The sequence below is a fragment of the Artemia sp. Qi Xiang Cuo genome, chromosome 6 (genome assembly GCF_049724085.1).
Source record: "Artemia sp. Qi Xiang Cuo chromosome 6, ASM4972408v1, whole genome shotgun sequence".
In the NCBI taxonomy this organism is placed as follows: Eukaryota; Metazoa; Arthropoda; class Branchiopoda; order Anostraca; family Artemiidae; genus Artemia; species Artemia sp. Qi Xiang Cuo.
In genome coordinates, this window is record NC_142799.1 from 77815234 (window position 1) to 77959412 (window position 144179).

Sequence of the window (144179 nt, forward strand, 5' to 3'; positions counted from 1 at the left end):
GGTCGATGTAATCCACATTATCCCTTATATGCGCTTAGAAATGAATGAAGTGAAGAGGGAAAGACAAACTCCTCTCTGTGTATGAAGGTTCACCACTTTCCAGCTAAAATGCAGGACTGTTTTCTTCCTGAAATATAGATTAAGCCATGATTTCCAATAACTCTATAAATATACTTCTAATGTCATATTTGTTAGTGGCAGAAACAAATATATCCTTATTTTCTGAGTCTCGTAGCTTTTAATGGGTAGGATTAAACTTAATGAAACGTATTTCAAAACAAAAAGTCCAATAAAAAAAGGCCAATAACAGGAAAAAGTAAAATTTTTTTGATTCCTTAAACTACATCTCCTTTGAATAAATGTGTCCTTATTTTCTATATGGCAAACCTTACCGTTTATTGCAAGTTTTATAGGGAGTCTAAATTTAAAAAAAGCTTTTTTCAACTGATAGTCAGGAGCAATATTAAAATCTAAAACAAACAGAAATCATTCCGTATATGAATGGGACCTATCCTTACTGAACCCATCGCATTTTAATTTTCAGGAATATGAACATCACAGTTTAAAAAAATCTGATTATATTAATAACATTGATTTTTTTAAAATAAAGTTGGGTATGATCCAAGCCCTAATTGGGTACATTTTTGCATATTTTTAATAAAGCTGGTTTTTAATTTTCATAAACTATATATACATATATATATATATATATATATATATATATATATATATATATATATATATATATATATATATATATATATATATATATATATATATATATATATATATATATATATATATATATATATATATATATATATATATATATATATATATATATATATATATATATATATATATATATATATATATATATATATATATATATATATATATATATATATTATATTAAGAAAATCCGATGTTTTTAAACTTTGATGTTCATATTTCTGAAAATAAAAATCCAGCTTTATTAAAAAAAAAAAAAAAAACCCAACTTAGATTCGTTCAACTTCACTAAAGTAATCCTCATATTTTATTTTTAAGTTTCAGGGGGCACAATCCCTTTTTGACGATTCTGAAACTAAAACCTAACTTTATTAAAAAAAAAATATGCAAGAATGTACCCAATTAGGGCTTGGACCAAACCCAACTTTATTAAAAAAAATGTTCTTAATAAAATCAGATGTTGTTAAACTGTGATGTTCATATTCCTGAAAATTAAAGTTCAGCTTTATTAAAAAAATATACAAAAATGTACCCAATGAGGGCTTAGATCAAACCCAACTTAATTAAAAAAAAAAAAATGTTGTTAATAAAATCAGATGTTTTTAAACTATGGTTTTGTGTGAACCTATAGCTTTTAATAATGTTTGATCTTCTTTCAGGATAAACCTTTCAAATTTGCTATCAAATATACCCCTCAGGCTTGGAACAACCCATTTTGTCGTAAATGTCGGTCTACAGTGTTCGAATTCTTGAGCAAGCACATCCGCGAACGTATCCCGTCTTAAGTGTGGAAGATGCAAAACCCCTATCATAGTTGACATGAGCAATGAACCCTTGCAATAAGAGCTGTTCTTGAAAATAAAACAAAATGATTTTAGTGTCCTATGAGTAAAGTGCTTAAAAAATGTATGCGAATTTGTTTATTAATAAAAAAAAATGTATACAACAACAATGTCTTTTTATTCTTCACTTTAGATTTCTTCTTCTTCGATGTATGCACAGTTTCAACTAGCTAAGGCTAAGTTTGTTAAAGATGGGGTATTTTCTTAATAAAACACAAATTAAGAAAATATACTAAATGTTCCTTTATTACCTAAGTAACACGACAAAAAATGAAGAATTTATGCACAGTTTCAACTAGCTAAGGCTAAGTTTGTTAAAGATGGGTCATTTTCTTAAGAAAACACACAAAAGTTAGAAAAAATGCTAAATGTTCCTTTATTAGCTGTGCCATACAACTAAAATTAAAGAATTTATGCACAGTTTTAACTAGCTAAGGCTAAAATTGTTAAAAATGGGTTTGTGATGTTCGTATTCCTGAAAATTAAAATTCGTCTTTATTATAAAAATATGCAAAAATGTACCCAATGAGGGCTTGGATCAAACCTAACTTTATTTAAAAAAAAAAATCAATGTTATTAATATAATCAGATGTTTTTAAAGATGTGATGTTCATATTCCTGAAAATTAAAATGCTGGGGTTCAGGAAGGGGTAAGTCCTATTTATATACGGAATAATTTCTGTTTGTTTTAGGTTTTAATGTTGCTCCTGACTGTCAGTTGAAAAAAGCTTTTTTAAATTTAGACTCAATATAAAATTTCCAATAAACGGTAAGGTTTGCCACATAGAAAATAAGGATACATTTATTCAAAGGAGATGTAGTTTATGAAAATTAAAAACCAGCTTTATTAAAAATATGCAAAAATGTACCCAATTAGGGCTAGGATCATACCCAACTTTATTTGAAAAAAAATCAATGTTATTAATATAGTCAGATTTTTTTAAACTGTGATTTTCATATTCCTGAAAATTAAAATGCGATGAGCTCAGTAAGGATAGGTCCCATTCATATACGGAATAATTTCTGTTTGTTTTAGATTTTAATATTGCTCCTGACTCTCAGTTGAAAAAAGCTTTTTTAAATTTAGACTCCCTAGAAAACTTGCAATAAACAGTAAGGTTTGCCATATAGAAAATAAGGACACATTTATTCAAAGGAGATGTATTTTAAGGAATCAAAAATTTTTTAACTTTTTCCTGCTATTGGCCTTTTTTATTGGACTTTTTGTTTTGAAATACGTTTCATTAAGTTTAATCTTACCCATTAAAAGCTACGAGACTCAGAAAATAAGGATATATTTGTTTCTGCCACTAACAAATATGACATTAGAAGTATATTTATCGAGTTATTGGAAATCATGGTTTAATCTATATTTCAGGAAGAAAACAGTCCAGCATTTGGGTTGGAAAGTGGTGAACCTTCATATACATAGAGGAGTTTGTCTTTCCCTCTTCATTTCATTCATTTCTATGAGAACATAAGGGATAATATTGATCATGTATATAGTGTGTGTACGAATGAAGAACTTTTAAAGGAGACAGTGAAATATAATAGTGATAATGGCATGAATCATTATGAAAAAATAGTGAAAAAAAACGTTGTTAATATTCTTGTATTTTGAAAATAAGAAATGCGTTGAAATAATTTTTGAAAATTTTAAAGAAAACATTAATAGAGAGTTAATAGGCAAAGTTATTATCAGAAGGCTCCTGCAAAACAGTCGTAAAGTAATGTTGGGAGTGAAAAAAAATAAGTACTTTAACATGTAAAACAGGTTTATGACAAATATTACTAATAAAACCAGACATACACCTCCGAAAGGTTAAGAAACCTAACTAAGAAAATGTTATTAATAAAATCAGATGTATTTTAAACTTGGATGTTAATATTTCTGAAAACTAATTAGAAAAAGTTTCTGTCATAAGCGGCGTTACTTGTAGCAAAAATAAATATAGTAAAATACAAAGTGTTGGCCAGATAATAATAATTATAATAATAATTTATTATTAATAAATAAAAATAATAATTTAATAAAAATAATAATAATTTATTTATCACCCACTATAAAAAAGAAGCAGAGTACATCAAGAACAAAAAAAAACAAAAAAAAACAAAAAAAACAAAAAAAACAAACTAAAATTATGGCGCACAGTAAGACCTGCAGATTCCGACAGATTTCCCGTAAGCACAGTCACTTTTTCCCGTAAATCAGGGAGACCGAATCGCGATATTAGATGCCAGTTCCGGAACCACGAAGGGAGGCACAAAAGGTACCGAGAAAATTTAAAATAATAAGTCCGGATAGAATTCAGATCTTTAGGCTTCAGAATTGGAAGAAAACCAGATAAAAAAAGAATAGAATGATCACAAAATGAAGAATATAATTTCCCAAGCGCTTTTCTATTGTACCTCCTTCTATTTGCAACAATTTTTGAATATCCTATCTGATTTTTTTTTTTTGAATTAGAAACTTTAAGAGCCCAAAGTGTTTTGAGATTATTAGTAATGTGAAGACCAAGCCACCGAAAAGAAGATACACAGGGAATAGAGAAAAAACCACAGTTAAGAGGGAGACTCTTATCAACGTTCAACATAAGCCCAATCCGTCTGAACTGGTCTGAGATCCAGCTGACAGAATGTGAGAGCCCAGCCCTAGAACGACTGACAAGGAGAACATCGTCCGCATAAGCAAGATACGAGACATCGATTCTATCAGAAATGAAAATCGAAGGCAAAGATGAAAGGATCGGAGCAATAAATAACTTAAAAATTGTTGGAGAAAGCACACCACCTTGACGGACCCCACGCCGAAGAAACACCTTTGAATCAGAAACTACTCCATTACATTTTACCCGAATAAAAGAGTTAGAATATCAGTACCGTAACAAAACAACAATAGAAAGGTTAACATTGTTGGAAAAAAGGGAATAGAGTGCATGTGAGAGGACTATACTATTGAAAGCTTTCAAAAGATCAAGAGCACAGATATGAAGGGGAGATTTATCATTAACAGATTGCAACAGGAGGGAAGCTAGAACAGGATGGGTGTGCTGACATCCCAGCCTTTTTTGAAAGCCAAATTTGTTTTCACCAAAATTAACATTTTTTGAAATGAAAGGGAGAAGAACATATTCAAAAATTTTACTAAGAGTGGACGAAACAGTAATTGGTCGATAAGAACTACACTCTGACGAAGTTTTTCCATGTTTCAAAACCAAGGTGACTGTGGCACAGAGAAAACTGTCGGGAACCATAGAAGTAGATAAACACATCTGAAACAGTAGCTGAAGATGATCTACCAAAATTGGGCAAACTACTTTTAGATGATAAGAAGAAATTCCGTCTTGATCAACAGAACTAGATTGCAAGTTCTTAATAGCTTGACCAATATCAACAGTAGAAACTGGTACTACATTACTCTGAGAAATATAATTAGGCAAACACGACTCAAGAAGGTTACTAAAAAGCTTGTCGACTTCCCGGTTCACCTTGCCGAAAATATCATTATAATATGACACCAAAGTAGGAACCGCTATAGGACATTCAGAAAAATCACTACTAAGCTTAACCGAATTCATAACATGAGACCACTCCTTTCTCGACACAGGAAAATCAAAACCAGATACCCCAGACTGCCGTAAACGTTTTTTATAAGCATGCTTGGTACTTTGCTTCAGATCAAAGACAACTCCTCGATTTGGCCGACTGCAAGACACCCATATTCGTAGCCAAAACTTAGCCTTATTGTTTACAACTTTTAATTCTGGGTTCTAAACCCATTCTGGTTTTCTAGTTTAAACTTTAATCTTTTCTAGAGGAACAGCAGTTGCCTCTGCTTATTTTAAGCACCAAATTATTTTATCATAATATTCATTTAGAGACTGCCTATCATTTGAGAAACGGTCAGTAACTTGAAGCAAATGGTAAGGAACTTTTATAGAACCCAGTAACGCGGACAACGTAGTAATATAAAGGGCAAAATTAGCTCTACTCCAGTTATTCCTTTAAAACCACTTAGAACTTTGTGTAAATGGTCTAGTAGAACGGGAAGCGACTACTGAAGCAGAGAACGAAATCGGGAGGTGGTCAATATCGCGATAGTCTTCATGAACAAGAACAGTCGATACATTAATATTTGGCGAGGAAACTACATGGTCAATATTTGACAAACTTCCAGATTGGTGAATATATGAATAATCAACACTTTTCTCGACAATTTTATAAGCAGAAAAAGCATCAAGGACTATGTCGGATCGAACTAACTGACTTCTAATATCTGTGTTGAAGTCACCAACCACTATGAAATCATAACCAGTCGATACAACAGACGCAAGAATAGCCTTAAGATTTGCCGGGGCTTTCATATACGCGTTTAAAGCGGAAATAGTTTTTTTGTTACACCAGAGATACACATTTATCATAACAGTACTACCAAGCCAAACTTCAAGGATAAGTTAGTCGCTTTGAAGACCCGCTGGAGAGAGTAAACTCAGGTTATTCTTAAGAATGCACGTGAGGCCTCAAGAAAGTCTATCAAAAGCGACCTCAGCATTAGTTGTGGAAACGGAATGATTACGACTTCTTTTTAACACGTTAATACTGGTAGTCACTCAATTCATCAATCATATGCTCCTTTAAACGAGTACCATTTATATTAAGCGAAACAATCGAAACAGGCACAATCATTTCTTCTTGGCAATGATATCTCTCAGTACTTTGCACCTAAGACTAAAGGAGGCATGATTTTCACCACAATTGGCACATCTTGCATTAAGCTGGAAGGGAGAATTCTTGGTGGAAATATGAGGGCCCGCACAGCGTGCACACTTCACAACCTAACTTGCTCAATCGGCTACTTTATGGTGTGGTGAACGGCATTTTAGACAGCACCAAGGGGCCGACAGATATTCTTTCTCAGATAAATATTCATACCCAAGTTTACCCTTTTGCATAGCCTTGGCTTTTGACATGGAGTCACAAAACTCAAGCTTAACCGTGCCAGTGTCACCGAGCCGCATAACTTCCACCACACCTTGATATCCTTGAAAGAATGAGAGTTCTAAGTCCTTCGATATTCCGAAAAACCGCTTAGTGATCACCTTGGATGGAGATTCTGCTAAAATCACTGAAAAGGAGTCTTTGAATTCTTCAGCAGCAGATTTTTTAACATTGATTAGCCATTTGTCATCTCGCAAACTCAGCTTGGTAACTGCATCATGACAGCTCACTTTATCGAGCACTTCTTTGCGTTTTATCGGGTCATTTAGTGTTTGCGGCACTTAGAGACAACAACAGTGGTGTGAGAGTCAGTTGACGGCGTCGCACGGGCAGGCAGTGGTGGAAAGTGATTATCATACTAATCGAACTTACTTGAAACAGTCTTTAGGAAGTGTTCCATTCTATTCAATTTCACGTTCAAACTCGAATAAACCAAAGCAGGGATGACAGGTACATCATTTGGAGAACGAATTACAAACATCGGCAGGTCTATGTCTTCATTGTCACATTTCTCAAATATACTTAACATATCCTTCACATGGCTTTCCAAAGCCTTCGGCCCCTGTCTTCTCGGAAACTCAGTCCCAGGTAAAGCCACATCATAGAGGAGTTTTTTTTTTTAGCTTCGATTATACTCGGTAAGTCCAGAAAAAACTCCTTTCCAAATTTCAGTATTTCGTTTTCATTCACTCCATTATCACGGTTAAATTGCAAAAAAATTTAAAACTATCTTAAATAAAATCTTAAATATTACTTACACTTTTGTGTAAATGAAAAAGTTTCTGTTACAAGCGGTGTTACTTATAGCAAAAATACATATAGTAAGTTATTAAACCTATTTACGGAATACTAACATTACACTTTTAGCCATATTAAGTTCTAACTTTTTCCTGTCCAAATAATTCCCTAAAACGCCAAGTAATTTCTACAGGATCCACTGTGTAATGGCAACCATGCACTCATACATATAAAATTCCCGCGTTTAATACATTTGGAACATATATATTCTTCGAGTTATCCATGTGCACGCAAGAAGCTCATGTCAAATTCCCCAATGTTGAAATTCTCAGAAGTCTGCTCTGATGTCACCTTGTTATCCCAGTATTCCAACCGGTGATTGAGCAAGAAAGAGGCTCGTGATCTTGTACGTACACAGATTGTAGGCCCCTGATTGGCTGTCATCTTGTTCGTCCATTGTTTGGCTGTCATTCTGATGATAGAAGAGCTTAAGTAAAGATCTTATCCTTGTATGGTATACCAGACAAATATATTAAAGTAATTAGTGCTATGTACGAGAATAACGCTGCTGTGGTTAAGGTAGGAAATGAGGTTAGCAGCTGATTTTGTGTTAAATCAGGAATTAAACAGGGCTGTGTTCTATTCCCCTTTATCTGGATTTTTTTGGATGGACTTTGTTTTAAGGAGCACAGGAAAGGCGATGGGAGACCACGGCATTAAATGGGGAGGAAAAAGTCTCCTGGACTTGGATTATGCTGATGATTTAAGCATCCTAGATGAAAGTGTGAGCAAAATGAATGAAGTTTTAGAGGTTGTGCGAGTTCAGGGTGCTAGAATTGGTTTGAAAATTAATGTTAGGAAGACTAAGTCACTAAGGCTAGGAATAAGTGAAGATGAAAAGGTGACGTTGGGTAATTGAAAGATTGATCACATGAGCAGCTTCACTTACCTTGGTAGTATTATTAGTAAAGATGGTGGGAGTAGTGAAGATGTTAAAAATAGAATAGCCAAGGCTCAGAGTTTTTTTTACAGTTAAAAAAAAGTCTGGAAGAATAGGAAGATAAGTCTGCAAACCAAGATTACAATATTAGAAGCTACAGTGATGACAGTGGTCAAATATGGCTCTAAAGCATGGACGCTCCGAAAAGCGGATGAAGATTTGCTAGATGTTTTCCAGAGAAATTGCTTAAGGATTGTTCGGGGTACACGGCTGACTGATCTTATTTCAAACAATAGGCTATACGAAAAATGTGGTTCAATACCGCTCTCTAGGGCTATAATGGAAGAAAGGTTGAGGCGGCTAGGGCACGTTGTGCGGATGAAGGATGACAGATTGCCGAAGATTGTTCTTTTCGGCCAACCATCTAGGGTTAAACGGAAAGCAGTTCATCCCCGTTTGAGGTGGGAGGACGTCATAAACAAAGATTTAAAGGAAATGGGAACTTCGTGGGCGGGTGTAAAAAGGGAGGCTTTGAATAGATTGGGGTGGAGGAGGAGCGTGCGTAGCTGTGTTGCGTGCGTAGCTGTGTTGGCCTCAGGTGGCTTGGTGCTGCGGTGAGTTGTTAGTAGTAGTAGTAGTAGTAGTTAGTAGGTCAATGATCTTGTCAAGCTCGGATTCACTGAACATGTTGTGCCACTCCTGTTAGTACGTCAATGTCCCATATATGGACTTCCTTCAGGAGTAATACCTCTCCTTCTACTAATATGCGAGCCTCAGCGTCAGTTGCCCGTCTCAAAGACAAAGGTCCTAATTGTAAATTCTCTCAGGGGACTAGCTATCATGAAAGCTGTCGAGAATTTGTGGTTTGACAGTGGAATTTGACTAGAAAGACAGCGAAATCTAATTTCCTTTTTGTTGGGGAGTTATTCAATCAAAGCGGATGGAACTACATGGAACTTCCAAAGCGGCCAAATTATTCAAACTAGAATTCCTTGATTTTTAGCGTTTTCCGAGTAGCTATGCTAGAACATTCTTAGGGACTGCCCTTTCCTGACCTTTAAAAACAAAATTCTGCTGCATTTAATCAAATAAAAAAAAAAAAATACTCTTTCTGGTGATGACAGTTTCATTAAACTGAATTCTTTATTTCCGGCACAAAACATATGCATTTAAATGTTTGTTTAAGATTTTTGGGTAGGTATGTGTCGCCTTTTAGTTTTCTATCATTTATTCGAATCTCTTATCCAAGCTTTACAAGTCATAGCAAGACCAATCAATCAATTCTAAATAGTTTGGCCACAGAAATTATAAAAAGTTTATAATGGACGAGATAGTTCGATTTTATAAGGTACCTTAACAACAGTGGTGGATCCAGAGGGGGGAGGCGAGGAAGGCGCGCGCCCCCTAGCGTAATCTAAAGTAGTGTAATTTACTTAATTAACTGAAGTTTACGTTAATTAAACTTACTCATGACGGAAGTTTATCGGATCGACCTATTTTGCGCCCCCCCCCCCCCTAATTTTTTTTTTCGGATCAACCTATTTTGAGCCCCCCCCCCCTAAAAAAATGCTGGATCTGCCCCTGCTTAACAATATATAAGGCATGGCATTAACAATCTATTGATTCCCAGAGACAACTCAACCCATGGGCGTCCATAAGCTGAATTCCATGGGGGGGGGGCAAACCTCATCTAATTGGCACTTTTAATGCTATACAATAGAAATCTCAGAACAAAAATATAAAATAAGGCAGCATTATTCAGCCAAGGGGGCGGGCGCCCCCCCCTTATGGGTGCCTATGACTCAACCTCATAGGAGAGCTTCACCTTCTTAAGTTAATTGTTGTAGACGACACAAACTATAAAAGTTTGTAATGGGCGAGAAAATCCTCACCCATTATCCAAAAAATCCTAGATCCGCCCCTGCTTAACATTAACAATCTATTGATTCCCAGAGACAACTCATTGAACTCAGCCCTCAAAGGAGAGCTTCACCTTCTTAACTTAATTGTTTCTGTATGTTTTTAGATTACCTTCGCAGTTACGCCTAACGGTCGTAGCTGATATTTTCAAACTCCGGAAATAATTGCCAAAAGTCATTTTATACTTGCCAAAAATAATTGCCGAATTCATACTTCGATTCTTTGATGTACGTTGTCTGGAAATAATCTCAAAAGAGGAAAAAAAAATTCAACGTACGATCTTTAGGCGTGACCGTTACGTTATTTTGTACTGATTTTTTTTGCCCATGTTTTTTTTTCAATTTGGAATGCGCTACCACAAAAAAATGCGTGTGAAGCTCTTTTTCATAAAAAAAAATGATTTCCAATTTTTGTTAATTTTTTAAGATGCATCTTAAAAATTGAGTCAATGAAGTTAAAAATGGAGTCAATGGAGTTAAAAATGGAGTCAGTGGAGCTAAAAATGGAGTCAATCAGACTTCATTTTCACTGTCCTTGGTGCTTCACGGATTTCTTTATCTAAATTGCTTTATCTAGCGCCAGTGTTAAATATCCTCAGCGGTAGAAATTTTGAAGCAAGTGCGAAGAATAAGTGATGTTTAGGAAGTAAGCTGCGTTCGTCTTCCCGTCAGGTTAACCCTTTGCTCATCGTCAATCATGGTCACTCTAGAGACGCCATTACTATAAATTTAAGATCCGATAACGCCTTTTTCTGTGAGTTAATACAAGACCACACGCACTTATTATTGACAATTTAGGATAGTTTCGTCTTTTCTTGAATGGGTGAATCATATACACTATAGCAACAAAATTGAGTTTCCGCCCCCAACGAATTCTTTTCTTCGTAAATAGCTATTGCTAACAGTTATTTTAATGGTTAATGTCGATCTTGGATGATTAGTAAACATGCAATATTTAATTTATTAACAAATTATGTAGGTTTTGAAAGAATATTGTGATGAAGCACAATTAGATTTGGTCTATTATTCTTGTGCATATTAAAATAAAATATGTCTCCCACATGTTACCAGGATTTTTTTTTGCGATTTCAAAAAACGGTTCTTGAATAAATTTCGAGAAAAGTTGATAAATAATGTATGAAATAAACCCATAAATTTTTTTTTAAGCATGACAATTTGATTCAGTATTTTTGTCGCTGCCCAGGGAATTTTTCACATGAGCCCAAAAAATGTTGACGAAAAATATTATGGTAAGTAGAATTCCCCTTTGAATGAGTAGGGTAGCTAGACTAATAATTTGCTGAAGTTTTAACTCATTGAGGGTTGGGGGCAAACAAATCATATATTTTCTCGTCTTTCTCGAAGAAGAAGACTAAGACATCCGCCTACACATAAAGTATACGAAAATACCTAATTTTTAACATATTTCCAACAAATCACCCGTTGGGTTTTCATAGGGACCTTAGCATTCGGTAATATTCATCCAGATTTTGTTCTGCTTATGAAACAGCACGAAAGAAATGAAGAAACCTCTATATCCACGCTTCCCAACATGTTGCACATGCCCCATCGGTGGGGTATGTGCCCAACTGGGGGGGGGGGGGAATGGCCATATTTTGGGAGGTCATGGGTAGGCCGTGCAGCCTTCAGCTGACTATACTTAAGAGCTTTAATTTTGAAAAAAAAAACTTGTTCGTGTGAGTGACATCAAATTCAAACGTATTTAAAGAGCCGAAAAAATGCATCATAGCATTACAATGACGTTATGCATTGTATAAAAAGCGTTGCATTCAGACAATATTTTTCATTAGTATAGATGCTGAGACAAAGACCCTTAAAACGATACCAAGTTGGTGGCCTTTTAGTGGCGCCAATTCACAAAAATATAGGGGGAGAGGAGGGGGGAGCAAGAATTTTTTTTACATTTTTGAATACGAACAACAGAACAAGATTGAGCAAACATACTTAAAATAGGGGGTAGCGGTGACTTCGCTGTTTGAATAAAGGTTCGACTAATCTATCCAATTCCAGTTTCTCCTCTTCTTCAACGGCGATGACCATGAGATTACTGAGTCTTTCATTAACCATTGTCAATAGCAGATAAATGTTTCATACGCCCTAATACTGAGAAGAATCGTTCATTACTGGCAGTGGTCATAGGTAAAGTAGTATCTAGTTTCATCAGTTTTATCACTGCCGAATAGCCAATTGGGAGGTCGGATTGAATTTCGATAGCTCGGAGTAGATCCGTTTTTAAAGGGTCACATTTTCATAGCCTACAACTTTGCAATAGGGCTATAGGGCATTATAGGGCTTAGTCATTAAAATCAAGAATCACTGGATAAAGACACATTGCCCTTTCAACTTTCAAAAATTCGAGAAAATTATACCTTGAAGGGTAGAAAGCAGATAAAGCGTCGGGCAGAGCCATATTTTTGTGAAACGTCGGCCCATCTAACTCGTGAAGTGGTCTATAACCTCGAAGTACTGAAATATATCAAAGTCTGATTGAACTGGATGACTGATGTTGCGTTTACCAGTTGTTGAATTTGAAAGAGTCCTTGAGACGAGGAGAAATGGCCTGGCTTCTCTTTTTCCGACCACTGGTTTTGGATTTTGGAGGCTTTGATTCCTGGATATCGTGTAAAGCCAAGAATTTGGCTATTTTTTTTACTGAATTCTTTTATTCCTTATCAAATCTCAGCTTCTGGAGTGTCTCGTATGTACCAGAAATCAGTGTAAGTGCCTTATAAAAAAGCCAACTTTCTGTTTGAAGTTGCTTTGACAAAAAATTTATAATGACTAAAAGTTTGTCCATTATATGCAAAGTTGAGACAGTTGAATTTTTCCAGTAGTCTTTTTCCTTCACAAGCTGCCTCGCCGTCAGAGCTATCAGATACTGTAGATAATACAGCAACGCTACAATTAAATCTGGCCTTCATCTTGGAAATCCAGCGGCATGCGCAAAGCCAGCGAGTCTTGATGGTCCTCTCCAGCTCCAAGATTTTTTGCCCGCTAATACACTGGGATTCCACAAATAGTTCATACCAAGTGTTGCTGCATGATATAAATACGTAAAGTCTTTGCACTACAGAGAAAAAATTTCTAAAACTCGCTGATGTTTTTCAGACAATCAGTCAAACCAAGTGTAATCTGGGGGCGTTTCAGTGTCAAAAACTGCATGAGGCACCCTCTTCCTAAGCTGCGCTTTAACTCTCGTCAGGTTTCTCACTCATAACGAATACGCCGTCGTAACATTGGGGAGTACACAACATCAAATCTCCAAAAAACTTTTCTATAGTTTCACAAATTACGGGGGATAAGCTTTGGTGTATAATATTTGCATGTGATAGCAGCCGATTAGTCGCTCCACTGCTTTTTCATTTGATATATCCCTGAGCATTATTACTACTCAGTCTACTGTCCCTGAGTAGACTACTTTTCTATTTGATGTGTACCTGAGTGGGATCGCTAACTGTTCTTTTCTAGAAAGATCTTTCAAACAAGAATAGCGTAGTAATTAGCTGATTTTACTTCTGAAATAAAGTCTTGCCGCCAGGTATTCCTATCAGTGTAAATGCGTCGTTTTAGTGCTGATCAATGCAGTAGTGACCATATCGGTGCTGTAACTTGGCCTTCAACTTTTCATCGCCTTTAGATAATTCCTCCGTCAGTTCAACGAAATTACCCCAGTTTTCGGATGTTCCTGATTCATTTCGGATGACCCCTCAAAGGAAGAACCAGGTGGCCAAGCAAGCAAATACCGCGGAAAATGTACTTCATATGGTCTCTATTTTCTTGAACCTCTTGAGATCTGGACCGACTTAGGCCATTCGCTACACATCTCGAAACTCAATACTAATTATCTTAAATTCCGCCCATGCTGACACGCAATTCCTATGTCTTTTACCACCACCATGTTGAATAGACCTGAACTGTCTTTCAACTTAAAAAAACCTGTTTTGATTAAAGCCCTTTTTCCAGCAGTTTCTCCAGCCCTTAGAGCTTCACTAGATAAATGACAGCAAGAAAAACAAAACACAGAATCCAGGTTTTATGAGTATTTAATCCATTCGTAAGTCCCTCCCATTCCTGCCGTTAGAAGTGGAAGCCGGATATATCTCAAGAATAGAGTGAGCTGATTGTTCGGGACGCTTCTTACAGATACCTGAGAGAGATTCTCGACTGCTACTGGAACCTGCAACAGGTTCGGGGATGCAGACCAGTCTTTCCTTTCGACCTGGGTCATTTATTGTTCCGCTTGTTTCTGAAAGATTGTCACAGGTAGGGGAAACCATATCCAATAACTTGACACTTTGAGCACTGATATTGTTGTAATTTTCTTCCAGATTTTCCCCGCAAAAAAGTTCAAAGTTTTCTGTCGCTTTTTACTCGTTGTTTGATTACGGATTCGCAACAACAAAAACGATAAGCTGACGCCTAGTGTTTGACTGAACCTTAATCAGAGATCATGACAGCGTATAAGACAGCAGAGAGTAATCATTTTACACACTTCAAGACAAGGTTGTCTACTATCCGTATATTTAGGTGCATTCGGTATATTCGGTAAATATCGGTATATTTTCCAGGACGAGGAAAGAAGTAACATTTACAAAACAAACTCATTGACAAGTAACTGTAAAAAGTAACAGCAAGAAAGGTAACAATGATATTTAGTGGCTTTGATAAAACAAATGCACTGAGTTGAATAATACAAGTGCCGGTTAGTCAGTCTGGCTAGTTCAATATAGCATATAGCTATCAAACCGTTCGTGGTAACGAACTGTAAGTAAGGAGCGACCCGGCTCAATGGTAACCGAAACTTTAAAACGCGGAATTTTGATACCAATAGATACATCAAAAGAATCTGATTTTAATGCTGATTTCAAATATATAAGTTTCATCAAGTTTAGTCCTACCCATCAATAGTTACGCGCCTGAGAAAATTTGCCTTATTTTTGAAAAAAGGGGGAAACACCACCTAAAAGTTATAGAACCTTAATGAAAATCACGTATCAGAGAACCCTACTGTAAAGGTTTGAAGCTCCTATCTGCAAAAATGTGGATGACAGAAGAAAGATCACGGATGCGTGTTTATTTGTTTCTTTTTGTTTCTTTTTTTCCCAGGGATGATCGTATCGACCCAGTGGTCCTAGAATATCGTGGGAGGGCTCATCCGAACGGAAATTAGAAGTTCTAGTGTCCTTTTTAAGTGACCAAAAAAAATGGAGGGCAACTAGGCCCCTTCCCGCACACATTTTTTTCGCAGGGGTTATGTGGGAGGATCTTTCCATGGAGGAAGTTTTCATGGGGGAAGAAACATTGCTATGAAGGGGGCACCGGATTTCCCAGAATTATTTAAAAAACGATCAGAAATTAAATAAAAAAAAATTTCAATTGAAAGTAAGGAGCAATATCAAAACTTAAAACGAAGAGAAATTATTACGTTAATGATTGGGTTCGCTCCCTAGTCAATACCTCGCTCTTTAAGCCAAAGATTTTAATTTAGTACTTTCATAAGAGCTATTTATTCTAATTAACGGCCTTTGTGATTAAGAGGTCATTTTTAAAGAATTGGAACAAAATTTGAAATTTAGCGTAAAAAGCGAGGTATTTACTAGGGGGTAAACCCCCTAATGTACCTATTTAAAAATATATGAATTTAGAAGTTCGTTACGTGTGTTAATTCGTAAGTTACGTATATTTATTACTAATAAAAACGTTCGTAAATAAAATTAAACAACTTTCGAGAAAGCCATTTAACCAAATAAAAGTAAAATTAATACGAAAATTGTGTTTTAATTATTGATCTCCGGTGAGCTAAAATCAAAACCTGCATTAATTCAAAACGTTCAAAAATTAAATAAAAAAAAGTTTTTTAACAGAAAGTAAGGAGCGACATTTAAACTTAAAACGAACAGAAATTATTCCGTATATGAAAGGGGCTGTCCCCTCCTCAATCCTCGCTCTTTGCGCTAAAGTTTTTATTGTTTTAAAAAAAATAGAGCTGTGAGAAAGAGTCAAACTTTAGCGTAAAGAGCGAGGCGTTGAGAAGGGACAGCCCCTTTCATATACGGAATAATTTCTGTTCGTTTTAAGTTTTAATGTCGCTCCTTACTTTCTGTTAAAAAAATTTGTTTTTTTTATTTAATTAAATAGAAGTAACAAGGTCTTTTCCCAAATCTAGAAAAATCCCCCCCCTCTCCCTAAGTGCCACCACTTTGGCCTTTTAAGCTTCCTTCAAGTGAATAAATGTAAAATTTTTAATAACAAAGTTTTAAAATTACGAGGGGGGGGGGGGGATAAGGATTTTAGGAATGGGTAAGTGGGGCATTGCCCAAAATTGGTTGGGAACCCCTTCTCTGTATGTTTATGCCACAGATTTATCCAAGGCTTTGGTTTGGTCTCTAACTCGTTAATAACTTAATACCTTCTGAGGGACGAGCAACTTTGTACCTCCTGAATGGCGAGTCAAGTACATTCAGGTTCGGCTCTGTGTGGTATTGGGTTCAAAAACTTTTATTTATGAGCGAGACAAAAATCTTTAGAATAATCACAATTCGATTGTCCTGGAGTTTAACGACTTTGACATCACATACGTAATATTCTGCGTTAAATGGCCAAGTTACGTTATGTTTAACCTTCACACTTAAACAAATCCTTTCGCAATAGGCTTACGTAAAAAAACATACAACCATCACAATCCAAAATCATCACAACCCTCGTAAGCGAACGAAAAAAAAATATATATTATTATATATTATAATATATAGTTATTATATATTATAGGGTTGTGATTGAGCGTGAAAAGCCGCATATTTGCTGCAAGTGTACTAATATGTTTTTAAAATTTGTCACAGAAATTTGTTACAAACACATGTATTTGGGGTTGTATCAAAAATGTGAAATAGAGATGGGGCGTGAAAGGCCCCATATATACCGCAAGTGTACTAATATGTTCTTAAAATTTGTTACAGATTGGGATTGTAAAAAAATTGGGATTAGCAATTGGATCTCAGTTATGATGCAAGGTTTTCAAAATACTATTCGTTTCTGAAACGAATCTATCATTTGGTCAAATTCATTCTTACTTAAATTACTAAGGTTCTCAGGATATTTAGCAGATTTCTTTTTTTCCAAAAAGCAAATTTCGGAAATAGCTAAAAGAAATAGCTTTCTTTTTTTCCTAATATCCTCTTTTCTCAGTAACTCATGATATGGATCTTCTCAAATTATATTTGCCATATCCTAAATAAACAACTAGTGCATTTTTTAAATGCAATTGTTTGTTAGTGGAAGTGGCATATAAATAAAATTTTTTGTTTAGGAGAGTAAGAAAGTTAGTGCCACTGAGAGGAGAAAAGGCGCACTTAAAATATATTACTTTTCGTACACCTTTTTTAGCATACCCACTAAGAGAATAAAAGGTGTATTAAAGATAATAAATAAGAATAAACAGCTGGCCGTACTTGGAATTTGTGGTGTGGTTTGTCGACCCCTCAAGAGTTGTTTGTGGGTATCCTCAGGGGTTTGGAGATTGCAATATCCGAATTAATTCCAGCTTAATCATAACTGCTAACAAAAATTTAAACAAAAAATCTTGCAGACTCTTTGAGCTTGGCCCAAGGGCGTACCCAGGATTTTTTTCGGAGGGGGTTTCACTGAAAGATTTTTTTCGGGGGGGGGGGGGGGTATTACACAAAAAACCTCAAAAAGCGCATACAAAATTTGTTTACATCCATTTTTTTACGTTTTTACGAATAAAAAAAAATTTCGGGAGGGGTTGAAACCCCCCTAGAAAGGGAGCTTTAACAGGAAACATTAATCTTAAATATTGAAGCACTTGCAATAAAAATTTGAGCTTAAAGATAAGGAATGGACTTTGATGGATTAAGAGCCTCCCTCTTATTTGGGAAAATTGCACTTATTAAAAAAAAATATAGACTAAAACAAAGAACTTTGTCTTTTTAATTCACTAAAATGCCTCGATCGGGCCTTCTGCGCTTGCAAGTACAACACAACCTCACTTTCTTCGACTTTTTGTGGGCCTTCCTCTATCAACATCTCATTTTGGGTCTTATTACAATGGGGCCTTGCAAAAATAACACGACCTCACCTTCTTTGGTCTTCATTTCCCTGTCAAGTTATTCCCACCTTTTTTTCGAATTTTCTATTGCTTTTTTGGGCCTTTCTCTATCAGCACCTTATTTTGGTCAGAATTACAATATAATTTTGTTTTGGTCAGATTATATATAGAGATATATCTATTGCAAAATTGTATAGGTATAACTTTTTTTGAACATAATTTATTTTGATCTAGCGCCGTGAGAAAAAAAGGCTGTCCATGTTAAACCAACATGTGATATTCTAAAAATCACGATGATCGACCCTTTTTTATTTCTAAGGCTAATTAAATATGCACAAAAAGAAATCAATCAGTAAAAAAAAAAAAAAAAAAAAAGAAAAAAAAAAAAAAAAAAAAAAAAAAAAACGAGTTTATTCTAAAACAATCCAATCCACTCATAACTTCCTAAGTTAGTTCTGTTTTTGTAGATGTCGTACTTTTGTAGATGGCATTCTGTGTTTGCATATAAGAAAACACCAAATAATTTTAGACTTCTTATCAACCCGTTGATTATTGCATTAAAAACTACCAACGAATCTTCTTTTGAGTTTCTCTGCTGTTTCGTTTATGGACTTGGCCAATTTGGTCTCTGAAACGTCTAATCAAAATAAAAATGCTATTGCATAGTAAATTGGAATTATAATAAATTTATTCAGTGATAAAAAGGATACAAACTCAACCAAAATAAAATATATAATGATAAATATCTGTGTATATATACGCATTCGTTATTACCACAACCAAAAGAAATGGACACAATTAAAGGAATTAAAACATAAGACCTAAGTCTTATTTAATAGAGATTGAACAGAACCAGAAAGAAAAAAAAGCCACAAACTACAAAATATAGAACTCATAGAAATTGCTGCATGGGAATTAATGAAAATTGAATCTCAAAGCAAAATAAAATGATCATAGAAGTCCCATTAAACCTGTTTTGTAGCGGAAGAGCTCAAAACAAAGATAAAAAGCGCCGTAAGAAGAGTTGTCAAAAGGAAAAATAGAAGATAGAAATACTCTATGCAAAAAAGGAAAAGAAACAAAGAGAAGGAGTAGAATAATAAGACAATATATATTCTTAATTACCGCAACTGTTAGATATAAAATAAAGTGAAATGAAATGAACGATAATAACTAAGTCGTAATAAATAGAGGAAGAAAAGAACAAAAAAGAGAAAAATAACAAACAACAAAAAAAAATACATGGAACTCATAGAACTTGTTGCATAAGGATTAATGGAAATTGAATCTCAAAGCCAATTAAAATGATCTCAAAGGTCCCATTAAACTTGTTATTCACCGAAAGAGTTCAAAACAAAGATAAAAAAAAGCAACGGAAAGAGAGTTGAAAAAAAGAAAAAGAGAAATGTTCCCTGCAACAGAAAGGGAATAAAAGAAAAGCAAAGAAAGAAAACAGAAGAAAAATAAGATAATTAATATTCGCAATTACCGCTAAGAATAAACCGTTAAAAATAAAAAAATTAATAAAGAAAAATAGGAAAAGATTACTACTATTACTACTAATAAGTCACTGCAGCACCAAAATGATGGAGGTGCTGCACAGCTGCACCACAGCTGCTTGTGCTCCTCATAGTAAAACAGTTAGAAAATATTATATTTTAGCGGATGAAATGAAAACATCGGAGAAACGTGTCAAATGCTTTTGATATTTTTTTCTATAAACTCAAATTTATGTGTCGGCTCAAAGTATTAAATCAATTTAAAATGTCCGGTACTTTTACAATTAAACTACTTCTTAAATTTTTATTTTTACATAACAGTCATTATGATGAACCTAGAAAAAAAAAATCACAAACATGGTGAAATAAAGAATAAAATAATAATAAAATACAAAAAAAACAAGAATGAAATTTGTCTGACACGATGACGTAAAAGCTTGGAATAAAAAAGGGATGGAAGAGTACACTGCAAAACGAAAATAAAATCAGAACAAAAGAACAGAAAAACTTGGAATACACGAACATTAAGTCAAAAACAAACGAAAAAAGATATTTCCGAACACACACACAAAAAAAAAAAAAAAAAAAAAAAAAAAAAAAAAAAATCGTAATTAAACAATGGCTATTTCTGCGAGAAAATAAAATAAAACGAATCTATTAAAACAAGTTAAACTTGAACTGATGTAAATAAGAAAAAGTATAATCTAGATGAGTTGAAAAAATAATTTTATAAGCTGAAACTATAATACTTCAAATATATCCATAATAGACCGTAGTAAAAACCAAATTTTAAAGAAAAGAAAATATTACAATGGAACTAGACCGTAGTAAAAACCAAATTTTAAAGAAAAGAAAATATTACAATGGAACTATCCTAAGATTAACTCTAACAACTGAATAAGTCTTACATACGAGTCTCTAAAACTGAATAAGTATCTCAAAAACCTAAGGTATCTCTAGAACTGAATAAGTCTTAAATATGAATAAAAATCAAAACAAGTGGATACATTTTTCACAATGAAAACAAAATGTATCTCTAAATTACATTGGCAAATTAGAAAAAGAAGAATACAATAAATTTGAGATTAGTCCCTAAAAAGGATCTCATAGGGACAGATTAATTGTTACATATCTAGGGACTGATTAATTAATTGTATTAAATAATTGAATTAATTGTTATATTTTATTTGTTATCTATTTTAAGCTATTTTGTTTTAATAATTTTCTCTCTCTACAATAAAAAAAATTTAGAAAACATTAAAAGCAAAAAGGAAAACAATAGAAAACACCAGAAAAAAAATATTAGGAAGCATAAACAGAAAAACTATAAACAATTTAAATAGTTAAAAATAAAATATGTGGATTAAAACATGCTTCCGAAATCAAGACCTAAATAAGGAATAAATTCTTAAAATAAAAGGATACAGAGGTATAACAATTTCGGGATCGCAATTTTAGAAGGAGGGGGGGGGGGTACTTTTAGGCAACCACTGTTAATTGTTTCAAGAGGACGGTCCTATAGACCAATGTCAGACCCCTCCCCTTTCTGTCTGCAGGTATAATAAAAAATACTAAACAATATATGTAATTAAAATGTTTTAAGACAGGTGGCACCACTGCTCTGGAGGAGTAGATATATTTGCCCTTTAGTACGGAAATGGCAGATTTGTGCGTGCTTGATACGTGAATCCAGCACCAGTAAACACATTTAAGTTCAATGCAGTGTGGCAGCCTGTTGAAGATGGGAGTCTGTGCGTTTCTTGGCAAACTAATAACTGTGCAAATTAGGTGAAAAATTGGAATAAAACATTTGTATGACGTTTGGTTTTAAAACTGGAAAATCTTCTTAGGATACTTCCTAACCCTTAAAACAACTTTTGGGAACAAAAGTCACACCCGGTCAAACATTTTTACAATTATCTAGTTTAACAGCTTCAAAGATGGCAACGAGTCAGTGACAAATGACCCCCTATCGGCCGACCTTCCACATCAAAACTAATACAAACAATGTGAAAGATCAAGACTTAGGGCACTGAAACTGTATACTTAGAGTTAGGGAGATAGCTGAAGACAAGATAGATGGAGATATCTCCATTTAGAGAGATAGACTAATGTTGTAAACATGTTTAGGTTATGCTAAATTGCTGTCACACGAGCAGAGATAAGACAGAGACCAGACGTGTCCCGAGAACAGTTCAATCGATCCAAAATGGACCTAGAACTCTTGGATTGGGGGATAGCAGGCGGTATCATACTGCAGATTAGGGAGCAAACTAAATTAGAGCAAAGAATGCAGATTAGAAAAAAAAATAAACCACCGAGTAATAGCAATTTCAGAAGAGATGAGAAAGAAGTAAAAATACTTTACAATATATTTGATGTCAATTGTCGTCAATGACGTCAATTAATCTATTGCTTCTGAAAATGGTCCCTTTTTATTGCTTTAATTTATTCTTAAGAAGGTCTTTTTGAGATTATGGCAGTAATATTAGACAAGAAAATAAAAGACGTTCTTTTACCCCTCAAGCGTAATGGGGTAATGCGCGTAAATTGCGAAAATGCTGCAAATTCGTATAAATAACAACCAACGAAGACGCAACATAAATATAATTATTTAAGTCGATCTGTCAGCAAAGTTTCAAATAATTTCAACACTTGAATGATTTTCAAGAAAAGGTCTTTTCAGTAAAAGGCAGTGACGTTAGAAATCGAAAAAATATAAAAATGCAACGAAATTTGGTTGTATCTTTATGGAATTTTTGTTTAGATGAAAAACTGTCTTTTATGGTTCCCCATTAAATTTCAATTAAAAGTCAAAATATTAATTATAATAATTAGGCGTATTAGGAAGTTATAAGTTAGGTATATTAATAAGCCATTCATTGATGCAAGTCTCTTTTCGCTCTGCGCTTATCTCACTGATTCTAATCTCTGTGTTAAAAAATATTTTCTAATTTTAATTTCCCCAAAAGTGAAAAAAAGGCGAAAAAAAATTTATCACAAAAATATACGATAAATATTTCTTACTCACTAAAGTTGCCACAATTTAATTGCCACAATATTTCACAATCTTATTTCATTTCCAAAAACTTTAGAATGTTAAACTATTAAAAACTTTCTGTACTTCATTCAATTTCAGCACCAATTATTATCATTCAGAAAAATCAAAAACCTTCATTATTTTTACTCATCTTCAGACATCATGCAAGCTGATACTAAGAACCAGTCCATCCAAGATTTTACTCAAGTATCATATTATTCATAATTCAGTAGTTTAACAAACATTCAGAACTAAAAAATAATTTCAGATTCAATATGTCAGATGGCAGTTAAAACGATTTCAACCAAAGTTTTGCTGATTTATTCGATGCTTAAACCTCAATAGGCAGAATATAAGAACTAAAATTATTTAGAAGGTTCAGAAAATATAAAAAATTTGTAAAAGGTTTTAAGGGTATTAGGTAAACACACCAAAGTCAAAGTTCAAAAAAGAAGAGCAGTCCGTGGTAAAAACTAGTATATAGTCGATAAAACGTGATAAAAACATACTGTAAAAAAAAGGAAAAAAATCCGGGCTACAAGATAAACTCACTAAGAACCGTAAAACCAAAGTTAAAAGAGCAGTCGCTGCTAATATAATACTGCATGTAGTAGATTAAGGCGAAAGATCTGCAGGCTGCAGTGCTAGATATTCAGCAACAAATACTTGAAAGACTCGACCTAAAGATTGAACAGTTTCCCAGTGTATAGCGCTCCCATCATCAGCGTTAGTATGCCACACTGATGGAAATGGTGAAGGAATCACATGAAGAATCCGGACTCCTGAAAGAAACCAAAAATTAATTAAAAAAAAAAAAAACATTTCTTATTAATCTCAACAATTCAGAATATCAGAGGGAGGAGGGTCGAAGATAGGAAGTACTGGAAAAGAAAAACAGAAAAAAGGAAAGAGACAGCAGAAATGAATGAAGAAGCATGGAGATCGAAAGGAAATATGTAATAGTTCGTAAAAGAAAATTATGAAAGACAACTAAGAAAGCAAAAGCTTTGCCCCATAAGACCGCAAGAGGGAGCAGGTAGTGGAAAGGAAAGACTGTAAAGAGGAAAGAAAAAAAGAAAGAGGGAAGAGAAAAAATTGGAAGTGGGAGCAGTATGAGCAAAGGAAATATTTAATTATCCACAAAACAAAATACAAAGACACGTAAAATGATTGAATAAGGATTCGCAAAAATAAAAAAAAATCCTTTGACTAACTTCAACAATTCTTAATATAACACGGAGCAGGAAAGACAACGGGAAGGAAAGAAAGGAGAATAGTAGAAAGGAAAGAGTAATAATTCATAAAAGTAAATTATTTAAGAAAAATACGAGAACAGCAATATCTCCTCACAAGACCACAAGAGGGGTCAGGGCAATTGAACAGAAAGAGGGAGCAGATTCAGGAAAGGAAAGACACGACTATTCACAAAACAAAATACAAGAACTCTTAAAATGAAAAGGAAAACACTTCAAAACACAAGAGAAAATAAGAAACAGGAAAAAAGACTAGAAAAGGAAGCAGAGTAGTGGAAAGGAAAGACGTAATAATTCACCAAAAAAAATTAAAGTAAGAAAACTATTAAAAGAGCAGTGCTGCCTCATAAGACCACAAGAGGGACAGGTGTAATTGAGTAGAAAGATTGTAAAGAGGATAAAAGAAAGAGGAAAGAGGAAGAACTGACACAGGGAGAAGGGCCAAGAAAGGAAAGCCATGATTATTCACAAAACAAAATACAAGGACTCGTGAAATGATCAAAAAAGGATTCGTAAGAATTTAAGAAATAACTCTTTGACTACAAATGGTGTGCACTAGCTTTAGCGACTCTAAAAACTGTATAAGAAGGATGATAGTGAAAAAAAAAAACACTGAGGAAAAGGAAGAAGGGACCAAGCAGGGTAGTGGAAAAGAAAGACCTAATACTTTACAAAAGAAAACACAAGGGCTCGTAGAATCATCGCTTAAGGAATAATTAAAAAGAATTTGAAAGCAATGTACACTGATTTCAAAGACATGCTTCAGTAAAAAAAAAGGTAGAAAAGAAAATTCTAAAACACTAACAAAAGCGAGTATAAAAATTATCTCAAGTTAGTACAAAACAAAACGTGAGAGACTCATAAAAAAAAAATCTCACAAAAAACTTAAAATAATATCAGAAATAGAATCCAGAAAGTTCTACGACTCATGGATTGATTACTACTACTACTACTAACAACTCACCGCTGCACCAAGCCGCCTGAGGCCAACACAGCTACGCACGATCCTCCTCCACCCCAATCTATTCAAAGCCTCCCTTTTTACACCCGCCCACGAAGTTCCAATTTCCTTTAAATCTTTCTTTATGACGTCCTCCCACCCCAGACGGGGACGACCTGCTTTCCGTTCAGCCCTAGATGGTAGGCCGAAAAGAACAATCTTCGGCAATCTGTCATCCTTCATCCACACAACGTGCCATAACCACCTCAACCTTTCTTTCATTATAGCCCTAGAGAGCGGTATTTAACCACACCTTTCGTACAGCCTATTGTTTGAAATACGGTCAGTCAGCCGGGTACCCAGAACAATCCTTCTGCAATTTCTCTGGAAAACATCTAGCAAATCTTCATCCGCTTTTCGGAGCGTCCATGCTTTACCCGTGCCCCAGCCATTTAAACATTTGCCTCTCAATTACTTGGACTATCTTTCTTGGCTTTTCTCTGTCTACAATTACCCAGCCCAGTCTTGATGCAACCTATTGCCCAAAACACTTGATAAATTCAATTCAAAATCACTGTAGCTTCTAATATTCTAATCTTGGTTAGCAGACTTATCTTCCTATTCTTCCAGACTTTTTTTAACTGTGAAAAAACACCCTGAGCCTTGGCTATTCTATTTTTAACATCTTCACTGCTCCCACCATCTTTACTAATAATACTACCAAGGTAAGGTAAGCTGCCCAACTGATCAATCTTATCATTACCCAACGTCACCTTTTCATCTTCACTTATTCCTAGCCTTAGTGACTTAATCTTCCTAACATTAATTTTCAAATCAATTCTAGCACCCTGAAGTCTCAAAACCTCTAAAACTTCATTCATTTTGCTCACGGTTTCATCTAGGATGCTTAAATCATCAGCATAATCCAAGTCCAGGAGACTTTTTCCTCCCCATTTGATTCCATGGTCTCCCATTGCCTTTCCTGTGCTCCTTAAAACAAAGTCCATCAAAATAATCCATATAAAGGGGGAGAGAACACAACCCTGCTTAACTCCTGATTTAATACAGAACCAGCTGCTAACCTCATTTCCTACCTTAACCGTTGCAGTGTTATTCTCGTACATAGCACTAATCACTTTAATGTATTTTTCTGGTATCCCATACAACGATTAAACCTTTCCTAAAGCTCCTTTATCAACAGAATCGAACGCTTGCTCATAATCTATAAAACTGAGGACCAAAGGTGTTTGAAAACTCAGGCACTTCTCAATTATTAGCCTAAGAGTGAAAATTTGGTCGACACATCCTCTCCCTTTTCTAAATCTGCACTTCTCTTCTCTTAAAACCTTAAACATCTCTACGGCATCTCTCAGTCTAAAAATTATCCTATTACTAAGTAATTTACTACCTACAGAGACCAGACTAATGCCTCGATAATTACCACACTGCCTTTTATCACCTTTCTTATAAACTGGCTTAATTAAGGTTTTCCTAAAATCGTTAGGTACTTCCCCTTTTTCAAAAATCATATTCATAATGTTCAATAACTTATTTCTAACCTCAGCGCCACCATATTTACGAAACTCACTTACCACCTAATGAGCATCTGGAGATTTATTATTCTTTAACCCTTTTAATACTTCTTCTAATTACTCCCGACAAAACAAATTTTCCTTCAAATCCAAAGGATCACAAACTTTTTGATTTTCCTCTTCATTTTTTTCTGCACCTCTGTCACGGTTAAGCAAGTTCTCAAAATTTTCGGCCCATCTCTCTTTAGTTTTTTCCTCATCGCTAGTTGCGAACCCATTCCTATCTTTAACTGGGACAAGTCTGGATTGACTGCTCCCTCTCAGTTTTTTAACGTTCCAGTACAATATTTTACTTTTATGCCGTCTAGCTGTATCTTCCAGATCCTCGGAAAATTTATCCATGGCCTCCACTTCACACCTCCTTACTTCATATTTTAATGCTTTCTCCACTCTCTTTACATTTCTTTTGTTTTCATATGATCTATCACTCAGATAATTCTTGTACAAGTCCTTTCTCCTTTCTATTAAACATAAAGCTTTTTTACTAATATTCTTAGCTGCAGTTCTAGATTCCTTCCCTAAAACACCTTCAGCAACTTCACAAATTATTTTTTTTAAATTATTCCAACCCTCTTCCACATTATCAAATTTTAAACTCTCAAGCTTAGTATTCAACTGTTCCTGGAAAGTTTCTCTCAAATTCTCATCCTGGAGTCTAACAACATCATAGCTTCCTGGGAGGTAGTTACCCTTCCGATATTTCAGATTTAAATTAACTCTTGACACTACTAGATGGTGACCTTTACTTTTAACAACAATAACAGGACTCCTATATACCCTAGTATCATGTATTGATCCTGCCAGTCTTTGGTTTTCTGTAACATAACCAATAAGGTTTACTGTCTTATCATCACGTGAATACCATGCTAACTTATGAGCTATTTTATGACCCAAAAATGCACTGGTTATAAACAGAGTTTTATACCTACAACATTTTAGCAGTTTGAAGCCATTGCTGTTTTCTTTTCCAAAACAAAGTTTACCAAAACTAGGATACCATTTTTCCCTATTTCTAACAAACTGGGCATTAAAATCTCCCAGCAATAAAGTCATATTTCTACCTAGGACCTTGTCTATTTGCTCCTGTAACTGTATATACAATTCATCCGAGTCCCTAGTATCTCTGTCTGTTGGTTCTACAGGGGCGTATACTACTATAACTGAAACCCTGAACTTTCTAGTCATAAAATGAGCAATTAGTATTCTATTATTAATACCTTCCCAGCCAAAACAAGACTTAGCAGCTTCCTTATTCATCAGGAACCCTACTTCCTGTCTATGTGCCCCATCCTTCCTGCCTGAGTAAACAAATTCTCTATCACCTAATGTCATGCTTCCTACCCCTGGGATATGAGTTTCTGAAAGTCCTAATAAATCCAGTTCTAACCGTCTTAATTCGTCAGTAAAAATGTCGATATGATAGTCATTTTTTAACGTCGTAACATTCCAAGTTCCAATTTTCATGTTCTTTAAATCATTGAAATTATTTTGGCCTCAGGGAAAGCCAATGATCCCGGATACCACTGCAGGACGGGGATCACATAACTTTTTAAGTCTACACCGAAGTGCTTAAGCCGGCTTAGAACCGGATAGCAAGAAGTCCCTGGGACCTCCATGAATGGAGGCTTTGTGCAGTCATGAGCCCATCTTGGTCACAACATGGTTTTCAGCTCTTGGCGATGCTGTTCTATCAAGAAGAGTCGAAATCATGCAGAGACTTTCTAAAGCCTATTACCTCCTATTCATTATGTATTCATGCCTACAAATATTATGCTACTACGGGGAGGCAAACCCATAATAGATAAATTATTTAGGTAGAGGGTTTTCACCCCAAATACACCCGTCAAAACATACTAAGCCCAGAAGAATTGTCCATTAGTCAGAAGCCCGTGTGAATGCTGTATCATTTACTTGGTTATATTTTCCTCGAGGAGCGCCACTCATCAAGTGGGAACAGAGTTCACCACAAGGTCCCCAGTCTTGCAGGTACACCGAAAAGGTCGAGGCAGCCCTTTGCAGAGGCCGTTGTCAATAGATCTGGATCGTACACCCTGCCACAATTGTCCTCCTATACAGGATCCTCCCACGATGGTGTTATGCATCACTATGCAATTTAACCCATTACTGGGAGAAGATATACCATTCAAGGGACTTGTGGACAAACCATTGGGTCCTTTTGAGCGTACATTTGAGGGACCTTCTTCCTCCTCGACCTGTATTTATGACCCCGGGCGAGGGTGTCCCAGATTCTTATTCAATAAATAGGATAAGAAAGAGAAGAAATTATATAACAAAAAGATAAGAAGCATAATAAGATAATATAAAAATAAGAAGAAAGAGAAGAACAAGAGAAGAAATAACAAACTAAAAACTAAAATGAAGGACACGTAGAAATGATTGCACAAGAAATAATGGAAAATGAATTCCAAAGTAAAATAAAGTGATCTCATGGACCCCGTAAGGATCACATTAAATGTGCTATGCAGCAGAATGATAACTCCATGACTATCCCAAAAACCGTCGCCATTACTTTTCCAACCGAAAAAACAGATTTGTTTTTTTTTGGAGCCAGTTCCCAATTTGCAGTCCACTGTTTTGAATGTATTTTTGTTTCAGGCGTATAATGGTGTATCAAAAATACATCTAATGTTACAAAGTTTAATGACAGCTTGATACTCTGTTTTTTCCATTTTCACACAAAGACTCACATTGACTCACTCAAACGACTGTCAAATAAAAACTGAGCGTCCAAAATGGCTGAAAAATTGAAACATTGACAACTACATTCCCTGACTTTTAAATCACGCTACCGCCAGCCCCCCCCATTAAACAAAAAAAAAATATAAAGAAATGATAAAAAAAATGAAGACTGTAAAGTTAGATTTTACATGAAAACTATTAGTCTATCATTATGTCTGTCATCTAACTTGTCATTACTGCTATTATAAGAGATAAACCTGAAGCGGCATCAAAAGTGATAAAATTAAGGAGAAAAACTGCATAATTTAAATGACTAAAATAAAAAACTAGCTGCAAATATATTAATATATTTCAATTAATATTTATATTTAAATAAGCTATAATTCACAAAGCTATGGATTACAACTCCTAAAAACTTCTTAGAAAAAAGGCAATTTCCTTCCAATATCTATCTAATAACGAAAAGCAACAGTGAATTTTTACCAGTGCAAATATAGGGAAAATTAAATAATTAATTAAAGAAAAACACCATTTTTGTCAAACGACAGTGAAACTTAAAAAATTGAAATTATTCTATATATGAGGGGAGTTGCTAAAATATAATTAGTTAATTTTTAATTTAATTCCAAAATAACCTATGGGCCCAATCTAGCACGCATGCATAATTTTTTTTGTGTGGGGGAGCCCCATCATATAAAAACAAATGTTATTTCAGAATTTGAGACAGCTGCATTACTGCTTTATACGATACATGTTAAACAAGAATAGACAGAATGTAATTATATACAGATGGGGTTATTATTTTCGGAAAGAGCATTGAATGAAGAATCTAAAGGTATATTTCTATTTTTCATATATGATTTCTATCCTACAGCTAAGTTTCACCAAAAAGAAACATACCTTGAATATATTGAGAATCAGTATCAGTTATAGTAGTATATGCCCCTGTAGAACCGACTGACGGAAATACTTGTGACTCAGATGAAATATGGTAGAAATATGGTGTTTTTATAAGGAGATTTTAACGCCCAGTTCAGTAGAAATAGGGATAGATGGTTTACTAGCCTAGTTAAATTTGGTGTATGAAAAGAAAACAGCAATGTCTACAGACTGTTGCAATTTTGTAGGTATAACAATGTAGTTGTAACCAATACAGTGTTTGGTCACAAAATGGCACAAAAGTTACCATGGTATTCACGTGATGGTAAGACAAACCTTATTGATTAAGTTACTGTAAACCGAGACTGGCAGGATCAATACAAGATACTAGGGTATATAGGAGGGCTGTTATTGATGTTAAAAGTAAAGATCACCATCTGGTAGTGTACAGGGTTAATTTAAAGCTGAAATTTCGGAAGGGTAACTATCTCCCGGAAAGTGATAATGTTCATAGACTCCAGGATGAGAATTTGAGAGAAACATTCCAGACACAGTTGAATACTAAACTAGAGAGTTTAAAATTTGACAATGTAGAAGACGGATGGAATAATTTTAGGGAAAAAATTTGTGAAGTTGCTGATGGTGTCTTAGGGAAGAAAGTTAGGACCGTAGCTAGGAATATCGGTGAAGATTTTTTATCTTTAATTGAGAGAACGGGCTTGTACAAGAATTATCTGAGAGACAGATCATATAAAAACAAAAGGAAGGTAAAGAAAGTGGAGAAAGAATTAAAATATGAACTAAGGAGGTGTGAAGTGGAGGCCACGGATCTGGAAGATGCAGCTAGACGGCATAATAGTGAAAGACTGTACTGGCATGTTAATAAATTGAGAGGGAGTAGTCAATTTGGAATTAGATAGGAACGGGAATCCCAGTTAAAGATAGGAACGGGGCCACAATTTGAAAATGTGCTAAACCGAGATAGAATTGCAGGAAAAGATGTAGAGGAAATTGAAAAAGTTTATGATACCTTGGATGTGAAGGAAGATTTGTTTTGTGAGGAAGAATTAGCGACGGTACTAAAAGGATTAAAAGATAATAAGGCTCCAGGTGCTGATACTGTGGTAAATGAGTTTGTTAAATATGGTGGTTCTGAGGTCAGAAATAAGTTAGTGAAGATTATGAATATGATTTTTGAAAAGGGGGAAGTAATTTTATGGAAACCTTAATTGAACCACTGTATAAGAAAGGTGACAAGAGTGAGTGTGGTAATTATCGAGGCATTACTCTGGTCTCTGTAGATAGCAAATTACTTAGTAATATGAAATTTTTTAGACTGAGAGATACTGTAGACAAATTTTTAAGAGAAGAACAGTGCGGTTTTAGAAAAGGTAGAGGATGTCGACCGAATTTTCACTCTTTGGTTTAATAATTGAAAAGTGCCTGAGTTATCAAACACCTTTGGTCCTCAGTTTTACAGATTACGAGCAAGTGTATTAGTGCTATGTACGAGAACAATACTGCTGCGGTTAGGGTAGGAAATGAGGTTAGCAGCTGGTTTCGTACTAAATCAGGAGTCACGCAGAGTTGTGTTCTATCCCCCTTCATATAGATAATTTTGATGGATTTTGTCTTAAGAAGCATAGGAAAGACAATGGGAGACTACGGAATCAAATGGGGAGGAAAAAGTCTCCTGGACTTAGATTATGGTGATGATTTGAGAATCGTAGATGAAAGTGTGAGCAAAATAAATGAGGTTTTAGAGGTTTTGCGAGTTCAGGGTGCTGAATAGATTTGAAAATAAATGTTAAGAAGAATAAGTCACTAAGGCTCGGAATAAGTGAAGAAGAATAGGTGACGCTGTGTAGCGAAAAGATTGATCAGGTGGACGGCTTCGCTTACCTTGGTAGTATTATTAGTAAAGATTAAGGGAGCAGTGTAGATGTTAAAAGTATAATAGCCAAGGCTCAGGGTGTTTTTTCGCAGTTAAAAAAAGTTTGGAAAAATAGGAAGATGAGACTGCAAACCAAGAATAGAATATTGGAAGCTGCAGTGATGACAGTGGTCAAATATGGCTCTCAAGCATGGGCGCTCCGAAAAGCAGATGAAGATTTGCTAGATGTTTTCCAGAGAAATTACTTACTTGTACTTGTAGCAGGACTCGAGCATCGCCACTTGCCCTGGCGTCCAGTAGCTTCGTCATTGTAGTAAGCCAAGAGTCTCGGTCGTTTGCGAGTGGTTCAATCAATTCGAGCCAGAACTTTTCCCATCTTTGTCCATACTTCTTGAAGCCACCGATTGGGTTTAGGTTAGCCTTGATACAGGCAAGCCAAGTTCTTTTGTCCCGCATGTCGCTTTTACCATCCCGAAAGAGGTGTACATCTGAGGGCTTTATTGACAAAGGTGTGGTGTGGGCAGCGAAGTGTATGACCGAACCTTCGGAGTCTTCTTTGCTTAATTATAGTGACCAAATCACAACGCTGATGGCAGATTTTTCGGAGTTCGTCACTGCTGACACGATCACGGAGTTTAATGCCAATGATTCTCCTTAGATATGAAAGGTCAAATAAGTTGAGGGCTTGAATGCCGGATAATATCCATAGCCAATGTCTACAGCCGTATAGTAAGACAGACCAAACAAGGGCCTAGTAAATCCTTGTTCTTGTCTTCAGACGAACATTTTTCTGGTTCAATAGAGAGTGATTTAGATGGGTGAAGACTCCAGTTGCTAAAGCAATTCTCGACTGTATTTCTGATGTGCGTCCTCCTGTTGGGTGTCTACCAGAGAGCCTAGGTACTTGAATTCATGCATCTCGTCTATGGGCGACTGTTCTAGTGAAATTGGGGGGTCTTGAGATGATATAAAAGACGCCATGACTTTTGTCTTAGGGGGGCTTATTTTCAGGCCGACCAGAGAGGATTCTTCAGCTACCTTCGATAGCATAGATTGGGCTTCTGAACGAGATTCAGCTACAAGCAAACATCATCGGCGTAGTCCAGATCGGTGATCACAAAATTGGGACTTATTTCAACGCCTAAAAAGGTCGTCATTGCTCTGGTCACAATCCAGCAATCACGAAATTAAATAAGACGAGAGACAATATACATCCCTGTCGGACACCAAAATCAATTTGGAACATCGAAGAGAGTTCTCCACCGATCTGAATTTGGGCTCGCGTATGCTGGTAGTATGCTTGGATAAGTCTGACTATCTTGTCTGGTACTCCATCCTCTGTCATGGCCATTCAGATTCCATCCCTTAGAACAGAATCAAAAGCTGTAAAATAAAATCTATGAATAGAGACACTGTCGGTTTCAGGTGTTTTGCCCTCGGTTCAAGGGTTTTTCTTAAGACGAATAGTTGGTCAATTGTTCCGATGCCTGGGCGGAATCCCACTTGATTGGGCCTTGTCTTTACGTTGCGCGGGATATGAAAACGGTTATGTAGCACTATGACAAATATTTTAGCAGCAATGCAGATGAGAGAGATCCGGCGATAATTGCTGCATTTTGTCTTTAGCCCTTTTTTGAAGACCGGAAGGATGATAGAGTCTCCCCAATCCTCTGGAACCATCTCTTCTTCCCATATACGACAGGTTAGTTTATGAAGCCTGCTGACAAGTGCTGTCCCTCCATACTTCTAAAGTTCAGCCGGAATGGCATCAGGACCAGGGGCTTTATTGCTTTTAAGGCAGTTGATTGCTTAATGGACTTCATTTAACGCGGGGGGAGCCACGTTCACGTCATTTTAAATACTGCTGGGAAAGTTTGGTTCCTGCAGGTCATCAGGGCTACGAATGGATTATGACAGCGCTGATCCATTGCTGGTGGAGAGTTGGCGCTGATTAAGTAGTTTGTCAAAGTGCTCCTTCCAGCAATTTATTATTTTGGTATTATTCGAGAGTAACTTGCCGTTTTCATCTTCAACAGATGTACTAGTAGGCTTATTTGATTTACTCCTGATTGATTTTAGGAGCTGATAAATCTTCCTGGTATCAGATCTAGAGGCAGCGGCTTCCATGTCTTCAGCGATTTTCTCCCAGTACTGGTTCTTATCATTCTTAGCCGACTGGTGGCATTCTTTTCTCAGGCATTTGAACAACTCCAATTTTCTGTCTGATATATGTTGCTTGTGCTCAGCCATCTCAATTGTGCATGTTGACATCCATTTCTTGGATAGTATTTTGCAGTATCCTATCGTAGGTTCTGCAGCCTCGTGGATTGTATTGCGTATAGTCAACCAATCTTCATGCAAACTTTTAGTTTGCTCAGCATTCGCTTGCACTTGGAGAGCTTCAAGAGCGGCTAGACAACTCTAAGCAGAATGCCTGTCGTATATTAGGATCATCGAAGTGATTGGTTTAAAATCTTCGTGGAGGTTTCCTCTTGGGGCGTGCTGCAAGTCGTAATTTTAGATCTAACTTGACTAGAAGATGACCTACTCTGTGTTTCGAGCCTGAATCTGCTCCAATGTACGATCTACTCTTTGTAGCAACTGATTTCCAATAGCGGGACATGAGGATACAATCAATCTGGATTTTTGCTCTACCATCTCTTGGATGCCACTTGGCTCTGTGGCTGGGCTTGTGTTTGAATAAGGTATTGGTAAAGACCAAATCATTCGCCATGGAAAACTGAAGAAGTCTTGATCCCCTGCTACATCTAGCCCCAAGACCGAAGTGACCAACGGCAAACTCAGCATTGGATACTTTTCCCCCAACTCTGGCTTTAGTGTCACCTTCGATAAATATGAAGTCTTGTTTCGGGACCTTCTTAAGCGTACAAATTAGAAATTTGTAAAAAAAAAAAGATCTGCTTCGCTCTCCGGTGCGTCTCTGGTTGGAGCATAAACTACAATAACTGATATGTTGAAAAAGCGGCCTTTGGATCACGCTCTTGCTACTCTATGTGAGATAGGTTCAAACTCTAGAAGTGACTTCGCTGATAGGGGGCTTAAAATGATGCTCACTCCACCATACGCAGATCCATCAAGGGACCCGGAGTTGAAAAAGGAGAAAGAAGCGTCGTCCTCAGGAGTTTTAATCTCTGAGCCTTCCACAGTGCCGTCGATCCGAGTTTCTGAAACGTACATTATGTCTATATTGTAACGCAATAATTCCCCCGTGAAACACGACTGGATCGTCAGGCATTTCATCAATCAGACGTCCCAGCACCCTACACTGAGGGGTTGTCTACGTTTCCGAAGTAGTACCTCAGCTTGCCAATTTTTCAGAGAAGGTGCTGATGAAACCTTCAACGCATCGCTTGCCGGGGATGCCGTAGTATGGGTTGGACTCTTTACATTGACTTGCATTTGGACGTTTCGTGGAAATATATTTACCCATGCAGGTCTCCATTCCCTGACTGCACCCTCTGCGGTTTGGCCTAGCAAGAATTGTGATAGGCAATTCCGGCCGTTTCCACCTGACTACCACGATGAGGAAACTGCACTATGATTTCTCCTATGTTTAACTAGGGACGGAAGACTAGACTAACCTGATAGGGGGACCACACCTCCCAAACCATCAGGACCATCCACACCTTTTAAACCCAACCTAGTTCACAGGAGACTACTCAGGCAATTACCTACGGATTGCTCTGGGTGCTCGACTTACTGACCGTATTCCAAACAATAGGCTGTACGAAGAGTGCCGTTCAATCCCACTATCTAGGGCTATAATAATAGAAAAGGTTGAGATGGCTAGAGCACACTCTTCGGATGAAGGATGACAGATTGCTAAAGACTGTCCTTTTCGGCCAACCGTCTAGGGCTAAATGGAAAACAGGTCTTCCGCGGTTGGGGCGGGAGATTGTCATAAAGAAAAGTTTAAAGGAAATGGGAACTTCCTGGGAGGGTTTAAAGAGGGAGGCTTTGAACAGATTGGGATAGAGGAGGAGCGTGCGTAGCTGTGTTGGCCACAGGCAGCTTGGTACTGAGGTGAGTTGTTAGTAGTAGTAGCAGTATTGAGAATATACCATTCAAAGCTTGTTAATCTTGTGTGTTTTTATTTCAAATAGGCTTTATTGGGTATTATAAACCCACAGTGTTTCGACTCTCGCCAATCTTTCCGGTGTTTCCTAGAATTCCACAGAATCGTGAATCGAAATCTCCCCAAAAATTAAAGTCATAAATTCACGAACGGTAACGCGAAATATAAATCGTTATTTTATATTATTGCTATTTTCGGTGGGGGGGAGGGATTACAGGGAGAACTCAATTTTTTGGGAGAAATACGGGGAAACCCCGGGAAATTCTAAGATAGTGGAAGCAGTACGTTAATGCTGCGCTTTTTTAGTCGCTCATTTCAAAAATTAAGGAAGACCGATTTACTGTTGTGATCTAGCTTGCTTGACAATATAGAATTTAGATGGCAGTAACATCGAGCACTTTCGTCAACAGACTTTCTAACATCAATACTTTTGCGTAATAGTTTAAATCTTTTTTTTTGAAAAATAAGCAATTCGAATAAATCAGAATATGAAATTGATCTTTTCTGTTATGCGTATATCACTATTTAAAATGTATCCTGAAACCCTTGCTTTATAATATTATATTATAAATTACATATATTATATTATTATATTATATTACATTATAACCCGAACGCTGCTTTCATTAATCAGATTATCATGTTTATTATCATGTTTCCTTCTATTATTATCCATTTTTTAAAAACATTTCAGGTGTTATTTTTGGTAAATTACGTACTCAATCACATGGAGATAAAATGCAAACAAGTTTATTATAGGAGCTAAAACGAAAGACTGCATTGACGTATCGGATATATACATTATTAGGGCTATATATATATTATATATATATATATATATATATATATATATATATATATATATATATATATATATATATATATATATATATATATATATATATATATATATATATATATGAACCATAAGGAGGGGGGAATTTGCAAGTGAATTGATTAGTATATTTGGCAAGAGCATACAAAAAGGAATCGAGTAGCATGTTCACTTTGTTCCTAATAGATTTCAAATAGAGGCATACGCGTAACAGAAAAGATCCATGTTAAGAAATTATTACAAACGTAAATTATACCCCCCCCCCCCACTGCCTTCTCTCGAAATGTTTCTCTGACTCGTAAAATGACCTTCAAAATACAAACTATAAAAGACCCCTAAGCTTCCTCCCCCCTCAAGATCAGATCCTTGATAAGCTCTTAATAATATTGACTATCGTCATTACAATTTTTGCTAATTTAAAAAGCACACCTTTTACTTTTTTCTATTTCACGTTTCTTTCTTTTTTTAAATTATTTTTAGCATTTTTTATACAAACATAATATATATATGTAAAAATTTTTAACTTAGATTGTTTTAAAAATTAGATTTTCATCTGTTGTTATCTATGAAGAGTAAACTGTTGTCTATTGGCAATCAAAGTTGTTCCATAATAGTAATAATCCTCAATGCAATTTTTACACCTTTGAAAATGGATTTAAGTACATGTTTTCTTGATTTTTTATAACTTGAATATATTCTAATTTATGTTATTTGTGAGGGGGTAGGGGGTAGATGTCGGCAATTAGGGTCGATTACCAATAGTGATAATCATCGCAGTACTTCACTGTGATTACCGGGCAAGGACCCTTAAAATTGCGTGTTTTGATATAACTGAGAATGAGCGCTCAAGTCCAGGTCTCCCCTTCCCCAAGATACAGTTTTAGCTAGAAGAGACAAGTATATGTGAAACTTTTCGAAAGTTTGAAGCTTGGTGTACACAATTTATTTTTTTTTTATAATCTGCACAATAGAGTCAGATTTCTTCAAGATTCAAAGCAATAAAAAAAAAGCAAAAACAATTTTAATCTGAAAATTTAGAAAAATTAGTGTCCGTTTTAATCATTTTTCACAGACACAATAGCACAAAATAGAAAAGTCCCAAAAAATATTTAATATACCTCTCTGTAAGAATGGAATATGATCGTCTTCAATAGCAGCAAACGTTCTTTTTTTGCTAAAAAACTTCCTTCGGCTGACATTTTGGGGAATAGCTCTATAACCTCTGAGTTTATCTTCAATTACAGCTAGTCGCTGGTATGAACTATCAGAACTATCAAAATAGGAATAAAATGTCGGGTTCCTGGTTCCAAGCAAGTCAAGCAAGATAAATAGATCCTATAAAAATATAACAAAATTACCGACATGACGGTTTTGACTTTAAACGTTAGGCACTTGAAACTTGATCAGTAAATTTTGTTGTGTCAGATTCATACAGACTTTCAGGTCATGCAGACAGAGGCAAGGCAACATAATGATACTTCTAATGGTAAGTAGACTGGACCAAAGAGACCTTAAAAAGAACAATAAACATTGGTGGAAAAATATGGATATATTGATTATTGACGCAAAAATTGGCTATTTTTATTGCTTGTCTGCTTTCAAACTTTCGGCCTTGTAGACATTTCAATTAAAATTTTAGGACGAAGGAAAACTCAACAAAGATAAAAAAGGAAACAATTCTGGTTGACACCCCTTTGCCGTCATAAATTTTGTATAATAAATCTAAGTTGAAAACCTTAATTTTACGTAATATTTAGATAGCTACCCAACCTCTGTCCCCAACAAAAGCAAATTTGGACAATCAAAAATTAAATTCTCTAACACAAAAGCAGAGGCCATTGACTCTGAATATTGTTTCAGCAGATTTTTCCTTTGAGAATAGCTTATGTAACACATTTCGGTATTTAAATCAGCAATGTGAAAATGTCAGAAAATGTCTTTTAGGCGTAACAGTGGCAACATAGAAACAGATCTATATCCTATTTCGCCGAAGATTGGGGTTGGCTCTGTTATCCAGTCCTATAATTTTTTGGTGAAAGTGCGTTACAGAATAATGAACTCTGAAGAAAAAAAAATCGACTATATTTCTTTTCAAAGATAATATTTAAGAGATCACGCCTTTCATTTGTCGTTTGGTTGTTGTAATTGTTAATTGACTTTTATTATTTATTATTATTATCATTTTATATACATTTTGGTCAAAGGAGTATCCAGGATTTTTGTTCGGGAGGGGAAGGGTTAGAAAACTTTACAAACACAACAACAATTTGTTTATATCCATTTGTGTTACCTTTTAACGAGTCACACGAAGAAATGGACAGAGGGGGGTTCAAAGCCTGAACCCCCCCCCCTGGATACGGCCTTGTTTTGGTCCTTTTTTATTAATTAACTCTCTCTCTCTCTTTCCGGAGATAATATTTGAAGTCAAACTGGGTGATAAGGCTCCAACCTCCTTAAGAACCAAGTAATTTCAGAAAGGCGTTCCCCACCCAGACTCCGCCCTCCCGAAGCAGTTTCTCAGCCTCTGCCTACCTTGTCTACCGTTCGCTGATGTACCTCCAGGTCTGAAAAAAGACTTTGTCCCTACGTTTCGGAAAAATAATATAAACAATAATAAAATGAAATAATAAAAAATAAAATAAATAAAACATAATATATAAATAAATAAAATACAATAAATATAATAAATAAAATAAAAATAAATAAGACATCCCGCAAGTTTCCCTCGTCATATTAATTGGTACAGGTTCAGTCTATATTTTGTATTTATTCGCTTTTTCCCTTCCCTTTTTTAATGTATCTTTTAATTTTTTATATTTACCTCTATTTTCTATGTTTTATTGATTTTACCCGATTTTATATTTTTAACATGATATGACTAATCTCAGTTAAAATCACGACTAATGATTGGATTTTCATTCTGATGCTTTTAACTCTGGCATTCTTTTGCCCGTCTTTTAGTTTTATTTGCTTCTTATGCTTTTTTTTGTTTGTTCTATTTTTATTTATCAACCCCGAAATTCGAATTCAGCCCTTCGAGGCTGTGATACAATTTTTTTTTGCATTAAAAAGAAATCTTATTTAAGTGAATTGTGGCAGTGAACCAATAGCTAACGAAAATAACTACAGAAAATATATAAAAACTATTCCTTTGTTTGAACCTAACAGATAATACATACAACCAAGGCGTATCCAGGGGCAGGGTTAGGGGGTTTTGACCCCTCCCCCCCCCAAAATATTTGCCCGACTCGTAAATAATGTAACGAAAATGAATATAAATTTTTTTGATGCCTTTTTAAAGTATTCTTTTGTAATTTTTTTTTCGGAAGGGGGGGGGATTCTTTTGTAAAATCCCCCCGAAAAAAAAAATCCTGGGTATGGCCCTGCATGCAACCTCACTTTGACGTCTAAAGGTTGTATCTGGCATTTTCACAGCTTTGAAACAATTACAAAAAATCGTTTTCTAAGTTGTTCTCAAAGGGAGGATCAGCTGAACAAGGTTCATTCAATCACACTTTAATCCTCTTGATCTACATTATACTGCTCATTCTCCATTTGAGAACGGCTTAGCATAGAGTTTTCGGGCATTGTCTCAGCAGTGTCAAAACGTCCGATATGAGCTTTAGGCATTCTAGTGACACCGCACAAACACCTCAATATTCCATTTCACCAAAGATTTTGGTTGGTTCAGCACGGCTGTGATAATTAAAAGGGCGACATACGCCATTTTTGTAACTTTTCAGAAGAGCCAAAAAACGGAAAAATGTTTGTCCGTGGTGCATGTCTCTTTTTAGTCTTCGAAGTTTTGTCCTCGTCCAAAAGTGGCGTATGTCTCTTATTTATCTTCGTAACGGTAAGAAATAGGGCAATTCTGACTGCACTATACGATTTCTTGTGCTAAATTTACCCATAACACATACATAAGTTATTTTCGATCAAAATGGCACATGCTGCCATTTTGATTATCACAGTTGTCGGATGTTAGGTAGGTCAAAAGTTGTGTATGTCTCATTTTTATCTTCATAATTGTACGAGATAAGAGAATTCTGACTGCACCATTCGATTCCCCGTGCTACGGTTACCACCTACATATACATACCTTATTTTTGACCAAAATGGCATAGGTCGCCCTTTTAATTATTACAGCCGAAAAGGAGACACGTGCTCTGCACGTATCTCCTTTTTGGCCCAGCTGCGCTCCACGTCCAAAAGTGGCGCATGTCTCTTTTTTCTCTTCGCAACGGTAGAAGATAGGAGAATTCTGACTTCACCATTCGATTCCTCGTGCTGGGTTTACCCATGACACACACATAACTCATTTTCGACCAAAATGGCATATGTCACCCTTTTAATTATCACAGCCGAGCAGTCCAAACCTACAAAAACCTTATCTTTTTTATAATCACTATATCCAGTGATTATTGAGGCGTAAAGAAACCTAATTGCTGTTGTGTTATTACAAATAAGAGTAATAATCGAAGCAAAACACTTCCGTCACACTTCAATAATCCATATAAAAGAGTCTAGATTATTGACTTTTCAGAGCGCAATAAAATTGGCACATACAAGGCAGGGCCGTAATTTCGTCAAAATTCTGGGGGGGGGCAAGTAGGAGTTGATTTTTCCAAGTCAAGTGAAAATGACCAAGTGAGAAATGAAAAATGAGCCATATAGTAATACTAAAGAAAACTGATCCGTTTCTGTGGGTGTTTGAATTATATAGGCCTATCTTAGTTTTGACAAGATTTATGAAGACAATAAATTTCAGCTTGGGGGGAGGGGTAAACTGAAGTCTGGGGGACAGTTTTCCCCTGCCCTACAGAAAATTACGCCCCAGACACAAGGGGAGCCAATTCACAGAAATGCAGTGGGACAAGGATTTGTTATAGCAGATATTTAATAAAGATATGCAAAAAAAAGGAATTTTCAAAATCAAGAGAAGAGGCAGTTATTTTTCCAATCTTCTGCAATTAAAACATAAAAAAAGGCATTTTTCAAGCTGAAATTTTAGATCTTTATCTTGTCTGAAATATTTGGAAACACAACAAATTGTAAAAAGTTGCGAGAAAAATAAATTGAAAGCTGAAAAAAGAAGGTATGGCAACAATCAGGGCCGGATTTAAAGATTTAACGCTCCTAAGCCCAAGCGTCTTTGCCGCTCCGTTTTTGCGAGATCTTCAGGAAAATCCCCAGAAATTCGGGGATAGAGGAAGCACTGAACGGAACACAATTGACGAGCCAAAAGCAATGAAAGAGAGAGGCGATACCAAACTCTCTGCTGCCATTCTTGGGAGAAATCTGACAGTTAATAAATGGCCACAGAATTCCTGCGTTGCTTTAAAATCATTTTCTGTGAATACGCTGCATGGCAGCGGAGTTCACCTGGTACTCTGACGATAAATAACATTGGTCCAGTTTTTGTTAAGAAAAAAAAAATCATTTGGTGATAATTTATTGCGCCCCTGGGCCCGGGCCTAGGGGCGCTATACATTGTTACTGTTTCCTTTCAGCTTTATTTTCTAATACCATGAGTCATGAGGACAACCAGAGAAGAGACAAGGGGACGATGCCCCCTATCCCCCAGAAACAAGAAACTATTTGAAAATGTATCAAAGGAGGACAATGAGAAACACTCCCCTTGGAATCCTCCCCTCGCAAAAATAAAACTTATTGCAGTACTCCCCCCGCCCCGCACCCCCCCTCCGCATTCTTACAACAAGATAATTTTCTTGTGGTACTCTAACTACGAATAAGTCTATTGACTAAGCATCCACAGTTAATTCAAAAATAAATTTGATGTAAGAATGTTTCTTAGAGAGTGATCTAAAGTTGCTTAAAAAAAAAATTCCAATTTTACATTTTTTTTTCACGTACATATCAACGTTAAAAAATATCAAACAAATTTCTGAGGCGTAGCTCGGTAGACACATGAAAGTGAATATTAGCTGCCGAAAAATAGCAAAATTTTCGTCTTATGTAGAAGCGTTAAAACAATAGGACTTCACAAACATAAATATCCAAACATTATATAGGAAACATAACCTTAATTAATTACCAAATTTATAAGAAATTGTGCTAAGAAAAATATTTATAATTAATACAATTAATAATTAATAAATTATAATTAATACAAAATAATTAATACAATTAATACAGTAGTCTTAAGAACAAGAAACAATCCATTTAGTTTTTGCTTAATATCACGGGAATATTCCATTTTCTGTTCCAGCATTAGCATCTTCTCAAAAACGCCTAGAGTTTGTGGAACAGGCTGTTAGTTGATAATATAGGGGTTTAACTACCCAATAAATTCCCAAAATTACCCCTTCTATGGCTTCTGGACCCACGGTCGAATAAAGAATTTATATATACGTATATTTGGGGTGGGGGGGGGGGGGTTAGGAGGGGTACAACAATGAACCTTGTATCCCCAGATTAGTATTTTTTGTATTTCCGTCTCTATAGGTAGTGAAACTTTTAACATTCTGGGAGTGCGAGGGGCCGCAGGTGCTTCTTTCCCCTCCCTTTGGATCCGCTCTTGTCTAGAGCCAATGTGTATGCAATCAGGGAAACAATAGCCAAAAGAAAAAAACAGTATCCATAGAGTAGCCGAGGGCAGGTCAAGTAGATATTAATAAACTATTGAGTTTAGATATAAACAAACAGAAAATCAAATAATATAGCACTCTATACAAGAGAATATTACCATACCATACAATTATCATACAAGAGAAAATATAAGTGAAGTAAAAATAAAAGACAAAGATAACTAGGCATTTTCAAATAGGACCGATCAAATGAATACCCATATTCTCTATAAGTTTCAGACCTATAAAAGGCCTGTAATTAATCCATTTTAACTACATTAAACAAAGATAAAAATCTTATGCTCTGAAACATAGCAATGAACTTGATTCAAAAATATTTGATCACGCTTCCAACTTTTAAACGCAGTTTAGACACCATCCTAGTAAAAGTATTGATAGCTTTTATCAAGTTAAGGGCTTAAAATCGCGCTATAAACAATTTCATGGCTTAATCCTTAATAAGACTTAAAATCTATGCGCATTCAGGGAGTGTTGAGGGGGGAGGGAGAGTGTAAGTTGAATTATTTCTTGGGGGCGACGTTAAATGGAAAGATAGCGTGCATATCCAAATTGTCAAAATACTCTATCTACAATATCTTAAGAAACGCTCTGGGGATATTGCTAAAAACTTGTGATGACGAAGGAGGAAAGGAGGAAGACATCGAATTTTATGTTGAGGAGGAGCTGACCTCCTCATTTTGTCCTTATTAAACCTATACGATTTAACTATGAACTGCCACAGGACTTAGAATCTATGCACAATTAAGTAGCGATAAAACAAATAAAAATCCTTAAGCTCAGGAACATAGTAATATGCGTGACTTAAAAACATTTAATCACACTTACCTACTTTAAAACGCAGTTTAGACACCATTCTATTACACGTATTGATTGGCTTTAATAATTGGCTAAAGGTGAAGAGGCTATTGCTACAAGTGTCTAGGAAGTAGTTATAAAAAGAAGTAATTATTTCTAAAAATATTTTGTAGATCATTTTTTAGTCTGGGTCCTGCAGAACGCTTAGGCTCAGCAAAATTTTTGAAAAATCCTATGAATTCTATTCCAGAGGGGTATAAGCATCTAAAAAGTACAGAGGGAGAGATCAGATAGGTTTTTGTCTCCTCTGCCGGGAGCGGACACGGATTTTTTTTGGGGGGGGGGGGGGGAATCAGGAAAACTTGGACTCCCCTACTGATATTTCTTGTCCCTCTGTCCAAATAAGTATTTCAATCTTCAAATTTCTGGGGGAGGACATGCCCCCTTGCCCCCTAGATTCGCACCTTTGCACCAAAAAATTATCGGTTATTCAAGGACAGAAAAATAAAATCTGATTGTTAGAACTGATTCAGTGGAAACGCATAAAGCCATATATATCTGCAAAAAAAAAAAAAAAAAAATTAAAAAAAAATCGTCAATTCAATTCTTTAATGAAAAAAACCTCCATATAAAGTTATTGCTATTTTTTGGTAGAGCCAGATGCCAAATGTAAAAAAAGAGATAGAAACACGGTTGAAAAATCAGCAAAAAGGAAAAAAAACGCTAAAAACATATAATACCAAACAGCTTAAAGCGTATCTTTCCTTTGAAGTTAGTTGTTTTTGGAACTCAACAGATTGTAAATGTTTGAATTTTTACGGAAAAACCTTTGTCAGCTTTAGCCGATTAGTTTTCTTATCTGTTTTTACAAATCAATGTGGCAGCACTGACGAAATGTAATACTGCCCTAAAACTTCATAGTTTTGAAACAGCCAATGGAAAAATCTTAAAAAAAAGTAATGGTCTGGAAATCGTACCTACCCCTTATCCTGACAATGTTTTTGGCGACTCTGTCCAGCCTCTTATTATAAATTAAATAAAAAAAAACAGTTTTTTTAACTGAAAGTAAGGAGCGACATTTAAAACTTAAACCGAACAGAAATTATTCCGTATATGAAAGGGGCTGTCCTCTCCTTAACGCCTCGCCCTTTACACAAAAGTTTTTTATTTTTTAAAAAAAACAGAGCTGTGAGAAAGAGTCTAACTTTAGCGTAAAGAGCGAGGCGTTGAGGAGGAGACAGCCCCTTTCATATACGGAGTAATTTCTCCTCGTTTTAAGTTTTAATGTCGCTCCTTACTTTTAGTTAAAAAAACTTGTTTTATTTATTTAATTTCTGAACGTTTTTGAAGTAATGCAGCTTTGATTTGGGCTCACCGTACATGAATAATTAAAACTTTAGCGTAAAGAGAGAGGTATTGACTAGGGGATGAACCCCCTCATATACGTAATAATTTCTGTTCGTTTTAAGTTGTGATGTTGCTCCTCACTTTCAGAGGAGAAAACATTTTTTTTATTTAATTTCTGATCGTTTTTTAAATAATGCTGGGAAATCCGGCTCCCCCTTCATAGAAAAGATCCTTCCCCCAATGAAACATCCTCTATGGAAACATCCTCCCACATAATCCACGTAATTGGAGGGGCCAAGTTGCCCTCCAATTTTTTTGGTCACTTAAAAAGGGCACTAGAACTTTTAATTTCCATTCGAATGAGCCCTTTCAAGATATACTAGGACTGCTGCATCGATACTATGTCCCCTGAAAAAAAAAAAAAAGCAATCGTGATCTTTCAGGGTTTCTCTGATACGCTGAATCTGATGGCGTGATTTTCATTAAGAGTTATATGACTTTTAGGAGTTGTTTCCCCTTTTTTCGAAAATAAGGTAAATTTTCTAAGGCTCGTAACATTCGATGGGTAAGACTAAACTTGATGAAACTTATACATTTGAAATCAGCATAAAAATCTGATTCTTTTCATGTATCTATTGGTATCAGAATTCGTTTTTTTAGAGTTTCAGTTACTATTGAGCCGGGTCGCTCCTTACTTACAGTTGGTTACCACGAACTGTTTGATTAAAAACTATCAGACAATACAATTAGAGGAAAGAACCAGCAGTAAGGAATGCAATATAGCATAATCTTCATATTCACAAAATATTGCTGGAAGGAGGAGGGGGGGGGGGGGGTCAAGCAATCATCAATACCCCTTGTCATGCCAAGTTTTCCAGCGACCCCACCCAAATTTATACAACTGCATTAAAAAATATTAGACAATAGAAATAGGGGGAGTAAAAACCATATTAATAAATGAAACAGCATCAGTTTTGCATTCATAAAAGTGTTGTTGGGAGGGAGGGGGTCGAAAAATCACACAGCCCCTTATCCTGCCAATGTTTTCGATGATTCTGCCCAATTTCATATAGCTAGATTAAAACTGTTAGAGAATAAAAATGCGGGCATTCAGAACCAGCATTCAGAAGTGTAATATAGCATAATCTTTATGTTTAGAAAAGTATTGCTGAAAGGGATAATGTCCTGAGTTCATACTTTCCCCTTATCCTGTCAATGTTCTCGGAACCCTACCCAACCTTATATCATTAAATTCAAAACTATAGTTTCTATTGTCTAAATAAATATGAACTTACAAACTTTATATTTTATTATCTGATAAGCAACAGACAGTAAAAATGGGCGTAAGAGTTACCATTAAGAAATGTAATATAATGTACTTTTAGTCACGAACCATTAGCTCCTATCAATTAGACATAAGTTTGAGTTGGTTATGTTGGCACAAGTAAGCCTTCACGATTGACCGCGATTGGAACCAAGACCCACTCAAGGTTACATGACACGCTGTATATATAGCCTCAGAATTCCACACAAAAGTATCAGTTACTTTTCTTCCGCTCTTGGAATACATCTAAATCCTCACAAAATGGTTAAGGTAAGAGACATGAATTTTATTTAGTTAGGTTACTTTTCCTCAATAATTGTTACAAAATACATTTTCAAATACGAATAGTAAAATTAAGCTGTTTTTATTGTGGGGGCGCTTACTGCTTGAAATTATATGAAGGAGAGCCACACCTCCCTTACGAATAAAAAAGTAGCGAAAAGTGATTTTTTAAAACTGTGACAATATAGGGTTTTCCACAGTCTTACCCCTAAAGGGCTGGACATACGTAGCTGATTTCGGGAACTGATTTGCAAATCAGCACCGATTTTAAAAGAAATCGGCATCGATTTGAGCTTGAAAAGTGCCCTAGTTTTCGGCACCGATTTACAAAATCAGCGCCGATTTTCATCATGATCATCAGTCACACAGAGATGTCTGTGGTGAAAGACCCCGCTACTGAGCTGAGAATTAAACTGAGAACTAAGCTGAGATCAATCAAGCAACTATTAATACACTCCGGTTGACTATTTGTGTCCATGATTTTGAAAATCTCGCGCAATAAATTTTTCTTTCAACAAATTTTTCTTACCGCTATTGTTTGTCCACTGATGCTGAAATCGGTTCCCGAAATCAGCTACGTATGCCGAGCCCTCAACACCGGAAAAAGGTTACTGGCCAGGGTTGCCACCGCGGTCAGTTCCTTAAGTGCTACAAATGCCCTAATTTGTGTGCTACACAGCGATTTTTGGTGCTACAGTCAAAAAATTAACTGTAATAGTGCTATAATAGCACAAGAGTGCTATTTTAACACTATTTTAGAAACCCTGAGCACGAGATACAGTGCTACACATCATAAAACAGTGCTAAAATAGCAAATTCGTGCTAAAGGTGGCAACCCTGTTACTGCATCTTGTCCCCCCTATAAAGACAAACCGAAGCGGCGTATCGGACTCCGCGTTCGACCTATTTGTGATTTTAGTGAATAGTTTAATGAGAGTTGTAAAAACCAGTTGCTGCTGAACTCTCATAAACTAGCCTTGTGTTAAAAAAAGAGATCTTCAGCAGTAACAATTTGATAAAAAATATGAAATGTCATATTGCGTAGATCATATTATTGTTTTTAAAGTCCAACATCAAATGCTCATTTTCACTATGTATGCGAACTGGTGTAATTGTGCAAAAGCCCACAAGGGCAGTGACAAAACGATCAAGGCACCAATCAAAAAGTGACAGCATTTAATATCAAACACAAAAACACGTAATTCTAATCCAAGATAAACCTACAAAAATTTCAACTGAAACTCAACTTACTCCAAATGGTTTTCAACCTTATTTAGATGCCTTATATTACTGTATCCCTTTCAGTTTATCATTCTTGCCGCTATTTTTGTCAGCTGCATAGCTGCTCAGTACAATAACAAACCCAGCTATAAACCTTCCTATTCAAAACCCCAGCATCGGCCATCATACCACCAACCATCATACTCCCAGCCAGCTTATCAACCAGCATATCCCAAGCCATCTTATAATGAACCCAGCTACAAGCCCAGCTACGGGGGACAAGTTCCACCTCTCCCACCTTTCGGTGCTGCGGCCAAACATCCAAAATACGGCAGCGGATACGGTGGAGACAAATATGGTGGAGAAGAAATTTATGCCTATAGGTAAGTGATCAAATGATACCAATTCTATTTACCCTTTATGCATCACCGTATGGGTATACCCATATGGGTAGACCCAACTAGCAAATGGTTTAACTCACTAATATAACTTTATATCAAATGGTAAGAAAAAGACCAATTTTTGGCTAGTTGTTGTTTCACCCCTTTAAGATAGAAGGCATCAACTTTGTACACGTTTGAAATTACTTCTTTGTCCACAGACCATACCACCACCCTTTTATTACGTCCGTTGTGCAACACATGTCTGCGGACATGTGAAAGAAAAAAGTAAACTTATGGTATGCATTCTTTGTTTTGTCAGATCCATCTGCGGGTTTTGAAACACACAAGTTATTTAACCTTACCATAGTGCTGTCATGGCACTACTGCATCCCCAACAAGCCAATGGTGCAACTGATAGCAGACACGTAGAGATGAAGGTTTTTCGGGAGGGGGATAAAATACAAATTTTCGGGGGGGGGGGGGAGGGGTGGAGTTCGAAATTAAAAAAATAACTGTTTTGTAGTTTTTTTTAAAGTGAGCAAAAATTCAAGAAAATGTAGAATTTGGGGGGGGAAGGGGTGGGCCCCAAGGCCCTCCCTCTGCGTACATCTCTGACTGATAGTTCTAACTTTGCATTAAGTGCCGAGAAAATGACGATTTTAAAATTTGAGCCACGCTTCTGACAAAAAAAAACAACAAAATTTTATTTATTCAGTCCATAGTTGACACACACCCAGCTAGCCATAAGGAAGAAACGTGCCAATACCTTGTGCATGTGCGGTGAAAAGGCTAGAGGGGTTGGCTATTGTCTGTGAAGACTATATATATTTCAACCATCTATAAAGTTAATATAACTTAAAGCGGCACCATTTTGGGAGCAGCAACTGGCACAATATAACCAAGCTCTACGCTGCCATAGACTGCATGCTGAAGAACAAGTTATCTACATAGATTATATGATAAACTTTTGGATAAGAAAAAATTGTTCCGTTAATTAGTATAGTCATATTTGATTGCATAAGTAGTATAACTAGGTCGGAATTATAATTATATTTTGGTTATTATAGCAACTGCCATGGCCGTATCCAGGGGGGGGCTACCCGGTTTGCACCCCCCCCCCCCCGAAATTTTTTGACCGACTCGAAAATAAGTCGAAAATTAGTAAAACCTAGGTAAAAATCAGTAAAATTAGTCCAAAACTGAGTCAAAAATTAGTAAACCCCCCCCCCCCCCAAAAAGTCAAAAATTGGTAAAACCCCCCCTGAACAAAAATCCTGGATACGGCCCTGGCTACTGCACATATTTGTCGCTATCACGAAAAACTAGAGAGATTCTATAAGATCCGTCAAGCAGTATAGTTCCGAAAGAGGTTAACACTTGTACATGAAATCTATACTGAAACAAATTTCAAGGTTATATGCTTTAGTTACAAATCAGTATGAGAACAACAAGTACCGAACTAACTATAGTTAAATAAAATTCCAATCTTTACGTATGGCTGTGAATTTTCCAACATTTCAACTTGTCTACAATATGTTTTCTATCAAAACTTCCAATTTCTATTAGAACTTCGCCATGACAGGAGGAGGGGGGACAATTAGAAAATAGAGACAAAGTTTATGGAATCAAATTGAACCAACAAAAAAACAAAAAAAACAAATAGTAACTCAGCATTAAAGGCGGAACCACGATTTTTTTCAGGGGGGGGGAGGAATAGGTTATAACTTTTACTCATCGTATAATATTTAAATAAAAGCGATAATTCAGTATGGTAATGAATTTTGAAAATTCCAAGTCAGATTAAGGAAATAAAATTTTAAGAAAAAACCGTAGGGAAAACCGCAAAAATAAAGGATTAGTAATTAGTTCGTTTAATGGGTACACAAATAGCAGTTTCACGCACCGATTATTAAGATAACAAGGAAGTGCCCGTCTAAGCACGAAATGAAGCGAAGAAATTTGAGTAATTCTATCCGTGTTTAAAAAGTATGCAGTGTGAGGAGGAGCCGACCATTTTCCAGAATCATGTACACCCGTTGGTGCGTGTCACCTGTACATGTGGCATCAGAAGTATTGAAAGTGCAACAAGCATGGCCCAAAGTGTACCACGCATGGTGTGAAGAGACAAGGGGTGACCGAACAAGTGGTGCTCCAGTATTGGCGGCGGGTCCAGAGTAGTCGACTCCTTGATGTACTGAACAATAAATATTGCCCAAAATAATTGGATCGAATGATTTCCAAACGAGTCAGCTTGGAATGCAATGAGCTAATTTAAAACCTTTATTCTACACATGTAGTAAAGGAACTAAAGGCCCATTCACAGTGAAGTTTACTAATACCGATATATAGCTAGCATTAATTCGAGCCAATCAAGTTCTTCATGGAATTTTCTGATTGGTTGAAAAATTCTTATTGGCTGCAATTAGCGCTAGCTAAATCTCTATCTCTATTAGTAAAATCACGTTTTGAATAGATCTTAACTCGATCAACTCTTCCTATGTGAACTCTTGCTACCGACCGGTCCCCTTCCCCCTAAAAGATTTTCAGGTTTTCATGGTTTGACCTATAACTTCGATTCTGTAAATTATTCGTATATTTTTCCCCTCCCTCAAATATAACCGGACGGGATAATTTTCTGTGTGCATGTATGATACCAATAATTTTTCAACTCAATGCCTGTCAGACCAATAATGCGAAGACCACTCTTTGGCTGCTAATTTTAGTAAAATGTAGAGTGTAGGAGGCATTTAGATCATTTGTAATGTTTAAAAGTAGTTTTTTTTTAATGTTAGTGCCACTGAGAGGAGAGGAGGTGGGATTCAAAAAAATTAAAAAAAAAAAAAAAAAAAAAAAAAAAAAAAAAAAGCCTGTCAGACCCAAACCCCTTCGACCTAAAAAAATCCAAAAATTTTGCAATTTTTCTAATATTTTCTTAAATTATCCATCAAATTCACTTATTTTTTGTTACACTTTGGGACAGGAATGAAGTCTTACCCCTACCCTAAATTGATTGCAATAAAAGTAATAATTTTTGAAATCTTTATTTTATAGATATGAATCTACAAGCAGAGGGCCTAACGCCATCGACTCTTCCTATGCATACAAAGTTGATGGTCAAGAAGTACAAGTTGCAAGACAAGATCCCCACTATTCCAAAGGATATAATAAGTATTGATCACATAGATTGATAATGATTTCATTACTATTTTTTTGAAAATTAAATATTTCATATAAACATTATTGGTTATCAAGAGTAGTTGAATAGATTTCACCTGGAGAAATAAATCCCCCTTAGACTTTCCAATTGATTGGACAAGATTATATGAACAGTCTCAAAACTTTATCCCATTTTTCAGAGGTAGCAAAAGAATTTGATTCTTATATAAAAGCTGCAATCGTTTAACTTTCAATACCATATTTTATCAAAGAGGTTTCTGAACAGCAGGGCAAAGACCTCAACGGAAGAGAGAAGAGGGCAACTCGCTCGTGAGGTTTGTGTTTATGTTTTTCCGTGGACCGAATAAGGAAGCAAAAACCAGAGCTGGAGGGTCTCTTTAACCGCCTAAAATCAATACACATTAAACACACACACACACACAAAAAAAAACTTTTAGGAAGTGCAATTTAACGGTACTGGGCTTCATAATCAATGCCAGTTCAACACGGGCAATAAAACCTTTTTTTGGAATCAGGTAATTGAAAAAAAAAACATATAAGCCTACTATGTTTTGATTCTGAACATCAGAATGAGTGAATAGAAAAATGAATGATGACAGGAATTGAAAAATTCTTTTGTTGAAAGTTTTTTTTTTAATTAACTACAAAAAAGACTAGGAATATATTTATAGTATACACGAGCATAGGGTTATATACGAACGCGCAAACGAAGGGTAGCTTAATTTTCTACCCCTCCCCCTCCCTCACAAGTCACAAAGCAGTTTCTGTTAGAGTATCTCAACTAAATATTATCGGAAAGCTTGAAGACTTGCTATTTAGATCTATAAATGACTATAAAATTTTGTTATTTTCAGCTGAATGTTCTGATGTCTCCATCATAGATCCGTAAAAATAGAAGTTTCCTTTTATTGAAAACTTATCCACCCTCTAGGCAAAAAATTATGGTTAAATGCCTATAGAAATACATAAAATGTTTACGCTTTGAGATTTGATTTATCACTGAAAAGAAATGTATATGAGAAAGACTTGTCAGAATTAAAAAAACATACAATCCTTAAAAAAAAACAACAACAACACAGAAACAAAATTCATTATTGCGAAGTCATTACAAGAAAAACTGTCTATGAAACGTAAAAAATTCAAACTTCTTTTGGAGCCCAAATTCATTCAATTAAAAAAGGGCCCTTTACAAAAGTATTATGAAAAAAGATGTTTTACTTCCCCCAAAATAAGGCAAAAATTGTTTTCTTCGTGAGGATTTATTTTATTTTATTAAAAATAAAACAAAAGCACTGTGGCTCTATAATACTATGCATCGGGCTAGACTCTTTCGAAAAGATTTAAAAAAAAGGGGAAAGTCATCTCCCAGTTTTTTTTGTGGGGCCTAAAACAAAAAAAAACAAAAAGAGTTCGAATTTTGCTGAATAAGTAGGAACGTTTTCTTGAGCTTACTTCAGAATTACGACCTTTCTAAAAACAACTTGCCATTTTTTTCTTAATTTGACTAGTGCAGAAAGATCCAATTTTTCTGTCAAAATTAAAATGGTCAGTTCAGACGAATTTATTCTTCAAGAAAAATGATGGTACCCTCAGTAAAAACGTCTCAAAATACGCTGTTTCTACTTAAAATCCATCTCAATTTAAAGATACCCAATCAATAATATTACTTTTAAAATATACCATTTACACAAGCTATTTCTAAGTTACTTTGGTCCAAAGCCTGAAAATCAGGTTACACTTATATTTCCTGCTAAAAAGTTTGGTGATGGGTGGGGCGAGGGTGTGGCAAGGACCTCTGACACGCTTTGGCTCTTAAACAGTACAAAACAAAAACCTTTGCACGATTTCAGCTCAACCTAGTTGCAACGTTCCTACATATCTGCCAAAAAGATGGCGATGACAGTGGGTAGGAAGGGAGAAGTTGAAGGAGCTGCAGGCCCACTCTGATACTTCTAATGACACAAATTGAAAATAACTTGCGTGATTCCGCTTCAAAAATGCCTATCTTTCTGCAGAAAGTTGACGGGACGAGGAATAAATGCGACTCGGACTTGTTTTCCCCACCGAATTAGAACCTGGCTCTTATTTACATTGAGTTATTCGATATGTACAGCAAATATGAAGATGTCCACCCGTCAAAGTTTTTAATATGGTTTGCTGTATGCCATGAGCAACAGAATGATGTCATACCGCCCGTCAAGGATTACTGATCAGCGAAAAAAAAGAGAAGAAACCTCAATTTTGTTCCAAAAGTAAATTTTCTTCTATGGGCCAGCTTCTAAATATTACTACTAAGCCCAGTTTCTTTAGCAATGAGAGAGCTGTTGAAAATTTAGGAGGTATATATATGATACCATTGCTCAGCCAGTCCCAAAGAGTCCCAAAAAGACCAAATAAAATGACAAACTCAACCAAAATCCTAACAAAAATGGCCAGTAGTAGTAGATGGCAAAACTTTAGCCCTCTCCGAGATAGACTATTAAACCCTGCTTCAGCTCGCATACTGATGGTTCTGACTCAGTAGCAAGCGAAGGCTGTCTGCGTTACCTAACTAACACTTTCCACATAATAAAGGTCGCACCCTTATATTTTTCTTGCAATTGCATAAAAAACAACAACAAGTTTTTAAACTGAAAGTAAGGAGCAACATTAAAACTCAAAACGAACAGAAATTATTCCGTATAACAAGAGGTTGCCCCCTCCTCATTACTCTTAACGCTGAAGTTTTAAGCACTTTAAAAAAAGGTTCCTATTCTAATTAAACGACCCTTGTGTTTCAGAAGTCGTTCTTAGAAAAATAGGGACAAGCAGTCAATGAGCTTTGGAGGTCGAATAAGCTTTGGAGGGGGCTCTGCTGTTTAGGTCAGGGGCAATCGTATAGCATTATCTATAGTAAAGGTAAAGTGAAAGTGATTGGAATAAATAATACACCGCCGAATTCTCACCGCCGAACAAGGCTCTCGAGAAAGAGTTCGAAAAAGAGCTCGACTCCCTCCTAGCGCCAAATGAACGAAGTTTTGGGTCCTTTGTTACTGTCTCTAGCATCCGTCATATGCTTTCTAAACTCAAAAAGAAGTATTCTCGAGGTGATGATAATATTTGTGGAATGCAACTGGCTATTGGGGGTGACAATGTGTTAAATCACCTTGCTCTTATGTAACAGATGATCTTTAACTGCGATCTTGTCCCCGATGTTTTCTGTGTTGGCGTCGTTACACCAGTTCCCAAAAAGGGAATGATCCCAGGAACTGTTCATCATACCGCCCGATAACTGTTGCGCCGATATTTTTCAAACTCATGGAAATGCTTGTTTTTGGTGATCTAAATGAAGCTTGTTATACTCCCTATTCGCAATTCGGGTTTAAGAGTGGTACTAGTCGCGAGCATGTTCATTCGTTGATAGCTAATCTTTTGCTCAGTGCTCACGATAATAATGATACACTTGTTCTAGCAAGCCACGATGTGCGTAGAGCATTCGACTCTGGTATCCACGCACATATACTTAGTTCTGCTTGTAAACGCGGAGTTGACCGTTCGGTTGTCGTTGTATGGAGGAGCATGTATAGGAGGCTGAGAGTGAAGATTAAAGTCCCCATTCATCGCGGTATGGTGGTATCCACCGTAGTTATACCTGTCCGTAAAGGTATCCGGCAAGGCTCCATTACTTCCCCTCCTCTATACAACAACAGTATTATCGTCCCTCAAGAATCTGCCAAAACGTGCTGCATATATCTAGGAATAGACGTGTCGCTCATCAATTACGCTGATGATATACTTAACGCAAGTAGGACTGTTTCAAGGGTTGAGGATAACTACAATATATTGAGTGATGAATATGCTAAGATTGGGCTAGCTTTTAATGCTGCCAAAAGTGAAGTAGTTGTTTTTCGTCGCAACGCGAAAGATTCGACCCCGATTAGCGTGCTTCAAGGCGATACTGCGGTGAGCTCAAAGCCATCTCTCACTTACCTTGGACTGCCGATCACTTCAGATCTGCGGTCTACTCGTGAAGCACTGGTTGAGCATTTTTCAGAAAAGGCATGCAAAGCATACGGACTACTTCTACCCTGCAAACGTATGTATAACCGCCGTATACTCGGAAGGCTCTATTCGTGTTCGTTATCCCGCATGTTCTGTCACTCTCGCCGTTTTGGTCTCTTTTCACCGAAACAGATAAGCGCTCAGTCCGTCGGGTTTACTATAAGTATGCAAAGTATCTTTTAAGTGTTCCGCCATGGGAGAGAAACTCAAGAGTTTCGAAAAATTACAGTGTTGTGGACCCGACTACTGCAGCTACTGAGCGAATCGTTCGATTTCGGCGTTCGCTCAATCCTGATCATGATATGTGCCGAGCTATCGTAGGCTAGTTTGAATAAGAGTTTAGTATGCTGTATATAGATTGTTATTGAAGTCTTGTTGTTTTTCTTATTGCGTTTTCTTTTTCTCTTTTTTTCTCTTTTTTTTTCAATACTCCGTTGTGTAACCTTGTGTTATTTATGATGGGAAATAAAAACCATTCATTCATTCAAAGACCCATAAGGTTTCAATGTATTAATGTTTGTTCATTCATTTTTTTTTCTTAGAGGCACCTCATGTGGAAGGGGTGGTCCTGTTTAAGTCAGGGGCAATTGTATAGCATTACCTATAGTAATGGTAAAGGTAAGGTAAACCCATATAGTAACCCATATAGTATAGTAAAAAAATAGTATAATATATATATATATATATATATATATATATATATATATATATATATATATATATATATATATATATATATATATATATATATATATATATATATATATATATATATATATATATATATATATATATATATATATATAGTAAAAATATAGTAAAGTAAACCCATATAGTATAGTAAAGGTAAACCCATAAGGTTTCAATGTATTAATGTTTGTTCATTGATTTTTTCCCAGAGGCACCTCATGTGGAAGGGGTGGTCGAATAAGCTTTGGAGGGGGCTTGGTCAATTGGAAATCGAAAGTTCCAGTCCCCTTTTCTAAGATTAAGCCTCCTTTTCAACCAATTACTACCGAATCACTTGTTACTGACTGCAGTGACTAAAAGAAATTCTTATTCTAGTTCAACGGCTCTTGCGCTTTAGCAGTCGATTTGAATTAATCTTCAAATTAATAAAGAATTAGTACTAAGAGAGACGATGGAGGGTGGAGGTAGAAATTGATAAATAATCCTCAGGGCCGTATCCAGGACTTTCGTTTAGGAGGGGTGGGGGAGGGGTTTTGGAGAGGAGCTAGATGCGCAAGCAAATCCTGTTGAAGGTAGTCTTGATGACTGTGAAAGTGATTGAATGTTCCGCTCTTATGATCCAGTGCTTAGTCAATCAAAGACATCAAAGTGTTACAAACCTCTTTTTTAGTTGTACTTTTATAAATATATGAAAAATAACATGTATATGATATGAGGAATGTGGCTGAATATGGCTATTTAAATATGCAAGGCTATTAGGGTATCATTTCTTAGGATCAAATGTAGAAAAACAATGATTAATATGGTTTTACTCCCAAATAATGGTAAACTTGATGTATTTATTTTAATTTTTTTATTCATTTTTTTTACGAATTGGATGTCCGAAATCAGGCATTGTCCAATTGCTGAGGTATTACCCTAGGCACAAGATTACCAAAGGGATAAACTAGACAGTAATTAAATTAATGAACTCTAGATGAAGGGGCATTACCTTATTTAAGCCCGGGAAAATCGGAATCATTAAAACAATTCATTAAAAGCTGTAAGTGATGCTTAAAAAGAAATGCTCAACTGGTCTAACTCTAAAACACCACAGGGCAACTCTAAAACACCAATTTTACCCTGTATTGCCTAGGAAGTACCTTATTTTACTAATTTTACCTTATTTTACCAATTTTATTTAATAAGTTTTTATTTTACGGTAATTTTACAACATTACTACGGGCCACACATTTTTATGCAAATTGTTTTCAAGACGTAGGCCACAATTTAATAAAATAATCGATATTTTCTGTATCCGTTCCAAATCTTTTTAACTATATAGCAAACCAAATACAAAATCCAAATAAAACGGAATTTTGATACTGTGAGCTCTTACAGGCAAACCCTCTCACAAGCCTGGAGCGATCAAACTTCATACGTTTTCGAGGAAAATACCTGAAGAGGAGGGGGTAAGAACTTTTGAAAAAATATTTTTGTTAGAAAATATATTGCAGCTTTTGTGCACTTTGTCTTTGATCAATAGAAAAGATATAATAAGTAAGGATAGGAAATTGGTGACCCTGGCCTTACCTCTTCTGGAAAGGATTTCTGGGTTTTAGCCCCCAGGAGAGATTTTCGGGCTCCTCCAGATAGTTGTATACAATTATCTTTCTAATTTGTTTTTGTCTAAGGTACAAACCGTTCAGGGACGTAAATAAGAGGGGGGGGGGGCTGCAGTAGCTCCTGCTCCTGTATTGCGCAGCTCCAAGTAGCTCCTGTAGCTTTTTTGGACATACTTGCAGCACCTGCAAGTAGCTCCTGCATTGCACAGGAGCTACTTGATATATGTCATATATTTTAAGTATTTCCCAAGGGTGACAAGGTTGTTAGAAACAATAATCTACCCTTAATTTCCAAATGCTGCGTCTTAACGAAAAACGCAGTGCAAGCTACTTATTTGACTTACGGGGAAAACGAACAAAAATACTTTGAAATCCCAAAGACGATCAGAAAAAAATTGTAACTTCCCTTAGCTTGTCTTACAGAAACCAACAAAGAGAAAAATCTAAAAAAAAAACAAACAAACGAGACTGTGGCCAGTGGAGAGAAAAGAAAACACAAATGCAAAACGACGCGGATATTTCGCCTGTATCCAAACAAGGCGTCTTCAGCACGAAAGGAACACAAGAAGAACAGGATAAAAAAAAACCAAGATAAAACTAAAAACCAATAAAACCACCACCCAAAAAAAAAAACAAAAAAAAAAAAAAAATGTACAATTGGCGCAAACTGATCCACGTAGGGAAAATATGATATTATAGAGTTACTTCAGTGAGGACACCAGAGTCTTTCATTTCATTTCCGAATCTTTCATTTGTCTTACAGAAGATGAGTTTCAATCAATTTGCTGCCGTTGAAGTTACATTATTGCCACAAAATAAAGAGCAAAATCCTACAAAGTGCAACAGAATCTTACAGAAATAATCCGTTCTTCAATATAGTTCATTTTCCAACAATTAGTCGATCACTTGATTTCTTGGCACATTTTCTGACATGCCTTGGAAAATTTTTATTGATTGTGGATTCGCGTTTTACCGCCAAAATACTGGTAAAAAATCGTCCGCAATTCGCAAAATCGTTGCTTTTTCCTGCAAAACGCAGTATGTGGGAACCCAGGGCTTACATTCATGAGAATCCCGTTCTTTCTTTAACTCGGAAGTTCGACCACTTTACAAATAAATATACTGATACTAATAAATGGACTTGAATGCAGAAATTTCTGGGCACTTTTCATGCACATTATCAAATAAAACTTTTAATTTATTATTGTCCCCATGCCAAAGTAATTCTTGCGTATGCCTGACGAAGTTACAACCTTATAACCCGGACATTAGATTTACACGTGGTTCCAGTTCATAGAACAAAAAGTCAATGGTTTTTTACACGTGTGAGCAGAACTTTACTAATTGTTCCAGGCGTTGAACATTGTAGAGCTTTAATCTCCCGAAGGCCGTTACGATTAACTATATAAACCAAACGAATCTGAGTATCATATAACCAATTCTAATCCAACTTTTAATGGTGATAAGTTTGGTTTAAACTCACTGGTTCCATAATGAAGGTTGGAGGATTATTTGATTGCTTTGCTTTATTTTACTTTTAACGTAAAAAACACTCAGCTAATATTTGAATCTAGTGTGTTTATTTTTTGCATCATTCTGGAACTGGAGTATTTTTAGGGCTTAATTTCCCATTTAGAGCCTTAATCCTTAAAAAAAAACAAAGAAAAAGAAAGAAAAAAAAAACTGCTGATCGTCGAATACAGTGACGTAACTAGGCAAGGCCGTACCCAGAGGGGGGGGGGGCTAGGGGGTTTGACCCCCCTCCAAAAAAATGTTTGTCTGACTCGTAAAAACGTAACAAAAATGGATATAAACAAATTTTGTATGCGTTCCCCCCCCCCCCCCCCGAATTTTTTTTTGAGTAAAACCCCCTCCGAAAAAAACTCCTGGGTATGGCCTTGTAACTAGGGGAGGGCAAGGGGAATGGCTGTCCCCGGCCGCAGCCTCTGAGGGGGTGCCAAACAGATTTTTTTTATATCAATACCATGATCTTACTTATATTGTGGTATTGATGGTGGCGGAGGGGGAAGGTGCAAGAAACGACATTGTCCTCGCTGAAAACCCTAGCAACACCTCTGTTTCAATATAGTATAGTGAATGTTCTTGGTTTCGATATTTCTGGAACAGGAGTGTTCTTAAATCAAGGATTTGGAACTGAAATGCGGCAGAAAAGGTCATGGAGAAGAATTCAAAGGAAATTAGACTTCTTTGGAGCGGATAAAGAGAGAAGCTATGAACGGGTTGGGGTGAAAGAGACCCGCAGCTATGTTGACTTCTGGTAGCTTGGTGCTGCAGTAAGTTGTTAGTAGCAGTACTCCTTCCTTTAATAGACAGACTGCTGGACATTACGACTGGACATTACGCTGGACATATGGACATTACGACTCCATAGAATAGCTGAAAGTATAAATTCAGACAAGCCAAAAGAAGAACCCCATATCTCTTGCGTGCTGACTTCCCATTTCGATAAATCAATAAGGAAGACGACGATGAACTTCCTTAACTCGATAAGGAACACTACACTCCGATGAAATTGAAACAGTTCTAACGTGGTAACTCTGTCCAGAAATGTCGAATCTTATCTTTTTCTAATAGACGTCTAGAAAACGATTCTATGAATACGGAAAAAAAAAAAAAAATGCTCATGAGCACACAAGAAAATTCTGTCAGCGGGGAGGGAACTTGAGCTCAATTTTCTGTAGCTTTCATTCGTTTTATCTTTTTCAAATTTGCTGAGGAAAAAAAGGGATTCTAAATAACAGTTACACATATATATATACTTCAAAGAAGCAAATTTGCAATTTTTGAGCTTTCTTGATCAAAAAGCGGATACGACTATTAAAACTACACTGATTATTTAGGAGAATTCCATATCAAGTTGACTGGGAATAATTTTAGTCTCGTACGCCCCCTCCCCAACGTACTTTCTCATGTGACTAAAAATCATCTTCACAAGCCGAAAAGGGGCACTTTCCGCCAGCTTGTCTTTAGATTTTACCAGTAGTAGGCTAACTTGTCTTTGGCAGTAGGCTAAACTTCAAACTAAGCTGTGGAGGTCGAGATGATAGGTGTTTCTCACTTCCTTTTTATCTGTCTGGTAACTAGGGATGTTTAAGGCATTCCTATATACCTTAAACATCCAGGATGTTTTAGGAGGGAAGAGGTTTGTATCTCAAAAGGAGGAGATGTGGAGCAAAAAATGCCCAAAACCCTTTTTTCAATCAAACTGATGTTTCAATAAATCTTAAATTTTATTGTCGAAGAGAAACAAGTTGATGGATGTATGTCCATCGTAAGGTAGCAGCTCAACTGTAACCGATGTCCAACTGTTTCTGATGTTCTTGAACTTGTATTAATAAATAGCCTTTTAAATTTTATTTAAAAGCATTGTATTTAGAAACTTATGAAGAAGTTAGGGACCTAGAATAAGAGAAGACCTTGTGAGGATGTAAATTGTTCAGTTTTGAAACCTGCAAAAAGTAGGGAAAACTATTGTTTATCAGCTGTTTTATATCAGCGTATATATTTGCTGTTTTCTTCTGCTTCTTATTTTTCTGTTCTCTTCTGTCCTTTTGACTATATTGGGACTCAGATGTGAATATTCAAATCTGGATGATCCAACGTGTAAGTCCCCTCGCGGTCCTTGTACATGTGATTTAACTACCTTTACATGGTTAGAAATTGCTTTCAACAACGGAAAGATCACCTCGATTTGTTTAAAAAAAAGAGTATCAGAAGCTATAAAGTTATTACAAATATACTGTTAACATTTTTAACAAAGCCTCTCCTCGGATCTTAGCTTCCTCTTAGTTACATCATGGAATTAGGGAATTTATTTGTACAAATCTACAAATAAATCTGCTATTTCACATTCAATCTGACTTTTTTTTTCTAGTCCTTATGAAAGATATAGTTAAGCCCTTTCCGGAAAAGACAGCAATTACTTCTATATAATATTCAAGTCGAAATCATTTCTTAAAAAAGGCTCGCTTCTTTTCGCTATTCAATACATACAGATTTTTGCACATTTTTAATGGTGAAGGAAATTCCCTGACCCCGATCTATCTAAGGCCAAAGGAAAAGGAGGTCGTCCCCGAATGGAGGGGGAAGAGGTCGTCAGAAAGGATTTCAATTAAAACTTCTTGAGAGGGTGTAAAAAGGGAGGCTTTTAATAGATTGGGATGGAAGAGGAGCATACGCAGCTGTTTTAGCCCTGGGCAGCTTGGTGTTGCAGTGAGTTGTTAGTAGTAGCACTTGTAATCATAAGCGATCTCACTCTAGAATGTATTTCAAGGTAAAAAAAACCGCGAAGTCATGGTTTTAAAATTGTAGGTTTTAGTTGTCGCCTCATTATGTGTTGCTGCTGCCATTGCTGCTTATCCAGCCAATAATTATGGCGGCGGAGTGCCAGAGCTCCCACCTTTAGGTGCCGCAGCTCAACATCCTCGGTACGGTCACGGACAAGCAGGATATGGAGATCAAAAATACGGGAACGACTATGTTATAGCAAGAAGGTACGCTTTTCAATTCATACATGATACCAAAAAATCCTCCCAAACTTGTAACTTTAATTGAACAGGGTAGAGCTGTAACCTAAGATACAAATTGGGAGGGAACGGAGGCTCATCTAACGCCCTTTTATAAAAAGTGTACCTTATATAAAATAGTACCTTATATAAAAATTACCTTACGAAAGTATTATATAAATAATTCCTGAGACCACATTGGCTAATCCTGACAGAACGAAAAAATCGTAAAGAAGAGAGAGACGAGGATAATAACAGCCAGTGAAGAATCGAAGAGAACTATGCAAATATCTGTCTCGAGACCTGCACTTGACCATCTTCAGTGCAGAATAATAAAAAAATACAGATACAAGTCCAAAGGGTAATGCAATAACACTGAATGATAATATAACACTGAAACTAAAATATGAAGGTAATTTCCTAGCAACGATGATATTATCCTTCGGACTTTTATCTGTTTTTTTTTTTTTTTTTTTTTTTTTTTTTTTTTTTATTATTCTGGACTGAAGACGGTCAAGCGGAGGTCTCAACCAAAATATTTGCATACTTCTCTTCGATTTTTCACTGGCTGTTATTATCCATATTTCTCTCTTCTTTAAGATTTTTTCTAAAGTATTATGTGAAGCAATAGTGTCCTATGCTTGCCGTCCTTCACAAAAACTTCTTGAGTATCAAGATTTTTGCTATAGGAGAGAAAATCTCAGACGATTTTTCGAAATTTTTCTGGAACCTGATTAGGAAACACATTTTATTATGCATTTGCTAGATGAAATATTAAAACATATGAATCTATAACATTTGGAATACCCTAGTCTATCAAATGGTCAGTCAGCTATTCAATTTGGCAAATTGTATAAACGACACGAAAAATTTCTACATCATTTTTTTTTATTATTTAGGGCAACCCTGGGGATGGTACCTAAAACGAACAGAAATTAAACTAAAAACAAAAACGAGTATTCTTTCAAATTATAGTAAAGGGCGACGTTAAAACTTAAAACCAACACAAATTTCCCGCATATGAGGGAGGCCGCTCCCTCAGCCGAGTGGATTGGTGCGCTGGATTTAGGATTCTTTGTCCGAGAGGGCGAGGGTTCGAATCCTAGTGTACCCAATTATTTGGTTCGGGACGAGGGTCAGTGGTGTGACTCTGTAAGCTCTGCCAGAGTCGACCCAGCTCTAAATGGCTACCTGAAGAAATCTGGGAAAGGTAAACAGTAAGGATGGTTGGGCCCCAACCCCCCATTGCACTTCCTGGCTGAAGGGCCAAGAAACGGAGATCAGCACCGCCGGTAGGACTGTAAAGTTCAATGCCGTATTCTTTACCTTACCTTCCCCGCTCCCTCCTCAACCTCTTTACGTTAAAGTTGTACTTTTTGTCCTATCACTATAAAACTTCAGCGTAAAGATCAAGGTCCAGGAGGGGAAAGACTTCCTCACATACGGAGCAATTTCTATTCGTTTATGTTCAATCTCGCTCTTTGCTTTCATTTGAAAAAAAACCTGATTTTTTTTTATCTATTCTACCTAACCATAAATCCATCTTCATACTATAACCTCTAACATCCATTAAAATGGCGGAATTTCCCCCTCTAGCACTTTTAGCAAATTAAAACATTATTTAACAGCACTTGACAAATAACCTAGCACCCACTTTTTAGACTAAATAACGTCGCCGTAAACCAATTTTAGCCGCAGTCCGAATTGGTCGCACTCGTGTCCGGAATGTCGTCATGTCCCTGATGCGACAATTGTCCTTGATGCCATGATCCCATGTCCGTGATGCCTAATTTTTTCATTCTAATCGCATCAAGTTGTCCCGGGTTTTTAAAAGCTACGTTCACATTTGCAACATTTTTATAAGATTATTTATGATAAAAATTTTGCTTTTTCTGGAGTTTGGACAATTAATTTGGTTTCGCTTCATTACTTTATTTTTCCTTAATTATGTCTCTAGACTAATCATTAAACGGTTGAAATTGGGCACAAGTAGAACTTCAGAGAGAAGGTTAATATAACCAGTTAAAAAACGAAAAAGTAATTGCAACACCGTCATGCGAAACCATAACCGACGTCAATCATAATTTATCCCATGAAGTGATACACCTTACGATTTTTAGTTTATTACATTTCTGATTTATTTTAGTAGCAAATCGGTAAACTATTCTTTTTTATAATTAAAAGCAGACAAAATTAACTTAGCATAGTTAATTATTAGAGTATATTCGATAAACTTTTAATCAATTTTACATATCCCTTAAATTACTTAGAAACACAAGTATCCGTTGCTCAATGGGTTCGTTCCCTGCAAACCACTCCCGTAAAAAACAAAAGGCTGGACACCTTGCTGCCTATCCTATCGTGTTCCTTCTAGTGTACGTGTCCACTGTATAAGTTCTAATTTTAAATAGATTAAATACAAAAACAACAAGCTTTTCGGCTAAAAGTAAGGAGCAACTTGGAAACTTTAAACAAACTGAAATTATTGCGTATATGAGGCTAGCGCTACATCAACTCTCACTCTTTACCCTAGTCTTAAATTTATTCAACAATTCTTCTGATTCAAAATCAACGGCCTTTGTGCTTCAAGAGTCGTTCCTAAACTATGATAAAAAGTCAACCAAAGTCAAGCGTAAAGAGCGAGGGTCGAGGAAAGGGCCGTCCTTCTCATATACGGAACGATTTTTGTTCGTTTTAAGTTGGAATGTTGATCCTTACTTTCCATTGAAAAAAAATTATTTGATTTTGACCGTTTTCAAATCATGTCCGGAAATCCCCTCCCTCCCTCCGCGGTTAAAATTTGTCCTTGAAGTTTCACCGGGAAACCTTTTCCCCACGGAAAATTGTCCCATAGAAAATGCCCCCCCCCCAAAAAAAAAACAGTATATTTCCTAATAACAAATGTCATGTGAAAAATGGGCAAATTGCATAGCTTACAGCCCTTATCCCCAGGGACAATGGGAGTTTATATCATCCCCAAAGGCATAGTTATTGGACCTTTCAACTATGCACAAACAAACGGCTATCTCAAAATTTTGATAAGATGTCTTTGAGGAAAAAGGAGCCTGGGAGGGGGCTAGTTGCGCTTAGCTCCTTTGGTTAGTTAAAAAGGGCACTAGAACGATTTGACATCGGTTCTAATGAACCATCACCGGATTTTCTAGGACTATTGGTTCGATACCGTCACAATTGGGAAAAAAGCAACACGCATTCGCGATCTTGCTTCTGGCAAAAAGTACTAAATTCCACATTTTGGTAGGTAGGAGCTGAAAATCTCTACTACAGTATTTTCTGATATGCTGAATATGATGGTGTGATTTTCATTAAGATCGCTTGACGTTTTTAGGCGTATTTTTCCTCTTTTCCGAAAATCAGGCGAATTTTCTCAGGCTCGTAGCTTTTGATGGTTTTAATTAAATTTAATGGATTTTATATATTTGGAATCAGCATAAAATCCAATTCTTTTGATGCATCTACTTTTATCAAAATTCAGATTTTTAGAGTTTCAGTTACTATTGAGTTGAGTCGTTCCTTATTTACAGCTCGCTACCCACGAACTGTTTGATAGGCGAAGTATCCTATCCACTTATTTGAGGAAAAACTTCTATGGAGAAATCAACTTATTTGAGAGCCCCAGACTGGGGTTACAAGTCCGTATATACAACCGTACGAAACATCCCATTTTCCGGAGAGGGATGATCAGGGCTGAGGCTTTATTTGTCCTTTTCCCCATGTAGCCTATTGATAGTACCGAACCAGAAGGTAGAGCCATTCGAACGTTATTAGGGCCATTCGGACGTTAATTACAAGTCACAATGCCTTTTTAAGTAGTAAAAAATGTTGAATTAAACTTCGAAAAGTACTAGTGTAGGCCGAATCTTCTAACTTTTGGTGAGAGGCAGTCCCGATCAGTAAAGAGGGAGAAAAGATTAAGCCCTAGTCTCTCTTTATTTACAGGATTATGTTTAGACTAAACGTACAATGTTGGTCACATTGGAACGGGAGTCAGCGGCGTGACTGTGTAAGGTTAGCGAGAGTCGCTACACAGACGTTTGTTCAGCATGCAAAAAAAGTTAGGTTACGTTTAAGAAAGTACAACCTGGGTGATCAGAGGTGGCAGTTATTTTTTTAATGCAGGAAATGTAGTTTTTAAGAGGACACGTTAGTTTTGAATATCGAAACGTCGGAATAGCATTGAACCCCGAGTTAAATCTAAGCGTAGAATGCGAGGGATCGATGGGGCGACAACTTCCTTCGCATTTTGCTAATCCTATTTTATTGGGTAAACCGAAGACACCTAAATGTCTTCGGTTTCAGTCTTCGGTCTTCGGTTCAGCTCTAAAATACCTAAATGAGCTCTTATTAGGGTTAGACTTCATGGGTTAGACTTCAGCGTAGAAACGTTAGCATATCACCAAAGAATCTTTTTTTTTTCGAATGAAAGTGAAGAGCAACATTAAATATTAAAAAAATATATATATATATATATATATATATTAATTATTATATTTATAAACTATATTAATTAAAGTTTCCAATACTGTATTAATCCTTAGTTTTAGGTTCTAGGGATTAGAAATTCCTTCTTATTCAAATTCTATATTAATCCTTAATTTTAGGTTCTATGGATTACAAATTCCTTCTAATTCCAATCCTATATGAATCCCTTAGTTTTAGCTTCTAGGGATTATAAATCCCTTCTTATTCCAATTTCTATAATAATAGTTAGTTTCAGGTTCTAGGGATTACAGATTGCTTCTTATTCTTATCACCGGTTGAAATAATGACTAGATCTTAATTTTCTTCTTTCTTAAGCGGATGATTCTGTCAGTCTGTCTTTGCATAGACAAGCCAAGAAAGCTACCCAACTTACCATAATGGCAGAATTAACGAATTCAAAATGGTAGAGTAAATCGATTTCGTCTGTAAGGGTTTCAGTTATAGCATCTAAATATATACTTTTCACTTCTGTTCTTAATTTCTAAGTAATAATTTCTAAATAAGTACTTTTAGTTATTATATGTTTCAGATATGAGTCAAGTACCCGAGGGCCCAACGGAGTTGAATCAGCATATGCTTACCAAGTTGACGGACAAACTGTACAAGTCGCACGAAGAGACCAATATCATAAAGGTTATGGATATAATCAACATCATTAAACTTAATCCTGTCCAGTTTTGTACCGAAATTTGATAATATACAATGAAAAACACTATATTTTCTATTAATACCAGATGATCTGTTATATAGGTCGGTTATTAGGAGGAGGATCTGTCTGTTATGTCTGCTATTAGGATGGGGATTTGTCTGTTGTTATTAGGAAAAGAATAGGTGTATTATATAAACATGTTATTAGGAAGAGGATCTGTCTATTATATAGATCGGTTATTACGAGTAGGATCTGTCTGTTACGAAGATCTATAATTAGAAGGGGGATTTGTCTGCAATAAAGACATGCTATGAGGAGGAGAATATTTCTGTTACATATGTCTAATATGTTCAATATGTCTAAGTCACTAGGAGGAGAGTCTTGTCTGTTACACAGATATGTTATTAGGAAAAGAATATGACAATTAAGACATTTTATTAGGAAAACGATCTGTCTGTTGTATAAAAATATTATTAGGCGGATGATATAACCGTCATATAGATCTGTTATAAGAAGGAGAATTATATTCCTGTTGGTCCTATATGATGATATATCCTGTTAGGAGGATGACAGTTCTATATATATATATATATATATATATATATATATATATATATATATATATATATATATATATATATATATATATATATATATATATATATATATATGTATATATATATACATAAATATGCTGCTATTGGTACTACTACTACTGCTTACAACTCGCTGCAGCACCAAGCCACCTGAGGCCAACACAGCAACGCATGCTCCTCCTTGATCCCAATCTGTTTAAGGTCTCCTAACGAGCCTCCTTTGCAACCTCCCAAGAAGTTCCAACTTCCCTGAAATAAATCTTTACGACTTCCTCTTACACAATTCTGGGAGGATCTGTTTTTCGTTTGGCCATCGATGGTTGGCTGAAAAGGACGATCTTTGGACGATTCAATTTTCAAAAGGACGATTCAATTTTTTTCGAACTTGGAACACACTCTAAGAAACTCAGACGGTTTTCACTGCTGTGGATATGTGCTGGCGCCAGGCGGCTGTTTGCTACAATGACTTTCTAGTAATAGTAGTAGTCATATGGACGTTCTTTTCACGTTTATGGATATATTTAGTAGTTATATGGACGTTCTCTTTTGCGAAAAATTTGGATCTAACTTAAATGGTCATTTTATAACATACACCGTCGTTTTCTTTTGGGGCTTCCAAAAAACATACTTTTCGGGTAGGTTCAAGGTTGACTCATTATGTAAGCTTATTTCGACCCATTTTAAGTTTTAATGTCGCTCTTTGATTTTCTTTAAAAATTCATTTTTGAGAAAATGTTTTGATAAAAAAAAAAAAAAAAAAAAAAAAAAAAAAAAAAAAAAAACAGCTTTACCAGTTTTTTTTTAACCTCAATCTCATACGTCGTTTTCCCCAAAACTTTTCCTATGACCGGCTTTTATAAGGATCTAAATATGAAAAAAGAAATAATATAAATGTGCAAGACTTAAACAGATAAAAGTAACTGAATAAGGGCACAGGAGGGAGACTCATTGCCCTCCTATCACTTTCGGCCCTTAAAAGGTTACTAGAACTCTCAATTCCAACTTGAATGAGCCCCCTCCAAAGTTAGACCTTGAACGCGAGAGTTTCACCAAGTTCCACCTTTCACCAAGTCTCACTTGGAGCCACTTATTATTATTATTATTAAAGATAATTATTTCCAAGATTCTATGACGGAGCTGTAGGCTTAATTAACGTGTGTATTGTTCCTAATGGCTGTGCAAAAGTTACTGGAGTATGGGAAGTCATTGGATATACCTGCGGGTGAGAGGGGAGGTCAGGGGATCTTCCTACGACTGAGGGACACTGATTCTCAAAAGTATATTCTTGGGCTAAGATTCCCTAAATCTCGTTGAGAGGTTCTTCAGATAAATGTACAGAGAGGAATTAACCTTCTTTCACTTAGAGGAATAAAATTGAGCTAGACATCCAATATCGATACTGAGGATACAACATCCCCTCTATAATGTGGAAATGTTTAGAATGTTAAATAAAAGATTACATTCATACGTTTATCTGCATATATTTGGGAGGGAGGGGATATACACTAGGAACATAATGTGTCCTAAAATTTCTCCTTGAAAGTTTAAAGAGCTGAAAAGTTAATATTGGAATTTCAAACCCTCTGCCCCCCCCCGCAATTTTTTTAAGGGTACGATTTTTTAAGGGAGATTGCCATTCTCGAGGCATGGGTATACAAAGCTATGATTGAGCATAGAGAGCGGGGCTTCAGTGGGGTGGCTCAACATAAGCAACGCTAAACCTTGAACGAACACAAGTCATCCCCGCTCACATCCTGTATATGAGCGGGGAGGACACTTCTAATTTAACCACCATTTTACGCTAAAGTCTCATAATATTATAAATATAAATCATACTGTCAACTATTTTACAAAACTAGTGGAACAGGAAGTTTTGCAGCAGCCTTGGATCGGCTTTCCTAACAAAAAGTGCTGTAGGAGCAACACTTTAATTTTAGCTCTTCGCCATCGATTGAGCGATTACCACATAAGTACTTTACTAATAAATACGAAACTAAGTCATTGCCTTACCTTATTATTAACAGTCGTTCAGTAGCCACTTGCAAGAAGACACTTTCCCTACGCTAAAATGTACTGGAAATGAATAAAAGGTATACCAAATAGGGGGAGTAGCCCTCGTTCCTATAGATGAGCAATTTGTACGATTCTTGTTTACATGTCATTGTTTTTGCAATAGAGGAGAAAGTCTTGGCTGTAGGTATTCATCTCAAAAATTCAAGTGAATGCGGACACCATGGCGCGGAAGGTAAGTGGAGCTCAGAAATGGTCGACACATCTGAAAATCCATCCGATTCGTTCCTTGGCATTAAATTACCATTAAATTACCTAAATTAAATTACCATTTGTCAAGTGGATTTGACGTCGGAGAAGAGGAATACATCTCTGAAATCAACATGCTCATAAATCTCATTGGCCCAGGGTACTTGCTTCTGAAATTTCAAGCCAATAAATACAAAAATACCTTCCTGCCATTCTGCTAAAAAGTTGGTAATAGAAAGTGGCCTTGAAGGCGCCCGGTGCCCATTTTGTTCTACGCATAATATAGATAGAACATCCTTGTATGATCCCGCTTCAAACAGGGCGCAATATGCCTAACTATCTGCTAAGAATGTAGCGGTGAGACATGGAGGGGTTTCCATGTGACCTTAGACCCACTTTGTGCCTAAATTCATACAATTCGAAAATCATTGTGAATTTTCAATTTAAACAAGGTGCAGTATGCTTTCAGTTCCATTTAACGTTGTAAGTGGTAGGGTTGAAGTGGTTGATGTGGCAGCTGTCCCATTTGACATTCCAATAATACAGACTGATAATCCTTACGTGATTCTGTCAAGATAAGCTACAAAACACCTGATATCTACTAAAAAGTTGGCATTGATAGGGGTGGGGGGTGTGTTGAAGGAGATAAGGGCCTAATTTATGCCTCTATCAATACAGACTGAAAATTTTGCTTGGTCCCGATTCAAGAAAGGTGCAACATGTCTATCTTTTTGCTATAAAGCTAGTAGCCAGAGGGGCAGGGGGAATGAAGGGAGTTCTGGCTCAACTCTGGCATAATTCTGGCTCAAATTGGAGTGCACGGTATTGGAGGGTCCTATGGGTTTTTGATGGTAAAGAGTGGAGGCACCCTTGGTTCTCCGATCATATCAATTTGAAGTCTTAGTGCGATTTTGGCTCAACAGGTTGTAAAATGCCTACCCTCCTGCTAAAAAGTTGGAAGTGGGACGGGCGGTAGGATATTGGAAGGGTCATAGACCCACTTAAAGCCTCCACTAATACAGAATAAAATTCCTTGTGCGATTACGCTTCAAAAATGTACATCATGCCTACTTTTCTGCAAAAGAAAAATTGTCAAGGAGAGGAAAGGGAGTGTAGGAGAATCCATTGCCACACATTTTGCCTCCAATAATGCTGGTTCAAACAAGATGTACAATGCCTACCTTTCTATTAAAAAACAGTAGGGAGAGCATTGTTGGTGGGCAGGGACCCACTTTAGCATTCGAATCATGCAGACGGAAAATACTTGCATGATTTATCTTTAAACAAAGGACAACATTCCAGACTTTCTGCAAAAAAAAAAAATGGTTGTGGGAGGCACAGGGGAGGGTGACGGAGGGGACATGGGCCCACTTTGCACTTCCAAATACTGGTTCATTTTGACCCTTCAATCATTCAAATTGAAAATCCGTACCTAAAATCCTGGCTCAGAAAGATGAAACATGCCTACCTCGACCAAAATTTAAGATGGAAGGGACAGGGTAGTGACAGAAGGGCCACAGGCCTACTTTTTGCTTCTACCTTGTTTTTGCGATAAGTCGGGACTCAATTCTTTTTTCAGCTGAGTCATTATCTAATTTTTCGGTGTGTACGACACAAAAAATTGTAAGTTCAAGGTATTTTCAAACTGGCGCATTTCAAAAACGACTTTTTTTCCACAAAAACTGATGCAATTCATCAGCTTTACAATCATCCGCTCTTGCAGAAGTTTTGATTATCATTAAAAAGAAAATTGTGTCTCTTTTAGTTCAGAAGTAGTTTTTTTTTGCCGTGGGCCAACTTTCTAATATGCTACTAAGAAAGTAGCAAAGGATTTTTATAGAAATCATTTATTAAATTTATTTTTAAGATTTATTAAGATTTATTAAATTCTTATCAATCGACAGATGAGTCAATGAAAAAGTTCACATATTTTTCAAGGAGTGTAGGTCTTTTCAGAGCTTTGCACCTATTTTTCGATTCGTTTTTTATACTTCAAACCTTCTACTATTACTTTAGTACTTTTCAAACTAAAGTAGCTTAACTATGGACCAGCCAATGAAAAATAACAGTGTAAAAATGGTTCAAGTAGCTTTTGTCCTTTGTGGGCAGCCATGAGGCTTGATGGTAAGATTTACAGCGTTGGCAGTTTCTTAATACTTTGTCACTAGTCTTAGAAACTAAGCCTCATTCGATTTACTTCATTAGTTAACTGATTTATATACCAAATAATTTCTGTTCGTTTTAAGTTTTAATGTTGCTCCTTACTTTCAGTTGAAAAACTAGTTTTTTTATTTAATTATAAGTGAACTGAATGTGGTTAAGTAGTGTTTCACGATTGAAGTATGAGAGGCTGCCGAAAATTGCGTTCTTTGTCAATGAAGCTTTCAAAATCAGGACGTCCTTGAACGGTGCAAAATTTCCATGACATTCTTTTACATGCTCTCTGCTATCACCCGAGCAGTTTTCAAGTAAGCAAGTTTAACCGAGGCTTAAATAATGACGAAAAATTGCTATTGAGTTTAGAGCATATAGAAGGATCACCGTATAAACACAATCCATGTTAATCCGTATAAACACAATCCAGGGCGGCACCCTCCAAAAAAGTCCTGCTGTCAAATCAAATATCCAGTTTGAATTCATCTGCAGTTTTGTGCTTCATTTCCACTATTTGGAGTAGAAGCCCCCCAAAAGCGAAAAACAATGCAATGTTTTAACAAATGTTAAATGTATTTGTCTCGTTCTATTTTCGGGCTGTACATGCAGCGTTATGCTAAGCTCTGCTGATTAGTAAAGGTTCCAGCTTGTTTGAGTATGGTGATTAATGTTGCAAATTTTTATGATACAAAATTTTGATCTCCCAAGTCATTATCGGTAGGCAGCCCAGCCACCTCAGCCATTCATCGGTAGACAGATTAGCCAACTATCAATTCTGGTGCATATTGTTTGAAAAATGCTCCGTTCGGATAAAATTTTGATCTTGTAATTTACGCAAGTAGATTTATTTAACATAATTAATGTTTGTAGAGAAATATGGGCTCCTTTCAGGAACCAATGTGCTCATGTCAGTGTTTTTACTTTCATGTATATATGTGTTTATATATTTATAGCCCATCGTACGGAAAGTAAAAAGATGGAGTACACTTAAGACGAAGATAAAAAAAAGAATCAAGACTTCAAACATGTAGGCCGAAGGCCAATGAGGTACAAACATTAATAGTTACAGAGAAACCATATACTACAATGAGCTACACAATTCTTTTAGATTTTGGTTGCCATATTGGCGGGACCAAGTTGATGGCTAATAGAACAGCGATTATTTCCGTTTCAATCGCCAATTTGGGCAACGTGCCAAAAATATAACCCTCTAGGTAGGAGTAAATAATTTTTTTAGAATTGTTAAGAAAGCTCTCATCTTAGCTTGCCAATTTCTTTCCTCGGCCTACATGTTCCTCGGCCAATGTTAAAATAGAATACGACAAAGATCGACCACAAAGCCTCGTGGACTTCTAAAAAAAATATCTTACTATTCTCTCAAGTTCGTTAGTTCCAGCAGCGTTGCCAGGTGGATAAGGGGTGTTTTCCCACTTGGAAGCCAAATGTCTTGCACCATAAATTGAATCTTTTGGTCCCCATCTCACAAAAGCTTCTTCGCCATCGAAAAATATAAATTGAAGGGTTATGTCACTTCCCTAAAAGCAAATTAAGTCTTTTAACAACAATAGCAGACCTAATTGATTACAAAAAAAATACTTGAAAGAAACATAACCCGCATAAAAAAGATAACTAAAAAAGATTAATTGAATATGATTGATGGCTTCACTAAAACGTTGATAACGCCAAAACTTCGTTTACTGAGATCAGAGCCGTATCCAGTATTTTTTTTTGGAGGGGAGGGGGGGGGGTACAAATATGTTTTAAAACACATCAAAAATTTTGTACGCATTTTTGTCCAGGGATCCTTTTAGGGTCCCTGAAGAGCGTTTTTATGAATTGGAAAAACATTTGGGGGGGGGGGACACAACCTTCCCCGAAATTTCAGGGGGGGACCGGCCTTAACTGAGATGTGTCTTTTGCACTAAACACGGTAGCATACCAGTAATCACCTTTAAAGGGTCTTTGAAGCCGTTTTAAGTGACTTTACAGTTTAAGGGGATTTGTAATTGGGATTTGGGTATAAGTTGCTTTCCAGCATTTTGTGAAACTTTTTCTAAATGAATCCCTAGAAATTACAAATAGACCATTTTATGTGCGGTCGGTAGCGGCTCATTAACGTGTACTATAGTATTGAGTACCGTCATGGAAAAAGCGGGGTGGCGAAGAAGCAATACTACTTGGCAGTTTTCAAATTTGGTGGTAGATTTTGTCGGAAAATACCATTTTTACACGTAGAAATACTTTTTGCTCAAAGAAAAGCTGTCAAAACACAAGTTGTGCTGCTAAAGTGTCGACAACTTTTGGAATTCTGTCGAATTCTGCTACTGGCAGCTTTGGAACTTTGTTCATACCTGATTGAGCACTACGTATATATGTACTTACATGTACTGGAATTGTTGGAGTGAGTTACTGGGGACTCATAGCGTTAGAAGAACTTAAATAATACTAGTAAGTTTGTTCTTTTAAGAGTTTATTTCTAGACACAGTTTATACTTTGAAATCATGTGCAACCTTTCTGCTTTACTATTATCCTATCTTATTTCTGAATGTGGTTACTTTCAAATTGGCACAGCCCATAAACAGACTATTTTTGCCCCAAAACTTAATAGCTTCATTTTCCAAAAGAGAAAGAGATATATACAAACATCTGTTGTCAAATAACATCTTACTGTGATAAGAACAAAAATACCTTCAATGAGCTTTTATTATGGAATTTATGACAGTTTCATAAGTATGTTATGTATACATTTCATTTATGTTACGTATTATGTATACATATCTTATGTTACATATTACAGCCATAGTATGGACCTCTCTATAAAACTGAGGATTGATAAAAATTTTAGTCTATAACCGCGTTGCGCAGCCCTTTGGGGGGACAATAAATCTAGTAGATTCTATTTCATTTTATCTGTGATTATGAATGGTTTCAATCGGGGGTTCCTAGCCCTCCCCCCCCAACAGGCTCACCCCTTTAAATTTTTATGAAAAAGCACTTCCTTGGAATCCTTAGAATCCCTTAGAATCAACATCGACATTTTGCTGAAACGCTACCCTAAGTATGTATTATGTTAGGGATTTAACACCCTCGCTTAATCTATACAGCTGTATCTTACTAATTCTTTCCTCATTATACTATATCTTATGTAAGAATATAGAACTATACTGGAAAGTGTCCGAACCGAGCCGTCCTAGCCGAGTGAATTATTGCGCTGGATTTAGGATCCTTTGTCCGAGAGAGCGAGGGTTCGAATCCTAGTGTACTCAATTATTTGGTTTAGGACGGGGGTCAGTGGCGTAACTCTGTAAGCTCAGCCAGAGTCGACCCAACTCTAAATGAGTACCTGGAGAAATCTGGGGAAGGTAAATAGGAAGGGTGTGCGAAAGCACAGGATAGCTGGCCCCCATTCTCCCGTTGCACTTCCTGGCTGAAGAGCTTTGAGATGGAGGTCAGCACCGCCGGTTCGGACCTTAAGGGTCTAGTGCCGCATCCTTTACCTTTATCTATACAGGAAAGTGTACCTTCCTAGATATAGACATCCTCACTCAATCTTTTCTAAAATCATTATCATAAACGTTTTTTCGCATACCCAGGGGTGCAAACATCCTAGATATCTTCACTTAATCTTTTCTAAAATCATTATCATAGACACTTTTTTCGCATACCCAGGGGTGCAAACATACTGGATATCTTCACTTAATCTTTACTAAAATCATTATAATAGACATTTTTTTGCATACCCAGGGGTGCAAACATCCTAGATATCTTCACTTAATCTTTTCTAAAATCATTATCATTGACATTTTTTTCGCATACCCAGGGGTGCAAACATTCTAGATATCTTCACCTAATCTTTACTAAAATCATTATCATTGACATTTTTTTCGCATACCCAGGGGTGCAAACATCTTGGATATCTTCACTTAATCTTGTCTAAAATCATTATCATAAACGCTTTTTCGCATTCCCAGGGGTGCAAACATCGTAGATATCTTCAGTTTATCTTTTCTAAAATCATTATCATAAACTTTTTTTCGCATTCCCAGGGGTGCAAACATCTTAGATATCTTCACTTAATCTTTTCTAAAATCATTATCATAAACGTTTTTTCGCATTCCCAGGGGTGCAAACATCCTAGATATCTTCACTTAATCTTTTCTAAAATCATTATCATAAACGTTTTTTAGCATTCCCAGGGGTGCAAACATCCTAGATATCTTCACTTAATCTTTTCTAAAATCATTATCATTGACACTTTTTTCGCATACCCAGGGGTGCAAACATACTTGATATCTTCACTTAATATTTTATAAAATCATTATCTTAAACGTTTTTTCGCATTCCCAGGGGTGCAAACATCTTAGATATCTTCACTTAATCTTTTCTAAAATCATTATCATAAACGTTTTTTCGCATTCCCAGGGGTTCAAACATATTAGATATCTTCACTTAATCTTTTCTAAAAACATTATCATAAAAGTTTTTTCGCATTCCCAGGGGTGCAAACATCATAGATATCTTCACTTAATCTTTTCTAAAATCATTATCATAGACGTTTTTTCGCATACCCAGGGGTGCAAACATCCTAGATATCTTCACTTAATCTTTTCTAAAATCATTATCATTGACATTTTTTTCGCATACCTGGGGGTGCAAACATCCTAGATATCTTCACTTAATCTTTTCTAAAATCATTATCATAGACATTTTTTCGCATACCCAGGGGTGCAAACATCCTAGATATCTTCACTTAATCTTTTCATTTTTTTTTTATTCCAGGGTTGCGAAAATCCCCTAGCTCGGAGTCTATTGTTTAAAATCTTTAAAATCATGCACAAAGAATATTTCACAAGTGGGAGAGAAAGAGGACGATTTTTTCGAGTTCGGAAACCACAACTTAAAGTGAAGATACTGAATGCCAACCTTTCGTTTTAGAGCTGCAAGTTCAGATCTAAGATCAAGTGCCAGTTGCATCATCATACCACAGGGAACAGCAGAGTCGGTGGCACCAACAAACAAGCCATCAGAAGAGGGTTTACTATCATAATGGCATGCCAATACGAGTCGCCGTGGGCTCTTGGGGTCCAGTGTTGCAATAACATTTGTGAATTCCTTTGCCCCAACTGGGGTTTGGTCTGTAAAGGCGTCCATTTCAACTTGCCAATTTAGAACCTTCATCCAATTTGAAATGTGCTGAAATAATTTAAAACTTGAACTATATATGATATTATATACATTTATTACCTGTCGAAACTGTACAAAGCAATGACTGGCAAAGTATATGCGCATTGTAGTTGCGGGAGGGGTAGGGGGGCTAATCATTACAAAAATATTATTTTGAGCTGTTATTGGGGAATAAGCGTGATTTTTGCCTGGTTCTGCCCGGGTGAGAAATTTACTACCAATGCCCGGGGTAGAAATTTGGCTCAACACGAACCAAATAAATTGAGCAAAATAGTTTAAAATTATGAAAATATTAAAAAAAGGAAAAAAAAAGAAAGGAAGCTAAATATTGCGCTTTTATTTGAAACCGATAATTAGCGACAATTGGCCTTAGAACAATGACTGTACACAAAGGAGGGGCAATACGAGACATTTTCTACCCTTCAAGGGTGGAGAACCCCCCCCCCCCAGCAAAAATTACCTAATCAGAAAATTGGCTACAGCACTCAATAGTAATAATACATTACAGTAACAACATTATACCACCGAGTTTAGTAAAGCTCATCACTCTATTATGGAGGCTTCAGTCATCCATCTAAAAATAGCATAATATGAATCTTGTGTGAGAATACTGGAAAAAAGAAAAAAAAAATCATTCATAAATTTAAAGAGTAACTAGTTGGAGACTGTCAAGCTTCAACTTTCAAAAATTCTTTAGGCAAATTCTTCAAAGTCTTTGTTTTGGACAATACTTACTTGTAGCAGAACTCAAGCATCTCCACTCTCCCTGGCGTCCAGTAGCTTCGTCATTGTAGTAAGCCAAGTCTCGGTCGTTTGCAAGCGGCTCAATCAATTCGAGCCAGGACTTTTTCTATCTTCGTCCATACTTCTTGAAGCCACGATTGGGTCTAGGTCAGCCTTGATACAGGCAAGTCATGTTTTATTTTGTCTCCCATGTCACTTTTTCTATCCCGAAAGGGCTGTACATCTTAGGGCTTTATTGACAAAGGTGTGTCGTGGGCGGCGAAGTGTATGGCCGAACCATCGGAGTCTTCTTTGTTTAATTATAGTGGCCAAATCTGTACGCTGATAGCAGATTTTGCGGAGTTCGACGTTACTGACACGATCACGGAGTTTAGTGCCAATGATTCTTCTTAAACATAAATGGTCAAATACGTTTAGGGCTTGAATGTCGGATGCTTTCATAGTTCATGTCTCACAGCCGTATAGTAAGACAGACCGAACAAGGGCCTGGTAAATCCTTATTCAAGTCTTCAGACGAACATTTTCCTGGTTCCATAGAGAGTGATTGAGCTGGGTGAAGACTCCAGTTGCTGAAGTAATTCTTGACTGTATTTCTGATGTGCATCCTCCTATTGGGTCTACTAGAGAGCCAAGGTACTTAAATTCATGCATCTCGTCTATGGGCGACTGTTCTAGTAAAATTGGTGGATCTTGAGATGATAACCCGGACGCCAGGACTTTTGTCTTCGGGGAGCTTAATTTCAGGCCGACCAGAGAGGATTTTTCAGCTACCTACGATAGCATAGATTGGGCTTCTGAACGAGATTCAGCTAAGAAGTAAATACCGTCGGCGTAGTCCCGATCGGTGATCACAAAATTGAGACTCACTTCAAAGCCTGAAAAAGTCGTCATTGCTCTGGTCATAATCCAGTCGATCACGAAATTAAATAAGACGGGAGACAATATACATCCCTTCGGATACCAAAATCAATTTGGAACATCGAGGAGAGTTCTCCACCGATCTGAATTTGGGCTCGCGTATGCTGGTAGTATGCTTGGATAAGTCTGACTATCTTGCCTGGTACTCCATCCTCTGTCATGGCCTTCCAGATTCCATCCCTTAGAACAGAATCAAAAACTGTAATAAAATCTATGAAGAGAGAAAGTGCTGGTTTCTGGTGTTTTGCCCTGTGTTCAAGGGTTTGTCTTAAAACGAATAGTTGGCCAATTGTTCCCATGCCTGGGCGGAATCCCGCTTGATTGGGTCTTGTCTTTGGGTTGCGCTGGATACGAAAACGATTATGTAGCACTATTGCAAATAATTTTGCAGCAATACATATGAGAGAAATCCCAAGATAAATGCTGCATTTTGTCTTTAGCCCTTTTTTGAAGACTGGAAGGATGATAGGATCTCTCCAATTCATAGGAACCATCTCTACTTTCCATATACGACAGTTCAACTTATCAAGCCTGAAGAAACGTGCTGCCCCTATATACCTGTAAAGTTCAGCTAGAATGATATCGGGTCAAGCGGCATTATTGCTTTTAAGGCAATTGATTGCTTGTTGGACTTCATGTAACGTGGAAGAGCCACATTCACGTCATTGTAAATACTGCTAGGAGAGTTTGGTTCCTGCAGGTCATCAGGGACTTGGATTATGGTAGCGCTGATTATCATCCATCGCCGTGGAGAGTTGGTGATGGTTAAGTAGTTTGTCAAATTGCTCCTTCGAATGATTTATTCTTTTGGGATTATTCGAGAATAACTTGCCGTTTTCATCTTCGACGAACTTACTAGTAGGCTTATGTGATTTATTCCTGATTGATTTTGGGAGCTGATACATCTTCCTGGTGTCTGATTTAGAGGCAGCGGCTTCCATGTCTTCAGCGATTTTCTCCCAGTACTGGTTCTTATCATTCTTAACTGACTGGTGGCACTCTCTTCTCAAGCGTTTGAACAACTCCGATTTTCTGTCCGATATCTGTTGCTTGTGCTCAGCCAACTGAATTGTGCGTGTTGACATCCACTTTTTGGATAGTCTTTTGCGGTATCCTATCTTAGTAGCTGCAGCCTTGTGGATTGTATTGCGTATGGTCAACCACTCCTTATGCAAACTTTGAGTTTGCTCGTCGTTCGCTTGCACTTGGAGAGCTTCAAAGCGGTTAGACAACTCTAAGCAGATTGCCTGTCGTATATTACGATCATCGAAGCGATTGGTATCAAATCTTCGTGGAAGTTTCCTCTTGGGGCGTGCTATAAGTCATGACTTTAGATCTAACTTGACTAGAAGATGATCCCACCCATGTTTTGAGTCAGTATCTGCTCCAATGTACGATCTACTATTCGTAGCCATTGATTTCCAATGGCGGGACATGAGGATGTAATCAATCTGGCTTTTTGCTCTACCATCTCTTGAATACCATGTGGCTCTGTGGCTGGGCTTGTGTTTGAATAAGGTATTGGTAATGACCGAATCCTTCATCATGGCAAAGTGAAGAAGTCTTGATCCCCTGCTACATCTAACTCCAAGACCGAAGTGATCAATAGAAGAATCAACATTGGATACTTTTCCCCAAATTCTAGCTTTAAAGTCACCTCCAATAAAGATGAGGTTTCTTTGTGTTACTTTCTTAAGCGTAAAAGTTAAAACTTGATAGATAAAGATCTGCTTAACTCTCCAGCGCGTCTCTGGTTGGAGCATAAACTACAATAACTGATATGTTGAATAGATGGCCTTTGAATCGCCTTCTTGCTACTCTATGTGAGATGGGTTCCCTCTCTAAAAGTGAATTCGCTGATAAGGGGCTGAAAATGATGCCCACCCCACCATACGCAGATCCATCAAAGGATCCGGTGTTGAAAAAGGAGAAAAAAGCGTCGTCCTCAGGAGTTCTAATCTCTAAGCCTTCCAAAATGCCGTTGATTTGAGTTTCTGTAACGCACATTATGTCTATGTTGTAACGCAACAATTCCTCAGCGATAAACGGTTGGGTAGTTAGGCATTTCATCGAGCAGACGTTCCAGCACCCTAAACTGAGGGGTTGTCTATGTTTCTAAAGTAGCACGTCAGCTTGCCAATTTTTCGGAGAAGGCGCCAATGAAACCATCAACGCATCGCTTGCCGGGGATGCCGTAGTATGGGTTGGACTCTTTATATTGATTTGCAGTTGGACATTTCGTAGAAATATATTTAACCATGCAGATCTTCACTTCCTGATGGCACCCTCTGCGGTTTGGATCATCTAATGACAATCTAATGATACAAAATATAAAACACTGCAGGAAGATGCAAGGAGGACACAAACCTCCCTGATCAGACAAAATTAAAACCACTAAAGTTTTAAAATATAACCATTATTTTTTTTTAAATTTCTTCATCCTTTTCAGGCATCTATAATAAGATCGGCCTCTTAAACAGATGGCGGTTATAATAATTTCTTATTCTTGGAAATATGAAGTTGCATTTTAATGTTCAACTTGAAAATCTCAAATCAAGAAAAATAATTATGAAGATAAACTGAGCATTCAATCCTATCTAAAAACAATAAAATTAGCCTTAATACCATAAAATGATAATAAATATTTGGTCGCCAGACAGACATGAAGGAGAAAAAGAGAGAAGAGACATACCCTCCGCCCTTATTCGGAAGGATTTGTCTCTATGTATATCGTAGAAAATGGTTCTACATACCTCACGAACAGCTTTGTGTCCAGATGTCCCAACAACTCTTGGAATAAGCATTGGGTTTACAATATTAGAGAAGGAATCAATATTTGAAATCTTGGAGCCAAAGATTCGAATCCCAGTATCTGATAGAAGCCCAGCTGGTCCCGATTGCTAAAAAAATGCAATTAATCACTAGGAAAATATAAGGCTATATACATCATGACAACCCTCACAATTTTTCGATGGCGGGGGGGGGGGGAGATATGAGAAAACCGTCTTTTATACGACTTGAAAACTAAATTCTGTAATGACTTAATAAAACTTCAAATTGATACACAAATTCCAAAAACTATACAGAGTTTCAAGACTTTGAAGAAAGAGAAAAGTGAGGATTAGTCTTTAGACAGAATTTTAAGAAACATTTTAAGGAATTTAAAAATAAATTTCTTGTTAATTATTGTCTCGATTTATCACTAGTTGTACTAAACCAATTGTGCTCAAAATCCTCCTCAGGGCCAAGCTGTGGTGTTTTCTTTTGTGGCTGGTGAAGTATTCCCCACAGTAGAGTGCAGACGGTCTTGTATCATATTATCATACTTTCCAGTTTAGATTAAAGCTTATTCCAATAGGCAATACAAAGAACTCCCCCTAAAAAAGTCCCTCCGGATCCCACCCTAAATACTAATGAAATTAATCCATTTTTGCCCCATCTTGGCTGGTCAAGCTCTCTATCACAAAGCTCACATGAAAGCTCAAATTCTGAGAATAAGACAATGATCAGTGTTGGAGCTAATGTTACCATAGATGATAATAGCTTTCAAGAGGTCCTTTCTAGGAGCTCCAAAAAAAGGAAAAAACGTCCCCAATCAAAAGTATTTCCCCTCCCCCTGTCCAAGTCTCTCGTTCCCAAAACTTAGGCATTTACCTCAAAATTACTCCTAATACCCCCTTTGAAATAACAAATATTAATACAATGAGGGTTTCAAATTTCAAAATGTTAAAATCAATGTTTTCTCTTAATATTCACCGTGATGGATCTTTGTTAATAGCTGTCCAAGATCAGAAATCAGTAGACATAATACTTAATCTAAAATCTCTTCTGAATACCCCAATTAATTCATCTAAATGGAACCCAAAACAATCCACAACAAAAATAGTAGTATATAATGTTCCCCTAGAAACACTAATTCAGCAGTTAAAAGAAGGGCTCTCAGATAGGGCTGGTAACACAGTCCCTGTAGAAGATGTCACTCAACTGGGCAAATCCAGCTCTTATGGGTTAAAAACAAGTAGATCTTTCTTATTTACACAGAAGGAAAAAATTAATATTCCAGAAAAGTTATTCTTACTTGGGCAAATCAAACCGCACAAGGAATACAAGCCAAAGCCTATCCAGTGTCAGAAGTGTCTGAAACAGGGACACACAACAAATAAATGCAATGAAATTCTCCTAACCTGTAGTAATTGTAAAGGGTCCCATCCTAAAGAGTTGACAACTCGCAAAAACACTCAGCCTACATGTATCAATTGTAAAGGCCCACATGAATCCACCAATAAATCACAATGCCCTGCATATAAAAAAGAGTACTAAGACTCCAAATAGTAAGAGAGAAGGCCATTCCATACCCTTTTGCAGCTATGGAAGCAAATGCTGCCCAATCACACCAAATAAAACCTATATTGAAACCAAATAAAACTCTCAAGTCAAACACTCCCAATGCATCAAGTACTCCTTACAAAACACCATCCTTTAAGCCCCCTAGCTCACATGTCTATCAGAAAGAATCACCAAGCCAACAAGCCTCCTTTCCTAGTGAGGTGAGGCCGGCCTGGCACCCCCTCCCAACAAGAAACAAACCATAAACACAACTAGGAATTAATCCCTTAACTGAATAGCTAGATCCAAAACCAAACATACGACCCCCAAGTATATGCTTAATCATTCTAGACTGTAATGCAGTTCAGACCATAAACATACAACAAAAACAAAAATCAGTGATAAGTTTTCAGAAATCAACATGCCTAATCATATGCTTATTCAAGCAAAAAAAGATCTGGCTCTACTATTAACAAAGCTGAACATTGATACACAGTCATACGCAAAGTAAATCAACAAAACGACACATATCAATGCTCCAGTGGAACGTAAGATCACTTACAGAAATCAAATTAAATGATTTAATATATGCTATGAATAATAATTCCATTAATACTGTTTGCCTCCAGGAAACTCATTTAACCCAAAATCAACAAATTAAGTCTCTGGGATACACTATCCTGAGAAAGGATGGATCATCAGAGAGAAAAAAAGGTGGAGTAGCTTTAATAGTTAAAAATAATATAAAATTCTGTGGCATCAACTCTCCAGATTTTGTAAATGATGTTGATACAATTGGTATCAGTGTTTGGCTGTATAATACAAAAACTCACATATTAAGCTTTCATAACTCTAATGGCCAAACTACAGATGCCATGGATTTCTTCAGCTATATCAATAGTTCTAATATGTTGAAAAATATCATTATTTGTGGAGACTTTAATGCCCACAGCCTTTTGTGGGGGAATAAACCAGCAAATAAAGCTGGTAAGTTCATTGAGCGTATGATTTCAAATAATAATGAATTAGCTGTTGCTACCCCTCCAAACCTGAACACATATTTCAACCCCAAAAGTGGCAGTTTCTCTACAATTGACCTACAAATTGTGTCTTTAAATATTTTGAATAAAATTTATATAAATAAAATTGATAGTCTATGTACTGACCACTTTACCATAGTTTGCTCCCTAAATGAACCTGTTGAAACTCTATCACATACCTCCAAGTATATCAATGCTAAAGAAAATTGGCCTATGTTCCAAAATAAGCTAAATGATGAAATTACAAGTTTCACCCAAAATTCATGCATTTCAAATGCAACAGCTGACACACATGCTAAAGTTTTGGCATCTTTACTAATAAATACAGCTAATCATGCTATCCCCTGGACAACACCCAGGAAAACCTTCCCTAAACACATTCCCAAAGCATGGTGTGCAAATGAGTGCCAAAATAAATGGAAAACAAAAAACGCAGCTAGGAGAACATTCTTAAAAAAACCATCACCTACTACAAATTTAAAAAAATTACAAGCAGAATCTAATCTAAAAAGGACCATAACAAATGCCAAATATAACTACTGGAATAATTTTGCAAATAATCTCTCCAGAGAAACACATGAGCCAATTATACATAAAGTCATAAGCCACATCTGTGGGAAACAGACTTCCCCCAATGCACTCCTGTATGAGCTAATACATAATAATACCCATTATGACAATGATAATGAAAACGTTAAGCTTTTTGCCACTCTTTTTGTTAATAAGTTAACATCAAATAATTGTAGCAAAATGCCGCCAATTCCTATGAACCCAAGTTACCGACCTCGTCCAGGATCCGAGCATATAACCAGCCCATTTTCGTTCCAGGAAACGAATAATGTAATACATCATATTAAGACCAAGACTAGCGGCAGCTATGACAATATACAACCTACATGGATAAAGAATCTCACCCCTTCATAAAAACAGCAAATTCTAAGTTGTTATGTTCATGCTTGGGATTCATCTATATTTCACAATATCTGGAAATGATCGTCCTACCTACCAATTCTATAGAAAAATAAACCTAAAAGTAACCCTTAGTCTAAAAGGCCAAAAATATTTACTTGTGTGATAGGAAGAATAATGGATAAAATGATTTATTACCGACTCCTCTGGTTTGTTGAAAAAAATAAAATGAAACCTCACACCCATACTGGTCTCAGGAAACACCACTCCGCAACAAACGTTTTCATATTGTTGACAAATGGAATAAATAAATCATTCTATAAAAAAAATGTCCTAGTTGCTGCTTCCCTAGACTTTGAAGGGGCATATGACAGTGTGGATTACCGAATCCTTTTTACTAATCTTGAAAACCTTGGACTACCCCCCAAGCTAGTATCTTTTATAAAATCTTTCATAGAATTGCGAAGTTTCATTGTTTGTGTGGGTTCAGCCTCTTCACCCCAAAAGACAATAACCAAAGGCCTTCCTCAGGGAGCAGTCCTCAGCTGCCTCCTCTTTGCCCTATATCTCTGGGACATGAACCTCCCCCACACGAATCTACAATATGCCGATGATCTGGTACTATGGTCATCTGGCAACACCTTTGAGATTGCACAGTCAAAGCTGCAAAAGTCACTTTTCCCATTTGAAAAATTCTCTCAACATTCAGATTTACCCATTGCACCTACCAAGTAAAAAATAATCCAATTTCACCGAAAGCGAAATCATTTTAATGTAAGAATAACTCAAAATGAAAAATTATTCCAGAAGATAATCATATTAATTACCTTGGTCTCATGCTCGATCAAAAACTTAACTTTAACATCCGCATTTCAAACTTAACAAAAAAATTCAATAGAAAAACAAATATACTAAAAAGACTTCTTTCCAGGCTCTGGACCAGTAAGGAGAAAGCCTTACTCCAATTTTATAAATCACATAGAACAACCTATATTGACTATAGACTCATCGCCTTTGGTGCATACGCAAAGACCCAGATACAAATAATTGAAACAATGCGTAACGATATAATACGTCTCATGTTTGGTATCAGGATACCCACAAGCAACAAGTTTCTGCTTATGGAGAGTGGGTTAACAACAATAAGGGAGAGACGTAGCTTTCTCTTGATAAAACATCTTACAAAAATTGAATCAAGTAGCTCACACACCCTACATAATTGGTTAAGAAATCCAGCCATGTATAGAGGCATTGCAGATGAGTATGCCAATATTCAGAAGAAGTTGCCTGTACCCGCAAAGCATATTGCACCTACTTTCCCCCAATCCCCTCCATGGAATTGGTCAATCCCCATAATAAATACTGATTTCTCAAACTGGACTAAAGATTTAACCCCCATTGCTTTTGTCCAGAAAAAATTGCTGAACTTAATACAATTACTTATAAAAACCATTTCCAAATCTTTGTTGATGGGTCCAAAATGAATGAGAAGGTAGCAAGTGGTGCTTTCCTTCCTCACCTGAAAATTGCAATGGGTGAGAGATTGTATAATAATGTATCTATAATGTCTGCTGAGTTAAATGCCATAATCATGGCATTAGAACACCTTATGGAAAATAAACCCTTGTTTGCTAATTCAAATAATATTATAGTTTATTCTGATTCTTTATCAAGCCTTGAGTTGCTGTCTTCAGCTCCTCAGTATAAGCTGGATATTGACACTTATCATTGTCTTAGTATTATCGATAATCTTGCTTCAAGTGGCATAAAAACTTATCTTCAGTATATTACTAGCCACTCTGGTATAAGTGATAATCATCAGGTTGATGAAATTGCAAAAAATGCTATAAATATTGACCAGCCAAGTGGGAGACTAATCCCCATTAGAGATATTTACCGATGGAGACTATCAGATATTATGTTTAATAAGAAAAATCCTACTCTTTCCCCCTTTCCCAATAAGTATTTTTCCAAAATTTATCATAGAATTCGTTCTGGAACAAATGGACTAAACTTTCTTGCATTCTCGTATCAGTTTCCTAATTCAAGTGGTTCAGTTCCCCTGTCCCCTCTTGGCAGGTATGGTATTATGAATAATGAAACAATTGACCACTGCCTATTTGAATGTAATATGCTGACGTCTGCACAGCATACTTTGCATTGTAAACTGTTAATGTGCTTCAAACACCACAAAATCTCACTATCAGCCAAGAGCCTAGCCGACAATACCTGCACACAGAGTACAGAAATCAATATCTATCATCTTATATTTGAACTCCTTGAGTCGAAAGATCTACTGAAAGATATCTGAGAATATCTAATAAATAAGAGACAACCAAGCCAAAAGCTCTGTAGCCCACAGAGTGAAGCAAAAGGAAAAGGGCTAAATAGTATCAACTGAAAAGCCCGCCTGCTGTGAAATAGAAGAAGAAGAAGAATTCAGATTGTTCATGAGTTTGTTGTGGCAGGTATTCGTTATTCGAATGTCTTATTTTTCAGATTTTTTAAGAGTACTTCGCAACGCCAACCACAATAAGAGCTCGATACATTACTAGATCATTACCCATTTTAATCAATAGATACTCTACACCTTTTGGTCATTGGCTAGAAGGAATCAAGATATGGCATTGATAGAATAATGCCCTGTTTGATTCAGTTCCAGATGAAAATGCAAAGCGTCATTGTCCGTTTTATTCACAATCCGAGCTGTTCATAATCAATCCCTGATAGTAAGTTTTTCATCATTTGTACCATTTGGGGAGGGATAATTTTCGTAAATTTCTAATTTTTTTCTTCCTAAAATGATATGAAAAAAGACCTCGTCCCCTCGATTTTGAAAAATACCGTTTCTTGTATTTTCTTTTCAAAAATAAAAAAAAATCTTGATACCCCTCCTACATTTTTTTTTCATTTGGGCCCACTATTCTTCATGCGTGCCAGTCTTATTCGTTTGCTCCATTAGCGGAGGCCTTTAACAAGGCCTCTGGTGGCATGCACTGTGAATCTCAATAGTAGCTCTAACCTAGTATGTCTCACGGGAAAGTCACTACAATATCGCGGTCTTTGGGCGGACACCTCACATGCAAAGTAAAAATCAACTTTTCAGGAGAAGGAAATAGCCCATTTTACAACTTTCCTAGTTGACCTTGAATGTGAATGATATGTGAGAAAAATGAAACTTTCCCCCACAAATACGTAATCTAAAGGCTATAAAAAAGATTATATGATTTTTTAAGAATTTTCAGGCTATACTTACAAGTGTTATTTGGATTAAAACAAAAATACGGCTTATTTGTTGCACAATCTTTTCAACTAAATTTCAATAATCTTTTTAGATTCCCTCATTCAATGTAACTTGAGAATTGCATATAGAAGGAACAAGTAAATTTCATCGAAAATGTCAAACACGAGCCATGCGCAAGAGGGTCATGATGTTCTGTTTCATTTTTCACCGTGTTCTGATGTTCTGTTTCACCGTGGAATTAGATAACTGTTTCACCGTGTTCATGATGTTCTGATGTTCTATTTCACCGTGTTCATGATGTTCTGATGTTCTGTTTCACCATGGAATTAGATAACTCTAAAGACAAGTTTATTGCAAAAGAAGGAACGAGAAAAAAGATACACCAAAGACTTCTTTTTGGGGATCTCTGTATCAATAAAGGTTCTAATTTTCTAATCACTAATTACTTCTAATTACTAAAGTTTCTAATTAATCATACTAAGAATAAGTACAGCGTTTGTGTTTATTTTGTTGTTTTTGTGTCTCTTTTTTTATTTGTGCAGTTTCTTTACTTTGTTTACTTTACTGTGATTATTGTGATTTTGCGATTACTGTGATTTATTTAATATGCAAAATGTGAAAAATGGGCATCAAATGCCAAAATTTATAGTTGAATTTATCTCCTCTTCTGAGCTAAAGACTCTAATAACAAAACTTTAGCTTAATTAAAAATATTATAATTATATATAATTTTATAATTGTATATATTTTTAATTATTATTATATATATTAATATATATACATAATTAAATAACAATTAATAATAATTATATATTAATATATATATTTTTAACTAAAATTATATAGTTTATAATTATATATAATTATATATTTTATGATTATATATTTTAAAATTTAATTTTATTATACACATATTGAGTCAATTTCCATTTACCGGATTTTTTGAGGATCCCTTTTAGTTCAACGGCATCCTAACCCACCATCCCAACTCCCTCCTCAAATTTCGGGATATAGTCGTGGACTATATAATTTTTTTGCTGCTTTTGTTAGCTAACTTAATGTTTTTACTAGTTTCACACAAATGATAGGTTCATGTTGCCATAAATGGATAAATAAATCGGAATTTGGGAAATCAAGGAGGTCTTTTTTACTTTTTTTCAGATGCTATAAATGAATCTCCATTTGGCGATTTCTGCAAGTCTCCAGATGTATATTATCTGGAACCAATCAATCTCCACTGTTCCATTTTCACCAATGTTGCAGAAAAAACAAAGTCCGCTTGCTTTTTCTAATAATCCGACACAATGAGATATTAATACTGGAAATTTCCAAAGAAGATGTCATTTTCCATTAAATTTATATAGAAAATGCCAAATAGAAATTGGCTAACGAACATTTTAGTTTGGTAAAATTAATGGAAAATTCCAAAATGACTTTTTGAAAAGTTCCAGTTTTTGAAAAAATAAAACGTGATAGAACATGTTGAAAAAATACCCGGTTCAGAAAAATGTTTTGTACATTTAACAAACTGATCTTAACAGTTTGTTAATAAGAAAAGTCATGATATTCACATGTAAAATAAAATGAACAATTCCATGAAGAAGACCAAATTAAGAACATCATGGATGAAAATTAAACACCAATCGTGAAATAAGTTATTAGCATATTTTTTTTTAATGAATATCTGTTGGTGTTTCAATTAAAAGAAATTCCTTACGTGTTGATTGCGGGGGCATTTGTAAAAAAAAAATTAATATTTTTTACTTAAGATTGCAACTTATTCAGCCAACATTATAGCATTCAGTCAAAATCAGTCTTAGATTTAAAATACATGCTTCTACTAAGAAATTAGGATAGTAGGAGAGGGAAATTTCAATCAGACAAATTGAAAACCTTTCCATGATAAAATATAGCCTGTTCAGAAAAGAAAATATTTCTAGGATGTCAATGTTTTACTTATGAATTATAATATGGGATTGTAATTTGGAATTCAGATAACATTTTAGCACTGAGACAAAACTTCCGATCAGCCATGGTTATCTGCAGTAGGTTTAAAATAGATTGTTTGACTAAGGAGATGGGGTAGTGGGGTGTGGAACTTTCAATCACCCGAATTAAAGACCTCCACATGATAAAAATCTAGCTTGTCCAGAAAGGAAAAATAAACCTCGATTTGGCAATTTCTGTACATCTGCAAATATACGTTTTCTGGAACCAATTACTATCCACTGTTCCATTTTCAGCATCACTGCAGAAAAAACAATATCTTTGTTTTTTTTTTCTTTTCGAATAATCCAACAATGAAAAAATACTGGTCTCCATTTCAAAAGGAATTTTTGTTTTCAATCATAGTTTTTTTTTTTTTTTTAATTAATACCTAAAAGGAACTTAAAAGTCCAACAAGAATTAATCTTTTTCCCAATTTCTATTTCTTCTTTTTCTAGCTTAACCTTTTATGGCCTTGCTCTAAGAACAAAATTGCCACACAAAGGCAAATTTGTGCTCATAGAAACCAAACAAGAGTCAAAATAAATAAAGCCAAAGTTTATTTCTCTCTAAAAGCTTTATCAGTTATAAATTCATAATTTGGTGCAAAAAAAGAAGGGAATCAAAAAAGTCCTCGCCCCCTGGATGTTGAAATGCACCAATTTTGTATCTTCTTCTATAAATAAAAAATCTCTGATCCCCCTCCTAAGTTTTTATGATTTTACACAATTATTTTTCATGTGTGCTCGTCTTATTCGTTTGGTCATTAGCAGTTTAACAGACTGTGAATTTTGTACTGTGAATTTCTATGGTAGCTCTGACCCAGTATGTCTCACGGGAAAGTCACTAGAATATCGCAGTCTTCAGGCAAAAAAAAAAAAATGACAAAAAAAAACAACTTTTCAGAAGAAGGAATTTTTTTTGCTGATTTCTGGAATTGAATCAATTGATTATACCTGGCTGCTAGCACATGATATGAATTGTCATATTCCCATATTAAATAGCCAAACAGATGCCCTTATAAATTGTCTTCTCCTGGCTTACAATATCTCAAAGAAAGACACCAACTACTCCTATATAAATAGGAGTAAGACCTACCAGTAATAAAATCATATTTTGAGAAACAAAGATACAACAATCTATAACCTTATTTACTTTGATCCTTGTATATTTGAGATTATATCCCCACCCCTCACATTATGTAATTTCCGTATATTAACTATGTTGCTAGCTACTGCTGCAACCCGGATATGGAAATTACATAAAGTGAGGGGTGGGGATATAATCTCAAATATACAGGGATCAAAGTAAATAAGGTTATAGATTGTTGTATCTGTTTCCCAAAATATGATTTTATTACTGGTAGGTCTTACCCCACTGTTATTTATATAGGAGTAGTTGGTGTCTTTCTTTGAGTAGACTCATGGAGCTACAATCACTTTTTTAACAACATTTTACCCCCCCCCCCCTTACTCTAGATAATTAGGCCAGACTTGGAGACAAGGAGAACAGCTCTAGTAAATTTTTAGCAAATATAAACAGTCTAGGATGGATATTATGAAATACCAAACCTCCTAAGATAGAAAAAGTTATTATGTTTTTGCCATCATAGTTTTTTATTTACCCAGGCAAAGACCTTCCATTTCTTTCCAGCAATTACTTTCAAAATTTGGCACAAATATTTATTCAGCAAATAAAATATTTTACATTCTGTTTTATTAAAGAAATTGCCCAATTAAAGCCCAGAAGTGGCATTATCAGTCTTTTGAGCTTAAAAAGCCAAAAGAATGTTCAGCTTTTTAGAAGCGTTTTAAGCTAAAAAAGGTCGAAGTTCAATTTTGAAATTTGAAAATTGTAATTACTTGGTTGTCTTAGAATTACCTTTGCAGCATTTAGTAACACAAAACATAAGCTCCAAGAAATGACACCAAATTTGATTTTCATCTTTCCAAATGCTCAGCAAGACTCTGTTAGGTGTCTTTCCAAAGCCAAGGATCAATTTGATTTCTTCACAAAAAATAGCTGAAACGAAAAATTAAAGTTAATATGAAGAAGTCTTAAAAAACAAGCATAAAAGCAGCTAGATGAAAACGATGAAAATTGTGACAGCAGTGATTATTACATTTGAAAAGAGTATTGAATAGGGGATCAAATAGTAGCATATAAGATAATGGACGATCTCCAGCCCAGTCCCAGTCTACTGACCCAATCTTATTGGTATTTTACTTACCTAAGCAGCTTTTTGGTTATTTTTTATTATTTGTTAACAAAGTCATCTATTATTAGCAAAAAATTGAAATGCACATACATAAGGTATAGAAACTTTACTTGTTATACTCTTTTCTGGATGACATTCAGTTCTTCTCATTTATTATCAAATTATATGCTCATTTTATTTTAAAGCTTCTTTACAACTGTTTTAGAATACACAGAAAATATGTTTCCTTAAAATCATGTGCTGAAGTAAAAAAAAATAAAAAAATAGTATACTCCCCATGAAAATTGCAATACACTGATTACTGACAAATTGATTTCTGTACTGTATTTTGGCTTAGTTTAAAAAAAAAATATTCATTTTTAAAGCTTAATTTACAATTGCTTTAGAATATGCAAAAATTATGTTACCTTAAAATTACATAAAAAAAAAGATTGCTGATGTAAACAAAAGAAATATTTGGCATACTCCACATGAAAATTGTAATGCAATGATTACTGAAAAATTGGTTTCTATACTGTATTTTGTCTCAGTATAAAAAAAGGATATTTCTTTGAAACACAAAAATCTCATTAATGCCAAAAATTAGGTAATGCTAATTATGTGCAGCTTCTACGTGAATCAGAATTAGATCTGTTGGTGTTTCATTCTGATGCAAATTTTCCAATGAGCAGTCATTACAGTACAGAATACAGATGCAGTCATTATCTTGGGATTTTATCATACTCATTGCTAATTTTTGAATGAGAAAAAAGTTGTTGAACTTTAAATGCAGTCAGTTTTTGAGCCACAAATTTATTGGCTCTTTGAAAAATGTATCCAAAAAGAAATCAGATGCAAACACATTCCATAATTGTCACAATATATTTTTCCAGATTTAAGCTAGAGCTAATGTGAGGACTTAAACTGCAAATCAACCAATCAATATGTGAATAAAAGCGTTTTTACTACATAGTCCAAGAAATAGAATTTCCAATAGGCTGATTTATTTGATATTCTGCCCATAAAATGCTTATAGGAAATGCACCCTTATGCAAAAACTTTACATGGCTTCAGATCATTTCTCATATATGGCCTATTTTTCAATAGCCTATATCCAACACATTGGGTTTTGGTTCTTTTGTGAAGACTATTCCTATAATAAAACATTTGCTGAAATATTTTTGGGGGTTTCAGTCCTGTCTTTAGCCTCTTCTGAAGGATAGACTACAATATCAAAATTCATACTTTGTAATATACAAAAAATCTATATTGATCGAAATTTTATGGTAACTTCCACTTTAATCCACAATTTATCTACATTTTTGTATTTATCTTTTATTGCAACAAGCTTAGGGCTTTCTCCTGTATTAAATAAAAAAAATAAGTTCTTTCAACTGAAAGTAAGGAGCAACATTAAAACTTAAAAAGAACAAAAATTATTATGTATATGAGGGGGTTTGCCCCTAGTCAAACCTTGCACTTTATGCTAAAGTTCGAATTTTGTTCCAATTCTTTAAGAATGACCCTTGAATCACAAAGGTCATTTAATTATAATAGATAGCTCTTTTGACAGTACTAAAAAAACTTTAGCGTAAAGAGCAAGGTCTGGCCAGGAGGCAAACCCCCTCATATGTATAATAATTTCTGTTCGTTTTAAGTTTTAATGTTGCTCCTTACTTTCAGTTGAAAAAACTGTTTTGTTTTATTTAATTTCTGATCGTTTTTAAATAATGCTTGGAAATCCAACGCCCTCTTCATAGAAATGTCCCTTCCCCCATGAAAAGAAAAATCCCTCCTGAAAACGTCTGTATACTTCCCAATAATCAATACTATATGTAAACAATAGGCAGAGGTCATAACTCGCAGCCGTTGGCCCCCCCCCCCCAGGGCTGTGGGAGATTAAATCATCTTCAAAGACATAGTTATTAGATTTTCGACTATGCTAAACAAAATGGCTGTTCAAATTTTGATCAGGTGACTTTGGAAAAAAATGAGCATGGGAGGGGGCCTTGTTGCTCTCAAAATTTTTTCTTGACTTAAAAAGGGCACTAAAACTTTTAATTTCTGTTCAAATACGCCGCGGTAATCTAGGACCACTGGATCGACATGATCACCCCTGAAAAAACAAAACAAATAAACATGCATCCATGATCTTTCTTCTGGCAAAAAATACAAAACTCCACATTTTTGCAGATAGGAGCTTGAAACCTCTACACTAGGGTTTTCTGATATGCTGAATCTAATGGTATAATTTTCATCATGATTATATCACTTTTAGGGGGAGTTTCCCCTTTTTTTCGAAAATAAGGCAAATGTTTTCAGGCTCGTAACTTTTGATATGTGAAACAAAACTTAATGAAACTTATATATTTGAAATCAGCATAAAAATCCAATTTTTTTTATGTATCTACTGGTATCAAAATTTCGTTTTTTAGAGTTTCAGTTACTATTGACCTGGGTCACTCCTTACTTACAGTTTGCTACCACAACCTGTTTGATTGAATAAAATAAATAATATTTTTCTCTAATTTGCTTTTGTGGACAAATGGATTGTCCTTTGTTGATACAAATACGCTTGTCCATTGTCCTTTATGTGATACAAAGCTTAAAATTATTTACTCATCTAGTTCAAAAAGTTTTATATTTTAGAAATTACTTATTAATGGTTCAGGTTTTATATCAAGTAATTGTAATTTGTAGATTCTGGTGATTAGACCATACTTTTGGCTATTTATATCAATTTTTAGCAGTTTTAAGCAGATTTTGGTGGTTTCAACCATATCATAAGATGGCAGAGTTCCTGACACCATGTAATTAAATATTATGTGATGGTAATGCAAATACAAAAATATTAATTTTCAAGTTTTCTAATGCATGAACTTTGGGTGAAATTTGAACATATTTCTTGAAGTTTGGTATACTGCAAGTCAATCTATCTTAATTTAAAGTCAAGACCATGCTTTTTGATTGTTGGTAACTGGAACCCTATTTCTCTTTTTGCTATCTGATTTTTGTGTTAAAAATATTTACCCAGTTATCAGTTAATTCTCCTTATGGGACAGAAACTGGATAGAAAAAAAAGAAATATGCCATTATATTCCCTATTCTCTTCCCCCCTAGAGTTATGTAACCCCCCTGTCTTTCTAAGTATAACTTAAGTGGCAAACATCCTTAAACTTGGCCAAAAACTTTTTAAATAAGCCAAAATTGAGCAAAAAGCCTCAACAAGCTCAACTGAAGACTTCTAGCTGCCCATCTTTTGCCTTTTTGCAAAAATAAATTCAGTATATCTGCTGAAAATGGTCACCATATATGTGATCAATATATCCAGTATTCTTTATTCGTTTTTCCCTGGCTAATAAAAGTTTATTCCCTGGCTAATAAAAGGACTTATCCCTATTTGAACTGCTATTTATTGTCATAGAAAGGCAGTGTGGTCTTTGAAAACACTTGCATTGTATGTATGGGGATAATGTGACCCAAGAAGTTTTTGAATCTTGAAACAATCTTTGAAAACAAGCCAATAGAAAGGTCAATCCTTCATTCAAGCTTTTTTGAAGCCTAAAATTTTGAAAACATAGGCCTACTTGAACAAAAAAGCTTGCAAAACAAGCCACTCACCTTGATAATTTCAAACAAGCTTATATCAAGCAAAACCCTTGATTCAGGCTTGGTTCTTTTATAATGTCTACAAGTCATTATCTATTACCTTGTGGAAACTGAATTGTCATCTAACAAAAACTTTTAGGCAAAAATTGATGGCAATAGATTAATTGAGAAGAAAATCCAGAAATTACATATTTTATGAGCAATAAAGACCATTATCTGTAAGAAATATAACTATAAGCCAGATTTAAAACCTCAAAGCATGTACAAAATAAAATACAAATATCAAAACTAGAATTGTTGGTAAATATTATTTAAACAGAAAAATTTGCTAATTTTATTTTTACTTTTCAAAATGTTTGAATTTGATCCTAAAATGTTTTCGAAACTTAATTTTCTCAAGAATTTTTTTAGCAGTTTGGCTAGTAATTTTCTGTTAGCTTGCAAAACACAATTCTTAACAACAATTTTTGTCAGGATGGCTATATCAGGGGTCAAACAAAAAATGAAGCATAATATAAAGAACAAAATTTATTAATTACACAATAATAATGCATGTAATGCATATTAAAAATATAATGCACAAATCAGCAATCAAACTGAGTGTTTTTTTGCCTTTGAATATTTTAACCTGTTGTTCACCAAAAAGATTAAGATACAATCCTTATATAATCCAACATAATTTAACCAGGAAGAAAGTGAATACATCATTTGATACCTTTTCTTGTGCTCTTTCCAAATCCAATAATTGTTTCTGGGAGAAAATCTATTTTGAGACCTGACCTCCCAGAAGCTAAAACAGTACATAGTACAAAAAGTTTAAACACATGTTTAAAAAAGACTGTCTAGTGAGAAAAAATTACCATTTGCAGCTGATTAAGGAATTGTAATTAATGTTTTCCTTAATCTTAATAGTAAAATGTTATGATAAAATTCTAGTTTAGCTACTTTTTGATATCTTGGAAATGAGTTAGGTTATGAAAATGACACTTTCAGTAATGAATCCAGGGCCAAAAACATACTCTGGGAAGGTATTGCCAAGCTACTATATTAACCCTCTTTGGATTTCTAAGTTTTACAAATTTCTCTGGCTTTAGTTTTGAAAATGTAACTCTTGTTATTTGAGAAGAATTTGAAGCCATACTAATGGGTCTGTTTTAATATTAAGGATATCTATTTCCATATCTTTAAAACCTTATGAGGTAAAATTCTACTTTAGTTACTTTTGGCTATCTTGGAAAGGGGTTGGGTTAGGAAAAGTTGGGTTAGGTCATTAAAATATATTCAAAAATCCTAATTTCATTTAACGATCCATTTAACTTATTTACTGTCTAGCTGACATTCCTTATTGAACCTATTTGTAATGTTCCCAACTATTCTAATCATAACCCATTTAACAGTAGCATGCAGGAGTCATGGCGTAGAAGGCAGCTCTGTGTTGATAAGCCATTTAAATTTTATTAATTAGGGAAAGGATTTGACAAGAGATAGATCAGTAAAAAATCCTAATTGTTTTAGAGGACAAATTATGTTATGAGATGTTTTTATTTTTGTAGATCGATGCGCTCTTGAAGCTTTTTAAATATTTCTGAACACTAATTAATAGAGCACTAAAAACATCAGAATTGACTTTAGAAGACAAGTTAGCCTATGTCATGGGAAGATGTTTTTGAAATCCCCCTTTGCCAAAACTCAAAAATTTTCTAAATTCTACTTAAGAAGCTTCTTAAATATTTCTAAAGCACTAATAGATAGAGCGCTACAAATATCAGAATCGACTTCAGAGGACAAATTATGTTATAGGAAGATGTTTTTGAAATCCCCATTCCCCCAATCTCAAAATTTTCCAAAATTTTACTTTAGAAGCTTTTTTAAATATTTCTAAAGCGCTAAGACATAGAGCACTACAAATATCAGAATCAACTTTAGAGGACAAATTATGTTATGGGAAGATGTTCTTGAAAAACCCCTTCCCCCCAAACTCAAAATTTTCCTAAATTCTACTTTAGAAGCTTTTTTGAATACTTCTAAAGTGCTAAGACATAGAGCACTACAAACATCAGAATCAACTTTAGAGGACAATTTATGTCATGGGAAGATGTTTTTGAAATCCCCCTTCCCCCCAAACAAAAAATTTTCAAAAATTCTACTCTAAAAGTTTTTGAAATATTTCCAAAGTACTAACAGATAGCGCGCTAAAAACATCAGAATCGACTTTAGAGGCCAAATTAATTCTACAATAATTCCCCCTTCCCCCCAAACTCAAATTTTTTTGAAATCCCCCTTCAACCCAAACTTTTCCAAAATTCTACTTTAGAAGCTTTTTTAAATATTTCTAAAGCGCTAAGACATAGAGCGCTACAAACATTAGAACCGATTTTAGAGGACAAGTTATGTCATGAGAAGATCTTTTTGAAATCCCCCTTCGCCCCAAACTCAAAATTTCCCAAAATTCTACTTTAGAAGCTTTTTTAAATATTTCTAAAGCGCTAAGACATAGAGCGCTACTAACATCAGAATCGACTTCAGAGGACAAGTTCTGTCATGGGAAGATGTTTTTGAAATCAGCCTTTGCCCCAAACTTAAAATTTTCCGAAATTCTACTTTAGAAGATTTTTTAAATATTTCTAAAGCGCTAAGACATAGAGCGCTACAAACATCAGAATCAACTTTAGAGGAAGAACTATGTTATGGGAGATGTTCTTGAAATCCCCCTTCCCCCCAAACTCAAAATTTTCTAAAATTCTGCTCTAGAAGTCTTTTAAATATTTCCAAAGCACTAATAGATAGCGCGCTAAAAACATCAGAATCGACTTTAGAGGCCAAAATAATTCTACAATAATTCCCCCTTCCCCCCAAACTCAATTTTTTTTAAATCCCCCTTTGCCCCAAACTCAAAATTTTTCAAAATTCTACTTTAGAAGCTTTTTTAAATATTTCTTAATCGCCAAGACATAGAGCGCTACAAACATCAGAATCAACTATAGAGGACAATTTATGTCATGGAAAGATGTTGAAATCCCCCTTTGCCCCAAACTCAAAATTTTCCAAAATTCTACTTTAGAAGCTTTTCTAAATATTTGTAAAGCGCTAAGACATAGATTGGTAAAAACATCAGAATCGGCTTTAGAGGACAAGTTTTATCATAGAAAGATGTGTTTGAAATCCCCCTCCGCCCCAAACTCAAAATTTTCCAAAATTCTACTTTAGAAGCTTTTAAAATATTTCTAAAGCACTATTAGATAGAGTGCTAAAAGCATCAGAATTGACTTCAGAAGACACGTTATATCACGGGAAGAGGTTTTTAAAATCTCCCTTCCCCCCAAACTCAAAATTTTCTAAAATTCTACTTTAGAAGCTTTTTAAATATTTCTAAAGCACTAATTGATAATTCGCCAAGAACCACAAATTTGATGGTATGAGTTTTATTAAAATCTTCGACTTTTAGGGGTTGTTTCCCCCTTTTACGAAACCCAGACAAATTTTTTAGACAGGCAAATTATCAACCAGATTTTAGAGTATGATTCTGGTGAAAAACGTTGTAACGAAATGGTCAGCTTATATTGGTATAAGCAGGGGCACCGCGAGCAGGTTGCTGACCACCGCCCCCACCCTCCCCCAGCTATCAAATCCCCTTGCAGCTAACCTTTCCACCCTCGAAAGAAAATTTTTACATAAGTTCCAGCATTTTTAACATATTTTAAATTGCGGATGTAAAAAAGAAAAGCAACATTTTTCAACATCATAGGATTAAGCTATTTGAATATGTTTTATGGCTTTGTATAACAAATACCCGTTTGTCTGGTTTATTTGTCTAATAAATACCCGTTTGTCTGGTTTCCTTGTTTCCTGGTATTTGTTTTGATTATTTTTTTTGGAAACCCCTTAACATTTTGAGTTGGGTAACCACATAAAACATATTCAAATAGCTTAATCCTATAATGTTGAAAAATTTTGCTTTTCTTTTTTACATCCATGATTTAAAATTTGTAAAAAATGCTGGAACTTATATAAAAATTTTCTTTCGAGGGTGGAGCTGCAAGGGAATTTGATAGGAGGGGGAGGGTGGGGGCGGTGGTCAGTAACCTGCTCGCGGTGCCCCTGCTTATACTAATCTAAGCTGACCATTTTGTTGCAATACGTTGCACCGGAATCATACTCTAAAATCTGGTTGATAATTTGCCTGTCTAAAAAATTTGTCTGAGTTTTGTAAAAGGAGGAAACAACCTCTAAAAGTCAAAGATTTTAATAAAACTCATACCATCAAATTTGTGCTTCTTGGTGAATACCCGCCAGAAAATACCCCCCACGGGAAGTACCCTCACAGAAAATCCCCCCCCCCCCAAAAAAAAAGTACCCCCAAGGAAAATAAGGCTTTTCAAATTTCAAATTATCAACCAGATTTTAGAGTATGAAGGGGGAATGGGATGAATGGTAAGGAGGATTTCAAAACTTTAAAAATGACCTTTAAAAATCTGTGAGTTATAGAAATGGAACCTTGCAAAATAGATCTTCTGTTTAAATGAAGTACAACAAAATTATTTCAACTTCAAAACTTTGCTCAATCCCAACTTATAAGGTTTGAAATATATGCAAATACATTTCCTAAATTTTGGAAATAAAACATTGATATGGCTTAAAATTCTGCTCAAATGATTTTCAGAACTAAAGCCCAAGAAAAAGAAACTGATAACTGAAAATTAAGGTAAAATGTTGTTTTGTCAAAATTTCAATGGGTAATGGGTATTTCAAAAACATCTTCCCATGACATAACTTGTAACATTGATATGGCTGAAAATTCTGCTCAAATAACTGAAATTGCGTTTTCAGAACTAAAGCCAGAGAAAAAGAAACTGATAACTGAAAATTAAGGTAAAATGTTGTTTTGTCAAAATTTCAATGGGTAGTGGGTATTTAAAAAACATCTTCACATGACATTACTTGTCCTCTAAAGTTGATTCTTATGTTTGTAGCACTCTATGTCTTAGCGCTTTAGAAATATTTAAAAAAGCTTCTAAATTGGAATTTTAGAAAATTTTGAGTTTGGGGCAAAGGGGGATTTTAAAAAAAATTTTGAGTTTGGGGGGAAGGATGAATTATTGTAGAATTAATTTGGCCTCTAAAGTCAATTCTGATCTTTGTAGCGCGCTATCTATTAGTGCTTTAGAAATATTGAATAAAACCTCTAAAGTAGAATTTTGGAAAATTTTGAGTTTGGGGTAAAGGGGGATTTCAAAAACATCTTCTCATGACATAACTTGCCCTCTAAAGTCGATTCTGATGTTTGTAGTGCTCTATGTCTTAGCGCTTTAGAAATATTTAAAAAAGCTTCTAAAGTAGAATTTTGGAAAATTTTGAGTTGGGGGCAAAGGGGGATTTCAAAAAAATTTTGAGTTTGGGGGGAAGGGGGAATTATTGTAGAATTAATTTGGCCTCTAAAGTTGATTCTGATGTTTTTAGTGCACTATCTATTAGTGCTTTGGAAATATTGAAAAAGCTTCTAGAGTAGAATTTTAGAAAATTTTGAGTTTGGGGGGATGGGGGATATTCATGCACAAGCGACTATTGCGAAGGCTAATCAGACTCTTGGCTTAATCAAAAGAACGTTCAGTAGCATATCTCCAACTGTTATGACCAAGCTATACAAGAGTCTAGTTCAACCAAGGCTAAGAGTTTGGAATGTGTATTGCATGCCCAATCAATAAGACAGACCAAACAGCTCTAGAATCAGTCCAGAGGAGGGCAATGAAATGTATTAGAGACCTCTATGATGTCCCTTATCCATCCCGTCTCTGTAAGCTTAGAATACCATCTCTAACATATTGTCGCAAACGAGGCAATGTGATAACAGCATACAAGCTCCTAAATGCTGAGGATACCATTCCTGGTCTTTTCCAACCGTACAATTCAAACAGAACTCGTGGTGATTCTCAAAAGCTTTTCCGAAAACGAGCCAACACCAGACTAAGGAACAAGTTCTTCTCAAATAGAGTCGTCAGCTTGTGGAACTCCCTTAGTGAAAAAACAGTAACCTCTACCAGCGTGGATGTGTTCAATTCATCAGTGGATAGGGAGTGGCTCAACAAACCGTGGTGCACCATTTGGGACGCCACAAATGATGATTAACTATCATCACTGAAGCTGGCGGACACAGGATTTGTCCTATCACTAGCAAGTGCGATTTAAGGTAATTTAAGGTAAGTAGAATTTTACCTAAATTTTGAGTTTGGGGGGAAGGGGATTTTAAAAATCTCTTCCTGTGATATAATGTGTCCTCTGAAGTCGATTCTGATGTTTTTAGCACTCTATCTATTAGTGCTTTAGAAATATTTTGAAAGCTTCTGAAGTAGAATTTTTGAAAATTTTGAGTTTGGGGGGAAGGGGGATTTCAAAAACATCTTCCCATGATATAAATTGTCCTCTTAAGTCGATTCTGATATTTGTAGTGCTTCTATGTCTTAGCGCTTTAGAAATATTTAAAAAAGCTTCTTAAGTAGAATTTTGGAAAATTTTGAGTTTGGGGTGAAGGGGGATTTAAAAAAAAATTGAGTTTGGGGGGAAGGGGGATTTCAAGAACATCTTCCCATAACATGATTTGTCCTCTAAAGTTGATTCTGATGTTTGTAGCGCTCTATGTCTTAGCACTTTAGAAATATTTAAAAAAGCTTCTAAATTGGAATTTTGGAAAATTTTGAGTTTGGAGCAAAGTGGGATTAAAAAAAAAAATTTTAGTTTGAGGGGAAGGGGGAATTATTGTATAATTAATTTGGCCTCTAAAGTTTATTCTGATGTTTGTAGCGCACTATCTATTAGTGCCTTAGAAATATTTAAAAAGCTTCTAGAGTAGAATTTTGAAAACTTTGAGCTTGGGGCAAAGGGGGATTTCAAAAACATCTTCCCATGACATAACTTGTCCTCGAAAGTTGATTCTGATGTTTATAGTGCTCTATGTCTTAGTGCTTTAGAAATATTTAAAAAAAAGCCTCTAAAGTAGAATTTTGGAAAATTTTGAGTTTGGGGCAAAGGGGGATTTCAAAACAAATTTGAGTTTGGGGGGAAGGGGGAATTTGGCCTCCAAAGTTGATTCTAATGTTTTTAGAGCACTATCTATTAGTGCTTTGGAAATATTGAAAAAGCTTCTAGAGTAGAATTTTAGAAAATTTTGAGTTCTGGGGGGAAAGGGGATTTCAAAAACATCTCCCCATGACATAACTTGTCCTCTAAAGTTGATTCTGATGTTTGTAGTACTCTATGTCTTAGCGCTTTAGAAATATTTAAAAAAGCTTCTAAAGTAGAATTTTAGAAAATTTTGAGTTTGGGGGGAAGGGGGATTATAAAAACCTCTTCCCATGATATAAATTGTCCTCTGAAGTTGATTCTGATGTTTTTAGTGCTCTATGTCTTAGCACTTTAGAAATATTTAAAAAAGCTTCTAAAGTAAAATTTTAGAAAATTTTGAGTTTGGGGGGAAGGGTGATTTCAAAAACATCTTCCCATAACATAATTTGTCCTCTAAAGTTGATTCTGATATTTGTAGCGCTCTATCTATTGGTGCTTTAGAAATATTTAAAAAGCTTCTTAAGTAGAATTTTAGACATTTTTGAGTTTTAGGGAGGGGAGATTTCTAAAACCTCTTCCCATTACATAACTTGTCTTCTAAAGTCAATTCTGATGTTTGTAGCACTCGTATCAATTTGTGCTTCAGAAATATTTAAAAAGCTTCATGAGCGCATGGACCTATAAAAATAAAAACATCTTCTCATAACATAATTTGTCCTCTAAAAACAATTTTGATCTTTTACTGGTCTATCTCTTGTCAAATCCTTTCCCTAAGTAATAAAGTTTAAATGGCTTATCAACACAGAGCTGTCTTCTACCCCATGACACCTCCATGCTACTGTTAAAGGGGTTATGATAAGCAAAGTTGTGACATCACAAACGGGTTCAATAAGCAATGTCAGCTATATAGTAAATAAGTTAAATGGATCGTTAAATGAAATAGGATTTTGGAATATATTTTAATGAACAAGGTTAAAAGCTGAAGTTGTGTAAGGTAAGCAGTGATTTATAATTATGATAGTAATATAGGATGAAATGTGAGCTAAAACAACTAGTAACATGCAGTAATTTACCATTATATAGAGGGGGGAGGAGTGGAGGTAGGTACTTCAAAGTATGTTCCCAGGACATGGTCAATATCTACCAAATCATATTATTGAGTTAGGACTAAAGTGAATACACCATTCAACGCCTTTTTTAATGCTGATTATGAATATAATAAGCATTTCTATCAGAAATGAATTTCAGCCTCCCCCCCTATATATGCCAATTCTCGGCTAGGTTAGGTATAGCCTATTTAGGGGGGGGGGCTGAAATTCATTTCCAATAGAAATGCTTATTATATTTGTAATCAACATAAAAAAAGGCATCAAATGGTGTATTCACTTTATTCCTAACTCAATAATATGATTTGGTAGATATTGACCCATACCTTAGTATGTAGATCCATCCCTGAAAGTTTTATTTTCCTAACCCAACCCCTTTCCAAGATAGCCAAAAGTAACTAAAGTGGAATTTTACCTTTTTAAATTTTCCATTGCTAGGGGCTGTTTGAAGCTCTTTTAGGGTTCATAATGGTGTACAATTTACACCAGAAACAAATAGCCTATTTGATTATGAGAGTGTAAAAGAAGCATCATTAGGCCTATATATTCACTTTAATACCTAGTCTAGCTAAATTATAATGTTAATTGCCAATTTACTCAAAAATGTTTTTAGACTATTTCATACCACCATATCAAAATGATTGTTTTCATCTGGTTAAAATAAATTGCTGTTTACTGCCCTATGGTTTATTGAATTTTATGTGAGTATTAGAAGATATCCATTTATAACAAACCAAGCTAGTACTTTCGTTCTTTGAAGATGTATATAGACTTGACCCTGGCAGAACTAGTTCACAGTATAGTTTGAACAGCGTTTCCTCCTCAATCAGGGCGAATCCACTTGCTAGCGATTCAAATCTACCTTCGTTTTCACGATCAAAAATGCTTTCATTTCCGCAGGACAAGCGAAAATTAAAGACACTATTCGTAAGCTGGCAAGCTTTCTTATGGTTCGTTTACACATTGCGGAAATTCCTGCGGATTCATGGTTCGCTTATATACATTGCGGGAATCCGTTCAAACTATGGCTAAAATAACGCTGCGTTTAAGGCAAAGATTTCAAATTATTGCAACAGCATGACCTATGTTCTTACTCTCTTCTGAGAGCTGTTCAGCAATAGAGAGCCAAATGACACCGTTTTTCTTAGTTTTCTTATAGCCTGGGTGCGCAAGATCATAGAAGCTGGGGAAGCCTTGAACCAAAGTTATAAGATCGTCTAGTTTTCGATAATCCATACTCATGGTTTTATTCATTTAAAAACCTTGCCAAGATTCCGTCCTGATTTGACCAAAACGTTGCGGAAAGCTAGAGATTTTTTTTTAGCATGAAAACGGACGGAATTTCCGCACGGATTGCTAAATCCGCATGAATTTCCGCAATGTGTAAACGAACCATTAATCTGCTTAAGCCATGTTTCAGTTTTGAGTTTTACAAACATAGTGGAGAGTTAATCAACCAATAAAAAAAATTCCAAACATAGTATAGGATTAACGGGGTTTTCCATTGGCTCATTCATTTTGTATTTTGTCCATAAAACACCAAAAGGAAACACAACCTCAGCTTTTCATTTGATATCTATGACAAGCGCAAAGCTGCCTGGCCGATACTCTCGAAAAATGAACGATTTTGTTAGGCTTGGAAACCAGGTCGAGGCAGTTGGTGGAATTATCTATGGATAGTAATTTTGGCCTCCAATTCAAACTATTAAACTTCAAACATTTTAATAGTTTTCATTAAAATTGCACTGTTTTCTTTATTTTGTAAATATTTAACCAAATGAAATGAAAAGTATTTATGAAAACCTTGCAAAATCATGGTTAAGATCCAATTACTAATGCCAATTCCTTCAGAAGACTTGATTATTTCCATAAGAGTAAGATCAGTTTTCAAGGAGAGTGCTTTTCCAGACAATATTTGTAATAATTTTTACTAGATGGTTTATAAGCCATTTTCGCTTTCCAATGGATAATTATAGCCGGTACTCTGTTATACTTATAAATGATTTCTGTTCAGACACAGCTTGTCTTAAAACCCTTATGGAACTTAGTGTAAATTTGCAAATAGGATTCTCATTACTGGTGGGATTATCAAAATTAAGCAGACATTAATAGACAAGGAGCTAGATTACAAATGCAAAGTATATTTTACATAACAAATTCTATCCTCCATTAAAACTTTCCAAATAACTTCTTGGATAATTTTCTTGCTCAATTTTTCGTAAACGTTCAAAACTTACGGAGCTCAAATATGAATTTCATCTTGCTGTCTTTAAGTTGCTTATAAACTCTGTTACCGTAGAGGAATTTCATTTTGACTGATTAAACATGATAATTTGAAGAAGGAATTAGATTTCACATGATAACTCAAAATACGTCAACATACGTCAAGTTGTAACCAAAAGTAGAATCATGATTTATTTTAGTAATTTATTGTGTGTTTGGTCTGCTATTCATTCCCATACCATACGGGGGCTGTTGATTTCCGTGTGCCTAGAGGTACTTCTTCGTCTTTATTTTTGTTTCTGTTGCATGTAGAAGTACCAAAAAATGAAATAGTTTCAAAAGTAATGTTAAGATTATTGATTATCCCCGTTTATTCAAAAAAACTATTTAGGAACGTTTTTTGTAGAATATGAATGTTGATACTTTTTGTTTCTTCATAAGCTTTTAGCAGAATTGGAATTATATATACTTTCCAGAGGTAAAGAATGATGTTTTTTTATATTTTCTATTACTTTCATGATGAGGGTGTTGTCGGTGGCAAAGTTCCTTTGTTTCATATTTCCTCTAAATGTCCTGAAATGGAAAACTTGATACCATTCGTAAAAAAATCTGTTTACTTTCTTTGATAGCTTGGATACACTTAAGCTATTTTGATTCTGTTAAATTTTAAGAGCAGAAGTAGCCCCTAAAGTTTGAACACAATACCCTCAGTCGTTCTTGCGATACTGCTGGGATGCCTTATTGGGAATTACCATTAACACAGTGCATTTTGATTAAATCTTAAGGCAACAATTAGTTTTTAAACATAAAGGCAAATGGGAGGAGGGGCGTAGGAGGGGGATTAGTTTCCGTCCAATAAATTTCGACCATTAAAAAGTGCATCAGCCCTTTCTATTTTCAATCGAATGAGCCCTTTTCGAAGTTCCTACGACAACTCCTTCGATACGAAGTGCCCTGGTTTAAACAACAACAACAATAAAAAAATAATACATTATACCCACATCGATCTTTACTATAAAAATGCCAAGCCTTTCAATTACTTTCGACTATTAAAAAGGGCACTAAGCCTTTTGATTTGAAACCGAATGAGCCCTTTTTGAGTGTCTACGACAACGCTTTCTATGAAAACCTTATATGCCCCCAGGGCATAAATTACAACCCTTACCCTAAGAGCTGTTAGGGTGGTTGTCGTCCTCTAAGACCTAATTTCCAGAACGTTCAACTACGTTAAACAAAATGGCTATCTCAAAATTTTGATTGGATGTGTTTGGGAAAATGGTGGGTGTAAGAGGAGCGTTATTCACTCTCCAATCACTTTCAACTATTAAAAAGGCACTAGACTTTTCAATTTCCAATCAAATGAGTCCTTTTGATGTTTCTACGACAACGCTTTTAATAAAAACATTATATTCCCCCAGGGCATAGCTTACACCCCTTGCGCGGAGGGGTGGGGGGGGGGTTGTCATCCTCAAAGACCTAATTTCCAGTACTTTTTGCTATGTTGAACAAAATGGCTATCTGAAAATTTTGATTGGATGTGTTCGGGGGAATGGTGGGCGTGAGAGGGGGTCAAGTTACACTATAATCACTTTCGACAATTAAAAAGGGTACAAGCCCTCTCAATTTCCAATTGAATGAGCCCCTTTTGAAGTTTTTACGACGACTCTATCTAAAAAAAAACTTATATGCCCCCAGGGCATAACTTAAAACCTTTGTTCAGGGGGCCATGGGGGGTTTGTCATCCTTAAATACATAATTTCCAGAACTTTCAACTACGTTGAACAAAATGGCTATCTCTAAACTTTGATTGAATGTGTTTGGGGAAATGGTGGGCGTGAGAGGGGGTCAATTACTCTCCACTCACTTTCGACTATTAAAAAGGGCAATTTCAATTTCCGATCAAAGGAGCCCTTTTTGAAATTTCTACAACTACTTTTTATATAAACCTTATATACCCCCAGGGCATAACTTATAACCGTTGCACTGAAGGCTCTGATGGGGTTATCATAGGCAGCGCGCTAGCGCTGCCTAAGTAAAGAACGATGTGGGCACAATGTGTTTTTTTCTCCATACCCAGGCACTTCGTATCGAACGAGTTGTCGTAGAAACTTTGAAAATGGCTCATTCGATTGGAAATCGGAGTGGCTAGTGCCCTTTTTAATAGTCGAAAGTGATCTGAGGGCAACTAGCCCCCCCCCAAACCCATCATTCCCCCAAACACATCCGATCAAAATTTTGAGATAGCTATTTTGTTCAGCGTAGTTGATTTCCAGATAGAAAATATATTTTTGAGGAGGACACTATCCCACAACCCTCAGGGCAAGGGTTTTAAGTTGTGCCCTGAGGTCATTAAGAACGATGTTGGCACAAAGTACTATTTATTATTTTTTTCCTTTGGAGCAGGGCACTTCAAAAGGAAGCGGTCGTCGTAGAAACTTCAAAAGGGGTTCATTCGATTAGAAATTGAGAGCTCTAGTGCTCTTTTTAATAGTCGAGAGTGATTGGAGGGCAACTAACCCCCCCCCCCACGCCCATCACTCCCCCAAACACATCCAATCAAAATTTGGAGATAGCCATTTTGTTCAGCGTAGTTAATATCCAGATAGAAAATATGTTTTTGTAAAGGACACTCCCCCACAACCCTCAGGGGAAGGGTTTTAAGTTATGCCCTGGAGGCATATAAGGTTTTTATAGAAGGCATTATCTTAGAAACTTAACAACAGGCTCATTCGATTGGAAATTCAAAGGGCTAGTGCCCTTTTTAATAGTCGAAAGTAATTGGAAGGCAACTAGCCCCCCCCCCCCGACGCCCACCATCCCCCAAAACACATCCAATCAAAATTTTGAGATAGCCATTTTGTCCAGCATAGTTGATCTCCAGATAAAAAATATGTTTTTGAGGAGGACACTCCCCCAAAACCCTCAGGGCAAGGGTTTTAAGTTATGCCCTTGGGGCATATAAGGTTTTAATAGAAGGCGTTGTCGTAGAAACTTATAAAAAGTTTCATTCGATTGGAAATTCAAAAGGCTAGTGCCCTTTTTAATAGTCGAAAGTGATTGGAGGGCAACTAGCCCCCCTCCACCCCCACGCCCATCACTCCCCCAAACACATCCAATCAAAATTTGGAGATAGCCATTTTGTTCAGCGTAGTTAATATCCAGATAGAAAATATGTTTTTGTAAAGGACACTCCCCCACAACCCTCAGGGGAAGGGTTTTAAGTTATGCCCTGGAGACATATAAGGTTTTTATAGAAGGCATTATCGTAGAAACTTAACAACAGGCTCATTCGATTGGAAATTCAAAGGGCTAGTGCCCTTTTTAATAGTGGAAAGTAATTGGAGGGCAACTAGCCCCCCCCCCCCCGACGCCCACCAGTCCCCAAAACACATCCAATCAAAATTTTGAGATAGCCATTTTGTCCAGCATAGTTGATCTCCAGATAAAAAATATGTTTTTGAGGAGGACACTCCCCCAAAACCCTCAGGGCAAGGGTTTTAAGTTATGTCCTTGGGGCTTATAAGGTTTTAATAGAAGGCGTTGTCGTAGAAACTTAAAAAAAGGCTAATTCAATTGAAAATTCAAAGGGCTAGTGCCCTTTTTAATAGTCGAAAGGGACTGGAGGGCAACTAGCCCCCCCCACCCCACGCCCATTATTCCCCGAAACACATCCAAACCAAATTTTGAGATAGCCAATTTGTTCAGCGGAGTTGATTTCCTCATAGAAAATATCGTTTTGAAGAGGAAACTCGTCCACAGCCTTCAGGGTAAGGGTTTTAAGTTATGCCCTGGGGGCATATAAGGTTTTTAAGGAAGGTGTTGTCGTAGAAACTTCAAAAAAGCTCATTCGATTGGAAATTGAAAGAGCTAGTGCCCTTTTTAACAGTCGAAAGTGATTGGAAGGCAACTAGCCCGCCCCCCACGCTCACCATTCCCCCAAACACACCCAATAAAAATTTTGAGATAACCATTTTGTTCAGCGTAGTTGATTTCCATGTATAAAATATATTTTTGAGGAGGACGCTCCCCCACAACCCTCAGGGCAAGGATTATAAGTTATGTCCTGGGGGCATATAAGGTTTTTATTGATCTTTTTTGTAGAAACTTGAAAAAAGGCTCATTTGATTTGAAATTCAAAGGGCTAGTATCCTATTTAATATTCAAAAGTGATTTGAGGGCAACTAACCCTCCTCTCACGCCCACCTTTTCCCCAAACACATCCAATCAAAATTTTTAGATAGCAATTTTATACAACGTAGTTGAAAGTTTTGAAAATTAGGTCTTTAAGGATGACAACCCCTCCCCCCACAGCCCTCAGGGCAAGGGTTGTAAGTTATACCCTGGGGGTATATAAAGTTTTTAATGAAAGCGTTTTCGTAGAAACTTCAAAAGGGCTCATTTAATTGGAAATTGAAAGTACTAGTGCCTTTTTAATAGTTGAAAGTGATTGGATAGCGACTAACGCCCCTCTCACGCCCACCATTTCCCCAAACACATCCAATCAAAATTTTGAAATTGTTTAACGTAGTTGAAAGTTCTGGAAATTCGGTCTTAGAGGATGACAACCACCCTAACAGACCTTAGGATGAGGGTTGTAATTTATGCCCTGGGGGCCATATAAGGTGTTTATAGAAAGCGTTGTTGTTTCCAAAAGTGCTCCTTCGATTGGAAATCGAAAAGCCTAGTGCCGTTTTTAATAGTCGAAAGTGATTGGAAGGCTTGCCATTTTTATAGTAAAGATCAATGTGGGTATAATGCATTATTTTTTGTTGTTGTTGTTGTTTAGACCAGGGCACTTCGTATCGAAGGAGTTGTCGTGGGAACTTCGAAAAGGGCTCATTCAATTGAAAATAGAAAGGCTGATGCCCTTTTAATAGTCGAAAGTGATTGGAGGGCAACTAACCCCCTTCCAGTCCCACCCTCCCACGCCCACCCTCCCATTTGCCCATTATGTTTAAAAATTAAATGTTGCCTTAAGATTAAATCAAAATGCACTGTGATAATGCTAATTCCCAATAAGGCATTTCAGTAGTATCCCAAGAACGACTGAGGGTATTATGTACAAAATTTCGGGGCTACTTCTGCTCTTAAAATTTAACCAAATCAAAATAGCCTAAGTATATACAAGCTATCAAATAAAGTAAACAGATTTTTTTTACGAATGGTATCAAATTTTCAGTTTCAGGTCAACAAGAGGAGGTATGGAACTAAATTAAACAGTACTAGTTGTGTCCAGAATTTTAATAGGGTGTATGTTGTTAAAAATTGCTCAAAATCTTTCTCCAGCATACGAATAGCAGGCCAAACTATAAAGTCTTAAGAAACGAAAAGATTTAAATTATTATTTTCTTTTTCCCTGAAAAGACTATGTCAACATAAAGCGAGCGGAAAATAATGTATAAAATTGTTCCTACTAAACAAGTTTCAAAAAGAAAAGTAAAGAACACCATTAAACCAAACACTAGCAAAAATAAAATTAAATAATCTACCAAGCGTGAAACTACCACAAATCAGCATTGATCAATAAATACAAATGAATGTGCTTTGTCAGTTTAATATACATATACTGATATTTAGTAATCAAAATGTTAGTATTATTTGGTTTATTAAAGTTATAAAAGTAAGAACATTTGTATTTTTTCAGCAAAGTGCAGATTATGTTCTAGCCTTGGGAAGGCATAGGGGTTTTGTGCCCAACTTATGTTAATTTCAGCCCGTTTTGACTTTGACTTGGTTATTTATTGTAATTTCTGTTCATTTTGAGTTTCATTTATTTATCGATGCTAATTATTGGTAGTTTCACGCTTGGTAGATTATTTGATTTCTTTTGGCTCATTTTTTGTTTAATGGAGCTCTTTACTTTTCTTTGAAAAACTTATTTTGTGGAAAAAGTTTTTCAATTAATCATCTTAAAAGACCTAATTTCCAGAACTTTCGACTACGTTGAACAAAATGGATGTCTCAAAATTTTGATTGGATGTGTTTGGGGAAATGGAGGGCGTGAGAGAAGGGTAAGCTGCCCTTCAATCAGTTACGACTATTAAAAGGGTACTAGTCCTTTCAGTTTCCAATTGAATGAGCCCTTTTAAAAGTTTCTACAACATCGCTTTCTATAAAAACCTTATATGCCCCCAGGGCATAACTTACAACCCATGCCCTGATGGCTCTGGGGGGGGGGGTTGTCATCCTTAAAGACCTAAGTTCCAAAACTTTTAACTACATTGAATAAAATAGCTATCTAAAAATTTTTATTGGATGTGTCTGGGGAAATGGTGGGCGTGAGAGGGGGGTTAATTAATCTCCATTCACTTTCGACTATAAAAAAGGGCAATTTAAATTTCCAATCAATTGAGCCCTTTTTGAAATTTCTAAAACAACTTTCTATATAAACCTTATATGCCCCCAGGGCATAACTTAAAACCCTTGCACTGAGGGCTCTGATGGGGTTATTATCTTAAAAGACCTAATTTCCAGAACTTTCGACTACTTTGAAAAAAATGGACATATAAAAATTTTGATTCGATGTGTTTGGGGAAATAGTGGGCGTCAGAGAGGGGTAGTTGCCCTTCAATCAGTTTCGACTATTAAAAGGGCACTAGCCCTTTCAATTTCCAATTGAATGAGCCCTTTTCGAAGTTTCTACAACATCGCTTTCTATGAAAACCTTATATGCCCCCATGGCATACCTTACAACCCTTGCCCTGATCAATTTTCACAATCTTAATTTGAAGTTATATCAATGATGCCTACCTGGAACGTACACTATGTCAGAAACGTCAATAGTTTGTCTGTATTTACTGGAAGTTTCAGTTTAGTAAATTTTTAAGCTTTACTCAAGAAGTTTTTTTTCAAATTAATTTTCACTATGCTAATGTTAGATGATGCTAGTGAAACATACGTGAATAACGCTCCATTTATTAATCTTCAATACTATTCCTGGAAAAAAAAATTGGAAGTCCTAGCTCCAAAAAAAGGGAAGTTGATTTTGTAATTAAATGAAATTGGTTTATTGCCAAACATATACAATTTAATAAATATAGAAGTCATGTAATGTACTAAAACTTAAAATTTTGTGAAACAACAACATGTTTTAGAAATACAATAACTTTGCATTCCCAGAATACATAGTAAAAGCAGTGCAGGGTAACAATAGGCATAATTGGAAATTGGCTTTATATCTAGTCCTGATCTGGAGTAAGATAGTTTCCTAAGTTTTATCATATTCCTCTTACAATATTCTATAATAAAATAACTTCAAAACCACGTGTCTCGTAAATATATTTTTGGAAATTAGGCTATCAGGATTTAGTTAACCTCAGCCCAGGCGATATGTATCAAAGAAGGAGGAGTGAGAGAGACACATCCTTCCTCCTAATATGTTTGCCAGGCTGGAAAAGTATTGAATGATTATTTATTTGCGAAGCTCCATGATGTTTCCACTTTTCCTGCAAATTTCACTGATATTTTTGTGATGTTAATCAAGTTGTGCATTATGAAAATTTTAATAAATATTGCTTAATTAAAATTATAATTAAATTTAATAAAGTGATATTTTAATTAAAACATTAATGCAAATTTTCTATTTCAGGTGGTAAAATGGCTTGCTAAAAGGTAAAACGTGTCCTCTCCTTTTCCAAACAAATTTTTGACTGATCATAAATTCCAGCGAAATTTTAATGTCGTATAAATATGATGTTGCAAGACAAGTGTTGGAATAAAAATTACATACCTTAGATACTAACGCGCCTGTGGTATTTTGGGTAGTGAATTTGGGTAGTGATTTTGGGTAGTGAAGCCTGTGGCTATAACTACATTTTCTTATCATGTACATTTTTAACGCACAATGCATATCAAAACTAGAGTTAACCATCCAATACGCCTCACAAATAGACGCACTATCACAATAAATGAACTAAAATCACAAACAACTATCTTCATAAAAGAACTATCATCATAAGAAAAATCAAACTAAAGCAAAAAAAAAGGATTAACTTCGTCGATTAATTAAATTCTTTCAGCCATGCACGCTAATCGAGAATTGGGATCAACAAATATGTCATGACACTGCTTATTTCCACTGATATATTCCAGCAATGCATATTCCAAACAATCCAAAGCCCCCCCCTCCCCAAACAAAAAAAAACGACTAGTTAAGCCTCTGGTTACAGCGAAATTTTTATGTCATATAAATCTGACATTGGAAGATGCACATCAAAATCAGAGTTATATGCTGAACATAGTTCGCCCTATATTTGTGCAGAAGTCACATGCAATAAAACAAGAGAAAAAAATAACTTCATCGATTAACTATTTCAGCTATGTACGCTAATCGAGAATTGGGATCAACAAATATATCCTGACACTGCTTATTTCCACTGATACATTCCAGCAATGCATATCCCAAACAATCAAAAGCTACCCCCCCCCCACTCCCCCCCAAAAAAATAATGACTAGTTAAGTCTCTGGCTACAGCTAAATTTTTATGTCCTGTAAATTTGATATTAGATAATAAATATCAAAATCAGAGTAATATGCTAAACATAGTTAACTCTCATATTTGTGTAACATCACAGAAATTAAAACAAGACCAAAAAAAGAACTAACTTCATCGATTAACAAGTTCTTTCGGTTATGTGTGTTAAACAGGAACCAAAGCATATAACATATTGTAACATACTTGGTTCTAGTGCTAGATCCCCCAAGCTAAAACAAACCGCACCCCCAGCCCCTCGACATATCAAAATCACATATCAAACATACGTCAGAATGTATATTGACGCACAATCGCAAAAGTGAACTAAATACAAAAGAAACAACTTCATCAATCTTCATCAAAGAACTATCTTCATCACAAAAATTAAACTAAGGAAAAAAACAACTAACTTTATCGACTAACTAAATTGTTTCAACTTCGCATGATAATCAGGAATTGGGATAAAAACAATATAGGCTGTTACACAGAGGCAGTTTTAAGGGAGGGACAGAGCGGGCTCTTTCCCCGGGCGCTAAAATGTTAGGGGTGCAAATTTTCAAATAAATAATATAAAGTTTGTAATCTTTTTTATTTTTTTAAACTTACTTTTATAAAATAAAATAGAGGGTGCATTATTTAATTAGAAAAATAAAAAAATAATACGGAAATATAATTGAAACAGTAAATAAATAATGATAATTAAGATAATTAAGTACAAATAATTAATAATAACTTAAATATAATAAAAAAAATATGTAACGAATTAATTCATAAATTGAAAATAATTTTCTTAATAAATGAAAATATTTTAAAAAATTTGGCCTGAAAATTTTGTAGGAGACAAGAGAGGGAGGGGGAAGGCGCTAGTCAAGCTTTTGCCCCGGGTGCCAGAGAGTCCAGAATCGCCATTGCTAGCACATACCTTTTATTATCACTGGTACTTCCAACCCTGTTTAAAACCAACTTTTCAATCCGCAAGAAAGTTTCTTGCTCAAAAAAGTCAAATGAAGTCATAACTCAATTAAATAGGTTTATTGATAAAATATACAATTTATTAAACATGAAAGGTATCGTACTGACACATAAAAGAGCGTAGAATTACACAGTATGTAAAGAAATATTATACAAAATAATAAAATTGTCTAAATTCACCACATTTTATTTTCATTTCTAACTACACTATAAGAACCCAGCTCAAATCCAGAGAACTGCCTTGGTAATTCGTAGAATGTAAGAAAAGTGGACTAAGCCAGTTATTTAATATATATATATATAATCTGCAGTATATTTCAAGTTTGACATAACCTGTGAAGTAATATAAGTAGTGAAGTAGTGGAGACAACAGCTTGAAATACCTTCTCATGCACTAAATTCTGCTAGAGACCTAGTTCCGAATGCTTGATTCTCCTAGTTCGAAAGCTTTCCAAGATAGGAGAAGTTCTGTTTCCTAGAATTATTCTAAGAGAACCATAGAAAAGCACCCACTAATTTTTATATTTGGAAGATTAGATACACATAATGCTTTTGTTTTTTGGCTTGGGATCCTTGGGTGAAAATAATTCTACGTTTGCTAAATAACCCTTCAGTATAATTATATATAAAACTATTTTTACAATAATATAAATAAAACTTTTAATTAACAGAATAATAAAAATAAAATTGCGCTTATATTAAAAATATGCTATAAACTTTTATTTATAAATGATCCCAAAGAGTGTGGATAACTTCTAAGAGCGGGAACTGGCACTAATGTCGACAATAAAAGCTATCAATGCCATCTAGAATTTGGCGACACTCGGCATTTTTTCAAGGGTAATAGTAAGAACAATTAATTCAATTAGTGTAATTGATTAAATTAGCGTAGTAATAAGTGTCTAATCTTAGTTTCTGACAGAAAGTACTTAGTTTCCGCCATCATTTTTTAAAGGCGACACAGCTTTAAAAAATGCCAAGTGTCGCCAAACGCTAGATGGCGTTGATTGTTTTTTGTCGACACTAGCACTAGTTTCCACTCTTAAAAGCTACTTATAATCTTTAGATACTCCTATAAGTAGAACAACTTCTTCTATAAGTTTGGATTCGTGTTCCAATGATCGTAAAAACAAATTTGAATTTCTGGATCAAATAATCAGGAGTTGTTTTTCCCACTTCAGATTTCTTTTGTAGCCCAGAAAAGAAAACAATAGTTCTGTTTTATTTTGATATACGAACTGTAATAAATTTTATTGCTTAGAACTCATAACATTTATTTATGTGTTTCTATGTTGAGTTTTAATGAGAGAATTTCTTAGCAACAAAATTCAATATTTCAGTTCTCCTGACAAATCTTTTACATGCTTTAGGGAAATTTAGAAATACAAAAGATTTGCCATGAGCTTAGAGAAACAAGACTATTAAAGTTACCAGAACTGAAGTTTTTGATTTGAGATATAAATGTTTTTGAGTAACAATATTTTTCACCAACAAACTCTTTTACTGAAGTGCCACATAGAACTGCAATATGGCATAGGGTTGTGTACCCTATAATCTGAAACTTTATAACAAAGAAGAATTTACTCCCCCCCCCTGAAGGATTCAACAAGCAATATACGGCAGTTATAATAACCGCATTAATAGTACTTGTCTATACAAGTTCGACCGGGTTAAACAGTAAATTCTTGAATTTGTCAGTAATATTTCGCGAAATTATCCTATTCCGTAAGAAACAAGATTTTAGAGATTTTCTACCAATTGGCATATTTTTTTTCGTTTTTTTCGAATGGTCTATGCAGGGACTTTGTTGCTTAGCAGCGAAAAATTTACTTTTAAGCTAACCTGAATATTAGCAATTTTCCTGAGACCAAAATTGTCTAAAATTGTGAAATCATCCTATCCTGCTTATTCGTTTTCCACTATCAATAATAGCAAAAAAAAACTCAGCTGACACAATTTTACTTACTGGACAGGTAGCGCTCGAGATGGAAAGTTGAAAATATTCGGAATGAGTTTTCGAGGACTAGGACAATTTGGTTTTCAGGTCACAAATAGTAGAACAGAGATATACTACGCTTTGCTTTTTCAAAAACTCTCAGGCAGGTATGACTACGACTACGTATTTTTACGACTACGTATTTTTACGACTACGTATTTTTGCAGTCGGAGGAGAAATGTTTATACATTTTTCACGTTACACTCTTCTCAGACACGGCAGTAATTAGAGAAAAAACTCTAGCATAAAATACTCTTAATTAAAATATAAAACGTATGTAAAAAACGTAAGAGCTTATATTGATCTACGAGGGCTGTTGCGTTGGAAGAATTTTCTCCATTTTGTCCCAAATGACTTGTTTGAATCAATAATTTCAGGTTCTTCTACAACATCAAAATCGGTGGCTGTGAAGGGTTCTTCAACAAATCCACTTTCGTACCGAGACGAATCGGTTTTATGGATCTGCAACCACTCTATAACCTTCAGCTCTGAGTTGATCTAAAAAGAATAATTTATTATAAATAATTATAATTCATTATAAAAACGTTACATTGTTTGTAATAAAAAAGATTTAAAATGAGAATATATTTTTGAAAAAAGACAAGAGCACGTTCTAGAAAATTAAATACAATTGAATTATCTTTTTAACTATTCCCTATTCGCTTTTAATTAGAGTTTTCGTTTAGAGAGTCCGAATCCTTTTCTTTCAAGACTTTCGCTATCTAACGCACATGCGCACATAGCTCTTTATTATTGTGAATTTTAAAGAAAAAATTGGGTAACTTAAAATAAGTCGGAAACATCGGATAAAAAAAAACTCCGTAGAACATTCAGCTTGCATTAATATATTTGAGTCTGATTGACAGTTTATTAGATGAAACTCGAATTTTTAACAGGTATTTTATACGTATCATTTAATCGCATTATTTGAATGTCAGTAATTTCACAAACTTTTGTGAACTTATTGTTTGTTTTTTGTTATTTTGCGAACAAATAAACGCTCAGGGATAAGTCCATTTATTAGACAGTGAAAACAGATGCAAAAGTCAGGATATTTCGACCACATATACAGCGATCGTCATCAGCAGAAATACTAAAGCATTAAAAATAAAACTAATATATTTATAAAGAACAAAATAATAACTTCTGGTTCATTCACCAGATCTGTCAGAGAGAGTTCAATAATTGAGTTCATCCAAAGTCTTGAGTTATAAATTTTCTCCTTTATATTGCCTAAATCTAATTTGAATTTGAATTAAACCGTATAAATGTGTTATTGTAAATTTTAACACTTTAGTATATCTGCTGATGACGATTGCTGTATATGTGGTCGAAATAACCAGCCTTTTGTATCTGTTCCCCATTTGAACTTTTATTTGTTCGTCATAGAAAGGCAGTGTGGTCTCGTAAAAAATACCTAACTTAAGGTATTACATCAAAAATTTTCTTAATTTGTTGTTGCTTTTTATTTTAATATTATTATTTTTCTTATGGTCTCTAAGCTGTTTTTTGGCATAGAAAATGTTTGATTGATTCATAAATTATTAATTTAATAGAGAACAGACAGCACATGTTTTTACTAGCTCCTTCCACTTTTTCTTCCCTTCCATCAGTAGAGGTTTTCTATGGTGTTTGAGGCAAGCAAAACCGGTCTGCTTCTCTATTACCTGACTGATTGCCACCATTCTTGTTAGAAACCTGGCGGCTGCTTTCTCGCTCACGTATTGCAATGTTTTTTTCTGTATTATCTTGTTCATGTAATAAATTTATATTATTTTATATTTAGTTTAGCTAGGGAACAGCTCAATTATGTTTTCTTTCTGTGTAATAAATAAAAATCGAGACTAGAAATTGATTGTTCAAGTTTCCCATCGCGAATGATCCGTCATTTTCGATTAGAGTGCTGTAATAAAATGGACAATAGGTCAATAAAGTTTATCACCGTGATTTAGTGATAACTAGTAAAACAAACAGGTGTAACTAATTCTAGAGAGAAAAATGTCAAACTCTTAAAGAGAACCTAAAAATAATAATTAAAAGCTATATTTGAAACTTAAAGCAACTTGAAAATAGAACGATCGAAATTCTAAGGATCATCATTCATATTTAACAAAGAAACCTATTTTGAACCACCTGCTAAAATATTTGGCATATTTCAAAATATGAGTGTGATATTTCAAAATATTGCAATATGCTGAAGTGCAAGAAATGTTGGATTTTATAAAAAAGAAGCTTTAAAATAGTAGTTCAGAGCTAAATTTGAAACAGAATCATATCATTAATATATATATATATATATATATATATATATATATATATATATATATATATATATATATATATATATATATATATATATATATATATATATATATATATATGTATATATGTATATATATATATATATATATATATATGTATATATTTTTAATTTGAAATGTTATTTTTTTTTCCTGTTTTTTGCTTAAATACATTCTGCGTGCGCACCTGATGAAACTTAAAAATATTTCATTTATCTTGTAAAGAAGCTAAAGAAACCTTTATAGCGAAATAAATTTCATTTTATAATTTAATGAATGTAGGATTTTCTTCTGAATCTATATTTTTTTTCAGACGTAAATTCGTCTTTTGTATAGTGATAAAGAGACTCTTGGCACAACCAGCCCTACTGGTTGCTACGAAGACGTTTAGAAGTTTCAAAAGGAAACCTCTAGAAAGTTTAGAAACTTCCAAGTTTTAACAATTTTAGAAGGCTTTAGTGAAGAGCGGTAGACAACGGATCACTATTGGTCGACCCCTTGAGGTTGAAGCAACATTTCTACAATCATTCCTCAATAAGGTCTATGGTTAATGATTGTCCAACGGGGAGGTTTCAACCATTGCTTCCCTACACGCCACTAGGCGTCGAGGAATCTAAGTATAAGTAAGTAAAAGTCTTTGATGAAACAGATTGGAAGTTTGCTATTTAGATTAAGCATTGTTCTGAAAACACCAGAAGACAAATTCAGCTTGATGGATGAAAAGCTAATCAATCTCAAACATCATCCCGTTGTCTGTTATGAAATGCTTCAACAGTTCAACCACTTCATTTGGCATAGATGCAGGAAAAATAAATACGAATAAATCAACTTTGTAAGCATAAAAAAGGATTGGTGACCATTGCTATATGTAAATAGACCTATTGGGCAATCAATTGCTCAACAAAAACTGGATAATATGTAAATGTCACCTTAAAAGGCTTACATCATAGACATCACATGATCTGCTCCAATATATTTTAATATTTAAAAAGACGAAATAACGAAGCCTTCCACAGTGCCAGATACTTGATGGTTATCATTTTTTTTAAATACAATTACAGGATTGTCAGGTTATTCTCTCAAACTTAGAATTCTCTCAAAACATTTTTTTAACAATTATCTTTACTTTCCTAATTTTTAAATTAATAATTTTCAAATTTATTATTTTTTAATGTAATAAATTTAATAATAATAACAATAAAATTAGGGATTTTTTCAGCAATTCTCGATAAAAATCCCAGCTTCTTAACATTGAGAAAAATTCCCTACTTTTTTTTATTTATGAGGAATTATACCCTTTCTAGTTCTATATAAAAAAATTCATATGGCTGGCATGGATATTCAGTACATCCAGCGGTGGCGTTAGGTATGTGAGACCACACAGACCCGATTCCACCATGGGCCTCGCAACTCAGTGTAGGCATGACCTAAAAAATGCAAGACTGTGTCAATACTCTGCATCTCTGTGCAGCATGGAAAAACCATAGAAAACGATCCCTCATGCTACATGGTGAAAAATTACCCTAAAATCACATAAACCCCTACACAAAAAGGTTTAATTAAATGAATAACACAGTTGCAATTCCTTGGTTTGTAGTAATAGCCATTGGGGTCCCGCAAATTGATATTGCACAGGGCCCCAAAAGATCTAGCACAGCCATTAGATAAATCTCCATAGGAAGATCGTCAATGGACGAGGCAAAGTGCCTTTTAAAATCTCACGAGAATTTTTCTTCACTGCCGTATTTTTGCCAAAGAGAGACGCAAATATTGTCTACGACTTGCGATTCTTTCCTTTGCGCTTGACGGAATACATCAGATAATGAAGCTTTGGTTTATTTATAAACAATAAAATACGTAATCTTTTTGTTTCGGGGATTTACAGAACGTACTGAAGTGATTATTCTCAGATTGACCACAGAGGCAAATTTCAACATCTGTAAATTTCACTTCTACACATCTCCAGAGACAATGGAGAGATTTTCACTCCAAGGAACTTCTTTTTCAGAACTACTGAGTGACAAATCAAACTGGGATATGATGCCATAGAGCAACTACTTTTAAATGGATGTTCCTTTAGACCTATTTTACGAGAAAAGAAGGGACTTCAGCTTATTCTTAAAAATTCCCTTGACTAGAACCATGGTTATGAGGGAGCTGCAACGACATCTTAAGCTGCCTCATCAGCCCAAAATAATAAAAGATTGTGGCCTGAAAAATTATTTTTTCTGTCCACTAAAAGGATTCATAAAAGGGTGTCGAAGTATTGCTAATGTGCTTAAGATGATATAATGCATCAAATTTGAAAACAAAAAATCTTTTCTTTACTTCTAGAATATAAAGTTAGTGTAACAGGCCAAAATGTTTATTTATAAGAAGAATCAAGCAAAGATATTGATATTTACAGAGAGGACAAGTAGGCCTGGATTTACAATAGGCCCAGTAGGCCCGGGCCTAGGGGCGTTCAATGTCAGGGGGCGCAATGAATTATCATTAAGTCATTTTTTTCTTAATAAAAACTGGACTGATATCATTTATCGTCAAAGTGCCTAGCTCACTCCGCCACTGCACTGCCTATTCACAGAAAATTTATTTTAAAACAACATAGGAATTCCATGGCCATTTATAAACTGAGAGATGTTTCCCAAGAATGGCAGCTGAGAGTTCAGCATCACCTCTCTCTTTCATTACTTTTGGCTCATCAGTTGTGATCTATTGAGTGCTTCCATCCTTCGAGATACGAAAGAGCTTTTGTCCCCTTTATCAAACAGTTCGTGGTAACGAACTGTAAGTAAGGAGCGACCCGGCTCAAGGGTAACCGAAACTCTACAAAACGGTATTTTGATACAAATAGATACATCAAAAGAATCAAATTTTAATGCTTATTTCAAATATATAAGTTTCATCAAGGGTAATTTTGATAACTTTTGATGGGTAATTCTACCCATCAAAAGTTAGGCGCCTGAGAAAATTTGGCTGATTTTCGAAAAAAGGAGGGAAGACCCCCTAAAAGTTATAGAACCTTAATGAAAATCACACCATCATATTCAGCGTATCAGAGAACCCTACTGTAGAGGTTTCAAGCCCCCATCTACAAAAATGTGGAATTTTCCATTTTTTGCCAGAAGAAAGATCACGGGTGCGTGTTTATTTGTTTGTTTTTTTTTTTTTTTCCCAGGGGTGTTCGTATCGACCCAGTTGTCCTATAATATCTTGGGAGGGCTCATTGGAATGGAAATTAAAAGTTATAGTGCCCTTTTTAAGTTACCAAAAAAAATGGAGGGCAACTAGGCCCCCTCCCACGCTCATTTTTTTCCCAAAGTCACCTGATCAAAATTTTGAGATAGCCATTTTGTTCAGCATGTTCGAAAATATAATAAGTATGTCTTTTAGGATGACTTAATCCCCCTAAATTCCCGGGGGAGGGCTGAAACTTATGAATTTTACCCAATGTTTATATGTAATATTGGTTATTTGGAAGTATACAGACGTTTTAAGGGGTGATTTTTTCTGGTAGTGGGGGAGGGGGGGGGGGGTCGGGAGTTTTGTGGAAGGATATTTCCATGGAGTAAGTTTTCATGGGGGAAGGGACATTGCTATAAAGGGGACGCCGGACTTCCCAGCATTATTTAAAAAAGATCAGAAATTTAATATAAAAAAACAAGTATTTCAACTGCAATAGCAGCAACATCGAAACTTCAAACGAACAGAAAATATTACATATATTATTGGGTTCACCCCGTAGTCAATACCTCGCTCTTTAAGCCAAAGATTTTTTAGTTCTTTCATAAGAGCTATTTATTCTAATTAACGGCCTTTGTGATTAAGCGGTCATTTTTAAAGAATTGGAACAAAATTCGAACTTTCGCTTAAAGAGCAAGGTATTGACTAGGGGGCGAACCCCCTAATAAACAAATTAAAAATATATGAATATAGAAGTTCGTTAAGTAAGTTAATTCGTAAGTTACGTATATTTATTACTAATAAAAACGTTCGTAAATAAAATTAAACAAGTTTCGAGAAAGCCATTTAACTAAATAAAAGTAAATTGATATGAAAATTTTGTTTTAATTATTCATGTACCGTGAGCCAAGATAAAAACCTGCATTTATTTAAAAACGTTAAAAAATTTAATAAAAAAACAAGATTTTTAAACTGAAAGTAAGGAGCGACATTAAAACTTAAAACGAAAAGAAATTATTGCGTATATGAAAGGGACTTTCCCCTCCTCACTGCCTTGCTCTTTACGCTAAAGTTTGACTCTTTCTCACAACTTTATTTCTTAAAACAATAAAAACTTTTGCGTAAAGAGAGAGGTGTTGAGGAGGCGACAGCCCCTTTCATATACGTATATTTATTACTAATAAAAACGTTCGTAAATAAAATTAAACAAGTTTCGAGAAAGCCATTTAACTAAATAAAAGTAAATTAATATGAAATTTTTTTTTTAATTATTCATGTACGGGGAGCCAAGATCAAAACCTGCATTTATTCAAAAACGTTCAAAAATTAAATAAAAAAAAACAAGTTTTTTAAACTGAAAGTAAGGAGCGACATTAAAACTTAAAACGAGCAGAAATTATTCCGTATATGAAAGGGACTGTCCTCTCCTCAACGCCTCGCTCTTTACGCTAAAGTTTGACTCTGTCTCACAACTTTATTTTTTAAAACAATAAAAAACTTTAGCGTAAAGAGCGAGGCGTTGAGGAGGGGACAGCCCCTTTCATATACGGAATAATTTCTGTTCGTTTTAAGTTTTAATGTCGCTCCTTACTTTCAGTTTAAAAAACTTGTTTTTTTTTATTTAATTGCCAGAAGAAATCACGGGTGCGTGTTTATTTGTTTGTTTTTTTGTTTTTTTTTCCCAGGGGTGATCGTATCGACCCAGTGGTCCTAGAATATTGTAGGAGGGCTCATTGGAACTGAAATTAAAAGTTCTAGTGCCCTTTTTAAGTGACCAAAAAAATGGAGGCCAACTAGGCCCCCTCCCACGCTCATTTTTTTCTCAAAGTCGCCCGATCAAAATTTTGAGATAGACATTTTGTTCAGCATAGTCGAAAATCTAATAAATATGTCTTTTACGATGACTTAATCCCCCACAGTTCCCAGGGTAAGGGCTGCAAGTTATGAACTTTGCCCATTGCTTACTTTTTGTTTTGGTTTTTGGGAAGTATACAGACTTTTTCAGGAATATTTTTTAGGGGGTAGGGGGGGGGGCTGAAGGAGGGTGGTACTCTGAAGAATCTTTCCGTGGAGGATGTTTCTTTGGGTTAAGGGATGTTTCTATGAAGGGGGCGCCGGATTTCCAAGCATTATTTAAAATACGATCAGAAATTAAATTTAAAAAACAAGTTTTTTCAACTGAAAGTAAGAAGCAACATTAGAACTTAAAATGAACGGAAATTATTACGTATATGAGGGGGTGCTCCCCCAAGTCAATACCTCGCTCTTTACGTTATAGTTTTTTTTAGTGCTTTCAAAAGAGCTATCTATTCTAATTAACGGCCTTTTTGATTAAGGGGTCATTTTTAAAGAATTGGAACAAAATTTGAACTTTAGCTTAAAGAGCAAGGTATTGACTAGGGGGCAACCCCCTAATATACGTATTAAAAATATATGAATATAGAAGTTCGCTACGTAAGTTAATTCGTAAGTTGCGTATATTTATTACTAATAAAAACATTCATAAATAAAATTCAACAAGTTTAGAGAAAGACATTTAACCAAATAAAATTAAAACAATAAAATCTTGTTTTAATTTCAATTTTTTTAAGTTAACTGTAACTAAATTCCCAACATCAGAGTCAGCTTATCTCTAAATAGTATTAAAGAGACTTCAAGCTCCTATCTGCGAAAATGTTGAAGTTGGCATTTTTAATTAATTTTAGCGAAAATTACACCATCACATTCAGCTTATCAGATAACCCTATTAAAAAAGTTTCATGCTCCTATCTGCAAAAAGGTGGAAATTTGCATTTTTTGCTGTAAGAAATATCACGATGCGTGTTTTTTTCAGGGGTGATCGTTTCGACCCAGTGGTCATAGAATATTGTGAGAGTGCTCATTCAACCGGAAATTAAAAGTTCTAGTGCCCTTTTTAAGTGACCAAAAACTGGAGGGCAGCTAGACCCCCTTCATTTTTTTTTAACAAAGTCACTTGATTGAAATTTTGAGATAGCCTTTTGGTTCAGCCTACTCGAAAAATGTAAAATCTATGTCTCTAAGGATGACTTAACCCCCCACAGTCCCAAGTGGAAGGGCTGCAAGTTTCGAACTTTGCCCATTGTTTACATATAGTATAGGTTATTGCGAAGTATACAGATATTTCCCGGGGGGATTTTTACTGGTAGGGGGGGAGTTGTTTGACGCTGGAGGATAGTTCTAGAGAGGAATTTTTCATGGGGAAGGTAATTTCTCATCAAGAGGATACCGGAATTCCCAGCATTATTAAAAAAACGATCAGAAATTAAATTGAAAAAAAAATGTTTCTTCAACTGAAAGTAAGGAAGAACATGTAAAACTTTACTAACAGAAATTATTACATATATTAGGGGGTTCGCCCTGTCGTCAATACCTCGCTCTTTACACTAAAGTTTTTCTTGGTACTTGGTACTTGGTGATTCAGGGGTTTGTGAACCAAATTTTTTTTTAACTTTTAACGAGAAGAGCGTGTTATTGACTATGGGGAAAACCCCCTACTATACGTAATAACATATACTTAATAGAAAAAAAACAATAAAAAAAACAAGCGAAATGGCTCAATAGTAATCGAAAGTTTTAAAAACGTAATTTGATATCAATAAATATATCAAAATAATGTGTTTATAATGCTGATTCTAAGTATATATGTTTTATTAAGTTTAGTATTACTCATCAAAGGCTACGAGCCTGAGAAAATTTACCCGATTTTTTAAAGAGGGGGAAACATCCCCTACAAGTGAAACAATTTTAATGAAAATCACAGCTTCAGATTTAGCGTATCAGAAAACCCTATTGCATAGGTTTCATGCTCACATCTGCAAAAATCTGAAATTTTGTATTTTTTGCCGGAAGAAAAATATACGAATACAGAAATTAGTTACGTAAGTTGATTTGTAAATTACGTCATAACCAAATTTAGAGGCATTCATTTAGCAAAAGAAAAGTAAAATTTTATGCAAATTTTGTTTACTTATTCAATGATGGTGAGCCAAAATAAAAGTTGCATTAACTAAAAAAGGATCAGAAATATATATATATATATATATATATATTAATTTATATTAACTAAAAATATATAGAAAGAAATATATATATATATATATATATATATATATATATATATATATATATATATATATATATATATATATATATATATATATATATATATATATATATATATATATATATATATATATAGTTATTTTTCCCAAGCGGAAAAACGCAAACGGCGCGACTATCGCGTCAAAAAATGTGTTTCTGATCCCAGTCAAATTCTCCATATTTTTCTGCACATATGTGCCGAATTTCATGCTTTTACCATAAAATGCCCAAACCTGACGCTTATGTACCTAACTATTTGTTTTAATTAACGGGGAAGCATCTTAATACCCTATTTCAATTTCTTGTTTCGGCGTTCATATTTTCAGTGTATGTGACTCATGCATTAAAAATATATTCTCAAGTTGAATCTTCTTTAAATATAATTAGGGAAGCATTTCATAGATATATGACACAAAAAAAATGAGTTTTTTAAATGAATCTTACGAGTAAAAATATAATTTAAAAAACTATGCATCGGTTGAAACACTTTTAATATGAAATTGTTATATACACTGTTAAAGTTTCCAGTAGTCTGCATTGTTTAACTATTAAATTTCTTACAATTTTTGAATAGCCTCAATAGTGAGATCCAGTTAACGCCGGTCTCCATAAATTGAGGCTTCAATTCGTATATTCAGGGCTCCCACCGTTAATAGGATTTACTAGATCTAGTAAATTCAGAGAATCTAGCCAGTGATTCCCAATGATGCCAAACGTGGTACAATTGTACCAGCTACATTTCACATCTACTGGTACAATTTAGTATAATCCCAAAAAATATGGTACATTTTACAAATTATGGTACAATTCAGTATTTTTGTCAGGGTTGCCACCGTCAGTAGGATTTTACTAGATATAGTAAAAAAAAATCTAGTAAATTTAGAGGATCTAGTAAATTTCCCGAAATCTAGTAAAAAGTCATGATTTATAGTAAACAGAACATTTTTTTATTTTCCATGAATTCAGGGAAAAAATTATCGTAAATATATGACAATTTACAATTTTTGCTTGTCTGTTTTACAATTTACAATTTTGCTTGTCTGTCTCTTAAAGACACAAACAAGCAGTCACCTATTTTCATAAACAACAGACACTTTACTTTCGACGCCTAAAGGTCGACAAAAATATTTTTCTGTGTATCAAATCCTACCAACTAAAAATGAAAATGTAATGAAGCTTGGATTTGTGAAGATTGGGAATCTATAGGAATCAAAACAAAAGCCAGTAGCCAGTATAGCCACCCAGAACAAAAACCACCCAAGGTGATTTGGTGAATTTCCTCAGTCGGAAAATTTTTATTGAGGAAAAAGGAGCCTGCTGAGAGAAATTAAAAGTAAGTTGAAATGTAGCATTATATATATATATACATACATATATATATATATATATATATATATATATATATATATATATATATATATATATATATATATATATATATATATATATATATATATATATATATATATATGTGTGTGTGTGTGTGTGTGTGTGTGTGTGTGTGTGTGTGTGTGTGTGTGTGTGTGTGTGTGTGTGTGTGTGTGTGTGTGTGTGTTAAGAAACAGTTATCACGCCATAATATGCTTAAAAAATTGTAGTTACCAAACTTTGAAAGCAGTGAAAGTTAACTTCTTTTCAGAATTGCATAAAATTATTCATTTTACTTGTAGATAGAAAGTTTATCATCCTTTCATCCTAGGGTAGAATTAAATAAATAAAAAACAAGTTTTTTTAACTGAAAGTAAGGAGCGACATTAAAACTTAAAACGACCAAGAGTTAATCCATATATTAAAGGGGCTGTCCCCTCCTCAACCCCTCGCTCTTTACGCTAAAGATTGACTTTCACACGACTCTATCTTTTTAAACAATAAAAACTTTAGCGTAAAGAGCGATGTGTTGAGGAGGGGACAGTCCCTTTCAAATACTGAATATTTTTTGTTCGTTTTTAAGTTTTAATGTCGCTCCTTACTTTCAGTTAAAAAAACTTGTTTTTTTTATTTAATTACAGAAAAAATGAATAAAATGTCCCAATATTTTCTTTTTTCCCCTCTTTTTTGTCCCCCCCTTCTTGACCAGTTTTTATTTTTGAACTCTTTTATTGACTTACTGTAGTTGGATTATTGACACTTTCTTAGTGTCCCTTTTAATTTATATGCATTTATGTCTCGCTCTTTTTTTTGTGTATTTTCGCTTATTATCCCCCCCCCTTCTTTTTTTTATTTCCGTTCTAATTATTTTTCCGATTAGTATTTGTGTAAGTTTATTTTGACCAGTTTTTATCTTTTTAACTTTTTAATTGACTTTTTACAGTTTTAATTATTGACTGTTAAATGATTGTTCATAATGATTTTTCTATTTCTTTGTTGTTTTTTGCATTTTTGCCAGTTTTAGTGCAACCATTTATAATGTCGACTCCGAAGTCCGAATTCGGCCCTTTGTGGGCTTGTGATAGTGATCTTTTTGAAATAAATATCTTATCCACTATCCCCGAATTTACAGGGATTTCCCCAAAAATTTCGTAAAAACGGAGCAGCAAAAACGCTTGAGCCTAGGAGCGCCGAAGCTGTAAACCCGACACTGATGGCAACGGATATGTGTGCATATCAGTGGCCTCAACTTCTTTCACTTTTGAGAGGTGTTGTTGTTATGGTAATCGCAATAGCATCTTATTTGACTAGGCAAAGAAAAAGCTGCAACAGAAATTATTATTCCATACGGGTTTTTAAGTACAACTCTTTGAAAGTTTGAATTTTCCAAGGTTCATCATAGAAATCAATCTTTTATTCAAAATACGAAGAACAGATGGGCATTCTAAAAGTGAGCAGTGACAGGAGAACTGGGGATCTTGAATTATTATTAACATCCGTTATCACATGACTACACAAGGAAGAAAAAAAATCCTAGATACAAATTTAAACGTATTTCACATAACATTGCCAAGTAGAAAGGAACCAGTTTCTTAGAGGAGGGGCTGAAAATTTGGGGCACCGCGCAAAAACCCCTGAACAAATCAGCTAATTATATAAAAATATAATTAACTTTCAAATACATTTAATAGATTAATAGAATTAATTGAAAAATTAGTAAAAATTCCACGGTTTGGAGAGGGAGATCAAGTACAAAATACCTCCTATGTGCACACACCTGATGTGACATAAACTAGGCAGCGTTTTTGCTTATATACCATCCGTAAATTTCAGTGTTTTTCTAAAGATTTTGATATTTTCTTATACATATTAAATGGTATCAAGGACGCCAAAAGTACTGGATATACCGCTAGTCTTTTTTTCCCGACTTTGGCAAAATATACCTGATGAGCCTTCTTCTCCTAAAACAAAAAGATCATCAACTAGAACTGTAAAGGTTATCGAGCTTATAGCTTTATAAATAACATGCCACTATCAAAACACGATTCTAGACATAATTCACGTTTCTTCTCTAAGGTGGTTCTTTGACACGGCTATTGCAACAAAACCATCTCTTCATTCCTTCAAACAAAAGTGCTACATACATGCATAAAACCAAATATTTAGTGAATAAGAGATTCTCTGAAATGGATCTTTGACAGGGCTATTGCATCAATACCATCTCTTCGTTCCTTCAAACAAAGGCTAAATAGATGCAATTGGGTATTTAAAGTGATTAAAGGACTAGAGGTGTATTAGGGGCTTCCGATCTACCTCGTTTAGTAAAAATGCGTTAGAACAAATATTCAACGGGACGTTTTTACAGGTTAAGGTAAGTTTAGAATTAATATCACTAAAACTTTGCAAAATTTACCAATTACCGAAATCTAGGATTTTAAAGGTATATGCAAGGGCATCCCGAGGGGGGCGGGGAGGGGCGCACCGCCCCCTAACTGTGTTGGAATTCGGTAGAATTTTCTCCGAAGGCGAAAATTTTGGCAGAAATTTTGCAAAATCGGGAAAAATTTAGCGAAATTCTTGATTTCTGCAGAAAATTAGGCATAAATCAGGTGCAATTCGGTAAAATTTTGCAAAATCGGCCAAAATTTAGAAAATTTTTTGATTTCTGTAGAAAATTTGGCATAAATCAGGTAGCAATTCGGTAAAATTTACGAAGATGCCCCCCCCCCCCCAATAAAATGAGTCTCAGGACGCCCCTGGGTATATGAGATATTAAACCTCAAAAGATGTCAAGCTTGTCAATGGGACCCTAAATAGTTTCTTCAAACTTACACATTTTTCTTCATAGTAACTTGTAGTCATCTAATTTTGATGTATTCTTTAAGTCTAATTATACGTATTTTTATGTAAAGTATACTTTACATGCAATTATATAATTTGACCAGACTTCAAATCTGATTTTTGTCAGAAAGGTATTGGTTTTGGTGATAAACATAGCGGATAGAGAAAAAATTCTTTTGTTTTAATTTCTGGCCTAGAAGCTCAATCTTATTCTAAGCAGATGTCAATGAAATAAAACAAAATAATAAAACTATCATTTAGAGGGCTAAATTAGCATCAACCGCCGAAACTCATCTATTTGGGTTTCACCCATCTTTACGATTTTGAATGTATCAACCCTCTTTAAGTTTTCACTAAAGTTTTCTGCCAACTTTACTCTTATCACTTTTTGATTAAACTGCTTAACAGGAGCTAAGAAAACGGAATGTTTTAAACATAAAATTGTAAAAACAATATTTTTTGACTAATTTTATACGTGATATACGGAAATGTCAGCGATTTTCATATTTTTTTTATGAGATAGTCTTAGAAAAGGATTCCGTCTTAGGGGCAGAAAAATTTACGAGTCCTGAATTTTGAGGTCCTGAAATTTCCTATAATTCCGTGTACAGTTGTGTTTTTTGGTTATTTTATTTTTTACAAGTTCAAGTTCAAGTTCAAGTTCATTTAATTTCTCATTAAATCACTACAAGACAAAATAACACTTTTACAATATGAATCAATGGAAAAGAAAATATTTACAGAGGGTGCCTACACAGTGAGTTATACTCGAAAAAAATCTAAGAAGAACCTTATTATCTAAAATAAAAAATATAAGAAGAACCCCAACCAAACCAATGAGAAACATTTGAAATGTCAATGTTACTGTCATATTCCCCTCCTAGAATATGCAAGTTGAAAATTCCTGTTTAGAGTTCAGGGATTCCCACGTGGGAGTATATTTGAAACGAAAACAATGAGTTCCAAAGAGGAAACAAGATAATTGGTAAAGAGCCCAGGTTTTCTTTAACTTATTAATTCAGTGGTAAAGAAAAAAAATTTGATTTGGATAAATTAACTTTGCCAAGAAAATTTTTTGACTTCAAACCCGTGGCCAATTCAACTGACCCTGTGTTTTGACTCGTTTTCTGAACTATTTTTGTGTAAAAGCATTTGTTTAAATACAATCTTGACAGTATTGAAGTAAAATACGACAGTGGAATATTAGTGATAAGTTTTTAGCTAAAAAAAACTAAAAAAAGAAGAAAGTTTGAACAGGTTGCAACAGCGAAAAAGCTTGTCTGAGCCAAATTTTGGCTCAAAGGTTGTCCAAGGTCAAATTCAATTGCTGCAAATTCTTTTTATTTTTCCAACCAACTTTAAAGTTTAACCACAAAAAAAGCATACTATAATAAATATGTCCAGCGGACGTATCCTCCAATGTTAAAAAAGTTGTCAGGTATTAGAAAGGTGTATTAGAAAAGGTGTCAAAAATGTGAAATAGCCTTGAAGCTATTCGTGCTGGTAGTGATGTATATCTAAATTTGAAGACAGTGTTGCCCTGTTTATTGAATGACCATTTTAATCAAATGTTATTTAAGGTTTTTAAGCAATATTTATTAAGCTATAATAGGGTTAAAGTTGATAAGGAATCACAAAAAAAATTGTGATTGTTTCTCAAGTTGTATGTAATTATCATTTTTTTTTTGCAAAGAACAAATGTTCTGAATAAGCTTACTTTCAAGAGCTAACATTAATGAAAATATTTTTGGAGGAAACTGAAGACCAGCAGCACAAGTAGCAAAATTATCGGTCGCCAAAAATTGCTCAGTTCGACATCTGTATATATATGCCTTTTGTCTGTGATTTATAAACTTTGGTTAGAAGATTCTGGGATTGATCCTTCCTCTGTCAGAATTGCATTTTCTACTACGGAGGTGACAACCAGCAGCCAAAACAATCAAACAGTGTTGATGAATAGCTTTATAGTTGAAATCAAATCATATTATTGTAACATTCATCTGTTGAGCAACGGTTTTGCAAGCTACTAAACTAGATAGGAAATTTCAGGGCGTCTAAAACGAAAGCATTTTTTTCATATTTATACTGCCTAGGCCTTTCCCCATTTCTTTAGGTCGAAAATAAAATAAGTGTGAAGCTTTCAACATTCTAAGTTTTGCGAAGGATTCGACTACATGGGATTACACTTCAATATTTACACTTTTTGTGTGTGTTTGTGTGTATATTTTGACTTTTATGTCTTTTTAAAATTGTAAGATAAGAATTTTATACGGCGAAGATTGATTGGAAAATTCTCTTCTCAATGATATTTTCTAATGTTAACTGTTTCTAGTGAGTAATAATCACCTTGATAAAAGCTACATGAGATATTTACAAAATATCAGCAGAAGAAAATCAGCCTTTCCCTAACTAAGCAAAAGAAAATCTACAAAAGTTTTTTTTCATGAAAGGGCATAATTTTAGAAGTCAATCCAAAAAAAATTTCTACTATCAAAATGTTCGTGGTAACGAACTGTAAGTAAGGAGCGACTCGGCTCAATAGTAACCGAAACTCTAAAAAACGGAATTTTTATACCAATAGATATATAAAACGAATCAGATTTTTATGTTGATTTCAAATATATAAGCTTCATCAAGTTTAGTGCTACCCATCAAAAGTTACGCGCCTGAGAAAATTAGCCTGATTTTCGAAGAAAGGGGGAAACACCCCCAAACGTTATAGAACGTTAATGGAAATCACATCATCAGATTCAGCGTATCAAAGAACCCTGCTGCAGAGGTTTCAAGCTCCTATCTTCAAAAGTGTGGAATTTTGTATTTTTTGACAGAAAAAAAAAATCACCGATGCGTGTTTATTTGTTTGTTTTTTTTCCCCAGGGGTGATTGTATCCCATCCACTGGTCCTAGAATATCGCGAGAGGGCTCATTCGAACGGAATTAATAGTTCTAGTGCCCTTTTTAAATGACCAAAAAAATTGGAGGACGACTAGGACCCTCCCACGCTCATTTTTTTCTAAAGTCACCCGATTAAAATTTTGTGATAGCCATTTTGTTCAGAATGGTCGAAAATCTCATAATTATGTCTTTGAGGATGACTTAACCCCCCACAGTCCCCAGGGGAAGGGCTGCAAGTTATGAACTTTGCCCATTGTTTTATATAGTATTAGTTATTGGGTAGTATACAGACGTTTTCAGGAGGGATTTTTTCCGGTGGGAGGGCAGAGGAGGAGGTTACGTGAGAGGATCTTTCCATGGAGGATGTTCTCATGGGGGAAGGAAAATTCTATGAAGGGAGTGTCGGATTTCCCAGCATTATTGAAAAAAAAACGATCAGAAATTAAACAAAAAAACAAGTTTTTTCAACTGGAAGTAAGGAGAAACATTAAAATTTAAAACGAACGGAAATTATTACGTATATGGGGGGGAGGGGGTTGCCCCATAGTCAATACCTCACTCTTTAAGCTAAATTGTTTTAGTACTTTCAAAAGAGCTGTCTATTCTAATTAAACAGCCATTGTGATTCAACGGTGATTCTTATAGAATTGAAACAATATTCGAACTTTAGCGGAAAGAGCGTGGTATTGACTAGGCGGCGAATCCCCCATATACGTAATAAATTCTGTTCGTTTTAAATTTTGATGTTGCTCCTTACTTTCAGTTGAAAAAATCGTTTTTTTTATTTGATACGTAAAAGATTGAAACTTCATTTATTTTTCTGTCGTTAGGACTATAAAAAATAAATACAGGTCTGCATATTTTCTTGTACAAAAACATTTCTGTATAAAGAATTAGTTTCTTCGAAATACATTGAATTCAAGTATCAAAAAGTGTGTTTTTTATATAGGAAACATTACTTAAAGTACTTAGTACTTAAGTACTAAAGTACTTAAAGTGCTTAATGTAAATACTAAAGTACTTACATTACTTAGGTCACTTTTAAAGGTCTATTTTCCTCAATGGCACAAGTTCAAAAAAGAGAAAGATTAAAAAAAGTCTATGAACAAAAAATGTAGTCGATTTTTTTACTACAGAAAAGCAAGATGTTACTAACATTAAAACTTTAGTTTTGAACTAAATTATCGATGAGCTAAAAGTACCGGTTCTTTTTTTAGTTTTGCCAAAATATGTTTTGAAGCTGAGTTCGGATGACACAAAAGCTAAAAAAGGGGAGAGGGGGATTTAAGCCTACTATGCTCGAATTTGAATGTCGTAAAATTGCTGTTTACCAAATGATAGAACCTTAGCACGTAATACATTTCCGTCTATAATTTTTCTCCTTATTGCTACATGTCCCCCCAAAAATCTCTAGGAGAACACTGAGGAATAAACGCACCAATCGATCCTGTGTATAAAGTTTTCAATAGAGCCCATAGTAATTTCCCATGCTGTTTATTGCGCTGTGAATCAGCTTGCCAGATGGCTAAGTTTGCGCCATTTGGGTGTTTTTTTGTGACAGTTGCGCATTGAATTCTTCAAATTAGCGCATCTTCTGAAAAATCATAAGTTAACATTGTATTTATGACTTCACATTGCTTTTGTTCTACTCTACAAAAATTCATGTATCGTTTTGTGTCTTTGGTACAATGTTAGTTTTTTTTTCAAAATTCTATAAATACCGGAAAATATCATGAGTTGGTCTATTTCATGTAGTTCTACAGACATATGTCGCATATACAACAAAGTGATAATTTTTGTTCGATTTAAGTTTCAAATTCGTTCTTTACTCCCGTCAAAAAAACTTCGTTTAAAAAAGTTAATTCTTATATAGAGCCATATGGGCCCTCTTGCAAGAGCCATATACATAGACCTAAATTGCTGACATATTCTCATATTCTTTGATTTGGAAAAAATGAAGCCTATTACCACATTGTCAATATTCTTAAACTACAATTCTCTAGTCTAATCCAGGCCTGAGATCAAATAAGTTCATTTATTACATTTTAATATACAAAACAGGGTTGACTTTTGGCTTCTTTTGTAACTAACAAATTATAGTGAATACGAATATGTGATCTAGATATTACAAAAAAAAGTACGGTATAGGTTAAAAAAAACTGAAATTTTTTTTTTAACCTTTTGGTGACTGAATGGCAGTAATTAAAGAATTTACTAAGATTAAGCACATTAAGTGATTTAAATGGATATTAATAGATATTGTGGTTTCATTTCAGTTTGCTCTCGAGCGTTAGCATAATTAATTATTTGGGAGGGGACCTGAATGCTGGAATAAATTACAGGGGAGGAGCAGGGAAGAAGGTGTTCAGGAGAAGGAGGATTTAAGTTTTACTAACTGCTTTTCTTTACAACACAATGATTGAACAGTTATTTTCAGGCATTTTACTATACAAAAATTACAACTTAAAATTTGTAAACTGCTTAAAATAGAGAATTTTTAATATTCATCCCTAATAGAATTTTTTATAAAGACACTAATTAGAAATAAAGGTTTTCTGAAGACGAAGAAGAAGAAGGGTTTCATTGCCACAACTTCTCAATTTCAAGAGAAACCCCCTCTTATGATACATTTTACTAATATCGCAGTCTTTTTTTGGTCTTAAAAATAATTTATATTATAAAAAAAAACTGTTTAAAATATTAAGGAGCTTACTTTTTAACTATTGATCTGATTTTCCATTGAAAAAATTGGAATTTTTTGATAATCGTTTTTGTTCAATCACCCACTACCAAGTCTGTGAGTTTACTTTTCTTTCCGAATTTCCGGAATTCGGAATTTATTTTTATAGTTTAGGCAAGAATTCTTTGAATAAATTCTACAATATTTGTTTATATTTATTGCTAAACCTTTTTTTTATTGTCATTCCCCTTAAAAAAGAATCACCCAAAAATGTATTGATGTTGGTTAAAAAATATTGGCTCTTGACGATAAGAAATAAATATAGGCAGCAAATTACGTTTCTTAGCAACTATGCCAAAAATAGAACGAAAAATGCGAACTCAAATTGGACCAGAATCCGAACACGACAAAATTAAATGGTCAACAGACAAAAACCCGACTAAACTAACAAAAACAACAATCCTAACAACTTTGGCGTGAATGGTTTTCAAGGAAATACATAACGAGTAAAAATAGCACCAACAGCCTCAGTCCTTGCTTTGACCTAAGATAATAATCATCAACAGTAGATTTGTCACTGTCAAAGCACTGTTTACAAATAGGTCACTATCAAAATTAAGTGGAATCCCAGTAGCCACTCGCAACTAGCTTTGAAATATATATTGCTCTGTCACGCAAGATTTACTTTATTTGTTAGGGGCATTCGTTCTTCTAAGCCGTTTGCTCTTCTGGGTCTAGGAATAGATTTCCTGCAGAGTCTTTGCTCATTAATTTTCAGAAGGCTTTTAGGAATCAATATGTATGTGTAGCTTGCACCGGTGAAAAAACTAAATAATAACTGATTATTTTGTTGTATGCCTTGCCCACGTTGTCCTCTGTACTTGAGCTAAAATTTCATTTCGGTGTGGCATTTTTTCGCTTGTAGATCTAGTAATAAACGGTCCGTTTCGTCGCATACCGCCTACTTTCATTTGTTCAAGCTGTTGGTGTAAAGAAGGTAGACCAATACGGCTCCCTTGTACGCTTTCTAATGACGAGGACCCCTTTGAGTCAGTTAGTGAATTGAGACTCATAGAGGGAGGAGCTTCAAAGATTTCAAGCTCCGAGTGGCCAAGTGGAAGGATGAATTGAGTACTATTATGCGGACTGTCACCGGGTGTTGGGTTGCGCGACAGAGGTGGTTGCATAGGGGATGTGATATGAGTATTGAAAATTCCATTAACTGCAGAAAATTTCTGAGGGGATGTAGCACTATTAAATTGCATTGAGGATGAATTACTAATAACGCCAAGTCCATAGAGACCAATAGGTGACATAGGAGACATTAAAGAATTTTGATTTTGTGCAAGCATCATTGCATATTCATTTTGCTGTTCTTGAACTTGTTTCATTAGGTTTTGAAGACTTGCTGATACTGCCAGCTCTTTGTCTGCTTCTTCTTCTTTAGAAGCAGCCTCTACTTCTTGAAGGGTTGGAAGACGTGATTGCTGAAGCATCTGAAAAGCAAAAGTGAATAAGCTACCGCAACCCGAAGCATGAAGTATCACCAAGCAAGAATAAACGGCACACAAAGCAACAAATGGAAGTTTAGTATTATAAAACAGCAGGTCAGTTATTGACAAATATAGAATAAACAACAGCATTAATTGCAGCGCGGGACAAGGGGGCCTATGCCCTCCTAGATTTTATCACCCCTGCCTAGATTTTGAATAATCTATTTGTTGGGATATTTTTTATTGTAAAACCCCTTATTTTTTCGTATTTTTATTGAAAATCTTTTAAAAACGACAAATTTGCTCCTCCCTAGATATTGAAATATATCCCCCCTCTAAATTTTTATGAGTTGGCGTCGCCGAAAAAAAGGGCCGTATTCACCACTTAACTTTCAGTACCTCCAGAGTAGCTCTCCCCAAGCCTTCGCAGAATATAACCAAATACCTACTGAACCACGTGTTAGCTGGAATATTTTTAAAATTAATTTCAATTACCAACTGTAGCAACAGAAAATAATAAATTGTTTTGCTAAAAACTGATAAAAAAAACGTTGATATTTGAAAACCATAGATAAATTATATTTAATTCAGCTAATATCGGATAATAACTAGTTTTGATGTAAAATTTCTTCTAAGAATTTACAGGACATATGGGTTGCTTAAAATGTGCTATGTCGACAAATCATATATTTTGGCTAATTCACAAAAACAGAGGAGTTGTGAAGAGAGATTTTGTTCATTTATTTACCTCGCTGCAAGGGTTTTTAACTACTTACCCTAGAGATAATTTCTAAGCTTCTCGAATGATCGAGAATTGCTCAAAGTAATCCAGAGCTAATTACCAAATGAAGCTAAAATCGTACAATGAATTAGGCTCAGGCACAGATAGTACAAGTAAAGGGTTGGAGAGGAGAAGCAAGGGTCCCCTGGAACACAAGAAGACATTAGAAAGAAGTGTCCAAAGATAACAGTTGGAAGCACTCTTATCGGGATAAAAACAATAATATTAATAGCATTATTCCCCCCCCCCATTCCACCTGGAAAAAATCTCCCGGTGGCACTCATGGACCAGAGTCAATAACATAAGAAAAAAACATTTTTTTTTGTTATGTTACAGACCAAACTAATACTTTTTTTTAGCTTCAACGTGTCAACACTGACGAAAATGTGGTACTGGCCTAAAACTTCATAATTTTGAGACAAAAAAAAAGGAGTTTTCAGGTATGAAAAGAACAAGGATGGATCTATTGGGTAAAAAATGATTTTATTTTCATGTTCTTTTATTATTTTATTTTGATTTTCTTTTTATTTATGTTTTTTTTAACATAATGCGCAATTCCGCAATTCCGCAATATGCGCAATTCCTATCCTTAAGGGGATTAGATACCTCAAAATCATTTCCCGAGCATCAACGTCGGCTGACCGTCTCAAAGACAAAGGATAAATAGAGAGCTACTGAGAATTTTCGGTTTGACTAAAAAATTTAATTGAAAATGGAATTTTACACCCCCTATGTCGGCAAGGTTGTCATTCGAAGTGGGCATTACCGCAAGACTCCCACAGCTGCCAAATTACTCGAATGATATTTCCTTTGAGATGTCTTTTGCATCTCCCTTGCAGGTATGCTAGAAAATTTTTAGGGACAGCCCTCTCCTGAACTTATAAAAGAAAATTCTTGTTCACTTAATCGAAAAAAAATCACACTTTTCAATGATGTAAGTTTAATTAAAACTGAATACCTCTATCTCCAACAAAAACGGGAGAAGGAAAATGCTTTTCAAAAATTTCTCTGATAGTAGGTGCCGGACTTTAGTTTTCTGTCATTTATTCGGCTATGAAAGTTCTATTCGTTTATTCGGCTATGAAATTTTCCAGCATATACTTCAACTGAGCAATATTTTGATTGGTGACTTGGTGATTGGTGACCTGACGCGAGAAAGGACCAGCCAAAATTGTTAATATATTGCTTAATTGATGCCTGAAATGCCATACCTATATATAAGCTTCAACAGCTTCATCTAACTATCTCCAACATTCAGATTGTCAGGCAGAATCTGCGCATAGGCCCACTAGGCCCAGGCCTAGGGGGGCAAAGTGCCGAGGGGCACAAAAAACACTGAGCAATTTTTTCTTAACAAAAAGTGGACTGATGTGATTTATTGTCAAAGTGCCAAATTTACTTTGCTGCTGCGCTGCCTATTCACAGAAAAGTGATAAAACAGCACAGGAATTCCGCAGCCGCTTATAAACTGTCAGATGTCTCCCAAGAATGGCAGCTGAGAGCTCGGTATTACCTCTCTCTTGATTTACTTTAGCTCATTACTCATCAGTTGCAATATGTTCAGGGCTTCCACTATCCTCGAATTTTCGGGGATTTCCACGTAAATCACTTAGGACTAGGGGGGCCAAAGACTTAAATCTGGCCCTGCAGATTGTCTTAAGAAATTACCTTCGATAATTATTTTAAAAACATTTATAAAAAATGAAGAGTCATTATTTTTCAAGCTGAAAATCTTATTCAATCAGTGCCAATAAATAAGGTACTGAATCCATCTCAATAAGGATTCCAAATAAAACTGCAGACAGAAAAACTTGACTTCAATTCCAAAACCATAGCTGTTGTATAGCCTACTAACGAAATATTGTTTGCAGAAAAAAAACCTTGTCTTGGCCTGCGAGATAACAGAAGCACAATTTTCGAGTTAAAAGCTTCCATTTGCAAATATTTCTACATTTGAGGAAATACGGCTCTTTATACCCCAATATACCCTATTTATACCCTATATCCCAATGGCAATTTAAGCATTATCTGAAAGTACCAAGGACAGTGCAAAAGGGAACCGGTTGTTTATAATAGCTAAGTGGAAGGTTAGAAAACTATACACACCTTAAAAAATTGGGAAAAAATCTATTTTTAATGAAAAAATACCTCCAAATTTAGCTATGCAATTTTGGAAGTAGCAGGTGCCGAATAAAAAAAAGAAATGTGGCTGAAAAATTAGCAGAGAATAAGCTAAAAACATGTGGCACCAAGCAGCTTAAGAAGGCGTAGTTTTCCTTTAAAGGTGTTGTCAAATTTAGGTAATTAGTTTCGCTTATTTATTTTCACCTTCAACGTGGCAATACTGATGAAAATGAGCCATTGCCTTAAGAATAATTTTGAAACGGCCAAAAGAAAAATCACAGAAAATTGCGGTTTTCACGTGTGATGAGTGCAGGAAAAAAAAATTATTTTGATATTCTTGGTACTTTAAGAACTGTATCCAGATTTTTAGCAAAGCCACTCCAACAACGCAGAAAGTCTTTAAAAAGGGAAGAAAAACTGGATTTTACCTGGGATGGCAGTGATCCACCGACGTTGTGGTGGACATAATTTCCGTTCGGAGAGGTGACACCTAGCTTCGCCTCCAGCTGCTGTACATGTATAACCAGGGTCTGAATGTGTTCTAACAACTCTTTGTTATGTAAGAGCAGTTGATGAGTTCTTGCCTAGAAAGGGAGTTTATTGAACGTTTAGCCTTAAAGGAAGCAGAAACGTTTGGAAAAATTAGTGATATTCGAAATGCTAACACACAGTCAAAATGTATGTTGGATCGAGGCAACCCGAGAATTCCCAAGGAATTCCATGCTGATTGAATTTAAATTACGCATGCTCTCAATCAGTGGTGTAAATCCACGGAAGTGTAGTAGGGAGGGGGTGTAAAATGTAATTCTCGAAGTCTTGGGGGGTAATCATGCTGTTTTTTCAATTTTTCTTTGAAAATCAAAAGAAGTAATTTTTGACGAAAACACCAATAAAGGAGTTTTTCAAAATCTAGGAGGGGGAAGAAAAATTTCCTCCTGCCCCCTCCCCTCAAATGAACGCCAATGCTCCGCATTCAAAGGCTTATGTCTAATGATTTTAAAGCTTCACTAAAGGCACTTTGGATTTATGTATGTTCGGAAACTATGAGTGGAAAGAGTTGTTTTCTGACAGTTAGAGTTTAGCTCAATAATTCCTTAGAAAAACCCGAAATAACAGCTTATATCTCTTTTTTAAGGGTCACTAGCTCCTTTTTAACGAATACTATGGCATTGTGAACTATGTGTTCTAAATATGTACTTACGAGCACTGGAATTATTGGATATTAAGTATAATAAGATATTCTTATACTAATTTTATTAAGATATAAG

At 35.2% G+C, this 144179-nt stretch overlaps 4 protein-coding genes across 15 annotated transcripts in view; 2 read left to right on the forward strand and 2 right to left on the reverse strand.

The window, feature by feature from the left end:
• Positions 1-20369: 20369 nt before the first annotated feature.
• On the reverse strand, positions 20370-106306 carry isoQC (iso Glutaminyl cyclase). 2 transcript variants are annotated; one of them, XM_089091219.1, is made up of 7 exons: positions 106205-106306; positions 93373-93513; positions 82740-82886; positions 78064-78333; positions 74510-74674; positions 38102-38318; positions 20370-23576 (listed from the first exon to the last, which is right to left on the reverse strand). In XM_089091219.1, exons 2-7 carry the CDS (start codon positions 93433-93435, stop codon positions 23410-23412), a joined length of 1029 nt encoding a protein of 342 aa, XP_088947345.1. In that variant the 5' UTR covers positions 93436-93513; positions 106205-106306; the 3' UTR covers positions 20370-23409. The 2 variants fall into 2 exon arrangements, with proteins under 2 accessions (XP_088947345.1, XP_088947346.1); XM_089091220.1 differs by having other exon boundaries at positions 106194-106276.
• LOC148951619 (uncharacterized) lies at positions 47202-52178 on the forward strand. Its single transcript, XM_089091221.1, has 3 exons — positions 47202-47327; positions 48645-48943; positions 51995-52178. Exons 1-3 carry the CDS (start codon positions 47229-47231, stop codon positions 52116-52118), a joined length of 522 nt encoding a protein of 173 aa, XP_088947347.1. The 5' UTR covers positions 47202-47228; the 3' UTR covers positions 52119-52178.
• On the forward strand, positions 59902-68196 carry LOC148951620 (uncharacterized). Its single transcript, XM_089091222.1, has 3 exons — positions 59902-59954; positions 62788-62969; positions 68011-68196. The coding sequence occupies exons 1-3, from the start codon at positions 59949-59951 to the stop codon at positions 68138-68140; spliced, it is 318 nt and encodes a 105-aa protein (XP_088947348.1). The 5' UTR covers positions 59902-59948; the 3' UTR covers positions 68141-68196.
• A 30271-nt stretch (positions 106307-136577) lies between the features above and the next one.
• LOC148951621 (carboxyl-terminal PDZ ligand of neuronal nitric oxide synthase protein) overlaps positions 136578-144179 on the reverse strand; it is a 215916-nt gene continuing 208314 nt past the window's right edge. For all 11 annotated transcript variants that reach the window (XM_089091223.1, XM_089091233.1, XM_089091232.1 and 8 more), the window contains 2 exons: positions 143340-143495; positions 136578-140009 (listed from right to left, as the gene is read on the reverse strand). In XM_089091223.1, the coding sequence (XP_088947349.1) occupies positions 139356-140009; positions 143340-143495 (810 nt within the window). In that variant the 3' untranslated portion in view covers positions 136578-139355. The remainder of the gene's footprint in view (positions 140010-143339; positions 143496-144179) is intronic.

Coding starts and splice junctions, on each gene's coding strand:
- LOC148951619 (XM_089091221.1), top strand. CDS start 47,229: ATGACACGCTGTATATATAGCCTCAGAATTCCACACAAAAGTATCAGT. Junction 47,328..48,644: donor ATCCTCACAAAATGGTTAAG/GTAAGAGACATG, acceptor TATCCCTTTCAG/TTTATCATTCTTGCCGCTAT. Junction 48,944..51,994: donor GAAGAAATTTATGCCTATAG/GTAAGTGATCAA, acceptor TTTATTTTATAG/ATATGAATCTACAAGCAGAG.
- LOC148951620 (XM_089091222.1), top strand. Junction 62,970..68,010: donor GACTATGTTATAGCAAGAAG/GTACGCTTTTCA, acceptor TATATGTTTCAG/ATATGAGTCAAGTACCCGAG.
- isoQC (XM_089091219.1), bottom strand. CDS start 93,435: ATGAAAATCAAATTTGGTGTCATTTCTTGGAGCTTATGTTTTGTGTTA. Junction 82,887..93,372: donor TGTTACTAAATGCTGCAAAG/GTAATTCTAAGA, acceptor GCATTTTTTTAG/CAATCGGGACCAGCTGGGCT. Junction 78,334..82,739: donor GACACAAAGCTGTTCGTGAG/GTATGTAGAACC, acceptor AAATTATTTCAG/CACATTTCAAATTGGATGAA.